At 43.9% G+C, this 144,179-nt stretch overlaps 1 protein-coding gene across 1 annotated transcript; it reads left to right on the top strand.

Moving 5' to 3' along the window:
• Nucleotides 1-60,270: 60,270 nt before the first annotated feature.
• Nucleotides 60,271-143,948, top strand: Frmpd3 (FERM and PDZ domain containing 3; the record flags this gene model as incomplete). Its single annotated transcript, XM_051178918.1, has 14 exons — nucleotides 60,271-60,455; nucleotides 77,640-77,794; nucleotides 81,999-82,101; nucleotides 84,693-84,738; nucleotides 98,797-98,901; nucleotides 103,354-103,461; nucleotides 106,079-106,210; nucleotides 107,022-107,141; nucleotides 112,552-112,688; nucleotides 113,006-113,132; nucleotides 115,149-115,238; nucleotides 117,273-117,452; nucleotides 130,237-130,381; nucleotides 143,127-143,948. Coding segments are annotated over exons 2-14 (2,263 nt in total), but the record flags the coding sequence as incomplete, so codon positions are not given.
• Between the last annotated feature and the right edge of the window lie 231 nt (nucleotides 143,949-144,179).

Here is a 144,179-nt window from a genome sequence, read left to right as displayed (position 1 = left end):
GAGCTATGCAGAACCACAAGATCCCCCCACCCCACCCCCGCACCCAGCACATAATGTACATCTTCCTGGAGTTTCAATTTCTGCCCTGATTTTGGAAACATGCAGTACTTTCATGGTAGATTGAACTCTAGCACACTAGAGCAGAATGTCAAATTTCGCATGTGTTCAAAACAAAATGGGAGACTTCAAAGAAAGATTATGTGTTTGGCATTTGAGCCTCTATTTCCAGAGTCTTGCTTTATTTGATGGTTGGGGGTTTTGTATTTGATTGGTTGACAGATTAAGAAGCACTGCCAATTACTTTCTGTGTTTACCTGAGAATGGACTTGTTCATCAAACTGGAACTAGGGAGGGCTACACTTTGATGGAGGTCAGAGAGTGATTTCGGAAAATACCTAGAGACTAGCTGCCTGTGATGGTACATGCCAATAATCCCAACACTTAGAAGGACAAGGAAAAAGGATCTTGGGTTTGATCTTGGAAAATTTGAAGCTACCCTTAGCCACATGGCACAATACTGTCTCAAAAAGAAAAGTGCTGAAGAGCTTGCCTAGCCAGCATGAGAACATGAGTATCCTTAGCACTGCATAAAAGCAGTTATAACCCCAGTGATGGAGGAGAGGAGGCAGGAGTGGGTGTGTCCCTGGGAGCTCATTGGCCAATCAACCTAACCAAATTGGTGAACTCCAGGTTCAGTGAGAGACCCTATCTCCAAAAAATAAGATGGATGGGCTGTTGAGATAACTCAGTGAGTAAAGAGGCTTGCTGCTGTCAAGGCAGATGACCTGAGTTCAGTCCACCAGACCCAGGAAGTTGAAGAAGACAACTGACTACCACAAGTTGTTCTCTGACCTTCTCACTCCCTGGGACACATGCAAGGTGGAAGGATACTCAGCATAAAAATCAGGAGGTGGAGTCAGGTGGATTCCTACAGTTTGAAGTCAACCTGGTCTACTTAGAGAGTTCTAGGCCATCCAGGGCTACATAGTGAGACCCTATCTCACTCAATAAATAAGGGGATAAAAATTGAGGAAGACACACAATGTCAACCTCTGGCCTCCACATGTACACACACCTGCATGTGCATGTTTATGTATGCGTGCACACACACACACACACACACACACACACACACACAACTTGGATGCACACATACAAAACAGGATGTTTTAAAAATGAGAAGGAGGGGGATGTATCAGAGCCCAAGGAGCCATGCAGAGAATGACAGACCCTTAGGATGAAGGATCTTCTTGAGAGATATGTGTGTCAGGAGAAATCCCTTCACTGCAATGCTTCTTTCAGAGTGAAACAGGTCAAAGCAGGAGAGACTGAGAGAAGGAAAGGGCCTTTGCTCTGCAGTACCAGAGAAACCAGGGCTTCAGTTATGCAAATAGTAATCCCCTGACCCCGAATCTCAAAGAGGGAGTAGGAATATGTGCCATTCACCCTCAGTCATTGAAGCACCCACTACAGAATGAACCCCGGTTCTGACACATGAACCTCTTTCCCATGACAGGATGCTTCCCCCAGCAAATTGGGAGAACTGGGACATTCATTAATAGGGTGGCCTGGTGCTAGTGTCACGGCAGGTCCTGAACAGCAGCTGCATCTGAAGGGAGAGGGTGCCTGGCTGCCAGTCAGCCTGCCAGGCTCCTTGTGAAGCGGCTAGCTGGCAGTTTACTGCTTGTCAGCTGCTGTTGTTCCATCTTGTTCCATTGCTGGCTCTTCAGTGTCTTCAACCCACAGCCTGTGAACAGGCTCCATATACAAAGGGCCACTAAAAACACCCTCTTAGCATAATTGCCCAGCTTTTTGTCCTCTATCCTCCCAGGACACATCCTTTGAAAGGCTCTTCTCAGTTTTTCCCCTCTGGCATCCTCTCTAGCCAGTTTCCCCAATAGCTTGCAAAGTTCCTTTACCCTTTCCTTCACCCACTAGCTCCTGAAATCAGGGCCTTAGCTTGTTCCAAATGCTTGAGGGCAGGCATATATCTTGTTGAAAGGCAAAGCAGAAAGAGTTAGTGGCTGAAAAATTATGATGGGAGGGGATTACATCATTCTTCCTTCTGTTGTCCCAGGGCCTCCCTGGCCAGTCTGAATGGATCTTTCTGGTGCCTTCAGCAGATGCATTTCATATTGCCAGGCATTGATGACATTCTGCTCATCATCATTTAATTTTTTCTTGGGTGCTAATGGGTGGGTAAATAGCCCCAACAGAGGCAAGAAGCTTAGCAATGGCTCTGTGGAAAAGGCTAGCAGTGTCTTTCTGTTGTGTGTTAGTTGTAGAAAGATATGAAGGAACCCTAGCCTTTTTCAAGAATGTATCACTCTGATCAAATAGGCATGGGCTCAAATTCTGAATTAAAGCCCACTATTTGTGTGACCTTATAGAAATGACTGAGCATCTCCAAACCTTCAGTGTCTTTTAAAAATAAAGCTAATAATAAAATACCTACTGTGGGAATTAAATGTAATAATGCACATGAAATAATGCACAGTGCCCATAGTAAGTGCTCAATGAAACCTAGTAATAATAATAATTATTACTATTGCAATTGAGTGGTTACACTCCAGGTTCTACTATTTATTGCTGCATGAATCTTGGCTTCTTCTTCTTCCTCCTCCTCTTCTTCTTCTATAAAACTTATGAAATAATTACGCTATGCTTAAAGGGTGTTAGTGATTATGAAATTGACGAATGCATGAAAGTGCTGGCTGGGGTGGGGGTTCTATTAGGAAAGTGGAGCTAATTGAAACCCTGAGATGAAGAGTCACTCTCCATTTTCTAAGAATATTAGCAAAGCACCCAGTTTTCAGTAGCGATGAGCCAGTTAACTCCCTTTGACCAGAAGAATCAGTGTAAATGCTACATACCTTCTGGTAGGAATTAGGCAAAATAAAAACACAATCGGGTATCTTTAGGTAGAGGACTGGACTAGTAGGTAGACAACTATGTACAGCACCCATTATATCACTGAACACTTCAATGGCATGAGCAGGCTCCCTTTGGTCCCAAAGGCAAGGCTTAGTCAGAGAAGTTAGAAGACCTACTTTAGGTCACAGCACTATAAACTGATTGCAAACATTAAATGCATCATCCTTACCCTAACCAGCCCATGCCTCGGTGGTCAGCCAGGAGCCTTCACACATGCATTATCTACTGACACTGCCCACCTCCAGTTCTCTTTTCCCTTCACCGCTCCTTCTTTACTGTTATTTACCACATACCAGATTGACTAGAGCTTAAGCATATGCTTTGAGTGAGCCAAGTTAAGTGGCAAAAGAGGACTCAATCAGAATCAGAGATGCAGTTGATGTAGTTACTAACCAGTGAGCTTCCTTGTAAGTACAGATAAACACCAACTTGGAATATCTGTTATTGATAGCAGAGACTGGACTGGATGAGAGTCAAGGGACCTCACATGGGAACCCATCACTTGAAACACTACCTTGAAGGAAGGTAGCCAGGTCCTGTCTGGCTGCAAATATTATTTGTTCATACTGAAAAGCTGGTCCTGCTCTTCCCATAGCCCCTGCAGACAGGAGACCAGCTCTTTCCTGCTTGTCTAACTGTGTCTTTCCTGCTTCTCTGTGTCTTTCTCTAACTAGGTGGTGTGTGTGTGTGTGTGTGTGTGTGTGTGCGCGCGCGCGCGTGCGCGCTCCATGTGTGACTCTGCATGTGTCCCTGTGTATGCATGTAGTGTCCCTGAGAAGCATCTTCTTGTTTGAGAGTCTGCCTTGCATCTGCCAGGAATGTGATGTGCTTTTCTCCCTTAATGTTTTCACTTTATCTCATCATCTGCCTTTGATAATTCCATCAGCTTGTTTTCCCAGCCCAGGCACACCCCCACCACACACACACACACACACACACACAGAGAGAGAGAGAGAGAGAGAGAGAGAGAGAGAGAGAGAGAGAGAGAGAGATCCAGATGCAGGGAATTTCCATCCTTTCTTTTGAGGTAGGAACTGCCAGGAAGACAGCAAAAAAGTGTACTCAGTAGAAGGATGGCCAATCTGCTAGTCAGCTACTCTGCTGCTGATCCCAGCTGCAGGGAGCCTGGCTATCCCATCCCAGCTACAAGAATAACCTCTTAAACAACAGTTGCTTGCATCTCAGCACCCTTTTCTCTCAGGTGCTTCAGTAAAACTAGAGGGGAGGAAAAGATTCCAACAGGAATGGGCTCTGGTTTACCAACAGCCTCCCAGGTTCCAGAATCCATGAACACGGGGTTAGCAGAGGACTCATGTTTCACCTTAGAAGTCCTGAAGCCCAGAGGGACCTGAGTTAACTGTCTCTCCCAGGTGCCTCTGATGCTTGGAAATTTACAAATTTACATGGTAGATCTGGCATCATCAGAGGGTCTTAAACTACATTGCATCGTCTTCTCTGGCCTCAATTCCATCCATTGTCTCAGACTCAACTGTCTAGCTTCCTGATTTCTCTGGGTCCCCACTGAGACTGCCCTTTGAGAAAAAGGAAGAGTATCTTTTTTTTTTCTTGGTCCGTAAAACTCCTCTAAAGGGGCTGGTGCCCACTGGGATATCAAGAGCTCTTTCTAGAATCTCCATTGCTATACATTTAGTATTCACAGCGTGTCTCTTAAAAAATGCCCTGAGACCATTCATCAGGCACTGTGCTGTGCCTGCCTAGCTGCTCGCCTTCAGAGTGTGTGCATGTAGTGTGTGTGTGTGTGTGTGTGTGTGTGTGTGTGTGTGTGTGTGTGTGTCCAAGACCCTCCCTCCATCTGCTGGTGAACACACACACACACACACACACACACACACACACACACACACACCCTTAACCCCCTTCCCTTCTCACCAAAACCAACTGCATACTCCAAGCAGACCTCTGCCAGTTGGCAGACTGCTGCTCTCTCACAAAGGTGGGCTTCCTGGCTGGGCCACAGCTCCAAGCTGCTTAGGCTCCAGTGCTGGGGTGAGGTGCAGCGAGCAAGAACCTGAGCCTAAAACTCAAGGTGCGTGTGGATGTTGGCAGTGGTGACCAGGGGGGGAGCTGCAGGGAGGGCATCCCTAGCAGAAGGCAAGCAAACAACGGGAGAAAAGCAAGGTCAGGGGGCAGAGAATGGAGGCCCCGAACCTACCACCGCCGCTGCCCCTTCTCTGCAGTTTCCTCTCTCCTCCCCTCACCCTCTTTCCCGGGGTTCACTTTAGAAATTGGCTTGCCCTCTTCACTGCCAGCAGTTCCCGGCAAAGCTCAGCCTGAATGGTCTTGTGCAAGAAGTGAGGCAGCGCCTAGCTGGGTGGCTGGGTGGCTGGGTCGTGTCTTGGGAAATTCTTTCTCCAATTGTCAATTTTGTGTTTATTTTTAGTTGTGACCCGAGCCAGTTGCTACGCCTTTAAGCCTCTTTCCCTTTCGGGGAAACCGACGCCAGCACTCGAGGGTCGAGAGGCGCCTGAGAGGGCTCCCCCCACCCGGAGTTCTGCACTCCCCTCTTTCCTCTCTCCTCCCCCCTCCCCCGCCCCTTCTCCCCTCCCCTCCCCTCCCTTCCCCTCCCCTCCTCGGCCGTCCGGCCGCCTCGGCGCTATCCGTCACCTCGCAGCCTGCCGCACTCCTGGAGCGAGAGAGCGACGAGCGAGCCACGGAGATGGTGCCGCCCGCGGCGCAGCCATGGAGCCCGCCCGAGGAGCCCGCGCGCGCCGCTGCCATCCTGCCCGCAGCCCGCTGCCTGCGCGCCAGCTCCGCGCGTCCCGGGCCAGCTGCTGCCGCCCCGCCAACCTCCGTCCGCCCCGCCGCCCCACGCCACTGAGCCCCACGCCCGTGCCGGGCACCGGGGCACCGGCGCCCTAGTCCCGCCGCCGTCGCCGCCGCCTCTGCGCCGCCGCTGCCGCGCCGCCGAGGCGGAGGAGGAGAAGGAGGAGGAGGAAGGTAAGAAGCGCGCTGCTTCTAAGGGGGCGCGCCCGCAGGCTCAGCCCGGCCAGGGGTGGGTCGTGGCTGTGGCAGGTCGCCCCGGGCCGGCTCGGGGGGCGACGGGCGCTTGGGCGCCCCCGGGAGACAGGGGTAGGGTTGGGGGAACCAAGCGTCGGGCCGCCTGGAGTTTGCGCGGCCAAGGGGAGCGGCGGACTGGGTACCCAGTGTTCGGTGAGTCTCTGGCTTGGCGGGCTCGCCTTAGCCGCCCCGGGTGCGGGGTGAGGAGCCCAGCGCAGGGGAATGCAGCGCGTTCATTATGATGGAGCCTTTGTGTGCGCGCTGGGGCTGTGGGCGCCTTTGGGAGAGCTGGTGAGATGCATGCAGGGCCTGGCTGCTGGAAGGTAGCCACTTAGCCGGGGTGTCCGGCGAAACCCTAGCCCTGGAGATGCCAGAAACAGCTGTCTGAAACATGTGCGTGGTTCCTGGGGCCATGTTCACAAGTGGACACAGACGCACACTCACACGCACACACAGCCGCACCACATTCGCTGCGCTCAACCAGTCACCCCCATCCAAAGAGGAAACATACAGGCGCGCTGGCGCGCGCGCGCGCACACACAGACACACAGACACAGACACACACAGACACACACACACACACACACCTTTCTGCTCTTGCACCCCTCTATCCAGATGCTAACAAAGCAGTCACCCAAATATATACAACTACATGCACCCTTCCAGTTCTGCTGAAATATGCACACACTCTTCTTCCCAACCTGGTGCTTTGGAGCTTGGTGTGTGTGTGTGTGTGTGTGTGTGTGTGTGTGTGTGTGTGTGTATGTGTGTGTGTGTGTTCTTAGTGTCCCTAAAAAACTACGTGGCAACTGCACATTACTGCAGATCCAGTGCCTGCTGCTCCCCACCAACACATACAGACACACAGAAAAAGGGGGTTCAGATACATATAGACACACACATAGGGGGTTCACACACACATACACTCAGTGAGAGACAGACAGAGAGAGAGAGAGAGAGAGAGAGAGAGAGAGAGAGAGAATACTATCCCACCCCTTAAGCTTCTGTGGACACTTCTACCAAGGCCCTTATGAACTCCATTCTGGAAAAAAAAAACATACCCAAGTCTTACATTCGTGCCTCTCCACACCTGAGCAACTGGACACACACATTAGAACCGCACAGGCAAATGTTTGACACTTCCCCACCAGAAGCAGGTGGTAACCCCCTCCCTATGGCGGCCACTAACAAGCTTTTGGTCATAGTGGAGGCTGAATTCTGCCAGACCTGCCCCTCCCTTTGGCATCTTGGCCCAGCTGCAGAGCCCTGAAAGGGGGGGGGGGGTCCTCAGCATCCTGCAGCTCTTGGGGAGGGCGGGGCTGTCTCTGGACTGCTGCCCAAGGAAGAAACTGCTATAAGAACAAGGTTCCCTTGGGGGCGCCCTGTTCAAGAGTGGAGGGTGGGGAACTCTGCTGACTCAGAGTAAAGCACCAAGTGAGTATTCCCTAGCAGGAGATGGGGTAGGCAGTGTGCACACTTTACACAGTAGTGTGTCATAGTGTGTCAGTTCAGTCCAAAAGCCTGCTACTAGGAGATCCAGACCCTCCTTGCTTTGCCCTGTGGTTCAAACTCAAGCTGGCTGCAGGAGAAACTGGGAGAACTCAGTTTCCAGCTTTCTGGAAGCAGAGAGAGCTTTCCTGGGAAGTCTTTACTGTTCCCAGTAAGCAAAGGGCTCTTAGCTCTTCCACAGGAGCAACTCAACAACACTTGGCCGTGCCCAAGCAAACATGCTGCGTCTACTCAATTGCAAGTCTTTTTTTCTTTTTCCTCCTGTGAGGGAACCAATTAGTATTGGCTTGAGGATTGTAGCCTTAAGGTGAAATAAGATGTCATGTGTGTGTAGAGAGGGAAGCAAGGTTGGAGGAGCAAGGACTAGAGTGTCTGATTTAAGTAGAGGCACAGAGACTGTAGCCCTGGGTAAAATCGTGACAGAGATAGCTTCGACGTCAGAGCCCCTTCCCTCCTCCCGCCCCTCCCGGACTGCTCTGAGCTCCTCTGAGTCCCTTCCCCCGCCCCCTTAGACTATTAAGGCGGGGCTTTGCTCCTTTCTCTGTCAAATCTGATGACAGAATCCTTGCCAGGGCAAGCTGTTAATAGCTGATAGGACTTTATTGCCTATGCCTCACAGGTAACATTTACCGTTTTAAAAGGAGGTAGAGGAGTGACTCTCTGGATGAGGTTTTACAAGCACCTGTGGCAAGCTCCAGGCCAGGAGCATTTGTGGACAGTGTCATTCTTGTGTTTTGTCTGTGTTTGAAACTGAATTGTGCACAATGTGTGATGTGGAGGGGGGATACAATTATGGAGGGCTTTAAAGGCCCACGGAGAAAAGATTTAAAATTATTTGAGAAGCAGTTGGGAACCACTGCAGGATCCTGAGGAGGGAGGGGCAAATGATCTAAGCAGGAGGGAAACACTGCTGTGTGTGAAGATATCACCCCCACCACCACAACTGCCTTGCAAGTGTGGGCTGAAGGCCACCAGAGAGAGAGAGAGAGAGAGAAGGCTCGTGAAAGCAGGGGTGGGTGCTTTAGGCTCCTGACTCTGGGCACATTGCAGATTTGCACTAGCCTGCAGAATGGCCACTATATGGGCCTGAAGCCAGCAAGTGCCCCCCCCCAAGCACAAGCTAATGATGTCTTGGTACTATGGCTTCAGACAGTGCAGCGATGCTTCTGCTAGCCTGAGGGAAAGGTCTGGAAACTCTTAGCAGGCTGCAAACTCCATTTTGAATGAGGCAGGGGACTCTCCCTCTGGGAAGTGATGCAGTCCACACTGGTCTTGAGCTATGTGGCTTGGCTCGGGGATTTTGCTACCACCACCATCCTTTGGAAGCACTAGGAGTAGACTGGCAGAGTGCAACAAGAAATCTCTGGGATTGCAGATGTGTGTAGTACATAGGCGAGGGAAGGCCCCCGAGTTGAGGGGGGCAGGGGAAGGAGTTGTAGTGAGGCAGCCACAGCCCTGGGGAGAAGTGGATAAAGGAAAGCATTGGGCCAGCACTGCCTCACTATAGTACAGCTCATGGAGGGAGTATGGGTTCAGGGCAAGACCGTACACCCACCCATCCCCAGTCTACATAATTGATAGGGCTCTTGGGTTGCCCTGGCAAGGAACCTTGAGGGGCAGCACAGATGCAAAGAGAAGGATCTCTGATCTTTTCTGAGCCTCCAAACTAGTTGAAACCATGAACACACACACACACACACACACACACACACACACACACACACCTGCACATATACAAATTAAACACAATTTTCTATCTCTTCCTTTATCTGTTCTACTCTCCTTTCCCCTGTCCACATACCTGGGTCGAATTTATAAGCAGATAGTCCAATAAGAAATGCTTATATCATAGGGGTCCATACCTTCCCATGGAACCTAGCAATTACTTCCTGGGACTGGGATGGTAACTATAGATGCTGAGCAAAGACCATGAGCTAGCCACACCCACGTCAGCTTCAGCTTTGGAGCCAGCCTTGAAGCCATTAGCATTCGCAGCAGAAAGCTCTGATCTGCCTTCTCTTTCAAGGACTTCTGTTTGCCTCTTCACCATAAATTCAAAAAGATAAACATTCTCTTGTGTTTTCTGCAGCCAACATGAAGCAGTCTCAAAATGAGCTGAACCCTTGCCATCTGCAGAGAAATCCGAAGACTAAAGGCCAGGGGACAGGGTTGGGAACAAATGGAAGAGAAACTGGTCATGTTTCACTCATTTCAGACCATGAACGCCAACCTTAGAGAGGAACATGAATTGCCTAGTTCGCAATGGTGCCTTCTAGTTAGAAAATGAGTCTGAAAATTGGGTACATGTATGACACAGCAACAGGATGAAGGAAGAAAAAAAATAGTGGATAGTTGCCCAGATAGATGGATGGGTGGGTGGATGGATGGATGGACAGATGGACAGACAGACAGGTGGCTAGATACATCTGTTTTTATATTTGTGTTACTGACCCTGAGAAGAACCAGATGTGTGTAGTACATCACTAGTGACCTCTCTCTGAGCATCAGTGTCACTGTGACAGTAGCCATACCAGTCACCCCAAGCTGTTGAGAGAGCTATCTGCCTGGCTACATTATCTGGACCTCCTTCTACTCATGTGACCCTTCCTTATTCCTGTTTCTTGCTACTTAGTCCCTGCTCATCTCCTCAAGTCTGAGTGTCATCTGGCTCCAGTTGTTCCCCCATTGCTTTGCTTACTTCCTTCCTTCCTTTTTTTTTTTTTTTTCTTTCCTTTCTTCCTCTTTTTTTTTTTTTTTTTTTTTTTTTTTTTTTTTTTTTTGAGGGTGGTTTTAGGTTTTCTTTTCTTTTTTCTTTCGTTTTTTTTTTTTTTTTTTTTGAGACAATGTTTCTCTGTGTAATATAGCCCCATCTGTCCTGGGACTCACTCTGTAGACCAGATTGGCCTCAACTCACAGAGATCCACCTGCCCCTGCCTCCCAAGTGCTGGGATTGAAAGTGTGCGCCACCAATACCCATTGGTTTTTGTTTTTCAAGACAGGGTTTCTCTGTAGCTTTGGAGGCTGTCCTGGAACTAGCTCTGTAAACCAGGCTGGCCTCAAACCCACAGAGATCCACCTGCCTCTGTCTCCTTCCTGAGTGCTAGAATTAACCCCATTTCTTTATTGGAGTGAACACACAGCTACATCCTGGTTTTCCTCTTTGTACTTCTTTCCTGGCTATTCCCACTTCTGTAGCACAGATTTTCACCTTGCCTGTGAGGCTTGGCCATGTATCCACAGTCACTTGCTGAATGACTCACTTGACTTAAGTGGTCTGCCATCATCTTAGACTTAACATTAACATCACACTCGGCATTCACAAGCTGACCTCATTTACTGCCAACAATGACTGGCTCTTCTGACCTTTCTGTTAGCACAAGCCTCCTAGTCTCCCTAACTAGAAGCCCAAACCACCTCTGACTTCTGCCCTCTGCCACTATTGAACGTCTATCCTTCACCAGTCTCTCTCTTCTTCTGCCTGTAATACACACCCCCTTCCAGATTAATATTCAAAAATATCCATCATTCATCAACACTTCTGCTCTGTATGTTTGAGAATGATAGCTGATTGCCTATGGGAAAATCGTTAACTTCCTTAGCCTGACATTCAAGGCCTTCCTTGAGTCAGCCTAATCCTATGTACTCTTCCAACCTTATTTCTCACTCTTTATCCACATCATTGATCCTCAATTTTTAATGTGTCTGAAAATGACTTCAGGGTACTTATTATAATGCAGCTGCCTGGGCTTCTGAGTCAGTAGGTCTGGCAGCTGGAGTCCAGGAATATGAATTTTAACAAGCTCTCCCAAGCAGTTCTGAAACATAGCTTCATAGGGATACTTGAGTCCAACCACAGTCTCCAAAGCATGCCTTATATACATTGTCGCACCTGTGTTTCAGCTCATGGCCTCTACTTACCAGGAAAATCCTCTCCTTTCCCATCCAAATGACACCATACTTGTCCTTCAAGGCTACATGCATTTGCCTACACCATGAAGGCTTCTCTGATTGCTCTAGACAGAAATGATCTCTGTCTCTCTCTCTCTCTGTTACATACACCCACCCACACACACAGAGAGAGAGAGAGAAAGAGAGAGAGAGAGAATCTCCCTCCTTTTTCCCCCTCCCTTGAATTCTCCTAGCCACCTCTAAGATGCATTTGGTAAGTAAGTACATCACTGGGACATCCCACTAGTATTTCTTGAATTCTTTATTCATCTCTACACACAAGTGAAACTTCCTGTAGGTGTTTGTCATATTTACATTATGACTTCAACGAATCTAATATTTTTCATCGTTTGTTTTTATTTTTTGCCCCCAAAGCATGCAATGTTTTACAAATACCAGGTGCTCAATAAACATTTTTGAACTGGATTGGGTATTTGCTGACTCATGTGAGTAGGGGTTCTATTACATCTCTTCATACACATTACCAGGGAGAATCTAAAGAATAAAGAGGATCCTTGTCCTCATTCTTGTTCATCTTTGTGTTTCTAGTGCCTGGTGCATAGATGAGGTACTTAATGCTGACTGAGGAGATCAATGGACAGTATTAATGGGCACATGACTGGAGAAATTAAAGTCAGGTAGAAATAACTTGAGCAAGGACGTGGGATGGTTGTACCACAGAGGAGTAAGATAGGTATGGACACTAAATCTAGGAAGGGAGACTGGGAAATAGTCAATAACTATAGGTTTTGACCTTTACCTATAAACAATTTCAACTTCTAAACAGGGGGAGAGAAGTATAGCAATACTTGGATAATGATTATCCACATTTAGGCAATCACCAAGATCTGCCCACATTTGCTTCCTCTATCATTTCTTTTACAGAAGTATTTGAAAAGAAATTCCAAACAACCCTCACATCATTTCATCCCTAACACAGGTCTCAACCGTGAGCATTTTCCCCTCATATAACCACAGTAGCATTCATAGAGCTAACAAAAGTAACAACAATCTTTTTATAGTATCCATTATCCAATCCTTAATCAGACATCCTCAATTGTCTCAAAACTTATTGTACAACTGGCTTGTTTGAATCAAGATCCAAGAGAATTTCATTCATTGCATTTGATCATTCTGTTTTCTAAGGTACTTTCAATAGGCCCTTTGCTCTGACTCAGTTGTTTTGCACAATGCCCCCCATTCTGGTTTGCTTTTCATCATCCTCGTTAGGCTTCTTATTGTCATTTCCTCTGTTTGGTTGTTCCTTGTTGGGAATTAATACCTGGTTACATTAGAGTCACATATTTTTCTTTTCTCCTCCCCACCCCCATTCAGTAGATTGATTAAAATGGACTCATCCTGGGAATAAGAAGACCAGTTAAGAGGTTGTTATAGTAGCTGGATAGAAACATCATGAAGGGGATAGGTAGAGTTGGCAGCAGAGCAAACTGATTTACCTACCAATGACAAGTGAGCAGGATGAGTAAAGAGGAAGAATGAAAGATGATCTCAAGTCTCCAAGCCTGCATCCCCCGAGAGAATAGCGATGCCATCATATGTGAAGAATGTGTTTTTAATGAGAGCAGCAGGAATAAGGGTTAGATTAAAGGAGGAACTTTCTCACAGTAAGAAGCCATCTGGTGTTTTTTCCAGATAACATTATATTTCCCTGAACATGTTTTGATCAGTAGTACAACTTAGATATTTTGACCATCCCCCCCAAAAAAATCTAAAAGGCACTCCTTATTTTTAGCTATCCAATTAAATCTTCAGCCTCATGGCCTTGAGAGAAAGCACAGTATGTACAACTCTGGGTAGAGAGAAGGTAATGTTGAAATACCTGGGAAGGATTATCCTATCTTGCATAGCTTCAAGGGTTTCTGAGTCATCAGGCTTAGGTGGAGGAGTAGAAGATTCCAGTGCTTAGGTTTTCTTATAGACTCAGCAGATGAGCATAGCTCAAACCCCCAAGTCTTTACTAGAGATAGTCAGAGTCTGCATATCATAACCCTTTCTCCATCCAATATGGAGTCTGTGTAGACCTCAGTGGACCTTAGCAACAATTTTGGTCAAGATACAGAATTGCCCAGCAGCCCCAGGGTTAGGGTTAAGGTTAGTAGGCTCTAAGAAAGCAGCAGGATTATTTAGCTACCTGGTTTTGAAAACTGATTAGGCTGTTGACTAGGATTGGGTAACTACTCTCAACCACACCGTATCATGCACTTATTCTTAAACACCCCCACCTCCTTCTGCCTTCCCCCACCTCATTTTTCTGCCTGCTCTCTCTTCAGCTCTCTCCCTCTCTCGGCTGTCTCTGCCTGCATACATTTATTCTCTCCAGTTAATCAAACACTGGCCCCTACAGCCCATTGTGTCCCAGATTGATCACTTAAGCAGAGTTATCGATCGCCCAGAAAACCTTAAGAGGTAGGGGTGTTGAGGAAGCTGGAATCCGACAGTAGATTGGCTAGTGGGGGCTCTCTGGCAGCCCAGGCTGCTCTGCTGTAGGGGATTGAATCAAGGTTTATAGAAGATGAACGTGCCTGCTAGAACAGAGGTGGAAGGTTTTCCCAAAGAGGTTGAACTTGAGTTGCCTTTTATATAACATGTAAGACTGAGATGTCTGACTAGGGGAAGAGCAGGCTTCCAAGGCCGAAGGAGGGGGATGGGGGAGCTGAAGATGGGAACTCCAGGGGAACCAAAGAAGGGTTAAAAGAAGTCTGATTAGTGGAAATGGTGGGGGTGGAAATACCTTGTGTGTGCAATAGTTGGCTGGGGAAATGATCCCCAGATATGGAGGACTTTTGATGTCAGAAGGAGGGGTTTGGACTTGGAGATACTCCAGAGAGCTTTTTTGCATGCAATGATTTAGGATATTTAGCCACACACACACACAATTCGTTAGCTACTACAGCAATCCAGATGAAAGCGTAAAATTCGAAGGGCATGTAAAACACTGGTATAGTGTGGCAAGTTAGCTGCTAAGCACTTTCTATTGGCTTGGTTTTGTCTTCATCGTTTTATCCTCATGGTCTCAGTACCACTATTGGGCTCTGCAGGGATCAGAATGCCATTGGAGTTTAAATGGCAAAGGGCTAACCAGTTAATCATGCCAAGAAAAGATTTGCTAAGGAGCCTTCATTGTTAGGACCAAAAGAGCAAGCCGCGAGGAATCTTAGAAATCTTGCTGCAGAATCCTATAAAGACAACAACCAAGCTGAGGTGTTGAACGATGTTTCTCCCACAAAGGGGCTGGAGGCAGGAGCTACCTGAGACTGGTCTGCTTAGGGCTTGAGAACTCTGAGAGATGTTGGGAGTAAGGATACATGGTTCAATGTCTGAGTAGAATGTGTTTGAAAACTCCCCGGAACACTGGGAATTGTCCCAGTGGAGGTCACACCTGTGCCTGGGTATGGCAAGAGCTACCACAGCACTTTGATGACAGCTGGAGTGCTGGTGTTCCAGCTGGTGTGGGAAGCTAAGTGAAGAGCCCACAGGTAGGTGAGAGCGTGAGGTGAGAGGCCTCTGCATGCTCTTTTGTTTCCCCCCACCAGCCTGCCCCTGCCTGTCCAACCTGCTGAATGTCAACTCTGGGCAGTGATCTGTGCCGAGTCCCCAAGCCTCCCTTGGGTTGAAGAGACAAGGGACCTGCAGACAAAGCGGTATGTGTAAGATCTCAGTCCTCCTTGACAGGCTCTTCCTGTGGAAGGCTATTGCGTCTTATAAAGATGAATGAATTGAGTAGGTCTGCCCAAGCTGTGGGCTCCTAACCACCAAGGGAGCTCTGCTTTGGAGGCTGGACCACCCAGCCAAACAGGCCTGTCTTTGATTTTGATACAAATCCACTGGGGAAACAGAGGAACAGATGGCTAGACTGGTGGTTGAACACATGCACGCACATGCAGTAATGTGCTTGCGTATACACACATGCACTGGGGAGTCTGTCAACCAGCGGCCTCCATCACTTCCCTGCTGAAGGTTTCTGTTCAGGGTTTTAGTTGCTGATTTAAGGGGGGAGGGTTGGGAGGAGGGTGGCTGAGAAGTGGGCGGGTGTCCAGATTGAAAAATGCTTATGCAGGTGAGGGACTGGGAAGAGAGAATACAAGGCGCTGACTAGGTGTATTGTATTTATTACCGTTCTCATGGAAAAACACACTGGAAGCTGATAAACTAAAAGAGGGCATGACGGCAACAACTGGCTTAAGACCCAACCATATAAGTGTTAAGGTGTGTCTGCATCTGGAAAAATTTATTCACGTGGTTTTGCCCTATATTTTTCTTACAATAATTGCTCTGTTTATCATTCTGCTTCTCAGCTGGATCCAAGCAAGTTAGTTTCAGATGCTTAACCATTGATACAGGGAAACCCAAGGACCCGGTTTTATTTGAAATGGGACTTGTCTCTAATCCTACATGACCATGGTCAGAAGTCTGCATCTTGCTTTTGCGAGTTGGGCTCAGTTACCTTGCCACAGCATGTGGCTGGCAAGGGTGTCATATGTAATGTGAAATCAGACAATTCAGGTATGATTAATAAAGCAAATGCTCCATATTCAGCTTGTTACCTACAGTTGAGCTGTAATCTTTCTAATATGTACAGAAAACGGAAATCACTCTCTTGACTGAGATAAAGGAGGGGGAATAAACAGACCCACCAGCTTGCTGCCACTACTCACTTTAGAGACCACCACCCACAAAGTCCAAATCAAAATTGACGCAGTTAGATCTACTATTTTTCTCTCCTGTATCCCAGCCCCTTATGTGTGTCTACACATAACTTGTCTTGATTTGAAATTCTGAATGACTTCTGGAATTGATCCAAACTAAGCTTTGACCCAGGACCCAGTTCCATTTCATTATTACACACACACATATACACTGTTTATTTTAGTACAGATATACATACATATACATCGACATACATACATATATATGTACTCGTGTATATATATATTTATATCACAATTTAGGATATATATTCATATATGCAAATATATTTACACTCATTTATTTATTTGCAGGTGGGGGTGCACACGCCATGGCATACATGTCCAAGTCAGAGGACAATTTGCACAAGTTGGTTCTCTCCTTCCATGATGTGTATTCTAGACCTCAAACTCAGGTCACCATGCTTGGTGGCAAATGCATTTACCTGAAAAACTATCTCATTGGTCCTTACTAGCATTTTAAATTTACCACAGCTAAAAACTCTTTGCTGTTCCCACTGCTTTTCAAGCTTTTCAATAGCTCAAGAGTTGAGCCTTGGATCCATCCTTGCTTCCCTATCCAGTCAATCACTAGCAGCAGTCTCCCACAGGTGCCCCATGAACCCATCTCTTCTTGGCCATCATTATCCTAGCCAATCTCTCATAACCCTACAAATGGATTGCTACATCAGTCTCCTAAATAATCCCTCTGCATCCATCCCTATCACCTCACACCTGTCTTCCAATGTTGCTGCCCAAAGAATCTCCTAAAAGTGTCTTTAATCATGGTATCCCCTACTCAGAAGCCTATTGAGTACCCTTTGTTTACCATAGCAAAAAGAGTTTCATTCCCTGGGAACTGCAGCCTGCCTTCCACAACATCTGGGACTCAGAATTTTCCCAGATTTGGATATGGATGCAACCCATCCAAAAAGCTTAAGTATTGAAACTGAATCAATCCCCTTTATGAGGTATTCATCCCTATTGTGAGGAAACAATAGACTATGGTGTTTAGAAGTGGAGCATTTATAAGTTCATTAGGATTTAGTAAGGTTAGCAGAGTGACACTTGAGTGAATAATGATGTCTTTCATTGTAGTACTATATAAAAAGTTTCATTCCCTGGGATGATGGCTTCATGAGAAGAGGGGGGGGGGAGAGACCAACATAGACCAACACACACACACACACACACACACACACACACACACACACACACACTCCTTGTCTCTTGCCATGTAATATACTGTGTCACCGCAGAATTTTGTCCTGAAGAAATTCATCACCAGATGTAGGCATTTGAACTTAGAGTTTGTAGTTACAAACTAAATAAATCTCTTTTATTTATGAAATAGTTTGTCTCTGGTATCTTGTTCTACCAAAATATATACTAATACTTATATATTAGCATTATTTAAAAAAAAATCACCGTTTTCCATTTCTGACTCCCAAGCCCCACCTCTTCTCTGGTTTCTCTCTACCCTAGGGCACCTCACTCCATGCTCCCTTCCTTTCTCTGAAATCTTCTTTCTGTATTTTCCTCTGCCCACAGGGGCCCCTCTTCTGTGCCAATATTTGTATCATATCCCCTACCCAACAAGCTGAAATCTAGCATCTGCTGTGAAGTCTTTCCTGACTATTAAAGCCCTTATTAGCTGCCTCTTCTTTTTAAATTGCACATTTCCTTGGCTATAAAAGCAATGCCTATATGTAATGGGAAACTTTGAGAACATATTCAAATACAGAAAGAAACAAGGCCCCACAAGTCCCCTTTTTTTTGGAACCTGAACACATTTCAGTGCCAGATTCTACCATCTTACATTGTTTCAATATTCTCTATATTCGCTTTCCTCCCCAGCTATAGGGAGTGAGTCCTTCTGGGACCTGTCTCTTACTCATTTGTCCTCCGAGACATTGCAAGGCCTCAACAAAAACATGATACTCATTATCCAGGCTATTGGACTACCCAGTTCTGAGGGAAGGAGGATCAATGTCTAGGCAACTAGGCTGGAGGTTTCAGGGCTTATGAAACCATTGTGGTTCATCACCTTCCTCTCCCACAGAAGAGAGAAGTGGACATCAAGAGCAGGCTGAGAAGCCCTGGAATTCTGCTCTCTGATGATGTGATCCCCTTATGAAACTGTTTTTTTTTTTTTATTTTTATTTGTGAGAATGTATGTTAATTACATTATTTACACTCTCTTCCCTTTCCTGCCTCCAAACCTCCCATATTCCCCTCCCCACTCCTTACACGCCTTGATATTTATGCCCTCTTTTTTCAATCTGTATAATATTACTTGAATGCATGTTTTCAGGGCTGACTGTTTTGATGCTGTTTCTTTACCATTTTAGGAAGCCCCTAGTTTCAAGGTTAGTAGCCAGAATGAACTTTCCCTAATGTGTTGGAATTAACCACCAAGAATCCATAATTATCTCCTTTGTCCATTATATTAAATTGGAAACTTTTCATCCTGGAAATATTAGTCAGCTTGCCATCACTGTAATGAAATATCTGAAGTAATTATCTTATAAAGAGAAAAGGTTCATTTAGCTTAAGATTCTGCAAACTCCAGCCCAAGATTGTGTAGCTTCACTGCTTTGGCTTTTGAAAGAGCAGCACGTCCTAGAGCATGTAAAAGGAACAGAAAGCTCATACCGTGAACCAAGAAGCAGAGAGAAGAGGCAGGAGACAGAAACGGGGAAAAAGGCAGGAAGAGATGGAAAAGTCTTATAATCCCTTTCTAGGATATATCCCCATGGCTCCCATAAGGTCCATAGACCTCTCAGTACAGATATCCCGAGAACTAAGGTTGAATGTATGGATCTTTGTGATACCACTACCCACATTCCAACCAGGGCTCTTTCTTCTTCCCTCCTTCATCTCACTAAAGTACATCTCATGGGTTCCCTGATTAACCCCTTCACTCTAACCATGCAACCAATATGCCATAGTCTCAAACACTGACTTGACAGTAATTTGCTACCTGCCACTCCTCACTTCAGCCCTAGACAGAGCTCAACCATCTGTCTCTACTGGAAGTAAAACGCTGCCCCATGTTTCTGCCCTTGTTCACTGTGGTTCACAACTCCCTTCAACATGTTCTGCCATTGACCTCGGACTCAGCCTGTTTTCAAATATTAATATGGGCTTGCTATTATGTTAGTATAGCAAAGTGTTCCCCCTGCTATTTCCTAGCTGAGCTCTATAAACAGCTTTAAGCAGAAAGTGTACTTTGGAGTGGGCCTTGCCACTTACTGGATTTTGAACATTTCTGAAAGTAAGCTATGTCTTGCTATCCATAGCACATTGTCATTTAATTGGCAGCATTTTTTTTTTACTTTCTTAGGAAACCTGGGGGTGGGGGTGGCAGCTTCCACGTTGCTTCTCACTGCTGCTGCTGCTGCTGCTGCGGACAGCTTCTTAGAGTCAATGAAATGCAGTACTAACTTACTTAACCTCTCTGAGGCCAGTCACTTTTTCTGCCAAGTGCCCACCTCAGAGGGTTTTGTTGTGAGGATTGAAAGATAATATTTATTCAGCACTTAGCAAATGGCCAGCACTTTGATGGAGACTCAATAAATGTTGGCCATTGTAATTTCCCAACTATATAAACTATAAACCCCTCAAGGGCAGGGACATTTTTTTTTCCTCTTTCCAGCAGATGGTCCGTTGTGAAAGGTGGAAGGAACTTCCTTTCCAAAATTATCTCCTCTGTTAGACTGCCAAAAAGCCCAAATTTCAACATTAATCACTCCTCGGAGTTAAAGCGTTATCTCCAGAAGACCTCTGTTAAAATGCAAATATGTCACTTGGGAAGGTAACACATTCATTCATTTGCATTCATGATCCCATTAGTGTAGATTAGTTTATCAGATTAACTTAGCTGTCACCAGGCAAACCCTGGAAGCCCTGGTGAGGGGGCTAGTGAGATGTGATGATGGAAGCTGGGAGATGAGTGAGGGCTCAGGCCTTTCTGAGTTTCTGGCCACCCCTGATTAGCTCTTGCCATTGGGCTTTGCTGATGGGTGGGATTATGACTGTTGTCTGCAGTTAGCTGGGACAGATGTCAGAGGTACAACACAAACACATGCGAATAGGAGGGGATGGCAATGGGATGCTTCAAAGGACTGTGGAGATGATCTAGTCTAGTCTCCCTTTCAAATATCGAACTCTCACGGCATTATGTGCCCACTAAGGTCCTCCATACCATTGTTGTAAAAGTCACGTTAAAACATTTTCTCTCTCTCTCTCTTTTTAAAAGAAGCCTCACTATGTAGCTCAGGCTAGCCTCAAACTCCTGATGCTGAGACTACATGTATGCCCAAGAATGTTTTAGCAAAATACTTTTGATATGGAACAAAACACAGTCTTATAGTGACCTCTTCCCTCCCTCTTTCTCTTGGCAGCCTCTTTATTGTTATTTTAAACCAGAACTTGCTATATAGTCCAGGCTGCAGTTTAGCTTGCAATCTCCAGGCTCCAGAATGCTGGCTTTAGAAGTATGTGCCACCAACCCTAAAGATGGCAGCCACTTTATCAAAATATAGCTAGCCTACTTCCTCAATTTCAGGTGTCCTATGATTTCTCTCTCTTGGTGGAGGTGAGTGCTAAATTTCCCAGTGTGTTCAATGACTCCCTTTGAGATGTACTTTCCACAGCTGAACTGCTTAATCTAGGGGCCCATGAACTTCCTGAAATTTAATGTACAACTTTGACTGTATTGCCTCAGGGCCTATGGTTCTCCACAGGGGTCTAAGTCCTGGAAAATGTCCCAAGCATTGACCTGACAGCATGTTAACCACTTCTCTTTGGCAACACTCTAATTTGTGTGGCTGCTCTACAGGGTCTGCTAAGCATAGTACTTCTGGGGGTTCCAAGCACTACTGAGCACAGAAGCCAGGCTGCTATTATTAGCAGCCTAGTATCACCTTTGGAGAGCTCCACATTTTGTAAACAAACACCTCTTTTTCCTGGGTAGCTAAGAAATCCCTGGCCAGGATTAAATCTCTATATTAGTCACTGTTATGTTGTCACTGCAACCAAAATCATGTGACTGGGAAAAAAATTCTGGGAAGAAGGATCCATTTTGTCTCCTGGTTTCAGGGAGATTTCAGTCCAATTTGGCAAGTAAGTCATGGTGGGGTTCATAGTAGCAGGAGCTTGCAGCAGAGACTTCTCACATAGCAGCTGGCCTGAAGCAGGAAGATTTTTAAATGTTTTAAATTGTGCATATATGTGTGAGTCTGTGTGTGGGTATGTGCATGTGTGTGCAAGTGCCAGGAGACCAGGGCATTGGATTCACCTGGAGCTGGAGTTACAGGCCTAAGTGGGTTCGGAGACCTGAATTCACTCTGTCCTCTGCAAATACAGTACACATTCTTAAGGATGAAACTAGGCAATCTCTCTAACTCCTCAAGCAGAATTATACAGCAGAACCAGGGGTGAGTGTGAACTTCAAAGGCCTGATCCTAGTGATTTTCTTCCACCAGCTAGGTCCTATTGTCTCAGTCCCGTTAAAATAAAAATGCTACAATACAGGTACTAAGCACTTTGTTTGGTTGGTTTTAGTTTGTTGAGACGGTATTTCTCTGTGTAGCTTTGGATCCTCTGTCCTGGAACTCCCTCTGTAGACCAGGCTGGCCTCAAACTCACAAATCCGCTTGTCTCTGCCTCCCGCGTGTTGGGATCAAAGGCATGTGCAACCACTGGCCAGCCATTGTTTTGTTTTGTTTTGCTTTGCTTTGCTTTGTTTTGTTTTTACATCCCAACCTCTCCTCCCAATTCCTCCCCTTGCCCCCATCCACTCCCCCACCTTCTCCTTTCTCTTCAGATACAGGTGGGTTTCCCCATAGCTATCAACCAGCCATGGGATATCAAGTTGCAGTGAGACTAGACACCTCATCTCCTATTATGGCTAGATCAGGGTTTTGGAAAAAGGTCCCAAAAGCAGGCAATAGAATCAGAGACAGCCCCTGCTCTCAGTGTTAGTCTCAGAAAAAGACCAAGCCCTCTGCATATATGTTACAAGCATTCACATTTTTAACATGAGCTGGTGGACACGGGACATTTCATATTGAAACCATAGTAGTCACCTTATTCAAAAGAGCACCTTGGTGTATACTCCATTTGGCTTACCACCTTGGCTTTCTCAAAGGAGCTAGTACCCATCTAGTTAGGTTGCTTTGTGGGCTAGAAGAGGAGCTGTGTGAGTAAGCACAGCCCTCAAGTTCTCACCAGTGTCTCCATTTATCTGATTCTGTTCACTGGAAAGTAGTGATTAATTCATGGAGCCATGTTAGAAAACCTAGGCTAGTGGAAAATGCCATGCTTACAGTTGACCCTTCTTGAGGCAGGAAGTTTTCTAAACTGAAATTTGGGGAACTACCAGAGTCCATGAAGAACAAAGTCACAAAAATCAGATAATTTGGAAAGGATTTGCAGTCATCCATGAGTTTGACATGAGAAAGAGACATGGCTTGGGAAGGTGGGGTTCTCTCTTTATCTCTGTACTCCTAACACCCCAAGTAGCACAAAAACGTGGTACATATTAATATAGTTGAGACCTATAGGGTACTATTGGCAAGTGGCAATCACCTATAATATGTGACAAAGCACAGACAGGCACATCACTGGTGTCTTTTGTAGCTAATGTCTTCTCTATGGCCTGGTAGTCCATTCAGTGTAACAGCCACTATCTTCTCTAACCATTGCAGACATTGTTTTCCATTTTGGGGTTTAAGGACTATTAAGAAAGTTCAACTAAGTCATATGACAGTCACATAAGATGCTCTGACACACACCCTGAGAGTCTCTGGCCAAATATGTTTGAGAAATGCTACACACCCATTTTCTAGCTTCAAAATGCACACTGCCATATCAAAGGCACTAAAAAGACATGCAATAAAGAAGCCTGCTAACATCACTTAAGGTATCCAATATGTATTTGACCACTGATCATCATCCTTCTCTCTTCATCCTTCAATATACCATAATAACACTTTGGAGAATGTATCTTTCATGCACACCATCCTCATTTCATACCTGAGTACACAAATGGGACAAGCAGGGGTGAATTTTGTTGAAGGGGAGGTTGACTGAGGCTGCTGGCACAGGGGAAAGGAGCCTCGAAATGGAGTGGAGAACAAGACAGGGATGCTAGAGCCCAGATCCTTCTACATCACTGTTTGCTGCTGGCCAGCCCCGATAGATGTCATGCTCTTGGCCCTGAACCAACAATGAACAACAAAGCAGAGTAGCTTTGGCCGGGCATGGACCCTGCAGGGCCATTTGTGGTCATTGGCTTCTCAGCTGGGGCCTTTCCACTTCCATTCCCCCGAGCTGCTGCTCTCCATCTCCCGCCCCAAACCTCTGACACATTTTCAATTTCTCAGTCTACTAGTTGATCCATTTCATTTGGGTCTTGTTCTTTCCTCTTCTTCCTTTCAGGGAGACTCAGGAGGCCTCTGGGTTCACTGATGCCAAATAGAAGCCAGAAAGCATGGGGTGGGGAAAAGAGACAAGGACAAAGGACAAGGAAGGCATGGGGCTGGTTCCCTGAGGCCTCTGAGCAGGAATAGTCCCTTCTGTGGCCAGCATTGGGATTTGAGGAAGTGTCACCAACACCTCTTGAGGTAAACACATCTCCAGCTTGTCTACAAGAAAATATACAAGTACTGAATTGAACACTCAAAAAGGCCAGGGGGTGGTCATTCCCAGAGGTTATCATATCAGGCTGTAGGAGTCCCGCTAAAACCTGTTGAAATTGATGTGAGACAGAGAGGATAGAGGGACTCTGCAGGTGTGTCTCCATACATGACTACATGTGAAGGTAAATCAGTAAGGCTTTTGGATGTTCCTTGACTGGGGAGGCCTGAGGGTGCACATGAACCTTTGAAGAGGTATATCAAGATCATAGATGTGCCTTGTCACTGGAGAAAAGAAATACAATTTCTGTAGTGCAGTAGCTCTCACTGTCAATGAAATGAATGAGCCGCAAGGAGATGCCACAGGATCGTTTGTTTTTCTATTCAGGGTGCAAATGTGTATGTGTGTTAGGGGGTGTACACATGTAAGAACAGTGGCCTCTGAAGACTAATCCCACCACCTGTTTCCATTGTCAACAGCCAGGAGGTGCTGCTGGGACTGATAATGCCTCTAGGATTAGATCACGATGTTTGAATGCCTCTAATACCGGTGACTCAACGTCCTTGCTAGGCAGTTTATTCTGTCGCCTAACTGCATTAAGGTTAGGAAATGGGTTCCCACACACACACTAGATCCTTCTATTTTTAGATGTGAAAAGCCCTGGCTCATTTTGTTCCCTTTCTTTCTCTTTCTCTCCCCTGTGCTCCCTCTCCCCTTCCTTTCTCTCCCCCCCCCCCCACTGTCTCCCATATTAAGGCCTGCAATAGTAGTTCCATATTCCTACATAGACAGATTCGAAGAGTTTTCTTTGCAGCTTCTGATCATCTTGCAATTTAACTACCAGATGCTCCTTCCTTCTGTGGGACCAAGAGTTCTTTTTCTCAGACGTATTTCCATAGACTTTAGCTTTGCCTATCAGGGTATGCCCTTCTATTGTTTGGTTTGGGTTCTCCGAGCTCAGGGTTAGATCCTCCACTCCCTAGATATGCAAAACTTGACAACACTCCTTTCTCCATCACCACCTTCTGCTTCTTTCGATAACTTCTCCAGAAAGGTCAAGATTAGAATGTGGTATGGTAGAAAAGCCCATGCCCATTGTATTTCTTTCAACCCCGGGCAGCCTGGTCATGAATGTACTTTGCCTATATGGATGAAGATGCTGAGACAGAGGAAGCACATCCCAAGAATCTGACTCCAAAGCATGCTTTCACACTTTAGAAGGTCTCCTGAAACACTGTAGACTATGATATGGGCCTTGTTCTATAAAGTAAATACACAAATAAAAGGACTTCCTCATGATTTTATCCCTATATAACCAATAACTATTCCTTGAGTACTTCTTATGTACCTGGCTCTATTCTAGATGCTGGAAATAGGACAAACAAATCCCTGCCCTGCTAGATCATACACTGCAAAAGCAGCAGCTCATGTTTAAAATTAAATAAGGACCAGTAAGATGGTTCAGTGGGTAAAGGCAGTTCATGTCTGATGACCCGAGTTTGATTCCCAGGCCCCACATGGTCGAATGAGAGAACTGGCTTGTATGAGAGTACACAGATGGGCAGATACACATCCATGCACTCGAAAACAGACACACTAAAATAATTGAAACGCAGTAAGACAAAAGTAAACAAATAGCTGAAGATGTAGCTTTTTCATAGCATATGAAAGGACGTAGTCACCGGCACTACAAAAACAAAAGTAAATGCATACATTATCACTATTTGCATTAACATGTTATTAAAAACGAAAGAAGCACAGAGCCATGATAAAAAGTAACACAGAACTACTTCACCTTCATTAGGAACAGGCTTCTCCAGCTAGGCATGGTAATGTGGAAATCTGAGTTGGTTACTGTAAGAGGAAATCTTTTCAGGAATTTTCCAGATAGTCTGACTGGACTTTTGGCTGCCGAAGCTAATACTTTTCAAAACACACTGAAACTTTTCCAGTCAGGCAAAATCAAGAAAATGGTTTATGAGTGAGGAAGTTTGAACTATTATAGCTACAGGCAGAGAATATATAGTAGAGAACAGAAAGCTATAATGCAGAATATATAGTAGAGAACAGAAAGCTATAACGCAGGCCTATATTGTGGTAAGGATCCAGCAGAAGACTTTGAGCTTGATCCAGTCACCTAGAGAAACTGCTGAGAGTTTCTAAACAAGCAAATATAGGAGGAAAGGAAAGGGAGAAATCCTGCTTCCTGTAACTGCATGCAATTCCTCCTGCTGCAAACGTGAGAGCTCCCCTAGTATAACATCCCCATGAGCCTAAGCCCAAAGAGCCTAAGCCCAAATCCTAGCTCTGCCCATTGCTAGCTCTGGACTTGGACAAATTACTTCAGTGCTCTGTGCCTGTTTTTCCTCTTAAGTTAATAATTGTGAAGGACTTAGAATAATGCTTGATAAAGCTTTTGTTATTATTACCCAAGGAAGAAACTGGTTATTGCTAGGAATTCAAATTGCTTGGGGTAAGGTTTGATCATCTGGGGGTTTGAAGAAGCTATATTACCTGCGTCCAGGACCCAGTGTATACACAGTAAATGTGGGCCCTCTAGCCCACAATCTTTTCAATTAACCTCTCACCAGCACCCCAAATCCCCAGTACTTATTTGCATTCTGGAGAGTCATAATTTTAATTGAATTAGCGTATGCTCTTATCTTACAATAAAAAGGTTGATTAGGCCTTTAGTCATTATCACTTAGAATAAAGCAGAACTTTGAAGGAGACACAGGATGATATATTAGCTGTCTACTATTGAGTAAATGTGTGTCCAATTTAGACAGTAACAACAAAACTGTACCTTACATTTCTGTGGGTCAGGAATGTGGGTGCAGCTTTATTGGGTGGTTCTGAATCAAAAGCCCTTCATGAGGTTGCCTTTGCACAGTAGGTAAGGGGTACAGTACGTAGACACCAGCTGGAACAATTGGTCTGCCTTTGGACTCACTTATATGGTTGTTGGCAAGCTTTGCTTTCTCGAAAGGCTAGGAGACTGAGGTTTCCCATGCCTTGCTGCCAGGTGGGCCTCTCTGCTACAATGCTCACAACATGGCAGCTTGCTCCCTCCACTATGATTGATTAGAGGGACTGGAGGGAGGGAAAGATTGCACAAGCAAGCCTAACCTAGCCAAAAGCAGAAACCAAAGTCTTTTTATAACCTTATCTCAGGAGTTATGGCTCATCACTTGTATTATTCTGTATAGTAAACGTAAGTCTCCAATGCGTGTTTTGGGCATCTTTGTAAAAAAGAATGAGAAAGAGGTGAGAAGAATTAAGCAAAAACAAGTGTCTAATACCTGTGTAAGGCTATCTCTGGGCCCTCTATATATGATACATAAATCAGATATAGGGTAAGCAAGATGGCATAGCAGGTAAAGGGCCTGATGCCAGGTCTAAGGAACTGAGTTTTCCCCCTTAATTCACGTAGTAGAAGGACAGGAAATAATTCCAGAAAGATGTCTTCTGTCCTCAACATAGGAGCATGTATGCATGCATGCATGTACACACTCATAAAAGTAAATAAAATGTAATAAAAAACCTTCAAAAAAACCATTTACTTACAGGGGACTTGAAGGCGAACATGAGACTATCTGGAGGAATGATTGAGAAGTGAATGAATGAACAGGAGGGTGTGACAAAGAATATGTATGTATGTATGTATGTATGTATGTATGTATGTATAAAGTATTTAATGAGGTTGTATGGAAACAGCCATGAAACCCATTATTCTGTACAATGAACAGATGAAAATACAAAGTTATATTTAAAAAAAGCATGTTCTTGTCAGGGTAGGGTGGTATATGCCTTTAATCCTAGCACTCATGAGGCAGAGGCAGAAACAGACAGATCACTGTGATCTTGAGGCTAGCCTGCTCTGTTAGTGAGTTCTAAGTCAGCCAGAGCTACATAGCAGGACTTGCCTGTCTCAAAATAAAGAGCATAAAGAGCGAGCATGTTCTCTCAACCCTTTTTCCAAATACATCTTCAGGACCAGTTTACCCATAGTAGGAGGGGATGGGCAAAGGTGTATATGATGCAAGGTTGGGATTGTTTGGGTCCTTTTAAGTTGCTGCCTACTACAAGTAGGTAAGTAGTGAGGACAGAAAACTTACAAGTTGGAGAATAGCTAGTGAACAAGAAAATTAGAATCACCTGTCTAAATGGATGCCTTCATAAACAGCTCCTAGACTCAGTAGCACCCAAAGATATTGATTGGATATCAAACATGCAGTGTGGATCCAAAGGGTGAGGTAGGTGGTACCTGGAAAATGTATAACAACTGGAATGGTAGAATGTCTTGGGACCCTCCTTGGGTCCTAGCATAAGTTCATCATATGCAGGTATTATTTGCATCCCCCCCCCAAGGACTAGTCCTGTAGGTGCAACCAGGGAAAGAGGCAGGAGATGAGATGAGTCTCAGAAACGGGTGAGGGGAATGCAGGTTCAGCAGCTGCAATTCTTTTCGGTCGGGAAAGTTGGTAACGTTAGCTTCACACAAGGGGCTGAAACAGGAGGGTTTGTCATTTCTGCTGAGTTAGCCTTGGCCATCTTGTTACCTTCAAGCCACTGTTTGCAGGGCAGCAAGTTTCCCCGAACTAGAATGAAACACTATGTAATCTGCTTTAGGCCCCATTATTCTAATACTGTGGGAAGGGGGACGGCACACAACCCTAGGCAAAACAGTGCAGAAGGGCAGCGAATGCCTGTTGGCACTTGCTTTCCCCCTTCAAATTCAGCTCATGTTCTCATCGTGGCTCTGCTACTTGCTGGTCTTGTAGTGTAGGGCAAGTCACTTTCTTTCTTAGAGCCTTCATTTCCTCGTCTGTAAAATGGAGATAAACAATCTCTAGCTTACAGGCTTGTTGAGATAAACCACTGAACTAATGAGGATAAAGCAACAGTAAAGCCATACCAGTTCTGACTCAGAACACCCAGTCCCAAAGAGGCAGGTCTGTCCCCACTTCTCTCTCTCTCTCTCTCTCTCTCTCTCTCTCTCTCTCTCTCTCTCTCTCTCTCTCTCTTCTATGTCTCTCTGTCTGTGACCCTGCCCCCTCCCCAGCCTCCCCAGTCAAGAAACATCCAAAAGCATTACGGATTTTCCTTCATATACACGTGTGGATAAAGGCACATCTGCATATTCTCTGTCTCTGTCTCTCTCTGTGTCTCTGTGTCTCTCTTCTGTTTATGTAAGAAAGAAATGCAGCTCAGAGAGGCAGGACACCTTGCTCAGGAACACACAGCTAATAAATAATAATAAATAATAGAGTGGGGAACTTAACTCAGATCTGTCATTACCAAGGAATCTCGGGCCCTGCATCAGGAAAAGGGATCCTGCCTAGACAAATATCTGTCCTGGTCTCAGTGTTCAGGACAGCTCCACCTGCTTCTACCGAAGCTCTATGAAATGAAAAGCCTAGAATCTTTGCAGTCTGAGGAAAGAATTAAAGACAAAACCATTTCCAGAATTGGGGGCTGTCTTGGAAAGAAGGAGGGAAAGGAATGAAAAAGGTAGGAAAAAGAACGAATAAAAGGCAGAAAAACCAAGAGAGAGGACAGGGGACATTCCAGAGGAAATTGAGGAAGAAAAGATTTTAGAGAACCCTCAAGGAATGGAGGAGACAGAAGGGTGGTAAATAGAAAGGCCTGCCACAGTTGTCAAACAGGAAGAGCTGGGGTCAGCCATCTTATTGGTAGCAGGGTTATGAGGCTTATCTGAAATCTCTCTCTGCTCCAGGTTTATACTTAGTTTGCACATTCCTTGAGCAAAGCTTGCCTGGGGCCAGGTGTGCTGGGAAGTAATAGAGGAAGGCCAATTAATTCCTCTGCAAGCCACCTTTTGGCACCATTGCTACTAATGAACAGCATTTACAAAGTGCCTGCTCTGTGCCAGCAAAGATAAGAGATCAAATAGCAGAAAACAAAGACAAAGAAAGAGAGAGAAAGGGAAGAAAGAAAAGGAGAAGTGAAGAGAAGAAAGGAAAGGAAAAGAAAAGCGGGCGAAGGCTGCAGTAAGTTAAACTGCCCAGGTAGGAGTGGTTGTGTGCAGTTTGTGCTCAGTAGCCCAAGGAGGATAGATGGAAAGGAAGGCCCTATATCAGAGACTCCAAGAAGAGAATCGGGTTGTATGCCAGAATCTTATTTTAGACAATGATCAGTCCCACCTCCATCAAGAAACAGAACACACTCTGAATTTAGAGTAGAGGACACCAAATGCATCAGTGATATGTGTGTGTGTGTGTGTGTGTGTGTGTGTGTGTGTGTGTACACATATATGTCTATTCATAGAGAGAAGCATTGTTCTCCTCTGAGGCATGAATGCATTACACATACATGGATAACATATGGGTAACATGTAATGGATAACATTACACATACATGGAGCCCTGATATCAGAGGGTCTTTACAAAACCGGCAGATTTGGGGCCCTGGCTGGATGATGCATTTTTGTTTTCTGTGGCTCCTCTTCCACTGCCCCAGTCTTAGCCTGCGCTGCTGTTTCCTCAACAACATCCAAAGGAGGAAGCAATCATTGGTTTGAGAAGAATCCCTGGGCCAATGAAATGTCAGCTAAGCTATTGGTTCCAGATGCCTAAAGGAGGCTTGTCTATAAGACGAAGCAAACTCTGTTGGGCAGAAAATTTGAGAATGGGCAGGCAACTCAGTTTTCTAGTGAATGAAGCATTTTTAATTTTTATTCATTGATGGAATTCTTTCCAAAGTAGGAAGCCTCTGTTCCTGCCTTAGAGCAGGAGACCCAGCAACATAGATTCTGTGTTTGGTGAATAAGGATTTGCTTTCCAAATAGCTGCCTTAATGCTTAGCATCCCAGAAAGGTGGTAGCAGACAGAATACAAAATCTAGCAGCCAGCCAATACATATGGTCTTCATTTACAGTGAAGCCACCTATTAGCTAGTGACTTTGGACAGTGGCTTATTCCTTCTGGACTTTGATTCCCTCCACTGTAAAGTGGAACTGTGATATGTTTTATACAACAGGGAAAATGTGCACTGAACTCAGACCATCTCTTGAAATATTCCTGCATGCTGGCTATTTCATTATTTCTTTGCCTTTGGCTTCAAACAGCTGAATGAAGAAATGTATATGGTCAACTGATAAATAAGATACTAAGATAGGTTGGATTTTTGTTTGGCAAGATTTTACTGTGGGTCTCATTTCCTCATAGGTTGCTAACCCTGAGGGCATACTGCCTCCACCCAAATCACTTAACCCTTATATCCCAGTATAGTTGCAAATAACTGCACTGATGCTTAGTCATGTTCAATAGATGTGCCAGTGCCAATGTCCATGTGTCTGTCTCTACACCACTCCACATTGCAGGCTCAGACAGGATCTGTTCTTTGACATCTCTGGACTATTACAGAACCTGTCTTTTGTCGGCTACACAATAAATGGTAGCTGTTGTGGCTGGTGTCATTCTTCTGAGAAAACGGTAGAAATCAATTCAAGCTTTCCAGTTTCATTGCAGTTGCTGGAGTTGTGAGCAAAACCACAGCTAAAGGGAAGCTGGGCCTGGAAAGATGAAGTGTGGGCAATCCTAAATCAGGCCATACAAAAGAAGCCACTGACTTTTGAGCAAATATAGGAAATGGAAACAGAAGAAAAACAAAACAAAACAATAAAACCAAAAAACCCAAAGAAGTTAGTAGTCTTGTCTTCATTCCTCCTCTTGGCCATTTCTCATTGGCCCATTGGCTGAACTCATTTCATCTGACCAGACTGAGGGTTTGGAATAAAGGAAGAAACACACACACACACACACACACACACACACACAGAGAGAGAGAGAGAGAGAGAGAGAGAGAGAGAGAGAGAGAGAGAGAGAGAATAGTATTCCTAGCTTAGGTGAATCCTGAGAGCCTGAGCCTTAAGGCAGGAGAGCAAAGAGCCAAATGGAGTCTAACCAGGGCCAGGTGCAGAACGGCAGGCATGTGTACTTGAGGATTCTGGAAGCACAGGGTATTGGCCTTGCTCCAGGGAATACCATTGGATGCCCCAAAATAGGAAGAATCAGCTGGGGGCCCTAAGGTACTTATGATCCTAGTTTGGTGATGCTACAGACAGAGATAGGGTGGGCATCTAGCACCAACACAATTGTGAGGAGAGAGGCCAGACAACCAGCTCACCTGGGATGGGACTGTCATATAGAAATATTCCCATCTGGATAGTTCTAGAGAAGCAAGTCTAGCTAATGATAAACTATGAATTTTATGCATGAGCTGAACATTGAAAAACTTCAGCCCCAAGCTCCCGGCTTGCATCTGAGCCAAATCCCACTCGCACAGCATTTAATCAGCTTCCTGACAGATCCCAGGAAAAGGGAGATGAATTTACGACATTGATTAGCTAATCCCCAAGTGCTGTGCTTACTCCATGATCCAAGAGCACCAGGCTGGGGCCTCTAGACTGCCCAGATTCTGCAGCTGCTCCACTAGCAGGTGGGCCTGGGGACTGCCCCCTGGAGAGGAGGACGGAGCTAATGTGTTCTCTCTCTCAGACTTGCTCTCCACCTCAAGATGCTCCCCAACCACGGATGCATCTGGGCCTTAGGAGTTATTCTCATCTTTGCCCTCCATTCCCTATGTGGTCCCTGCCAATTTATTACTCATCCAAACCTTATGCCAAAGATGCCTTGTCCTTGCCTCTACCAATACAAAGCATGTCAGTTTTCAAGGTCTGCCCTAGAGCCTGTCCTCCTCCTCCAGGAAGCCCTCCCTGATTATGAGGTCCCCAGTGAGTATCCCTGTCTCCCATTTCTAATGCTTGTCCCAATCACTAATAATCAAAGACCATTGCTAGAGCTGAACCAGAGTTCAGCTAGTTCTATCCAATCATGTCTGTAAATAAATGCTAGATTTATTTGATCACAAGAGTAACATGTTCATTATAGCAAGTCAAAAAGAAAGGTTTTAAGAAGCGATTAGTCTTTTTCTGAACTCCTCACATCTCATCTCCTCAGAAAGGCAACCTTTTCAGCCTCAGTGTTCTGAAGCCTCTGCTCAAACAGGCATGTATATGTATGTGACATGCCCAAGTTACGGCTAAGAATATTGAAACCCTGAGAGAGACATGAATTTTCCGAGATCACACACAGCTGGCTAGGAGCTGAGTTGAAAATACGCCCCTGGTGCCCAGGCTCCCAGTTGCCAGCCTGGTACGGTTGTGACTTGAGTTGCTTCCTGAGAGTCTTCTGTCCCCAAGTGAACTGTAAACTCAACTGGAGGGGGGAGGAAAAACAACCCATGTGTTCTCCCTTCCATTTTGCACAACACCTAGCACAGTTTTGGGCATCTGGTCCAGGCTGTTTACTAAATGTTTGTCTCCTCATTTTAACTTCTCTCTGAAACAAGACACAGTATAAATAAAGCAAAAGAAAATGTTTGACTCAGTGCCTGGCTTCACTAGACTGAAGAGCCGAGCCATGCAATCATACAGAAATTGATTGTTAAGATGGCTAGGGCAAAAAAAAAAAAATGCAGCTGAAGTCTTAAGTGATTGGTGGCTGTGTACAGCTATCTGAAGGCAGAGACAAAAAGAGCTTGAATGAGTGAAGGGCTTAATACTCTATGCTGTGCTAACAGAGCCATGAGCCTGCCTTAGGGGAGGGTGGGAACTGTTCTGGAAGTGGGACTGAGGGCCATGGGCACCACATCAGCTCTTAATCTCTCCATCCTGCAAGACTAATGTCAATTCAGTTGCTGCAGTTTGTCCCCTCCTCACCCAATGCTGCTGAACCCTCCAGTGGCTGCTGCCAAGGCCTTATGGCTCCCCTCTCTTTCTGAGAACCTGCTTTATAGCCATTGTATTCCTTTGTGGCACAATGGTGCCGGGCCTTGTGCAGATTTATTTGATGTATTGGTTTCTTGTTAATCAGCTGTGAGGAGAGGGGGCTGGGCTGAAACGAAGGCCATTACCTCCACCCACAGGGATTGTCTCCCTGCCTCAGTGCAGCCTCTGGCCACATCAGCTGCTAGAGAGGCAGAACCCTTGGGAAAAATCATAAACACTAATTGAATTTTCGAGCTGCAACAAACGTTCAAAATTATCTAACAAGATTATTAATGCCTCATATTTATACAGCATTTCATAGTGGATGAACTGACTATGTGTGACTCACTCTTCTGACTTGAGGTGTAGGTTCCTTTGTTTATTTAGAAAGATCCTGATGACTGGAGGGTAGATGGTTGTTAATTTCTTAACCGTGAGACTGATATTGTGGTTACTTAGGACTGTTCTCATATGAGGACATACCTAGGGTCAGAGGGGTATGAAGTTGCTTCTTAATGAGTTCAGAGCTTGATTTCTGGAGATGACTTACCATTGTGAAAAAAAAGGCAAAACTAGTATCACTGAATATGTCACAATGATAAATTTGGTTATGCATATTTTACCATAATATGAGAGGGAAGAGACAGACATAGGGGACAGAACTGGCAAAAGTCTTAGTAAATGTCCAGTCTAGGTGATAAATATAAAACAAATTATTGACATGATCAGAGTACCTTATACACTTATGTGAAGATGGTGTAAAACTCAGTACTATATACAATGAATGTACATCAGTAGAAAAGAAATTATAGTATTGGTCTTGTCTAAACTTAGCTGCTCTGCATAAATGGATGAAATAAAAGAAACTCTTAATGTGAGTAAGCTTATAGAGAAACGGACACACAGCTTTCTGTAACTGACCCAGATTGTACTGAAGATGAGTCATGTGTCCCAAGAGCACTTGGAAGATTGGAGCAATGTGATGGAGAGGAGGCAATGGCTGAGTCACCATGTGGCTGTGCATTGCTGGTTCAATGACAGGTAAGATGGCAGAGCTGTCGCTATTGTCTGCTGTGGCTGATAGGGATGAATGATGGGCAAATTGTTATACAGAGAGTTCTTAGGTTACAGCTACTACAGCTCATGATTAGGGTTACCTCAACAGTTATGAGTCATTCAGGAGAAGATGCATTGTGTCGCATGTCCCCTACGGGTCATGGTGGTGCTTGTCAGCCATTTATGAATGAATGAAGAATGGAGACATGGTTGACATTCTCATAGGTTCATTTACATTAGCTTTGTACCATCCAGCCTTGATCTTCACAACTCATCAATCTGCATATCTAGGAAGTGGGAGTCAGTAGGACTCTATAAAAAGTGACCTGTAATGGCATGATGGTAGTGGTAAATGGCCCAAGCTTTGATAAAAAGGAGATATAAGCAGGAAAGACCAGTCACCCAGCCTTACTTCTATATGGTCAATTGGTCATTTGAGGTTTTGCTCATAAGAGAGAAAGGGTTCTGTAACCAGGCACTAGCACCTTCCACATTACATGCTCAGAGAAAGAATATGTCACCCGTCTTTCTGCTGGCTTAGTTCAGAGCTCAACAAACAGAGTCATTAGGTTGCAGGACAGCTCCCACAGCCACACAATGAATGGTACACTGTGCAGATCAGTTTGTCCCTGCTTCTCCTTTGCTACACCTGCGCAGCTTCAGCCCCATGAGACAGAAGGGCTCTCGACCATCCCAGTGTAGGAGGGAAAGGGACAGGGACATAATTTGCATTTTCCCTTGGCAAGCTTTTGCCTAGTGTCTACATCAATCACTATAAAGGATAAATGCCACCAAGAGAATGGAGAGAGAGGGAGAAAACAGAGAGAGAGAGAGAGAAAGAAAGAAAGAGAGAGAGAGCAAATATATAATAAGCTAGATTGAATAAACCTGCCCAGCTCCTGATAGAGGAAGCAAGCTGGTCACAGGAAAGCTAGCCAGAATGAATCCTTGGAGATTCTCCTGAATCTCTGGGACTTTGGCCTCTAGGAAATTAAATCTCCTCCTGTGTCAGGTTTGATAGCCATGTTCCAAAAGCATTGAGTCTGCGTCTAGATGAAATCTGGCTGCTCACAACAGCCAATGTAGAATGGGTATAACAAATGAATGTAAGTGGGAGGTTGGATAGAGTAGGCCAGAATGCAGTGCTTTTTAGTTCCACTTTCTTCCTAGTATTGTATGTAACTTCATGTAAATAAGCCAGAACTTACTGAGAGCAAGGGACTGACCCAAAGACAGTCAGCTAATTAGTCAAAGTAGAGACCCAGAATACTAATCTAGTCTTTAAAAAGGCAAGGTCTCACATAGCCTTAGCAGATCTTGTACTCACTGTGAAGCTGAGGATGGCCTTGAACTCATGATCTTCTTGTCTCTACCTCCCATGTGATGGGATTATAAGAATGCACTACCATACCTGGTTTAACCCAGTCCTTTTAAAAGGAATCATAATACAGTATGCATTGTGCAGGTAAAGAAACAGCCCCCCCCAGAGAGTTCTTTTTCTCTCATGTACCGTTGCCAGGCAGTCCTAATTGAAATGTGGTCTTGAAAAAGCCCATCCCCTTTCCTGACTTCCCACAGCAAGGAGGCCATGCTCTGGAGTCAGGCCAAGGTCCAGTAGGTCCTCATGTTCTTTCCAGCCCACTACTCTCTCCCTCTTTTGTCAGCAAAGGCTTCCTGGAAAGGCCAGTCTGAAATGAAGATAATGTCTGTGCAGTGCTTGTTAGTAGGTAGCTGCTGCTAACTCAGGCTTGACCATCTCCCTCAGTTTTGACGGAGCTTTTGGATCTGTGTTTCACTTTCCTGGTTCTTACCTGGCACTCTGAGCACAGGGATGGCTGGATTCTGCCCAGAGGTCTACAGTTTTCCTCAGTCAGCTTCCTCTATCAGGTATCTGGAGAAGAGGAGCCCGAAACAAATCTAACACAGGCTTTTAAGGGTGAAGATGCCTAAGAAGGGGAAAGGGTCCTTAACCTGTGTCCACTGTACAAGTAGGGAAAGTGTGGATTACAATCACAGTGTCACAGTTTCATTTTCATCCCAGAGCAAACCATGAAAGAGCATGCCCAAGGAGCATGCTCAAATAGGAGTCCCACCCCATATTGGGCAGGATAGTTAAGTGGCTGTGCATATGAAAGGGAATCCAAGGAAGGTGTTGGAAGACATATTTTTAAAGCATGTATTACTTTTTACAGTAAAATAAAATACAGTTAAAACATTTTTGGCAGGCAGAAGGTTCTGGAAAATAATTCCCTCGAAAACAAAATTGCATCTTCACCTCAGATTCACAGCTTCACACTAGTCTGGTGACCCAGCCACTTTCTCCATTGCCCCTACTTATGGACCCAGCCTTTCCATGCTCCAAAACCAAAGATAATAGGTTGTGGGCCAGTCTCTAACTTTTCCTTCTGGGCCCCAATTTAAAGGATGAAACCAGTGTCGTTTGAGCTATTCCATACAATTGCAGAGGCTTTCACCAAACTCTGCTTCCCAAATCATGTGCCTCCACACAGAGCCCATGGGGGCACATGGTTTGGGGAACAGATCATGGACTGGATTTCCATTCCCACTTGTCATCTTGGCCAAGTTGGGTCTCATCATCCTGCTGCTGTCCAGATTGCTCAGCACTCAGCCCAGGATTTTCTGACCTTGTGCTCTGCCCTCCTGTCTACCATTAGCCACCCCACATCTGAGATGCCTCTTGTTCTTCCTGGTAAAAATGAACTGTTTGTCTGAACTCAGACTCTGACTGACATGTCCACTGTTTGCTTCCCTGCCTTGCCAGCTAACCCCTCTGTAATCTGCTGTCTCGGGGAGAATGACACCCTCAAGCCTCTGCTGATAGGGCCCAAATATAGGGCAAGTCGGGAGCGGGCTCTTCAAGAAGCTCCCTCCTCTTGCTTCTTGTCCGCCTTTCTGAATGGAGGGTAGTGCTGCTCTTCACTGCAATGTATTTATGTGTATGTATGTATGTATGTGTGTGTGTGTATACATGTATATACAATATGCAATACATATACATCAGGTACACAAAGAGTGGCGGTGTCTAGAGACTCATCCAAAGCGCTTAATCACATCCATGTTGTACTGGTTTAAGACTCCTCCCACGCTGTAGGGGAATGACTGCATCAAGTGGAGAGGTGTACATATGTGAAGGGAGCTGAGCAAGCAGGTGGTTCCTTGAGACAAGTGTGTCTCCTTCTGGCTGTACTCACAGCCTCTGTCCCCAGACCTTCTAGATACTACAGCCTTCCAATGAGCTTCTTATGCTGCCCCCACAGCCTGAAGATTATGCTGCCAGATGGACCTGAAGCAAATTGCCCAGCAGAGTCAGTCTGGGGAAGAAAGGGACCTTGGGGCAAGATCCGCATTGGGGCAATCAGTGGGGAGGTAACAAGCAGGGAGCCAGCCTTCCTAGACTTGGCCACTGGGAAATGGAAGCCATGGCACCTCCTCTTTCTCTTCCTCAGCTTAACCAGTTCAAGGGAGGACTATCAAAACCCTTGAGGAAAGAAGACTATGAATGGAACTCTAAGCATTCTCCTCAGATCCCAGAGCCAGAAGGAGGTAGAGAATGGAAGAAGAGGTGGGGAAATCCATCAGAGCCTGCCATCCATCTTCAGCCTTGACAAGCCACATCAGTACTAGGGCAGGACACAGGAGCTCTAGTGAGAGCTCCTTTCTTGGCCAGGAGGAGCCAGGGAAAGAAAAGACTAACAGGAGACACCCCAGGTAGAAGTCTGGGAATGCAGAAGTCTTCAAGGAATGTCTAAACCAGGCCAACCCAACTCCAGGTAGATCAGAGAAGGTAAGAATCTTTGGAAGATTCCAAACCAGTATCTATGGCCATGAGGGACTAGAAGCTGTTGGATTTCCAAGCAGCATCCTCTCACAGTGCAGAATACCTCCTAGAAGAGGATTCCACTCATTCACCGTTAGAAATGTCTACCTGCAAATTCTTCCAAAGTCTCCAGAAAGAACCATACACCTGAAAAGGATGTTGCAGTTTAGTCACAAGATTGGGCTACACCAACCCAGAAATGTTGTGAGCAGGAGGCAAAAGGATAGTTCTGGACAATGGAAGGCACTGCAGATGCCTGGAGCTTGGGTTCCTCTGCTAGGAAAGCTGTTTTGCAGAGTCCTTGGTTAGGACTTGGGAGTTTTTCCAGAAACCCCAATGCATTTGGTTTTCTTCTGGGGAAGTGGGACAGACTGGAAGATGATTGATGTCAAAGAGTGATTTCCCAAAGAAGCATCTCTCAACTACTAAGCCAAGGATCCTAGATCAGATCAAATCTTCTATGCCTTTTCAGATACAGTGATTATTTAAGTTTTGTTCTATCATGTTAGAAAATACATAGGTTTCTTCTTTGGTTTAATTGGCTTACTAGGTCTTCAAACCCAGTTTTATGGGTTGGCAAAATGGTTCAATGAGTCAAAGAGTTGCATAAGCCTGACTGACTTCAATCCTTAGATCACACAGTGGGAGGAAAGGACGAGTTCCCTAGGTTGTCCTCTGATCTCCACATATGTGCTGTGAAATTTGTCTGCCTACATTCATACACACACACACACACACACACACACACACACACACACACACACACACACACACATTTTGTTTTTACCAAAAAGCATCTTTGGGTCTGGGTATAATTGCTCAATGGTAGAGCACTTGTCTACCATGTCCAAGGGTCTAGGTTCAATCCTCAGCACTGCCAAAAAAAAAAAAGCAAAATTAATAATAAAACAATTCTCAACATTTTCAAGATCATCAAGGGAGAAGAGACACGAAGACTGCAAGAGGCAGGGCTTGCTGTGTGCTGCCCAGAAACAGTGTCTCTGGATATGATACGAGCACTGCAAAGAAGAACTCACAGCAGCTGTGGTTGCATGCACAAATGTATGGAGGTAAGGCTCACCAAGAGGAGGAGCTATTGGTAATTGATGGCTGCTAGGGGAGGGATAGACAGTTTTCCTGGAATGTGACCCTGCCCTAAGTTGACAGTTATAGCAGATGGCCCTGCATCCTTGCACACCTGGCAACACTAATTGGACCCAAGGAGTTAAAATGCAGGAAAAGGTGGAAATGATTTAAATAAATTCTTTAAAAGAATAACATTATGCCGGGCAGTGGTAATGCACGCCTTTGATCCCGCACTCAGGAGCAGAGGCAGGAAGATCTCTGTGAGTTCAAGGCCAGCCTGGTCTACAGGGAGAGTTCCAGGACAACCAGAGCTGTCACATAGAGAAACCCTGTCTCAAAAAAAAAAAAGAAAGAAAGAAAAGAGTAACATCACAAAGGGCTCATTATGAGTGGAAAAATGGAATATGGAGTGAGCTGTGGTTGGAAAGGGCTGGAAGCGAAGATGGGAGTGGAATGATGAACCACATGTAAGACCTGACATGGGGCAAGACACACCATGGCAACCTGGTCCTTTTCACCTTTGCTGCCTCCTGTGGCGCACAATGGAAGAGCTGGGAGAACACACTGAGAACTCTGCCAAGGGATGCTTGAGGTCCAGGGAAGGGAATGACCATCATTACTTGCGCTTTTCCTTCAAGAATATTCTTTTAGGTTTTGTTTTAAAAGAGTACATGGAAATGAGAGGGACACATTGTGCGGTGGTTCTGGTAGGAGTTGGAAGTGAAGGAGTGTGGGGTGGGGGTGGGCTGGATGAAAGCACATTGTATACGTGGATGAAATTCTCAGAGTAAATAAAAAAAATTTTTTTTAAATTTTTTTCTTGTCCTTCAACTTAAATTTTTGGAGTCAAAGTGTTTTTTTTTTTTTTTTAGTTTAATATATTATTTTACATGTCGATCCCAGTTCCCTCTCCCTCCCTCCCTCCCTCGCTCCCTCCCCCCCAAGCCCTCCCTCCCTCCTTCCCTCCTTTTTTACCCTCTCTGCCCTCTCACATGCACTCCAACCACCCTCCCCTCCCATCCCCCACCCCAATTCCATATGTAGGGCAATGCCATCCAGTTGGGGTCATGTAGATCTGACAGGTCATGTGAAGTAGGGACTAGAGCTTCTCTCCTGTCTCTAGATTAAGGCAGTTATCCCTCCATGGGGGATGTGTTCGCAAAGTTCTTTTGTGAACCAGGAATACATCCTGGCTCCACTGTCTGAGGTCTCTTGGACTGCTCAGTCCTTCTGGCTGAGACCCATAATCAGGGGGTCCTGAGTCAGTCCCATGCTGGCTTCCCAGCTATCAGTCTGGTGGCCGTTAGCTCCTCCTTGTAAAGGTAAGCTGTCTGTATGTGTTTCTGCAGCATGGTCTTGTCCTCTCCATCTGCATCTGGGTTCTAGTTCGACTCAGTGTTTATGTATGGGTGTTTGATCCTGTTTTCAACAGGCATTAGTTGAGGGCTCCATGGAGAAGTTAGTTGTTGATCTCACTCTCCGGGAAGGGCATTTATGGTAGCCTTTCCACGTAAGCTCAACTTGTTAGTTGGCAGCAGTCTTATAGTTCTCTCGACCTTTCTTTGTGTTCAGTTTTATCTTCAAACCAATATTGGCTCCCTCTTTTATGTTCTCTCTCTCTGTCTCTCTCTCTGTCTCTCTGTCTCTGTCTCTCTCTGTCTCTCTCTCTCTCTCTCTCTCTCTCTCTCTCTCTCTTTCCTATCTTCTATTCCTAACCAGGCTCAATATTCCTGGTCGCACATGTTTTCCTTTCCTCCCTCTCATTTTCTCCTACTTCTCTCTCCATTCGCTGTCCTCCCCCACTTCACCTGAGCTATGGGGGACTTGTCCCTTCCCAGTTCTGTGAGGGATTTTATATGAATCTCTTAGAATACACCTTGTATCCTAGTTCCTCTGGTGGTGTGAATTATAGGCTGGTGATCATTTGATCTAGGTCTAAAATCCATATATGAGTGAGTACATACTGTGTTCCTCTTTTTTGTGACTGGGTTACCTCATTCAGGATGGTTTCTTCAAGTGCCATCCACTTGCCTGCGAATTTCAAGATACCATTATTTTTTTCTGCAGAGTAGTATTCCATTGTGTAGATGTGCCACATCTTCATTAACCATTCTTCAATTGAGGGGCATCTAGGTTGCTTCCAGGTTCTTGCTATTACAAATAGTGCTGCTATGAACATAGTTGAACAGATGTCTTTGTTGCATGGATGTGAATAATAAAAAAATTTAAAGTAATTTAATTCTGTGTTCATTATAAAAAGGATTCTGGGAGCCAGTAAGGTATCTGGGGGCTGTCGAGATGGCTCAGTGGGTACGGTGCTTGTTTCATAGTCCTGGTGACCTGAATTCAGTCCCTGTGTCTTACATAAAGGTTGAAGGAGAGGGAAGACTCCACAAAGTTGTCCTCTGACCTCCACAGAAGCACCACAGCACGAGTGTGTGTGTGTGTGTGTGTGTGTGTGTGTGTGTATGTGTGTGTGTGTGTGAGTGTGCATACATATATATTGGGTATATAGATGCATAACAACAAACAATTTTTAAGAACAAAGATGTCTATGAAATTCTGAAATGCTTCAACAAATTAAGAAGCTTTACTCTCCTATAGTCCCAGTCTACTGGATTCATACCTGTAGCCCTGGGAAAGGAAGCTGTGGCAACCCTGTCCCTGCAGGTAGCTTTAGGGCAGCCTTGTTTTAGCCTTCTTAAGTCAAGCCATTTCCCCAGTGGAGGGCAGGAGTGGAGGGAGGCATGGACATAGGGGTGAAGGAAGTGTTCCTCTTTGGTTCTAGCTCACTGAATGGCTTCCCACAGCAGAGCACTTGTTTGTCACATTTAGCTTCAGGAGGTGAGACAGGATGATCCATCCCTCAGGCCTAGGCCTATAAAAACTAGGGAATTGGCATCTGCAATCTGCCATTCTCTGCTTTTGCCTTCTCTGGTTGCAGCTAAACTGCTGCTAAAATGCTGACTCCTGCCTTGCCCATGATGGAGTGGGCTTTTAACTGGTAACTTGGCTTGTGAAGCTTACTTTACCCAGAGCTGCATAAAATGTTGTGGGAGGGGGGCTGAAGAAATGGACACGACCTGTCGGAGTGAGGAGGGAGACTCTATGGATGGATGTGGGAAAAAGCCCCAGGAAGTTTAATCTTTCCTGGATGCCATTTCCAGTAATTACATAGAAATGGGCCCAGGTGTTCTAGACATTTCTCAGGTGACCAGTTCCAGCACTGCTTTAAGTAATGTGAAGATCAGCTCCAGATAGATCGTGGCCAGGCAGCTGAGTATTGGAGAGTCCAGGGACAGTCTCTTTGACACCTCTGAAGACCAGAAACTACTGGGGTTCCAAATACTCTCCCCTAACAGCCTGACTAGCCTGCCATCAGTGGGATTACTTTGAGGACTGTCCCTGGTTCCTCTGACCACAAAGATCTGTGAAAAACTATTGCCTTGTGTGACGGTCGGTTGTCAACTTGCCTATATCTAGAATCAACTAAAACCCAAACTGCTGGGCACTACTGTGGGGGATTTTCCTAAACAGACTGTGTGAAGCAGGAAGGCTCACTCAGTATTAAATCCAACTTTTTCCCGATTCCAAACACATGCTCATACATATATAAACACATACACATGCACCACAGAGGGAATGAGGGAGGACTGTGGAGGGTTAGAGGGAGAGACAGAAGCATCCAGCACAAATAATAGGAAAGATGAAGTTATCATAGACTGAGCTAGAGCTGTCATCACTCAGGCAGGGAGGGAAAACTGGACAGCTGTGAGGGATGTCCTAGAGAAATAGACGCCAGTTAGCCCTCCCTGAAGCTAGATGGTAAGATTCATTCAAGACCTGTGCCCTGCATTTCCATTCTCCTTATCCCTAACAACAACTTCTGGCTACGAGAGCTTGGTTCCATCGTGGTACTATATCGTGGCTGTCAGTCAGAAGCACTCCAGGAGCTTTGAAGAGTATCAGTACACTCTTAACAGTGCCAGCCAACACCCAGATCAGTTAAATCAGACTCTCTGAGGAAGGGCCCTAGGAGACAGGGCTAGATTTTAAACATGTCCCCTGTGTGATTCTAATGTCCCGCCAGAGTTTAAGAAATGTAGGTTTAAACGGTTTACTTGTTGTCTGTTTTCCATGTCCACCCGAGTGTGGAGCCATACTGTCTTCCTTAACTTCATACAAATAACCATTTCTCCGGGGATTGGGTATGGAAGAAGGCTTTGAGCAGAAGGGATGGTTTTCCATGCAGCATTGCAAACATCTGCATTAAAGTCTGGAACCCTGGGCCTAAGAAAGCCCTTGGTCATTTTCTTAGTCAGGTTCCAGCTACCCATTGTGCTCCTCAGTTCCCCTCTCCCCTCCTATCCCCTCTCCTCCTCTCCCTTCCTTCCCTCTCCACTCCTCCCTTCACTTCTCCTTGCCTGTTCTCATTCTCCCCCTCTTCCCCTTTCCTTCCTCCTTGGTCACCACCACCTTTTCTTCTTCCTTCCACAGTCCCAAGTTTCCCCTCAGCTGCACAGTATTCAGCTCTCTCCTATTCCTGTCTTATGCCTATCCAAGTAGTCAAGGCAATCAGCTTAAGACAATCCTTAAGACAGTCCCAATTCCCTCTCTAAAAAGGATTCCAGAACCAGCTGGTGCTATGACTGAAATTTCACCCCGGATCCACATGGTTTTGACAAGGACCCCAAATGGTCTCCTCATTATATCTGCATTGGCTCTGGAAACCATCACAGAGGCAGGCGCTGCTATTTCCATCCAAAGAAACAAGGCCCAAATCTTGCAAGGGAGGCCCAGAACTGGCAAAGCATTTGGAGAGTGACTGTTTGTGTATTCACTTGAGGGAGTCTTTGTGTACTTGTGGGTGTTTAGCCCTTATGGCTAATATTCAAATTAAGCCCATTTGCAGACTGACAAGACTTTTCCAAGTGCAGAGAAAAGCATCCTTATTCATGACCTGAAAGAGAGGCGAGAAAGGGAGAGGGAAAGGGATGGGGGGAAGAAGAGGGAGAGGGTTGCTACAAAAATACTTTGTGATGAAAATGTGACGTTTTATACATTAGATAATTAACGTGCACTGTCATGCTTTAGCCTCTGAGCTACATGCTTTGGATTCGATGGTGACTCAGACCTTCACGCCTGACATTAGCAGCTTGGTCTGGAAGATTTTATTAATTCACTTTTTGAACAATAGTTCTTGAAATAAAAGGTACTATCTGGGGAGGGCACATTTTAAGTCCCAAATCATGAATCTCTGTATACTGGAAATTCCACTCAACAAATAGGCTCATTTTACATATGGACCCAAATGCATAATTTACCATGTATGTGCAATGGTTTTATATAGAAAGGTGCATGGGATATGCATAAGTCCTATAGACCTGTACATGATTCCCAAACAGGATTGTGAAAGCACTTTTAACTCCACACTTTCCTTCCCAAAGCTCTTTCGGATTCCTAGACCATGGTCCAGCATGGTGGCTCTCTCCAGTAACCTAAGCATTCAGGAAGATGAGTCAGAAGGATTTCCATAAGTTCTAGGCCAGCATGGGTTACATAGTGAGTTCCATTTCAGAATGACCTACAGGCTAAGACTGTCTCAAAAATTTTCACAGTGCAGATCACTATCAAATTCATTGAGAGCTGCTGGTGCTTCTACTGGACTAGGCATGGGGCCCCCTATTTCACACATGGTGTTTCGTTTCGTTTTCATAGTGGTAGGAGTGTATTTTACAATGGAGAAAACTGATGCTTCCAATTAGGTACCAGCATGAGCATTCAAACCCAGAACCCTGGCATCTTTCAAAGCATACGGCTTCCTGATGTCAACCACCAAAGTTCCCTCATCAAGAACAATCCCATTATTGCCATTGCTGTCATTGTCATCTTAATATTAGCTGTCAAAACCTTCCTTGGTCCTAAAAGTTCTTTTAATAACATTAAAGAGTGATATTAATAGCACTTGAGAATTATTTTAACCTTGTTGTCTGCCAGACACTACGATACTGTTCTTAGCTATGTTTTCTTTATATTTACTATTTGTTTTTGGTTGTTTGTTTGGTTGGTTGGTTAGTTGGTTTTGAGACAGAATCTGGCTGTGTATTCCAGGCTTGACTTGAACTCACTATGTAAACCAGTCTGGTCTCAAACTCAGAATTCTCCTGCCTCAGTCTCCCAAGTTCTAAGATTATAAGTATGTGTCACTATATCCTGCCTCTGAGCCCACTTCTGAGAAGAAGAAATGGAGGTTATATGGTGTAATTTATCCATGACCTCACAGTCAGTTAATACCAGAGCTAGGAATGACCTTTGTCCAACTCTAGAACCTTATATCCCATGCCAAACTGCCTCTTGTATTAGGAGTCCTGCCTGAAGAAATGTTTGCATTTCTCACTTTTTATGTTTTTGCAAGCACTATCTGCCTACCATTGGCTTCTGATGACTGGAAATGTCTCAAACCCATCTGCTAACTGGGATGGGGGCTAGGGGAGCAGGCCACCATGGATGTGGATAGATATGCCCACCTGATGAACCAAGACTATTTCCAGCTGGCAGCTGATGCTTGAGAATAGAGGGTATGCTCAGAGAGGGCCTCTGGGCCAATCAATTTCTATAAAAGAACTTAGAAAAATTACCATAGCTAAGACCTGTAGGTGGAAGCCTGATAAACAAGATGACTCTTCTCTTTGTATTTTCTTCCTCTTTATTTGGTCCAGTAGGGCCCTATGAGTACAAATTATCTTCATGGCAACTGCTAGATGCCCTGCCCACTAGCATTTCTTAGCAGGGCCTCCTTTCTCCTAACGCTAACTCACCCGAATCCCTTACCTCCTGTCTAGTTTCAATGTTCTTTGTTTATTATCCCATTTTTCTCTTCTTGAAAATGCCAGCTCCTTTCCCCTGTAAATCTCTTTACTTTCCCCTTCTTTTATTTCAGCTCAAGCCACATTAAGGCTGTGAAGCACTTTGGAAAGTAGTGAGTATGGCAGGCTGGTAAATAGAGTTTGGGGATATTTTTCTTTCATTGGGCTTTGAAAACCAATGATAATTCACAGCCCTGGTATGTTTTGTTTTTGCAGTGTTATTAGGTAGCTAGCTATAGCTAGGGTTTGTGGCCATGATCCCAAATGTACAATTCTTGAGGAGGTGGGGGTGAAAAGTCACTCCAGGTGAAGTAGCATTAGCTTGATTAACGCTTCCCAAATTGACTTCTATGGCATTCCATGTGTGAGGGATTGATAGGTACCACAGGGAGTAAAGGGTTTCTGGATACAAATGACTTTGATAAGTACTGAGTTAGATAAGCTAAGTTTTACTACAGGATTTTGCCGAGCTTTTAATATCCTAATGAGCATCATGAATCTCCAAAAGGACATTTAGAGGTTTTCCATTGGAAGTATGGTCTGAGGACTGGCAGAATAGGCATCACCTGGGAGCTTGTTAGACATGCAGGAGCACAAGCCTCCACCCCATACTTTCCCAGCCAGAACTGGCATCCTGACAAGATCATCAAGGGAGTTGTCTGTGCATTAAATGCTGAGCGGCACCAATTTAGAGTGCATAGCATTTCTCAAACCTTTTTCTGCCCATAGGACCCCTCTATACAGTGTCTTCAGGAGCATCATCAGAGAAATGACAAGGGTTGAAAGTCCTTCATAGATTGTTTTTTTTTTTTTTTTTTTTTTTTTTTTTCCTAAAGGAATCGGAGCTAACACCACAATTTATAAATTGGGGGACTGGTTGTACAGCACCCTAAGATTCATTTAACAGCAGTTTCATGCCTTCTGACTCTTGTGTCACCAGAAAGTCTTTCCATACCCCCTTGTTCCCAATTAAGTCATTTCCTGGGGCATTTTAAGCAGTAACACCGTTGTGCCTCTTGGTCTTCTTCTCTGGCCCAAATCACCTTGTTCATTTCTTAAACCCGGCAGCTTCTCCTGGGTGCCAGAGCTCAGAATCCGAACATGCAAAGAATGTTCCATGATCCCCTGCTGTAAATCATTACAAAGACAATTTTCTCGAAGCTAGGCAACTTTTCAGTCCGGTGTGTTCTGTTCAGTTAAGCTGTCGTTGTTTTTCTTTTAGGCCTTTAAGCTATTGTGCCAAACATCAAAATAACACTAGCTATTTTGTATTCAGATCTTGCAACTCATTTGTGGGCATTGTTAATATTTTATAAGAAAATTCTCTTTTTTCCATTCATATTTGTGATTTTCAAGTGTGTTGTTCTGTTGCATTCATAAACACAATTTTTATTAAGTCTTGGGGCCCCATTTTTTTCTGTCTTTTTTTTTTCTTTCTTTCTTTTCTCTTCCCTCAGAGGAAAAACAAAATTCTCCAGTTTTTTTGTTTTGTTTTGTTTTGTTTTGTTTTTGTTAAAAGTTAAAAGGAAAATAATCTTTGGTATGTGAAAATTAGTTTTGGAAGAAAGTTGTCAAGCATGCAACTGTTCTATACAGTGGGGTACATCTGTGCCCAGACTCTGGTTCAGACACAGGCAAAGCTCTCGGTACAGTTCCTTTGAAGGTTATCACAAGTGTCTTTGCCATGGCCACTTTCTGTGGCTCACCAGGATTGTATATTCACAGACAAAGTAGACTAAGTAAGATAATCAGAAGGATAACACTTAGAGATATTTGGACTTGAGAAAGACTGCCAGCTCCTGAGGCTGACCAATGTGGGGTAAGCAGTGCTTCTGACATTCTCCATACTCCCATTGACTGGCCTGTCTCATACTCCCATTGACTGACCTGTCCCATACTCCCATTGACTGGCCTGTCCCATACTCTCATTGACTGGCCTGTCTCATACTCCCCCTGAAGCAGAAACAACAGTGTAAAAGGGACTAGACTATGGAAACAGCTATCATGCGGGAGATCTGAGGCTTCATTTGAATTTCTCACTAGCTCAATGATACCAGAAGTGCTATGGCACAGGGTCTCATCCTTTAAAAGGGACATGCAAAGTCACTGAAAAAGATAGTCATGCATAGCAATGATTCCTAACCCTTCTAAGTATTAACATCAGGACACATCCCATAATACTGGATTATTCTACTGGAAGTGTTTTTGCTCTACTGATAACCCACAGTTGATATGGATTAAGAGTTTGTCCCCTACTAGAAATCCATGGGCCTTTCAGCTAACCAAGGTCACAAAGATTGAGCTGTGCCATTCACTCATTGCTAGGTGTGAATGAATACTAGCAGCTAACATTTCTTGAGCACTTTCTGTATACTTGGCACTGACCTCATCACTTTTATTTACATTATCACTTTATGTTGTCATCCAATGTCTTATCATTTCTATGTACAGATAAAGAAATTGAGGTTCGGAAAAGTAGAAAGGCATGCACAGTTAAGAGGTACAGCCTCGGAGCAAGCCCCAGTGTGTAGAACTCCCAAGTTGTACTCTTTACTCCTTGGACTGGAGGATCACAGAAATCACTACAGAATCCAAAAAGAGGAAGGACCAGCACCTTGGAGATTACTAGTCACACGTGTTTGCCTCATCATTTTACCCCAGGCTGCCCTGAACACAACTGAGATTACAGTAATTTGAATAGCCCACTTGAAGAATTACCAACAGAGCCAATTCCCCAAATCCACCTCTGTACCCCTTCATTGAGCAATCCCCACCCTAGATATGCTCTCCTTTCGTCTTTGCACACACTGCTTCTTGTGCTTATAACACCCACTCCCTTTCTTCCTTCAAACTGCTCAGTTGCCACCTTCTCTGGTGCCTTTCCCATGCTTTGCTTTCCCTCTCCATCAAAGACGGATTTTCTATGCCAGCATAGAATTTTACCTAGCAATTTATTTATTGTCTGTGTTTTCTCACTAGAATGCAAGGTATACTAGGGCAGGGCATTTTAAATTTTCTTTTGTTCAGTGTAGTATCCTGAGGGTCTAGCACTACCTCTGGCATGTTGTAGAATCTTGATAAATATTTGTGCGATGAATGACTGAATATGAAGGAAGCTTTGGACCCAGTTCCTGTCTGTGCCATATCTACAGAGTCAACAATGGCCTCGGAGATGAAATGGCAGGTGAGATCAGATGAGAGATGTGGAACTTGACAGGTAAGAAACAGAGGTGGGGTATTTTACCTTTAAAATGAAAAAAGCCGAAGATCCATATCCTAGTGCCTCTTCACGGCAGTTTTACTAGCTGTTGATTGAGAAATTAATAGTGATAACGAATGAATCTAAATTCATGGTTGTGTCTATTTATAAACAAGCGAATTGCGTAGCCTAAGATGACTTCAATTTCGCAGTCCTCCTGCCTCAGCCCCCTGAGAGCTGAGATTACAGGTATGTACCACCACACTTAGACATGTCTTAAAATAAATATAGATTTGGTTAATCGTTCTGGTATTGACCTAATGCTTAGAAAACAAGGATATGTAATTTGGTGCCATGTTTTAGGATCGATGCTTAAGTGTCTGGCGTTTCTTGGCCAGAGCTTGACTTCTAGCATTGTCTCTTATTATCTGTGTGATCTTGAGGAAGTTAATTAATCCTTGGCCTCAATGTCCTTATCTTTACAAGGAGACTAGGAAGAGACTCAAGTTCATAGAGTTGTTATGAAAATTTAATGGGTCACTGCATGGGCAGCCTATGTAAAGTGACTGACTGGCATGTAGTAAATGCTTCCCAATCTAAAAAAGTCATCATCATCATTGTTATTGATCATTATTTGAGAACTCGGATAATGCTCCCCAATTGAAATCTGTCATTGCCATCATAATTTTTGGCCATTACTTGAGAATTCAGATAATAGTTCCAGGTATAAAAATTTGCATATACATATGGAAATTTGGGGGACTAAGTACCTCTAAGACCTGCAGTTTTAGGAGCCAATGCAGCTGGCACAAGGTATCCCTAAAGGTCAAAGAAAATGGGTTGGAATCTGGGTGTGGTGGCACACACCTATAATCCTAGCACTTGAGAGGCTGAATCAGGAACACTGCTAGTTCTAGGCCAGCCTGAGCTATAAAATTCCAGGTCAGCCTGGACTATAGAGTAACCCAACAACAACAATTTACAAAACATTTTAAAAGTGTGTTAAGCCCAGGTAGCTAGAGGAACTAAGCATAGTAAGAATGGGTAGGGATACCAGAGCAAAGGCAGTGGGTGGCATCATTTCAGGAGGATAGCTAGATGTACACAATAAAAGGTGAAGCCAGCAGCTACAAGGGGGCCTTCCAATGCTTTTCAAATACTATCTTAGCTAACAGTTGCTGAGAAAGACAGTTAAAGATAGTTATCACTGAAGGGCCTTGCTATAAGTTATGAGTATCTTATCGCCCTGGAGTGTTAGCTCTTCAAATGTAGTGAGGCTGCTTTGATCTTTACCTTATCTGGCTTTGCATTATAGAAAGAAGTCTTAGTGCCAGGCATTAGCCCATCACTAGAAGGCTGTTTATGGGTGACCTGAACAGTTTCTCTTCAATATATCCCTCAGATATATATATATATATATATATATATATATATATATATATATATATATATATATATATCTCCCTGCTCACCCCCTATGCCCTGGACTGCTAGGATGTGCAGCTGAAGTTGATAGTCAACAGGGAGTGATACTTTCTCCTCTGTCTGTCATTGCTTGGTCCTGAAGAGCTCAAATCATAGAATAGATTAGCCAAGAAACCTGGTGAGTCCTGGGGATTCAAGAGAGCCAACAAGAAGGAGGTCAAGGATGAAGATCCATAGGGGTAAGGAGAAGTGGCTACCCCCTGAAGCTACACATTATTGGATAGGAACTAGTTCACCCACGGAGAGAGCTCACAAGCTGTGCTCTAGGCTGATTAATTTGATGAGGGAGCTGTGCATATTCTGTGATTTTTGCTAAGAATGGGCAACAGAGCCAATTAAACCTCACCTTCCTAGGGAAGAAACTGGGAATCCCAGCCTCTGGGTTTATTTTAGGAAACTTATCTTTCTGGGGGAAAAAAAAAACCTTCAGTAGCACATGGCAGTATGCCACAAAAAGGCTGCTTCTTCTTGACCTTCAGTCCAAACTCCTGTATACACCAGAGATTTGTGTCCCAAACCAAGGACCTTAAAATACCCCTGTTGGTCTTGCACAGATCCAGTGGTGCCCTATCATCGTTTCTCCCAGAGCATCAGTTCCATTCTCCTTGTCATGCAGTAGACCATTTGTAATTGTCCGGTCCTTCCCTTGTCCTGATGTCAAGTTCTGCTCTGTGGCCTCATTTGCATCAACAAACGCAGACTGGCATCTGTCAGCTTAGCACCTCAAGCCAAGGAGCTGGAGCAGCAACCAGTAACCTTCTGAGCCAATACTTTGGATACTGAATTCAGAAATGACAGTGTCAAATTGGGGCTAATTTGCATAGACTTATCAGGTTAATTACTACAATGTCTCCAGGAACTTAAAAATCCTTGAATTCTTATGCAACCAGAATGCTCAAAGTCTGTTGCTATGAAACTTGGAGTGTAAATTACCATGAATACCATTAATCTGTTCACTAGGAGGTTAATTTGCAATTTGTTGGCAAATCACATGTAGGTCTTATAGCGAGAGTGTGGGTGGTGTTTTCCTGCCAACTTGTAGCACCGCCTGTGTTTTGGTGTGTGTGCACACACACTCACACTAGTGCATGTGTGTACCCATGCATACACACAGTACTGGGATAGGCACCTTATGGAAACTTACGTCCTTGGTCTTCCCACTGTCTCCTAATCTTACTTGGATGTTCTGGCATACCCTAGGTCCTAGGGCATGTGTTCTCCAACTTGAAGGGCTCCTGCACAGAGCACTGCTTGGCCTAGTGCCAGCCACCTTATGTGACATTAGCTCCTCCTGAGACAAAAGCACCAAAGTGTCTGCTAATGCCTCCAAATCATCTGGCTTTTTGGCAAGATGTATTTTTGACTCAATGTGGGTCTCGAGTTGTTTTTGCATGCCCATAGTCTGTGTCCGGAGGAAACAGAATAGGAAACTTGCCTTGAGATTGGAGTGGGTGACCACACCACACTGGGGAATGAGGTTAACTGTTAACCACGACTATTCTATGTTACTCTTATAACTGGGGGCAGAGCTGGTGACCCAAATTATGTTAGCTTAGTCTTTACAAGAGACTGGTACATACAACCATTTGAAGAAAATTTTCTCCTGATTCAGATGACAAGCTGTGGAGAGTGACTGAAGGGGTGTTAGAACTACACTCAGAAGTAGCTAGCATGGGTGATTCAAGTATGTTCTGAGAAGAAATACCTAGCAGGAGATCATAAAGGGAATTGGAATATAAAGCACCCATTCAGGAGGGATTGTCAGGAAATTCTTAATGCTTCACAGGATGCTGAAAACCTGGGTGGGAGAAGCATACATATTTATCCCAGTGATGGCTACCCAAAGGAATGAGGACATGCTACAAGTTTATAAAAGCTCCAAACTGGTTTTGTTGACCAGTCTTAGGACAGAGAATTTCTATTAAATGGGAGAACATGGGATGCACAGCGGAGACAGTTAAGGGGCTCATTAAGACCCAGAGAGTGTGACTGCTAAGGTATCCTGTTAGGTCTGGTCCCGCCGGTCCTACCGCCACGCCAGCCCCAATTAACACACAGAGACTCTGTATTTGATATAATGCTGTTGGCCAGTTATTAGTTTCTTATTGGCTAGCTCTGTCTTAATTATTAACCCATTTCAGACTGACATCTCCAATCAGTACCCTCAACAGTTCTCTTCATCATAATCTCCCCCACCCATTCATTCACAAAACATTGCCTGGAACTAGAGAAACAAGTTCGCAGTTAAGAGCACTGGCTGCTCTTCCAAAGAACCCATGTTCAATTCCCAACAACCACATGGTGACTCACAACCATTTGTGACTTCAGTTCCAAGGAATCCAACACCCTTTTCTGGCTTTCAGGGGCATGGGACAAAAACATGGTACACAGACACAGATACAGGCCAAACATTCACATACATAAAATAAAATAAGTAGGTGTAAATTGGTTTTTAAAAATTAAAGTATTAACTGAGCAGGGGATCTCAGCAATGGTGAGGAAGGAGGAAGAAGGATGATAAGTTAAAGGCCAGCCTTGGTTACATGTTGAGTTCTGGGCCAGTCTTGAATATATAGTGAAACCTGTCTAAAAATTTTAAAAATATTTACTGGGTCTGAGTCTGGGTCTGGGGATATGATGAGCAGAACACACATTCTAATTAATGGAGGTTGGACTTTGAAATTAACTCTGCCTAGGGGAAGGTGAGATCTAGAGGCTTTCCCAGGCAAGGTGACGTCAGTTGAGTCCAAAAGGTGATGTTGGAGATTGCCAGTCAGTCAAGGTGGCAGAAAGCACCCTGAAACAAGACATAGCCGAGTGAGTATAAGTATGGAAGAGTTAAATGGTGTGATCCCCACTGTAAAGCAAGAAATGCAATTGTGCTTAAGAATCCATCACCCCAAATTTCCATAAGTGGCTCCTGAAAAAGGCTGTCCCAGAAAGAAGCACCTGTAAAATTTCTCTGCTTCTGTAACATTAACCCAACACAGAGTCATTGACTACTGGACACCATTATCTACATCATAACACTTTCTGACAAAACCGTGCATTGAAGGCTGGGGTGTTATGAGTTGTTTTTCCCTGCTGGCCTGGACCCACCGCCTTGCCAGCCCCAAATAACACACAGAGATTCTGTATTAGATATAATCCTGTTGGCCTGTTACAAGCATTTCCTATTGGTTAGCTCTGCCTTAAATATTAACCCATTTCTATTAATCTAAGTATTTCCATGTGTTCACTCAGGTAAGCAGGGGAGCTTTGAATAAAATAACTGGAGTCTCATTTTACCCAAAATATAAAATAGATACAAAAGCAGTATCTGTTTCAAAAGATAATTATGAGAAAAAGCTAAGGTCACATAACTGGGATACCTGTCACTTATAAATTATTAATATATGGTAACTATTTAGATGATTATTATTCCTAAGATTTTCAACATATAATCTTCTGAAGGTGAACTATTTGTAATTGACCGACAGGGAAGTCTTTACCCTTCAGCTCTAGAGGCCCCAATGCTATATAACCCAGGCAGTTTAGGTCCTGCTTGCAGACAAAAGATACTAACTGAACTTAGACATCTGAATAGCACATACACAGAGAGCTGTGCCTTTACTCTTTATGCCATGATTGACAAAGTCAGCCCAAGGCTAAGGAAGGGCTGAAAAGGCTTGCAGAATGATTTCAAGCAGAATTCAGAGGGAGACTGAGGCTGTAATTTACATCCACTCTACCTCCGGTTCTTACTGGAGATGCACACAGTTTTCAACAAAGCTGCAGGCTGCTAAACTAGATCTCTTCTTCTGGTTGCTTATCTCCACTGCCCCCTGCCCCCGCCTTCATCTCTCCACTCTTCTCCCCACTTTCTCATTTCAGGCCTTGGTTCTCACCCTGAATGCACATAGGAATTGCCTTTTTCTTTCTTTCTTCTTTCTTTTTCCTTTTTGTTGTTGTTGTTGTAGTGTTTGTCTGTTTGTTTGAGACAGGGTTTCTTTGTGGCCTTGGAGGCTGCCCTGAAACTAGCTCTTTGTAGACCAGGCTGGTCTCAAACTCAGAGATCCACATGTCTCTGCCTCCCGAGTGCTGGGATTAAAGGTGGATGCCACCAATGCCCAGTTAGGAATTGCCTTTTTAAAACTACTCAGGTAGGGTCCCGTCCTACAGAGATTCTGTGATCCCCCCAACACAACTGTAATACAAATTTGTATCCTAGTATGTATATACTCACACCTTCCCAAGAACTCCATATGGTCCTAGAGGGTAATGTGTGGGATGCTATGGAAAGAGCTGTGTTTCTAAGCCTTCTTGGCCATTTCCCGTCGCACACAATCTTTCTCACCTCTCTTGAGCCTTGGTCTCCTCACCCATCCCACAGGAATGGTTTCCACTGGTGTTTGTGAGGATGTGGTGAGTCACTACATCGGGTATAAGAGCATTTCGCAGAAGCCCAGCCCTCTCTCCACAAGGGAGAGCCTGCTATTACAAGGTTAAGGAGGGTGTGGGTGGGGAGGCAACAGAGGCAGCAGGGAGCAGCATCACACATGGAGAAAAGGCCATGCACGTTAACAATACAGCTCACAAATGAGAGCAAATTAATACTGGGCCCAGGGAGAACAGAACATTCACACAACAGGAGCAAAGCACCTATTGGAGCTGCTAGGCCTTGACAGGGAGAAGGAAGCAGGATCTCAGGGGGAGAAAGGAGAGGGGCCAAGTGAGGGGGGGTTTCTGGTGCTAGGAAGCTGATCTAGCTGGAAACAGAAGGAAAGGTGTCAGCTACCAAGGAGAGAAATATGGGAGGAGGAAACGGTGGGGAGGGAACTCCCCACTTAGACCTGGGGAGCAAGTGGGAGCATCTGACAGCCCCTTCAGAGGGCAGCAGCATGGCAAGACAGTAATAACAAGGAGACATGACCCTCCAACATCAACACATTTGCCTTCATCCACTAGCAACTGGACCCAGACCACCAAGCAGAGGGTCACCAAGGCATGAGCGGCACACTACATAACCAGACTCGGTCCCCCAGCACAGCTATCTCCTTTGTCTTTGTGCTGTAAAACACTCAGGGTCCATTGACTAGGAGGCAGCGAGTCAAGCATCCCTCAGTTCAGATAAATCTGACAGTCCTGACAAATGTTTAGAAAGAAGAAAACTGGAAAGTGAGGGACAGTGAAGTAGAGCGCACTCCTAGATTGGAGCACTAGTAAACATTCTTATATAGCTTCCATTTCAAAGGCACCGAGCAGTCAAAATGAACAGCTCTGAGAATCAGAACATGGTTGTAGAGAGAAGCCAATCAGGGGTGCTAGGAAAGGGGAACACTCAGGCCTTTAGGGGAGCGCTATTTACCAATCACTAAAGAAGGAATATAAGGTTTTATAGGTAAGATGGTGTTACAGGTGAATGTCAGTCCTGATCCTCATTAGTAGAATCAGTCTTAGAGGGTCTAGGATTCTCAGGCAGGTAACTACCTCTCAAAACTCAAAGTGTCCCTTTTTCTGCTTTGCCTCTATAGAAAAGGTACATTAGATCGTGCTTATACGATTCAGTAGCAGTATCAGGTCCATGCCCATAATGCCAACTCTTTGTCCAAGTCCCCTGCATGAAGAATGCTAACATACCTGCTGCCCTATGATCAGGACCCACCCTTACAAGAACAGCAGTTCCAGTGTCAGAGAGCTTAGAGTCTGTGTTTATTTAAACAGGAAGAAACCATGGAGTCAGCTAACCCAGCACCCTCATTTAACGTGTGCAGTAACTGAGGCTTAGACATGGAAAGTATAAGGCCACATATATCCAATTGCTGCCAGAACTGAGGTGAACAGCAAGTTGTCCCTGTTTATATCCCAGGTTCTTTTCTCTTTCCTTCTTTGCTATTATTCCAAGTCTTCATTATATTTGAGCCAACATGCCAGAATATCTTCAGGGCCAGCCTTGCACATAGGTAAACAGCAGGTGATCCAATGTGACTCCCTGATTGTCTATCGCTGTGCCTGAAATTTTACCATCATGACTCATTCCTTTGGATCTTGAAGCTTTCTGCTCTTTGGGGATAGAGTATAAACAAGGGAGTGGGGAGTGTTGTTGACAATCGCTGGGAGAAAGGTGTTGTAAATTACAGCCAAGCTATAGGTTTGGAAAGAGCAGCAGCAAATGGTCTGGGGGATAAGACACAGGCCAGACAGAGAAGAACTCAGGGCAAGCATCTGAACCTGGGGCTTGGACCACCATGGCGGGGCAAGGAAAGAGTATTAGATTATTGAGCTACCCTCGAGCCACAAGCTTGAACACTCAGGAAGATTTTCAGCAAGAAAATGATACTGTGACCCAGGAAGTTTGAGTCACTGCTGGCTAGGGAGAAGGACGTGAAAGTGAGGGATAACATCAGGCTGTCTGGAGTGGCAGCAGGGGCACTTTATTAAGAGAAGCAGCCTGGGTGAGATGAATGTGACAAGGGAATCTATGAAGACGTCGAGAAGAGCCCCAGCCAAAAGAGGGATGGGCTCTATGGCTGCCAAGGAAGACTGGGTGTGGGATATGTCTGCTCCGCGTCTTCCCTAGGGACCTACTGGCTGCAGGTGCCCTGGCCCAAGGCCAAAGTGCTTGCTCTTCCTCCCTTTGGCTTTCTTTCTAATTCTTCTCCAGAGCTGTTCGAGGTAGCTCTGGGCTTGGCTCTGCTTCCTAGGTTCCTGAACCTTCCTTTAGACTTCTATCAGCGCTAGCATTCTTATAGCCAGTCTTTATTACAACCTGACAGGAACTGAGACTGGAAGGGAAGAAAGTGATTTTGCCCATCAGGACCCTATTTTTCCTTAGCGTGTGTTTGCTTTGAGTAGCTGTAAATCAAAATATTTCAAAGGATAACATTATCTTGCTTCTTTTCCAAAGAAAAAAGAAGAAAGAAAGAAAAGGAAAGAAAAAAGAAATTCTGAAGAGAATTGTTTGTGTTGTATTTTTATTTGTTATCATTATTCACTAACCAATATGGTATGACAACTCTTACATAACTTTTACATTGTATTGGATTTTTAAGTAATCTAGAGGTGATTTAAAATGTAGAAGAGGATGTTCAGAGATTATATGCAAACACTGTGCTATTTTGAATAAAGGAGATGAGCATCATTGTATCTTGGGATCTGTTGGGATCCTGAAACTTTCCCTGTAGATACTAAGGGACAATTGTGTTCTAATTTAAATTGTAGAGGTATGTGGAGTGGTTCGTGGGATGAGCTAAACAAGCAAAAGACCCTCCCGAAGTATCTACTAGTTCCAAGTCTCAGCTACATAGACTCCCTGCTATTACCAAAAGTAACTTCACCCTTTTGGCCACCATCTGCTGTCTGACATAAGCTATGTTCTTTCTGAATGGAATGTGTCTTAGGGCCTCAAGATGTTTCAACCCAGACACTTGCAACCCTGGGACTGGGTAATATCATGGGAGGAGGAGGCTACTATTGCCATTAGTTAGAGATTCAGAGCCCAGACAGTTCTACTGGTTCCATTCACATTCCCAAAACAATCTCCCCAGTTTAAGGCGAGATCATTCCTAACCGGTGTGTCATAGGCACCGCTGATAGAGAATGCTATTTCACAGAGCAGGGACTGCCTGGGTGCAGGCTCAGTAGTTCTGGAAAGATGAAATTCAGTGCAATCAATCTGGGAGAGTCATCTAGGATTTTTTTCAGCTTTACTTCCCAGGAGCCCCCTCCCACCTTGGAGACAGACTAATCCCTGACATTTGTCTAGTGGCTTTATACTTTCAAAGCTCCTTCACATCCATTACCTCCATCCAGCATCACAAACACTCCCAGAAAGCTGGACTGGAAGGTGTTATTATCCCTGTTTGACCAATAAGAAAACTGACACCCCAAAGGGATACATGACTCATTCAGGGTCATGCAGCCATTTAGTCAAAGAACTAGGGCTTTAAATGTTTCCTAACTTCCAGCCGTGTGATCCTTCAGCCTTACAAGGTGGACTCTCCTACAGGACTATGGAAGTACCCATCACACCGAGATATGAATAAATACTTGCTGCAGGAATGACCGAATGGATAAGCAAGCAAGCAAGGAAGAAACATACATCTACAAGGGTTCCTCTTCCTTTTGATGTTTTGAAAAATGGTATCACCATGTCTCCCATGCTGTTCTTGAATTCCTGGGCTTAAGTGATCCTCTATACTTGGCTTCTAAAATCTATAGATACAGCCAACCACACAAGTGTGTTACGTTATTTGATCATTTTGAAGGAGTACATGATCTTTCCCAATTCACCCACGTCAATGCCAAAGAAAGGCAAGCATGACATCCATAAGGAACCCAATGGGGCCTACTCTCCTAACAAAGCTACCTTCTACTCATCCTTCCCAGAGTACTGGCTTCCATGGGCCCTCACTCCAGCAACAGTAAGGAGTTAGAATCAGCACCACTGCGAGACCCTCCCCAAGTTGTCTCTGGGAGCTACCCTCTGGTTATCCATCAGTGGCTCTCTGGAGTTCTGTGGTGAGAGTTGGCTGAGAACACTGGCTGCTCTCATCTTTAGGACCTGAGCACGCTCCTCTACTTGATGAATTCTTAGCATAATCCAGACTTGAGACTCTGGGCCTGTCTTGGAGAGGACCACCTGGGTCCACACATTCCCCTCCCGCTTTTTCTGTCTCCCATAGAGCCTAGCACATAGTACGTACCTATCAAATGTTAAGAAATGAACTGCCTGTGCTAAAGAAGGATGCCTAGAGTTGCCACTTGTCCTTAGTCCAGTTAGACAAATGGGGAAAGGAGAGGTTTTCAAATGCTACCTTGCAAAGTGGAGTTTGTGCCAGCTAACCCCTTATTTAAGATCCCTGTGGTTTGTAACCTTGACCCCACCAGGTCAAGTCTCCTGAATCCCGGGGAGCATTTGTTTTGCTCACGCCCCCCCCCCCGCGCCTTAATTTTGTTTTCTGTACAATGAAGAGGGTGCTGGAATGAGAAAACGAATTCAAAGCAGTGTCCAGCCCAGTCAAGCAGCAGCTGGATTATCCACACACCTCTGTTCCCACAGGGAGGGGTCCCCCAGGGGCACCAGATTGCTCCTGAGGCCAGAATCCAGGTGGAAAGGAGGGGCTGAGGCTGTATTTACCAGCCCTGTGCTTAGTTCATCACCTCAGCCTCAGCTCTGGGGCCCAGCCAGTCGCCTCCTTCTTTAAGATTCTGGTCACAGCAGGGGCTGGGTTTCTAAGGCAGGCGTGATCTTTCTCTTCCTACAGACGCCACTGCCGCTAGTGTCTGCGCTGGGCACAGGCAGGGGCAGAGCGCGGGAGAGACAGCGGCTGGCGGGAGGGTTCCCGGCTCTGCAGGCACGCAGCCAGCCAGGGCCTGGAGAGGGTCCCCGACAGTAAGTACTGCACCCCAGCAACCAGGCTTGGGCTTGCCTGGGAAAGGGTACTATAACCGGGCGGGTGTGGGGTTATGAAGTCCGAAGAGATTGCTAGGGTCCTCATTGGCACCTCAGAGTGACTTGGGGGTAGCTCTGGAGCATGCACCTTCCTTCTGGGCGCGCCCCCTTCCTAGCTTCCCTGGGGAGATGGGTAGAGGATGCACAGAGTTGGAGCTTCTTCGGGGGTGACGTTCCTCTCCATCCCCCACCTCAAGCCCCCAAGGATTCCTTCTAGTTGCCAAGAGGCCCTCGGGTAGGTCCGCGGTGTCACGGACCAGAAAACTGCAAGGCAAGATGCAAGCGGGACAGAGGTTTGGATGCCAATGGCAAAGTGGCAGCAGGAGCGGGAAGTTTTCCTGCTGAGGTGGGGGGCAGGGAGCAAAGAGGGTGAAGAGAGGCTAGGAGAGCAAAAAGCTGGAGGGGAGGGCAGGCAGTGCCTCTAGGTGTTGGAACCCAAGACCAGTAATAGCAGCCAGATTCTCCAGGACCCTCTCCAGGTGAGAGCTTGGCTTCTCTGTGAGCCGCTGAGTCCAGTGGGGGAAAGATCTGGGATTCTAGCCTCTTCTCTGTTTGCCAGGCATAGTGGCTAGGTTGCGCTCCCGGGGATCTTTGAAGGTGGGGGAGGATGCCCAGGGGATACTGTTTGCATTGTAGGGAGGGGACAGCTGAGACTTGAGTGTTCTCCACGCTGAGGAACATGACCACTGTACCCACCTGGGTGGTACATTATTTACAGACATAACATTAGCAAGTGAGAATGAGCAGGAACATGTCTGTCACTGTTTTCTATTGGTTGTGTAAAATTCAGAGGGTGTCAGGCCTGAAAGCACAAAGACTCATGTCTCCCTTCTGTTTTCCGTCTTCAGCTCTATTGGTTAGGCTCACTAAGCTCTTTACCTCCCAGCAATAACAAGTCATATGCAATAATAACAACAGTAGCTGTCATTTGCTTAGAGCTTGCCAGGCACAATGCTAAGTACTTTACATGCATTATTTTGTACAATCTTTACAAAAATCCTGTAGGGTAAATACTAATATTATTCATATGTTACAAAGGGGGAAACTGAGGCAGAGAGAGGCCTTTAAGGCCGTGGCCCAACAACCAGAGAAAGGTGAATCTCAGACTTCAGCCCAGTGTTCCTTCTTACACATCCCCATTGGTAACTACTGGAAACATGATGGTAAGCTGACTTTCATGAGGTAATGTTTTTTAAAAGGTTGATTTCCCTGTGGCAAAACTTATTTTAATTCTGTTTTTCTGAAGTCAGGGCCCAGTCCCAACAAATGTTGAATCAATTTTCCAAATCACCACCAATTACCAATTGTGGAGAAGGACAAACAGTGGGCCAGAAGAACACAGCAGATCCTATCACTTGATGTCCAATGATAATAATAATTGCCAGCAGAGCCTATAAATGAGCACTTGCTTTGCCAGCATGTTTCATGTACCAAATCTGTGTATAAATGCTTCGCTGTGAGTCCTGTGATGATTGTCGCTTTCTAGACAAAGGAACTGAGGTTTAAGATTTGGGCTTCCAACCCAGACCCTATAACTCTAAGCCCAGAGTGAGCTGTAACAACCCCTTGGCAGATCTGTGCATGAAAACAGGGGTTTGTATTTACTGCAGTCCCCCAGCCGGTTGCCCAGAACGCTGCACTGTCTTTCTCCTTTCTCAGCTCCTTCTACACCAAAGAAGGAATTGCATAGATGGGTGGAGAGCAGGCTTCCAAAAGATAGAGTGTTCTGGATGGATTTGGGTTTTGTTGTTGTGCTAAGTGCCATGCCTGTAACATCAATAAGTTGTTATGCTTTATAGGTTTTATTAATTAAACAAGTGTCTGGTTTGCTGGCTTGGAGTTACTAATCCGATATTATGGCTCTATCTGAGTACCTCTGTTAGGAGTTACTTTAAAAAAAATATTTATAGTGATAGGCAAAATTGTCTTTGTATCCCCTGAGGGGAGGGGGTCTTGTTTTGAAACTACAACTTTGGTAGCAGAAGCTGCAGCCTATGCATCTATATTATTGTTGTTGTGCCCCCTCCCAGCATGGTTCCTTAAGCTGAAACCTATATGTAAGTAAATCCTTTGAGGCTGTTCCTGGGTTACATCTAACCCTTCAGTGGGGTCCTTTGTAATTTCCTCCTGCCTTCCCAGCCTATTCAAAGAGCTAGCATTGAACAGACCCTCTTCAATATAGGGTGTGTGAGCTCCATGCCTTTGGTCTCTGGGACTATGGTGGGATCTTATGGAACCTGTGTCAGTCTACCTTTCTTATTGCTCCTACCAGAGGGGTCTTCCATGTGTAGTTACATGTGGAGCATGAGAAATGCTCTGGTAATCCCAGTATTTTCAGGGCTGGGCCCTCCTCTCCATGCTCTCAGCAGAGTAAGGCCATTGCATCATTTCATAAAGCTACATGAAAGGAATCAGTGGGGAACTGAGCTCTAATTAAAGTTTTGCTTGAATTTATTCTGTAATTTCTTCTAATTGCAGTGACTTAAGCACCCAGAGGTCTCTCCTCTTTGCTGACTCTTCCTAACTATTCATTTGCTGTCACATTTGACATTCCTTTCCTGGAATGTCCTTCTCACCTTCACCACTCTGCCAGGGTAGAGGAGATCTGCTGGGAGATACCCTCTGTGTTCCCACAGCATCCTCTGTTGCCCTCTGTGCAGCCAGGTAACCTGTGGTTTTGTGTGTGCTTGCATACGTGTCTCCACATGAGACTGCAATCTCCCTGGAGGGAGAGGCTCAGTACATAGTAGATGTACAATAGAATTTTTTAGTGCATATACAAATGAAAGAATGAGTTAATGCTATCCGAAAGCTGCAGAGGAAAGTCTCTCATTCACAGCAAGGGACTAGGCCATCCTTCCCTTTATAAGAAGGCAAACAGAAAGAGAACTTGCATCAGTCGTCAAGAAAGCCCTGGCTCTGTGTGGTTTAATCAATCAAATCAAAATGCACTATAGTGCCAAAACCTGAAGGCTTAGGAAAGGGCTTGTTTAGTTAATAGGCTACTTGGGTGTGGTAACTAAAAGTTAGTCCTCAAAAATTATTATTTGTCTAGATTTTTTATTGAAAATTCATACAAAAATTCTGATCATCATTTCCCCTCTCCATCTCCTCCCAGATCCTCCACAACTCCCCCCATATCCAAGTTCATCCTTCTTTCTTTTGTTAGAAAACCAACAGGCAGATAAAAAACGAATAAATAAATATATAAAATAAACAAATGGAGAAAAAGCACAATGCACATACCCCCCCATAGAAAACTCCTACAAGAACAAAACTGGAAACCATAATGTATATACAAAAGACCGGTGAAATTTTAAAAAGTGGCCAAACAAAGCAATATGAGATTTTTAAAAATCCATAAAAAACACCATGAAATTTGTTTTGTATTGGCCATCTACTGCTGGGCATGGGGCCTGCCTTTAAGTGTGGTTTGTATACACAATGGAACTCCATTGGAGAAAACTTGTTTTTCCTTCACAAGCAGTTGTCAATTAAATAGCTTATTGGTTAGGGATGGGACATATGTCCTTTTCCCTTCCCTGCACTGGGGCCCATCTGAGCCCATGTGGACCTTGTGCATGCTTGCCAATCTTTGTGAGCTCCTAAGTGTATCTGTCCTGCTGTGTCTAGAAGACATTACTTCCTTTGTGTCCTCCATTCCCTCTGGCTCTTACAATCTTTCTGTCCCTTCTTCTCCAGGTTCCCCTGAGCCCTGAGGGGAGGGATTTGATGAAGACATCCCATTTAGGACTGAGTGCCCAAGGTCTTTCCCTTGCTGCCCATTGTCCATTATTGGCCTCTGTATTTGTTCCCATCTACCTCAGGAGGAAACTTCTCTAATGATGGCTGAATGACATTTGTCTATGGATATAGCAGAATGTCATTGGGAGCCATTTTATTCCTGTGTTCCCTTAGCAGAACAGTAGAATTTGATTTTCCCAGGTCCATGGCCTACCTAGTCTCTTGACCGCCAGAACAGTGTCAGGCATGGGTTTCATCTCATATAGTGGTTGGCTAATCCCACAACTTTTGTGCCACTATTTCAGGCAGGTCACCATTGTGGGTCACAGCTTTTTATGGCTGGGTTGGTGATTACCTTTCTCCTCTGGTAGCATGCAGAGTACCTTCCAGTACTATGAACACTAGTCAGAAGGGATAGGCACCAGCTCAACATCACCATTTTCAATGAGTTGTATAATTGTTATCTTTAGCAATACGACCTTATCATCAGTTTGTGGAGAGTAACAAATAGCCTTAGCAATAGCCTGAGTTGCTTAGGGATTCTCATGGGTCCCCTTTGGCCAATGACTCAACTAGATGTAACCTATTCCTGGTACTGGAGGTTTCACTTGGTGGAAGATGTCTAGTTGAGGTATTGCCTCCCTATTATTTGGTGAATCCTTTTAGATTTCTCTCTTGTATGTACATATTTTAAGAACCTTCTACTGTAGTAAGTTTCCATATGGCTTCTCGTATTGTTTGTGATGTTAGTTTCCCCCTTACCCCCCTCTTCCTTCCCTCTCCTCATTTTATCCTCTTGTTTCAGTCTGTCCCATCTCTCCATAACTATAGATTCTATTTCACCTTTCTCGGGAGATTCTTCCTTCCCCAATAGTCCCTTACTTACTCCATGCCTACCCTCTGTGGTTATATGGATTGTAGACTTTGACAGGAACTTCCTGCCCATGGATTCATCAACCTCACTCCTCTCTTCTGACCCTAGTTCAGGACAGACCTTAAAATTCCTTCTTCTCTCACAGCAGGAAGATGCAATTAGGCAGAATAAAAGGTGTCTCCTTGTCCTGAGGCTGCAGTTAGCATCTCTGGACAACTCCTGGCAGGGTGTTATGAGTTAACTGGGCCTCTATTCACATCCTTTCCTTTGTCTAGTGGCTTCTTGACCTAATTTCTGCCTTGCATTTGGGGAGGGCTGATTGACTAGGTCTCAGACAACATATGAGAAGGAGCTAAGGGGCTGCTCTCTCCTACATCAGCCTGGTGCCTGTTGATCATAAGTCCTATGCTGAAGATACCAATTTCAGGCATCTAGGCAAAGCACCAGGATAGATTACTGTCTTCTCAGAAGCTCCCTGAAAGGAGGATCCTGTGCCCCTGTAAGCCAGACATGAGGAAGAGAATGTGAGAAAGTCCTATTCACTAAGTTAACTATAGCCTTTTGCTTTCCTGTTAGCCTGTACTTCAGTCCATCTTTATGCCTTCTGCTTAATATTCCTGAATGATATGGTCTCTGGGTCTGGTCTTTGTGCCCTCCCTCTCTACTGGCCCAAGTCTGGCACTTCCTCTAGGACCCAGCTGCAGTCCTAGCCTTCCCCTCCTGTTTCTGAAAATCACCAGGGGTGAGAACAAGTAAATAACTTGCATGATCCTTGCCAATGCTGAGATTGTCCTGGAGCTGACCACAATCAGAGGCTGGGGGCTTCCAAGGCTGGTAGCTCAGGTCATTGATGCACAGCAGTCTCATAAAGAGGAGGATCTTGGCACAGCTCAACAACTGACTGGGCCCTCTTTTAGCTTTGAGAGGCTTTGCCCAGAGCCCTGTACAGTCAGTGCCTGCCAACCAGGCCCCAGGGAGGTGCTATATGAGTCCTGGGCCTTTGCTGTTGGAGGCAGCTACTTGGGAAGTTCCCAGAAACTCCTGACCACACCTGCTCCCTTGTCTGTCCTCCAAGCTTTGTTTACAGTTCAGTCCCTGGCAGACTAAAGGCTGGGATCCAAGAGAAGAAAAAAAACTGGGTGGCCAGGGACCCTCTCCTGGCTTGGACTTTTGTGCCAGAGCTCTATGGTTCAGCCTGGCCTCAAAGAGGTGTGCACTGAAGGAAACAATCCAGGCCTACTATTCCTTTCCCTGCCAACTCTACCTCTCCCATCACGGCTATGCCCTCCTATTTTTTTGCAATTCTCTTCCATTTGGCTTCTCTGTCACAACAAAAATCCAGCTTCTGGTGCTTGGAAAATTGGCCTAAGTCAGCAAAATGTCCTGGGCCTTTTCCTCCTGTTTTCCATTTGTCCCTTGCCCACTGCATCCCCATCTGTGAACCAGGGAGGAGCCTCGTACTGTCAGTTTGGCATAATAGCAACCCTCCTCCCAGAAGATTCTGTTATCTGAAGTGCTCTGTCTGAAGGCTCTCATTACCATATGGTCCTTGATTGGTGGTGGACGCCCTAAGGGTTACACTGGGGACAGCTGGCAGGCATCTAGAGGACAAGGGAGAAATTGGAGAGGGCCTCCAAAAAGCTAAGGTGACTAGAGATGGTGTCTAGTGTGTTTGCCTTCCACAAACTTGTCCTTTTGCCTTCAAGGTCCCCAAGGTCTTTCTGTCCAATTTCTCCTCTGTCTTCTTGTCATTGCCTTTTTCCCTCTTGGCTGTGGCAGGCCCGCTCTCCTGTTCAGCTGTCTTCTCTTCTTGCTTGTATTTCCCTTCATGCCTCATCTCTTTCCCTCTGGCTCAGTCAATCTGTCTTGGTCTCCCTCAGAAATACTTGCTGTCGAACATGGAGGTGGGGGCTGAGGTGCCCAGGGTTCTTTAGAAAGACATGACAACTCCTTCAAGCTCCCATGAATATTTCATTGCTCTAGTCCCCCCCTCACTGTCTCAGCCAGTGACAGGTGAGTGAGGGCTAAAATGCAAGGATCCCCCCACTAACTCTGCCACGGCTCAATGGCAGCAGCTTCAGATCTTGTGACCCAGAATGCCATATGGCATCAGCCTCACATCTGGAACAGCCCTAACATCTGTCACCAGACTGCCAGGCCCAGCAAGGAGAGTTTAGGAGTGTGTCTGGACCTATTAAGCAGCATGTCGGAATCTACTGAATGTGCAGCCCCTGAGGAGAAGAAGGGAAGGCGAGGGGGCAGCGGCAGAGAGGGTCCTCAACAGCTTCCTTGCAGAGACACTTTAGGCTTCATCTTTGACAAAGTCTGCCCAAGCTCCCAAATATTTGTAGAAGAACAGATGACTTTGGTCACTACATTTTCCTTCTTATGACTAGTTATTCCAGCTAGTTTAGACAATCAGAGAAATGAATGCACATACCAAGTTTCCCCAAAGATGCTACTTCGGGCTCAGCTGAAGAGGAAATTGCAGGGCCATAAAGACCTGGGAAAGAAGAGGGAGTTATCCCAAGGAAAGTAACCAACTCTACAGCCTCAGCACAGGCCTACAAGCAGTAGGGTTGAGTTTCTAGGAAGGCCTTTGTGAGGAGGTGATATTTAAGCAGAGACCTATCAGATGAAAGAGCATCCATGTGAAGAATGAGGAAAGAGATTTCCACAAAAGAATGGAATACTATGTGAGTATGCACTGAAATCTGAAGAATCATGGATGAAAAAAATAGGTTTTCCTTTTTTTAAGCTTTTTTTTTTCAGACATCTATTATAGAAATGAGAGTCTAACCAATACGATCACCATCTATGAATCTGACTTTCACAGGGTAAACCACAGCCAGTAGCCAGTTGACAACGAATTGCATGGAATGGCCAGAGACCTCTATTATGTGTGCCTCAAAATTACTTCTACTCACTTATGCATTGGATCACTTGGAAAACAACACTAAGCACCAACTATGTGCCAGACACCATAATAGGTATGCTGTTAAACAAAAGAGACTCAATCCCAACTCATAGGGTTTATAGCAAAATATCCACAAAATACATAATTACAAAGTGTGATGAGTCTCATGAAGGAAATAACAGGCCAGATTAATAGGACAGTTTCCAGGAAAAGCCTTTGTGAGAGAGTGATATTTAAGCATGGACATAAAGGATAAAAATCAGCCATGTGGAAAATAGGGAAAGAGGTTTCCAGGAAAATAGAATACTAAGTGGGCTGGCCTTGAGATGGTAAAGAACTTCTTTGGTATGCCGAGAAACTCAAAAGTAGGTGATAGGTAATAGTCAATAATAAGAATAGCATTGGGGAGATCATAAAGGACACACAAGCCATGGAAAATAAGTTTCAGTACTGTATACCAGCCCTGAAGAATGTCTAAAGGGTTTTAAATAAGGGAATGACTAGCTCTGGTCTCAACTATTGCAAAACCTGTAAATGCCCAATTTAGAAGAGGACAGCAGTGATATCAGAAAGCCAATAAGGAGGCAGCTGCAGCAATTCACAGGAGAAGTGATGGTGACTTGCATCAGTGACAGCCATGGAGATGGAAAGAATTGCACAGATTCTGGATGTCTTTTGAAGTGACAGCCGACAATACTTACTGAGAAATTGGATGTCAGGGATGAAGGAAAAAAAGACAGGCTTCAAGAAGGTCTCAGGTTTCCAGCTTGACTCAATGCCATGTACTGAGATGAAGAATGTTGAATGAGGTTTTAGAGGGAAAAAGAAATCAAGAGTTCAGTTTCAGCCATGTTAAGTTTGCGATTCCTGAGAGATATAAAAATAGAAATGTCAAAGTCTGGGAGCTTGGGAGCTCCTGAAGAAGAGCGAGTAGAATATAAGGTTGGAGACAGTACCTCCATGTTGATTGTATCTAAAGCCAGGGTGCTACATGGCATCACCTCGGGAAGGAGAAAAGAGAGGAAGGAGACATGTGGGCCAGATAGCCAAAGAACTCCAATATCTAGTGCCGATGAAAGAAAGAAACCCATAGAAGGCAATATGGAAAAGTAACCAGGGAACTAGAAGGAGCTATTCACAGAATCCAAGCCGGAGAGTATTTCTGGAGGGAAAGAATGGCCATGTTAGTCTGCATTTGTTGAGAGGTGATGTAAGAGCAAAACTTGTGGATGGATGTCTATGGTAAACAGGAGAGTCCCTTAAAAGAGCAAACGTGGAGTGACAGATATGAAAGTCAGGTGATAAGTGATCAAGGAGAGAAACAATGGGATGAGAAAATATGTGGGGAAGTTTTGGGTTTTGTTTTTTATTTTGTTTTGAGGAATTTTTCCCATGAAAGGGAGCAGGAAAATGAATCAGTGACTTCAAAGAGATTCTGTAAAAGAAGGAGATGAGTTTGGTTTGCTTTCAGAAGGATAGACAGTTTTTTTTTTGTTTTGTTTTTGTTTTTTTTTTGTTTGTTTGTTTTGTTTTGTTTTGTTTTTATCCACATGGCAGCATGATTTTGGAAATAGATATTTTAAGGAAGAGAACAAAATGCTTGATAAGGTGAGAGAGACTGGCACCAGAACATAAGGGACAAGGTTTGCCATTGATAGAAGAAAACAAGTGTTCTCCACTTTACCAAGGAAAAGCTGTATACATGTGTTGGCATATGCATTTAGTGGTAGTGAGATAGGGATCATCTCTAATAATTTCTGCTTTTCTAGCCTCATCAGTTGAGACATCCTGAAGTTTCAAATTGAGCTGATGGGAAGACTGAGAAAAGAAGAGGAGCTACGAAATAGGTATTTTAGAGAGTGAGAAAGTAGTGGCCATCCATCAGTGAAAATATGCACTAGACTGGAGATCATTAGGTTAACATGAAAGCCAGCTAGCTACCCAGCTGTATAGTCTTTCTGAAGCTTCCACCAACTACTGTTAAGACTACATCAAAGGTGAGATTTTAGATGGCAATCCTGGCAGAGGGAGAAAAAAGAAGAGAGTTGAAGTTGTTTGAAAATGACCATAATGGAAGACCAAGACTTACAATCTGGAGAGGAGAGGACTTGAAGCTAAGAAAGAGCTTGAAGGAGAAAAGAGAGTGAATAAGCAGGACAACTTGATATTGAAAATTAGTAGATGGAAAGTTGGCTCAGGGGGGAGGGGGGAATGGAGATTTCCAGGCAATGTGGGAAGCAAACATGTGATCAACATGCATTCTGGTGACTTCTGCAATGGAACTCCTTTGGAAGAAAGTTGTAGTAGAGAGCATAGTATGTAGTGGAGTGTTAGCACAGGAGATTTGGGAGTTCGTACAATACTTGATAATATCTAGGTATGACAACAAAGTGAGTTTAGTGAGAGAAGTTGTTTTCAGTGGCTTCCCTGTCACCTTGTAGATATCGAGTTCACCAATAGTGATGTCAAAAGTAGGAGTGGGCCTACCATTTCATAGCAATTATGAAAACAAAACACTAAACAGAAAAGAAGTCTTAGCTAAAGGAAAGTGGTGTAGCCATTGTAAGAAACATTGTGGCCCTTCCTAACAAAATTAATGATAGAGTTCTCATCATATCTGGGAATCCCACTTCTAAGTTGGATTAGCCCGTTTTTCATTGCTGTACCTAATGCTACAGAGACATAATTTTAAAGGGGGATAAATTTGTTTTGGATCATGGTATCAGTGATTTCAGTATACAATTAGCTGGTTCCACTAACTTTAGACCCATGCCACAGCAGAAACACCATGGAGGAAGGGTATGACAAAGGAAAGCTGCACACACCATGGCAGTCAGGAAACAAAAAGAGAAGCGAAAAGATTACATCTCTCCAGGGTACTCTTCTAGTGACTTCTTTGCTCATTCAAACAAGGCCTCCACCTTTCCCACCTCCCAATAACACCATCACATTATATATCCATCAAATGTTCGATCCTTTGGTTGACTCAGATTCCTGGAATCCAATTGCTTTCCAAACAGCAACCAAACCCTGGAGGCATGAGTCTGTAGGAGAAATCAAAGCATGGGCATAATCCCCCAAAAAGTGAAATCAGGGATCCAGCAGATGATATGTATACATCTGTATTCATAGCAGCATTATTCAAAGTAACCAAATGTTGGGAACAATCAGTGTCCATCAACAGATGAATAAAATGTGGCACATACATAGAATATGATTGAGCCTTAAGAGGAAGGAGGTGCTGACACAGGCGACAATATGGATGAATCCTGAAGACATTCTCCTCTCAGAAATATGCCAATCAAATGAGTTTCTGTTTGTGAAGAGGAAAGCTTTCTGGAGATGGATGGTTGTGGGAGTTGCAAAACAATGAGAGTGATTTTAATGTCACAGAACTAATTGTACAAGTAAAAATGGCTGAAGATGTAAATTTTATGTTGTGTACATTGTACCAGGATTTCTTTTGAAAAAGGGGGAGGGGAGCTCACATATGATTAGGAGTGAAAGTCTTCAGTGACCTTGGGACCTACCCAGAAATTCTACAGGTAACACTGAAAAGGGAGGAAGAGAGGAAGTAGGGGCATTTCAGAAGAAAGAACTAATGTCCTAGAGAGGGCACCAGTCAGTATGGAAGGCCTACCCCCCTCAGTCTGAATGAGAGAAAGAGAGAGAGAGAGAGAGAATAATAATAATAATAAACAAACAAACAAACCAAGCAGCTTCCAGTTAAAAAATGAAGGACTGGGATTGAGTCAGCTCCTTGACAAGCACACAGACAGGGAAAGGGTACGTAAGAAAGACAGCAAACTTCTGAGCTTTTCCTCACCCTCCTCATCTGAGATAAAGGCTTGGTGCACTTTTCCTCCTGCCAGCAGAGACCCCCCTCCCAGGTGACCAGTCCTAAGTATGTTTACCTAAACCTATAGGCCTGCCTGCCCACCTTTCTTTGGCTAAGCTGACCAATCAAAAATGAGGAGAGGGGAACCATCCAAGGCAACCCACAAACACTTAAAACTCCCAGCCATCAAGGGGAGGGGGTTCTGTCTCCATCACCTGCCCACTCACACAGCAACAGAAGGACAGGTGGAAAAGAGCTAGCCTCCAGGGATAACCAAGTCTCCGGCTGGAAAGATGACAGGTAGTTTCAAAAGAGTAATTGAGAGTGCAAGAGAGTGTGCTGTTGACTAGGCGCTCCAGGGGCCACAAAAAAGGAGAAGGATGGCATTAGATCGTGGACAGGGTCAATGGCTTCACTTCTGCAATTTTAGTTACCTTCATTCAACCAGAGCCCAACAACACCAAGTGAAAATTTCCAAAAGCAAACAATGCATACTGTCAAAATAGTTTCTGTGATAGTACTGTCTCAGTTACTGTTCGGAGGATGTGAAGAAACACCATGAGCAAGGCAACTTATAAAAGATTGCGTGTACTTGAGGGCTTGCCTAAAGTTCCAGAGAGTGACTTTATGACCATCATGGCAGGAAGCATGGCTGCAGACACACAGGCATGACACTGGAGCTTCTCTTAAAGATAGCACTAAAACAGCCCTCAGCTCACTCTGGAACTGACCTCACTACATTTTTATAATCTGCTAGGCCCATAGGTTCTTGGCAAAAGTCATAGAGTGATTGGGCAGACCGGGGTTCATGCTCATGACTTATAAGTGTATATTCTTTAGCAGGTTGTGTGATGTCTTTTGTCAAACCTGTTTTCTTCTCTGTGAAATAGTCACAGAGTGTAGCTCAGAAGGTTGCCTTAAAGATGGAGGAGGGTAATATGTGAATAGATTCTGGAACATGGTAATGTCCACAATAAACACCTAGTTCACTTTGCAGTATCCTTCCCTGCAACATCTAACTTCCTAACTCCCAGATATCTCTAGTCCTTGGGATGACCAAATTCTTCAGTAGGGCCAAATAGATTCGTATCTTTTCTCTCCTTGCCCCAATGTGACCTTGCCTGTCTCATTTCATAAATGTTTTGAGCTCTCCATATTCATTCTTCAGGTATATCTGATTCAACCATCCAGAGCTTTGTTTACAGAAATTAATGTGTCCACCATAGATGATAATGGTTTGTTTGTTTGTTTTACTGATTTGGTTTTTAGTATTTTTGAATTAAGGTCTCATGCAGACTAGGCTGGCCACTGTAGCTGAGGATGACCTTGAACTCTTGATCTTCCTGTCTTCTTGTCCCAACTCCTGGGATTACACGTGTGTGTCACCACCTCTAGCAACAGTTGTCTTTTAACTGGGACCTTCAGTGGTACAACAAAACAGAGTAAAAGCACTTCAGTCCTCCCATCTGCCTGTGGTTCTCCCATTGTCTAAGGATAATGCCCTTGCATCCCAATTATAGTCAGCAATGGCATCACCCTGGAATAGGTCTGAATGTCAGAGCTGACTACGGACCTGCTGCCTCAGAATAATTTAGTAATACCCCCACATGACCCATGTGCACATTAAAATTGGAGCATCACTACACAGTAAGAAGCAGCTAGCTGAAATGAGAGGTGAGGGCACCTTTACAAGGGGAAAGAGTTTTACACCCAGAGGAGCTATTTCAGACCTCTGGAGATGGGGCTCCCGTTACTGCCTCCTGGAGTCCATGGCATCTCTTAGGTACCCAGCTGCTTGCCTGCTGTGCTGGGTCTTTGGAGTTTCCAGGAGAGTCAGGCTCCAGTTACTGGAATCAGAGGGCTAATTGGCGCCACATGGCTCCAAATCCTGCCAGTTTCAAGGAGAATGACAAGACTCCCCAAGGAGCCAACCAAATGTAAAGAAAAGAGAGCCAAAGGCAAGGAGGGATGGAGAACTAAAAACCAATGCCTGGAAATGTAACTGTTACATTTTAGTCTCCTGCCCCAAAGCACAAAAAGATAGAGCATTAGCTCAGAACTATTTCACTGCCCTGTCACTTCATCTGTCTTTAGCCTCATCCTGCCTAGCAACAGTTGTTAACTTGAACTCCAGCTCCTGGTTTCTCTTTGGCCAGTGATGGAGGTCAGGCTGGTCCACAGAGGAACCAAAGCATTCAAATGGAGTCAGATTGTCTGATAGTTTGGGCCAGGAGATGGGCTGCCCAGCTAACAAAGGAGTAGAGTACAGAGCTGTCTCTTAAAAAAAAAAAAAAAAAGAAAGAAAAGAAAGGGTGTGGGAAGGCCCCAAAGCTGTGTGACTTTAAGTAAAGGTTCATTTTTGGCTCCCTTTCTCTGTTCCTCCAGCCACGGTGAATAATGCTACCCGTAATATTGTCACTTCTACATTCGTATGATATATTTAACCTTCGGACTGCTTCTCTTCTATAACCATGATCTCATCTCATTCTTCCAACACCACAAAGGGACCAGGATTAGAGACCTGTTAATTATAATGTGTGCTGAGCATCCAAGCCTGGCCAGGACATGACATGTTACTATTCACTGGCCAGCTTGAAGTAGAAATTCTGAGTGGTCGAGGGTCCAGGACTCTAACAGTATGTAGCTGATGCTGCTGGGATTTTGGGGTTTGCCAAGGACATTTGGCTCCAGTTGGATCATGAATGTGCTCAGCCTCTGTGGGTGTCTTCTTGAGGGCTAGGGGAGGAGCAATCACCTCTGCCTCTTTGGCAGGACAGACAGCAGCTGTGAGGAGATAATGGATGTGAGCATTCCTTTTCTCTAATGATGTAATAGGTGTCTATAGGCAAAGAAGCACATGGACCAAAAAGGTTGTTATTATGAGGCAGAAGGAAAAGGCTAGAACTTTTCCATGAATCACTGAATGAAGAGGGCTACCCTGGTATACAATGAACAGATACTTCAGAGGCATTATGTAGAAAAAGGGACGGAATGAAGGTGTTTGATGCTTGGGGGCAAACAACAGAAGAAAATAGCAAATGCCAGAAGTAAAAGCAATGGGGGACTCGTGAACTTTGGCTCTTTCATAATTTGTTAAGGGTTACCGGGTTTAGAGGGACCAGAAGCCAAATGTCTTTCAAAGTCAAATTGCCTAGTTTCCCCAGGCGGTCACGTGGCCCTTGGATCGCTGAGCTCCTCTCATCTATCACTGCTTGCCTTCGGTGTCACTCCTAAGTCTCCAGACACTTAGCAAATTTCAGAGGGACTGGGCTGCAGACATGGAAAGGTGCAGAGCTCATGAGGGAAGGAAAGACCTTCCATTGGAGTATAAAATGGCCTCCTGGGTCTCTTAATAGAGGTTTCTCCCCTGACCCAAGCTGTGTGGGAAGGCCTAGATATTGTGAGGTATAGATGCTTGTACAATTGAGAAGGATCCAGCCAGGGATAACTAGTCCAGCTCAAAAACAAACCTAATGAGGACTAAAATGTGATTTCTGTTATACCCAGAGCCTTTTATGGTGGAGAATCCGCTGTGAGAGAGAACTTCCCATCTCTCCCTACAGTGTATCTTTTCCTGGCCCACCAGAATCATTTCCACACCTGCCATGGCACCTTCTCCAATGTCTCCACCCTTTCCTCTGAATATACAAAGCTGACTTAGTCTCAATCAAAATTCTGAATCAGTAATGGTGGTTCCCCAAGGCCCACTGAAGGCTGAAATGTCCCTAGCTTCATAAAAAAGAAAAGGACAAATCTGCATTGTTAAGTGATTGAGATGGAAGGCTGAGTACAGGACAGTACATGATACCCATGGTATACCTGCAGCCTCTTTGCTCCCTGGGCCAGGAGCTGTGCAGCACAACAGGTTCTCAAGCATCCACCCTGCCCAAATGGGTACCCACATCAGCAACCAGTTTATGGAATCCTGGGAAGAGGGTTCTTATTGTCTTTGAGACTAGGTGGCAGAAACAAAGGCTCAATTGAGTAGCAACTGCAAGGTTGAGGCAAGGTGGTCGCCCAAGACTCCCTTTGAGGCTAAACTTGTACATACCAGAAGGAACCGAAGTCAAAAAAAGCACCTCAGGTAACCCTCAAAGATACCTTGTACCCCCAAAATACCTATTCAGGGCAACAGCCAAACTACATTCCAGCTACTTCATGCCCTTCAGTTAGAAAATGTCCATTTGTCTTACTAGGGGAGGAAGCAGGGAGGGAGCCAGCTTCTAAATTTGCCTTCTTGAGACTTGTCCTATACTAGCATCCCTTTCCACCTCCTTAAGGGATGAAAGACAGTCTCTAGGCCATACTGGCTACAGCTAGAGTACGTGTGGCTGGTCTGGCTTGATGGAGACAGCTGTGGGATCTTCGCCGGATGATCATTTATCTTTCATATAATTACTCCAAATCTCACCTCCCCACCAAAAAATAGTCTAAAGCTCAGCTCTAATTAGTTGGTTCTCGATAAACAACCTAGCTGCTTGAACCCACCTGTCACTGAAGTGTTTGAAATCCTTAGCTAGTCAACAATTGCATCACTCTCATAGTATCAAAGCCTCTCACATCTTTTACAAACCTTGTACTAGTTTGATTAATTAACTCCTGGTCATCTGCTTCAAAAAGTCCTGGCTAGAACTGTAATTCTAGAGACTAGAAATACTGAGGTAAGGAACCTAGACTCATCTGCTATACCTGTAAGCCTGAGGGTATGGGGGAGCAAAATCCAGTTGCTAAGATTCTGAATCCCTTGGGTCTGGCCCTCTCTCTTCCATCTCTGCCTGCTTTGCCCTTCTTCTAGACCATCATTCCTTGTTTTACTACCTCCTTTATCCCTGGAAGCCAGTGTCCCCACAAATTTCACTTTCCTCACAACCTCCCCCTCCCCAAACACACACATAGTGCTTAGGGTTCTTCCTCCCTGGGCCTATCTGCCTGAAATATGTGTCACCCTGGCCATCAGTGTAGAGGCTGTATGCAGCCCTGTGTAACTGCTAAGCTTCAGGAGCTTAAGTAGTAGGCATGTAGAGAAGAACATGGAATGCCCCCAAGATGTGAAGGAAGTATTTTCCTCTTCCCCAGCTTTGACTGAGTTTCGGGTCTGTCAGCAGCCTCAAGAAGATGCTCCCCTTCTGGCCTACAGGAGCCATTCTCCAGCTGTCCCATTAAGTGAAACAAGTTGGCATTATGTACAATTGTGTAAAGTAATGGTCCTGAACATTAGTGCGCTTGTTTATATATGCCACCTAAATAGTTCCTTTTTATATATCACCTAATAGACATTAAAGCTTAAAATTGAACAAGGACTTCGCAAAGATGTTCTTCATTCTGGAATGACTTCACATTTCCTTTCCCACTTATTCGCCTGCTTTTGTGGCCTGTTCCCTGGGGTGTTAGTTTCCTTTAGGGAGTTAATAGCTAATTAAGATAGGTGATACTCGTTCGTTAACTTCAGAACAATATATTTGCATGTAGGCTTCTTCTAGAGTCCCAACATCAGAGAGAATGAGTGTGACTTGCAATTCCCACGTCACCATTTTTTTCTCCTGAAGACAAGTGGCTTCTCCCCCTAGCTCCCTCTTACTCCAGTATGAACTATGAGGTAGTCATCGCTTCTGCTTGTCCCAAAGCATGAAGGAAATTAAGTTGTGGTCTCCCAGGTATCATAGCCAGAACCATAATTGATGTCCCTCCTAGCTGGCTTTGAGGCTTAGTTCCCTTTGCATCTTTTTTTTGCTCCTATCTCCCCTCCCCCAGTCATGCGATGCAGGAAGAGAGCGCAAATGATATGGAATGTGTACAGCTGCCAACAGAGACACTGCGACAAGTGACCATTCAGCGAGACCCTATATATGGCTTTGGCTTCGTGGCCGGCAGTGAGAGGCCTGTGGTGGTTCGATCTGTGAGGCCAGGTAGGTGACCCTCAGAGGGTGCCCCCGCAATCCCTGGCTTTTGTCACCAGTACCTCTGTATCTTCCCAGAGAGCTGCGCTTCTAAGTATATGGCCTTACTAAGTAATTTACCAAGTATGGGTAAAGATTTGTCAGCTAATAACAAACCGTCGAGGTGGCTTGGGACCTGAGACAGAGACTGCAGTTAAAAGAGGACTTGGGGTGAAATCTTCCCTTTGCGCAGAACATGCATCAGAGATACATCATACCTTGGCTGAGAAAGTACCGTTCCATTTAATTTGAGTATTTATAGAATGCCTACTCTAAGGCCAGCAGTGTTGCAGGGAAGAGCAAGACACAGCTCCTGTCCTCAAGAATCTAGGGGGGAGGCAGAGAAATGGCTTAGTGAATAAAAGCACTTGCTGCGTGCCTGATAACCTAAGTTTGATCCCTGGAATCCACATAAATGTGGAAGGAAAGAATCAACTCCACAAAACTATCCTCTGACATCTGTGCACTCATGCATCGTGTCCATACTCACTTCACACACACGCAAGCACACACGCAAAGAACCTGATCTCCAGGCCATGGAGACTATTCATGAGATATATGAGCTAGTGAAGACCATACTGTCAACTGTCAACAGCAGAAGCTCCTATTGAGAAGCATCACCAATGGCCTGTATTTCACTTTGTTGAGTTCTCACCGCCAAGCCAGCAAGGTAGGAGGCACCACTCCCCTTTTACAAATGAGGACACTGAGGCATAGCAGGGTGGGTCAACTAGGAAACTGACGAACAAGAGTTTGCTCAGAGTCTGTCTGAGTTGGTGAGGGGCAAGTTGGGCTTGAAAAGAACTGCATGAGATAGGAAATTGGACAGACCCCAGTCCCTAAATATGAAACTCTGCCATTGTGAATGAAACAGAGCCACCACACTGTTGTGTTCGAATTCTCTGTGCATTGACAGGAAAGGGCTTTATTCCTCACTTGCTAGGCCCGAGGCTTGAGATGTTTACAACAGTTTCTCACTCAGTCAAAAGGAGCAGCAGAATACGAACTGGTCTTGCAGAAATTTGATGAATTTCACTATCCTCAAAGGAAAAGAGAAAAAAAAATCTGTAAGCTCTCTTCAACCAGAGGGCACAAGCAAACAAAATTCAATACAGGAGCTTGTGGATAACCTGAGGCTCCTGAGTCAGTGATACAGTTTGGCAAAAGAGTTCTGTCTTCTGATCAGAAACCAAATTTGTCTTGGGAAGAGGGAATAGGTGAAACTTGATATAAACATAGACCACCAGGAACCCCTACTTTAACTTCAAAGTAAACAGAATTTGAAGACTGGAAAGTAACCCTCCCCCATCCCATTCCTTTCCAAAAGCAGAGGAGCTGAAGGGGTAAAAAGAAAAGTCCTGGGGCTGGAGAGATGGCTCTGTGGTTAAGAGCACTGACTGCTCTCCCAGAGGACCCACATTCAATTCCCAGAATTCCTATGGCAGCTCACAACTGTCTGTAATTCCAGTTCCAGAAGACCTGACATCCATGACAAAACACCAATGCACATAAAATAAAAATAAATAAATTTTTTAAAGGATTTTCAAAAAAGAAAAGAAAAGTGGCATGATAGAGCCACAAAAAAAACTAGGAGCTGACAGGCCCTACTGTGTAAAAGATGCACCTGCTGGATGCAGAGGATATTTGCTCTGATATGAGACCATAAGGAAAGATGAAGTATCCTATAGAGGGTCACTCATGCCTCTGAAGGCCCACACACCATTTGTGCAAAAGGCAAATCAATATCACCAGTGACATGTATAGGCCTAAGGCCCAAGAAGGAAGCTGAGTTCTACGAGGACCTCTTTCACTACAAGCTAGGGAAAGAAGGAAGAAGGAACTAAGTAAAGTAGTCTCTGCCTAAGAGACTGTTATTTTCATTTTGTTGGCTTTTTTATTTGTGTTTTGTTGTTGTTGCTTTTGGTTTTGTTTGTTTGTTTTGTTTTGTTTTTCTTTTAGAGACAAGGCTTTGTGTAGCCCTGGCTAGCCTGATCGCAGATCAGCTATGTAGCCCAGGCTGGCTTTGCCTTAGTCACTGTCCTGCCTCGGGCTCTCTAGTGTTCAGATTATAGGTGTGCAGCACCACACCCATTTTATTTGGTTCTAGGGTGTCAGCCCATGGCCTAGTGTATGCCAAGCAAGCGCTCTACCAGCTGAGCTACATCCTTAGCCAAAGACAGTTGTTTTCGACAGACATAGAAGTAATGGGACAAATGGAAGAAATTGTCCCTTGGAAGCTCCAATAGGTGTCATTCATTCAGTTCTTACCAACAGCAATCAGCTATTTTGTATTCTTTCTTTCGTTCTGTTTTTGAGACAGTATCTTACTCAGGCTAAGTTGATCTTCAAATCACTGTGTAGTTATAACTGACCTTCAAATCCTGATCCTCCTGCCTCCACTTCCCAAGTACAAAGGGTACAGGCATGGGCCACTTTACCTGGCTTCGTTGGCTATTTTAAATATTATACATTCATCATCTCATTTATCTTTCCAAAATTCTCATGATGTATAGGCACTGTCATTTTCTCAGTGAACAGATAAGTGACTGGGAGACATTAGAAGTCTCACTCAAGGTCACATGGTAAATTGCAACTGCAAGATTAGAGCCCAGTTCTTTGCGGCTACAAAGTATATAATTGTCAACCCCATGCCCACAATTCCTGAAATCACTGAGCTGTCATGAGGCATGGCCTAGCAAATGTCATTGCTGTTCCATTGGTGACTCCTGCTGGTTGCGCTGGCTTAGGTGTCCTCTGCACCTGAGTCCCAAGCACTAGCACCATTGAGATACACTCAAGTGACTTTTTATTTTTGCACTTGGTATTGAACTCCATGTATGCTGGGCCATAAAAACCTCACCTCTTCACTGTCTTCACTTTTTTTTTTTTATCTTAACACAGGGTCTTGCTAAGTTTCCCAGACTAGCCTTGAACTTACTTAGCAGCCCCAGCACCCTTGAACTTCAGATCTTCCTGTCTTAGCCTCCCTAGCATTTGGGATAATAGGCCTGTGACATATTTACTATGTATATGTTTAGGAAGTAAATAGACAGCACACTTCTTCATGGAGAGAAAAGTTGGAATCTGACCTTTTAAAAATGGCCACAAATAATAATCAAGGCCAGTTTGACAGTGGCTTATATCACTTAGCTTTCTTTAGGGTTTGAGTCATGTTGAACCTGTTTTCTCTCTCTCTCTCTCTCTCTCTCTCTCTCTCTCTCTCTCTCTCTCTCTCTCTCTCTCTCTCTCTCTCTCTCTCTCTCTCTCTCTCTCTCTCTCTGAAGCTTTTCTCAAGAAAGAAAAAAGGGAGGAAGGAAGGAACTCTCCTAGATTGCAGGGGCAGCGCCGCCTGTGGCGCCTCTCTGTCCCTACTTTTTGCCTTATAACCAAGGCATGTAGCTTTCCCACAGATCAGTTCTCAACCTCACCATTAGAGACAGGAAGGCAGCAAGCAGATCTCCTGCTGCCTCAGAGACCTGTTCTTTGTTTACACATTTGTAGGGCATAGCATCTCTCAGCCTTGGAAAAATTTTAACCCTTTAGCTCTTAAAATCCATTCCCCTATCTCCAAGCACGTGAATGCCTAAACAATTCCAGAAAAAAAGTATGAATAATATTCAAGTGAGAAGATTCCTTCCCCTGCTTTTGTCAATTGTACCACCTCCAGAAGTCCGGAAGCCATTCATTTTGCCTAAGTAAACCCCTCAAATGAGACAGAAGTCTCTGTTCCTCTTTGGAACCAACCCAGCCAGACATAACTGCATGTGAGTCTAGGGCCTTTTGCTCCTACGTCATGCTCTGCTAAAGGGACTCTACTCCACTCTCTCTTCATTCCTCTGTCCTCCATGGGGAGAAGCCTGAGCTGAAAAACAAACACCTCTGTCACTGTGCCTCAGTCTGCATCATCTGCAGGCCTCTACTGGAGTCCTCTCCCTCCCTCTCTCTCTCTCTCCCTCCCTCTCTCTCTCTCTCTCTCTGTCTCTGTCTCTCTCTCTGCCTCTCTCTCTCTCTCTGTCTCTCTCTGCCTCTCTCTCTCTCTCTCTCTCTCTCTCTCTCTCTCTCTCTCTCTCTCTCTCTCTCTCTGTCTTCCCTCAGGCAATGTGGCTTTTGCCCAGACTTGCATTTTCCCTGGCAATATATCTGAGCCCTCATGCCTCTCTCCTCTCCTCTGCAGGAGGCCCCTCTGAGGACAAGCTCCTGGCTGGTGACCAGATTGTGGCTATTAATGAGGAGGACGTGAGTGAAGCCCCCAGGGAGAGGTTCATAGAACTCATCAGGTAACAGGGGCCTCTGGGGGCCTTGACAGGAGCCGAGCAGTGTCCCCACCCCTGTCCCCACAGTGGCAAAGGCCCTAGAGAGAAACCAGTAAGGGTCACCGTAGGCCTCACATACTCTGCCAGTAACGTGAGTAAACAACAACAAAAAGTCTTCCTACTCCAGCCTCTCCTCTATCCTCCCCAACTTGTTTCTGCATCCAAGCCCCTTGGAGGTTTCGAGTTACTGTGCAGCTGGACAGGTCAAGTGAGTGACGAGAATCCAATATGCCATTAAAAGGACACTCTGAGATAAGCAAAGTCCAAGCAGACACACACATACCCACTCTTTGTCCCCACACCACATGCTCACACCTTTGCATAGTTGTCTTAAGAAGAAACGACAGGATAGAAGTGAAGTCTAAATGGAATGAACTAGCCTCCGGTTGGGGGACTCTGTCTCTCTGCTCTCTCTCTCTCTCTCTCTCTCTCTCTCTCTCTCTCTCTCTCTCTCTCTCTCTCTCTTGCTGGCTCGCTGGCTCACTCTGCTTCGTCTAATCTGCCTTCGTCTGTGCTCTTGTCCCCTTCTACTTACGTGTTTCAAAGTCTTTTCCTTCTATTCATCTTTCTGGGACTCCCCAAAGCCCGCCTTTTCCCAGAAACACTCGGTGACTTTTAGAGGCAGACTTGGCATTTTGTGTGTGGTATAGCACTCTCCTATCTGCTGGAGAGGGTTAGGGACACTCTGGCCGAAAGTCCAGAGTAGATCTCTGCCGTACTCCCCGCTGCAGCTCCACGCCTCCTAATGTCTCTGATCTCTGTTTGTCTCTTCTTCAAGTCGATTGTCCGTTGCATTGCCCTACACTTCACACTGTGCCCTTCACCCTCCGCAAGCACACCAGGGTTGGGAGAGCTCCCTTTTTCCCCATCAGTACCTGCTGGGGTTCTTTCGGCTTTGCCCCTCAGAAGTCCTCCTTTGCTTCTAGTGGCTGTCTTTTGTACCCTAGAACAAAGTGGTCAAATTTTGTGAGGGATTCTGGAGCTCCTTTGGTGTCACAACAAACCTTACTCTTTTGATAACTCATGTTCTAATGGCTCATTCATCCATCCATCCATTCATTCACTCAATATGGATTATTGTCTCCTATGCACCAGATGCTACTTTAGACATCAAAGACACAGCCATGAATAACACACTAAACTTCTTGGCTTACTAGCATTTGCAATACTAGTAAAAAGGAACACTACAAACAGTGAACAGGGTGAGTAATGATAAAGAAGAGCTAATGTAAAGACCCTGAAGACAGCACTGTCTGCCCTTTGTGAAGGAGGAACACGGGAGATGCCCCAAGAGTCTGGTAAGACAATGGAGGGAACATTGTTAAAGATAAATCCAGATTGTGGAGAACCCTATAAGTCATTGTAAAAACTAGCTTTCTTCATAATGGAATGAGGAAAACTGGCAAGGACTGGAGTGGGTGACTATATGTCCCTTCCCTACTAAACTTAAACAGCTGAGGAGTCTCCCTACAATACAATTCTTTGCTCTGATAAATCCCCAGATCTTGGAGCTGATTGGTCAATGGACTTCAACAAATGTGGGAAATGTTCCTTAATAGTCCCTAGGCAGGAGTCTTAGACAAAAATGAATCGCTGAAATCAAGGTAGCTTTGATATTGTTGCTGCTGCTGCAACTGCTGCTGCTGGAGATGATAGTGGTAGTATTTGAGACAGAGTCTTGGTATATAGTCCAGGCTGGTCTCAAACTCATTATCTTCCTGCCTCAGCCACCTAGGTGCTAGAATTATAGGTCTGTGGTGTGAGACCCGGCACGACTCTCCTTGAATGCCTTGGTCCCTATAAATATCTGAAAAAGACCAACAAGGAGAGGGAAAACTCCTTCAGGGAAAACTATTCCCATTTCACTCGGTTATTTTAAAAGATCATGTATTCCTGCTAGAGAATTTTCTTAGCCCATACCTCTTTGATCATTGGCACAACTCTTGTTGGAACAGTTTTGAATTCTTCATCCTTTTGAATATTTGCTATCTGGAGTGTCTGGGCTTCCATCTGTTGCTCCTTAGCTCTCATTTTTTGGTCCCTCAATTAAAACAAATCTGCTGAGTATGAGTCACAATGACCAAATAACCTCCTTTGGGTTTTTCCTTTGAGTTTTGCTTCTTGCTTAAATACCAAATTGCCAATAATCAGCGTACATGGTTCCCAGGACTCTGGCTGTGTGCCCTTTAACTTCTATAATTCAGGCCTGCAGTTTTCCTTGAGAATGTTCTAGTCAACAGATAAAATCGTACCTAAGGTTTAGTGGTTTCTGCAGAGAATGCGAGAAGGACTGTGAAAAGAAAACCTGAAAAATGACAAGCCCAGAGGTAATGCTAATACCATTGCTGAGCACCCGTGTGAACCAATATGGATGGTTTTGTGTCAACTTCCACAAATGATGGGAGGCGAGGCAACCATGCAGATCCTCAGATTACCCTCTGTCCTAATCCATATACTGGAATGCAACCCAGGGGAACATTCTGGTGTTGCTTCTTGTACTAGATGAATACCTAGTGCATGATATACTGCTCTCCTGTTCCCTCTTTTCTCTGTAGGAGTGCTAAGGAATCCATCGTTCTTACAGTTCTGCACACTCATCAGGTGAGTGAGCCTCTGTGCCATCTGCCCTTCATTCTGCCTCCTGCCTAAGAAGAGATGACTCCACCTTGAAAAGTGGCAGCCTAGGATAGAAAAGGGATCAGAGACCCAGGAAGAGGGATAATAAAGTAGAGCAGACCTGAGAGGCACAGATTTAGGAGCGAACTTAAAGATGATCTCTACCGCCCTATCCAGGGCTAAAGATTTTGAAGAGCCATGCAGTGCTGTTATATGCCCTAGCTTTACCAAGTTAAATTGCCCCCCACACCTCAGCTTAGAGTCTTTCTTCCACCATGTGTTTGCTATGCTTCATCTGAAGCATAGTGACAATCTCCCATGAAGTTCTGCCAGGTAGCAGGCAGTGGGTGCTACTTTTATTTATCCAATAAAGACTAAATGACCTGTGATGTGTGAGACCTAGTGCTATGTTTGAAGTATTTTAGATAAAATTGCTGGAATGGCTGGGGATGATAACTCAATGATAAAGTACTTGTCTAACATGCTCAGTGCCATGGGCTTGACTCCTGGCACCATACAAACAATTACTTAATTGAAAAATGAAGTTATACCAGGTGGGCTGCCTCACACCTTTAACCCCAGCACTTGAAAGGCAGAAGGTGGATCTCTGTGATTTCTAAGGCATCCTAGTCTACATAGCAAGTTCCAGGCCAGCCAGAGTTACATAGTGAGACACAGTTGGAGCAGAGCTTCATTTTGCTCCTAATACATTCAGTGTATGTGTGACCTTGGGTGAGTCCCCTTTTCTAATCTGTTCCTTGGTCTGTAAATTGATGTTTGGAGCTGGACAATGTTGCCAAACATGCATTATCCTAACAATCAGCACAAAGGTTATTAGGAGGGGAAATCTCCAATCTCCCTTTCCTAGACGTTGGATTCTGTCAGTTTCCATTACTAGCATATATCCTTACAGGAACCTAACTTAAATCACAAACCCAGATGCAAAACTTCCATGTGTAAAACTTGAAACCCCCCACTCCACCTCCAGCCCATCTGTCCTTTTCTAATGTCATGAAACTTCCTTGTACCCCAGCACTGATGGCCCACTGCATTGAAGGAGACTAAACCAAAGGTGGGCCTTGAGAAAGGACAGGGTGTCAAAGGCACCAGGCACAGACAGGGAAAGTGTTTGCAATGAGAGACATCTGAGCACGTAAAGCCAGAAGCGGAGCATTGGCACAAGCCTAGGCTCACAAAATAAACCAGCAATCAGCTACTTGGCCCCATGGTGGCCAGCTCTTTTCAGTCTTACACACACATGTGAACACACACACACTCACATGCATATGCACACATGCTCAGTATATACACATTGCACTCACACACTACAACATGCACAATGCGCCAGACAAACAGGCATTCTGTGGGTGCTGTGAACTGCCCTTTCCCACCTTATTGCTTAATGTGCCGTTGCCTGGAGAGCCATGGACAGTCAATCTCTACCTGTCCTATACTGAAGACAGCACTAGTTCTGCCCTCAGTGCATGCACTTTGTAAGGCTGGGATTTAGACTGCTGAGCCAGGCATGGTAGTCCACACCTGTAATTCGAGCGCTCAGAAGGCAGAGACAGGAAGATCAGTTGAAAGGCAGTCTCGGCTACATAGTGTGTTCAAGGCCAACCTGGGTTACGTGAGACCCTGTGTCCACTCTCCCTGCTCCCATCAGTAAAAAGAATTTGCTACTCTGATCAGAGGCAAATATTGGGTTACTCTGTTAATCTGGTCTTTTCAAATATCACCTTTCTCCAGAGACTTTTTCTTGACTACCATTACTAAGACAGCATCTACCCATCATTATCTCTGGCTTCTGCTTATTTTTTCTTCAAAGCTCAAACACTATTTTTTGCGTTGACTTTCCTTTTATTCATCTCTAATATATTACATCCTAACCACAGCTTCTTCTCCACTCCTCCAAGTTCCCCAACACACACACACACACACACACACACACACACACACACACACACACGTCCCCCCTCCCCCAGATCCACTCCTCCTTCCTTTCCCTTCAGAAAAGAGCAGACCTCCCGGGGACATCCACATAATAAGTAACAATAACCCTAGGCACAAATGGCTGGAGGGGGCAACCCAGTAAGAGGAAAAGTGTCCTATCAATAAGCAAAAGAATCAGCGACAGCCCCTACTCCCACTGTTAGGAGTCCCACAAAACACCAAGCTAAGCAGCCATAACATATATGAGCAGAACCTAGGTCAGACCCCCTACAGGCTCCCTGATCCCTGTGAGCTCCCATGAGGCCCTGCCAATTGATTCTGAAGGCCGTGTTCTTGTGGTGTCCCTAACCCCTCTGGTTCTTCTGAACCTTCCTCCCTCTCCTCTGAAGGACTTCCTGAGCTCTGCCTAATGTTTGGCTGTGGGTCTCTGCATTTGCTCCCATCAGTTGCTGGATGAAGCCTCTCTGATGACGATTATGCTAGACTCACTGCAGTCTACAAGTATAGCAGAGTATCATTAGGAACCCTTTCATTTACTTTTTTTTTCTTCTGCTGGTTGCAAACATTGTTTTGTTTGTTTGTTTGTTTTATTTTTGTTTTTGTTTTTTTGGGTTTTTTGTTGCTTTTTTGAGATAGGGTTTCTCTGTGTATCCCTGACTGTTCTGGAACTCACTCTGTAGGCCAGGCTAGCCTCAAACTAACAGAGATCCTCTTGCCTCTGCCTCCCAAATGTTGGGACTAAAGCTGTGTGCCACCACTGCCTGATGAAAATACTATATTCTACGTTATTTTCTTTTGAGCTAGTTGTAGTCACAGAGAATTGCAAAATTAGTAGAAAGTCATCATGTTCATTATATAGCCTGTTATTACTAATGATTACATCTTCTATAACTATAGAATATTATATCAGAATTAGGAAATCAGAGAAATGGCTCCTTCCTGTAATCCCAGCCCTTCCAAAGTTGAGGCAAGAAAATTTGAGTGACAGGAATTAGTCATAGTTCTCTAGAGGAACAGAATTTACAGAACAAAACTTCAGTTCAGTCGACAAGGATGGGTGTCTCAGCTGGTCTTCACTATATTCCGGAGTCTCAAAGTAGGCTCCAACACCAGTGAAGGAATGGACTTGCTAGCAAGACACAAGCCAGGAGGCAAAGAGCAAGCTTCCTTCTTCAGAGTCCTTTATATAGGCTGCCAGCAGAAGGTGTGGCCCACATTAAAGTAGATCTTCCCACCTCAAAAGATCTAGATTAAAGCTGTACCTTGGCATCTGAAAAGATCTGGATTAAAAGTAGCTTTTCCCACTAGAAATGATTTAATTAAGAAAAAAAAAATCCCTTACAGGTATAATCAGCTGCATGGGTTTTAGTTCATTTCAGATACAATCAACTTAACTGCCAGTAATAGCCATCACCCATAAACTACATATGAAAATCCTGCTTCAAAAAGAATAAACATACATAACTTTTTTCAGGATTATAGCACTGATCCTATACATATACACAGTTTCACATGAATTTATCAATGATATACATCCACCAATATAATCAAAGCATTGTAAAAATCTACCATAAAAAAGATCACATATGGTGCCCTTATATAGACACACCCTCTCCTCCCACTCCATCTGAAATCCCTGTTAACCACTAATCTGTTCTCCATTTCTGTATTATTTCAACAATACTATAAAAATGGAACAATATGGTATAATATCACATGGAACCATTGGGACTTAACTCTGTTTCATTCAGCATATTGCCCCTGAGATTCATTCAAAATGTGTGTGGCAATATTTTCTTGCCTTTATTGTAGAATAGTATCCCATGGTGTGAATGCACCAGTTTAGTTAATCATCTACCATTGAAGGGCCTCTGGGTTGCATCTAATTTGGGGCTATTATGAATAAAGCTGCTATAAACATTTGTGTTTCTTGTGAGCCATAAGAACTCATTCCTCTGGGATAAATCCTCAGGAGTGTGATTGCTGGGTCATATAGTAAGTATGTGTTTAGTTTAAATAACTGCCGGATGGTTTTCCAGAGTGGCTTTATCATCTCACCTTCCCTTGAAACATTATGGTAATATTTTTGTTTTCTGTGTCCCTTATTAGAATGTCACCTTGAAAGGGTGGAGACTATGTTTTCTTGAAGCTATATCCCAGACACCTGGAATAGCATCTGGCACGGAAGAGATATTAATAAATACTGGTTGGAGGAAGGAAGCCCAGGTTCCAGCCATCTAAACAACCTAAACTCAAATTACCAGACTGATATGCAGAATGAGAATCTAACATTTTCCCCACATCCATCCTAACCATCCTTCCTCCCATTCCACCCACATCTGATGCCACAGCTTCTCCATCTCATGGCCCCTTTGTAATCACCAGACTGCTTTTCTTCTTCTCCTCATGTATTTCTTAGTTCTTATTGACCTTCTGGTTATTTTATTTGTATTACTTGATGTCTCTTCTAATAGCATTCATTTCCTTTAAAACCTGGCTGATTATGCCTATCTTTCAAACAGAATTGCCTGACTAACCATGATGAGGGCTTCTAACTCATTCAACTCATTCATGGACATTTATCAAGTGCTTGCTATTTTGGCCACTTATATAGGCTGGAAATATAGCTGTTTGTAAAACAGGCATGACTCCTTCCCTTGGGTAGCTCACATTCTAGGTCTTGGCTCTGTTCCCTCCAAATCCTGGGAGCACAGAAGTGGGTAGCCACATACACAGGTGGTGTAGTAGTCAAACTCTTTAGGAACCAATCAATCTTGGAAGCCTCCTAGTTGAGCCAGATGTTAACCTTTTATCTGATTTACATTTGTAAAATTTTCTCAGGGGAGAGGGCAAGTGGTGCCCAGGAAACTTAGGGGAGCAACTACTTACCAACCAGTGTGAACGAATACCTAAATATTCAACAACCAGCATGACCAAATTAGTACATCCCAACTGAATGACAGCCTTGCACACATACATGTCTATTCCATCCTTCTTAAAGACTTTGTGTACACAAGTTGCCTACTTCCTGGATTTTATTTCTAATTCTCAAAATCAACATCCTTGGTGCTTTCCTGGTTACTTGTGAACATGCTCAGGACATGAAAAGTTTGGATTGTCTGACACATGGTTCCCAACTGAGGTCAAGTAAGGAAATGAGCATTATAATTTCTCCCATCAGCGCTCATAAAGAGATGCTAAGAGGAACTGAGCATATTGGTTCATGCATCCCAAGTGCTGGGAGACTGAGGCAGCATGATCACTGGGGATTTGAGGTCATCCTTAACTAAATAGTTCTAGGCCAGTGTGTGCTACAGAGTGAGACCCAGAGATGGGGAGAGAGAGAGACTGAGAGGGAATGAAAGTGAGGGAAAGAGATTCCTCAAGGATGAAGACAGTAGAACATACTGCAGAGTGGGAAATGCTTCTCCTGTAGGGCCAGTTATCAGAGTGTTAGTCCTGAATCTGGAGCCTCTAAGTGAGGTGGCCTCCAGTGAGACACTTAACAGTTGTGATTCTCAATTTCTCCTCCTGAAATAAAGAAAAGAAAGTCTACTAGGATGAGTTCTTTTCAGGATTTAAGGTTATGGTCATAACAAAGAATTGGAAATATTTTACTGTTGTTTTGGGTTTGGGGGGGTTCTTATTTAGTTTCTGAGATTAGAGTCTTATTATGTATGTAGCACAGGATGACCTTAAAATTATAAACTTATAATGTGAAATATTGGAGCAGCTATTCACCATGCACTAATTTGGTGTTCATAGCTGTATAAAACTATTGCATCGAACAATATTCAACTAAGAGAATTTTCTCTCTCAAGCTATAGTGAAAATTTCTTGAAGACCCCAATATACACTCAATATTATACGCCCATATCAGGCAGGCACTTAGCATTTTAGAGGTGCAAGGATACTACTGCCTCTTAATGAAATCTTGCTATGTTAGAGTTTGACCACCAAATCCTTCAGAAGACAGCTCCCTGATATGTCTAGGATGTGGTAAACAATTCAGTATTTGTAATGATATCCCATAGGTGATTCTGGTGATCAGTGGGATTTAAGAAACACTGGACCAAATAATCTGTAAGGCTCCTCCCTGCTCTGGCTGATAATAGTCTAATGCCTGTTCCTTCATTTAGTGCCTAATAATGGTTCTTGGCCCTGACTCTTCATCAGAACCATCATAGAATCTCTTAAAACCATTTACATTAAAGTTTTATCCCTGACTAATAGAATTACAAGTTCTTGGGATGGGGCCTTGGTATTGGACTTTTGAAAGGGCTCTCCCAGATTATTCTAGTCTCTTTCATTTGACATTTTCCTCTTAACAGAATAAATTATACTACAACAGACTATTGTGGGAAATAGTTTCAGAGATCCCCACACTGCCACCTATACTGCATAGATGTCCACTTATTGATGCTGTTTTAAAATCTTTTGATGATGAGCTATCTCCCCGTGGCTGTTTATTAATCATGTTATCTGTAGACTATCACATGGTATGTTTGCAACATGTGTTAAAATTTAAATAAAGTACTGGGTTGTGACCTCAAATATCCCTGACAAAGCAAATAAAGACAGTTCCCTCCAAAGGAGGGCCAAATAAGAACAACCCAATGAGCCAGAATCCTTTCCGCTTGGAGCATCTTCCCAGCAAAAGCTGAGAATAGTGAAAATGACTAGAGAAATTGTTTTCCATGGAGCATTTGGGGTACTTAGCAGTTCTAGTCCCATAGTTTTGAGGTATGGTTCTAGACAGATACTGAGCACCCAACTCATACTTTCTGGATTCATGAACTAATTCATTATTAATTATAGCAATCAAATCAGTATCTTTTATGCTGAGTCTACCATGCGCTTGGTGCTAGAAGGGGCATAGTGATGTTAAATTCTATCTCTTATAACCTGATTAAGCAGATAAACTATGGCAGTGTGTATTAACCAAAAAAGAAAAAAAGAAAAAATGAAGGAAATGCAGGAAAGCAAATGGTAGACCTGAAGAAGAATCCAGAACAAGGAACTGGAACTGTTTTATTGTTGCTTTTTTTTTTCTGATATTAGAGCCTTACGTGTATCAAGACTGGCATCAAACTTACTGTTACCCTTCCTGCCTTAGCCTCCTAAGCGCTGGAATTACAGGTGTGTGTGTGTGTGTGTGTGTGTGTGACCACAACTCTGCTGGAACTAGGTTTTAATAAAGGGATAGTATTTAGTTGGTCAAAAGGAATATCGGGATCCCCAAAAGGTAGGAATAAGGAGAAGGTATGTGAATGGGGCCTAGAAGTGGAAGCAAGCCTGCTATGTGCAGGGAGTTGACCAAAATCACCAAGTACCAGTGGTGAAGAACGAGGCGAGGTAAAATGTAGGGAAGCTTGCAAGTCAGGAGAGGATATATCCATCACTAGGTAGTCCTGGGTGCAGGAAGGCAGGCATCCTGGTTCCCATCTGGTGTAACCTTGATGGCCTTCCTTTATCCTAGAAGCCCACAGTGGTTACTATGGGAATTGATTGTAAGTAGGCTCAGGTGTCAAAGACAATGAGGCCAATCAGGAAACCAGTAAAGCTTCAGGAAAGAACCTGAGCTCCATCTTGCAGGCATCAAAATGTAGCCTTTGTCTTTGACCCACTGCTCCCAATTCCCCTTACCCCTTGAGCCTCTGGTGGCCACTATTTTCCTCTCTACTCCTATGGCAGCAACCATTTTTGGATTCTGCAGTTACATAAAAGCAATACATTCTGGTGTTCTATTGCACAGGGTGACTGTAATTAATAATGCTGTTTATTTCAAAACACTGCCATAGATGACTGGGAAGGTTCTACCACGAAGAAATGACAAGCATTTGAGGTGCTGATTACCCTGATCTGATCATTGTACATCAGTTATACATGCATCAAAATATCACATTGCACTCCTAAACATATATATATAACTACTACACATCAAAATAAAAATTAACAAAACGGGAACCCTATCTTGCCATGAAAGATAAACATTTGGCCCTATATACTAGACTTCAGCCAAAGTATGAGTGATCACAACCCTGAAATCTGTGCTAATAGAGCCACCAAATTAAAAAATGCTCAGAGAATCAGCAGCTGCTGGATTCAGCCCTGAGGGAGAGGCAGACTCTCTCTTCAATTCCTTATTCCACCTAGCTTCTGCCTTCATATTTGCTTCAAGGGGCTTGCAGTGGCCTCAGAGGTACTTAGCAATTCTAGGCCCGTGTTTCAAGCCAAAATTCATCTTAGCCATAAAGGGTGCTTGTTGCAAAATTAGACTCCCAGATGCTGGGAGGAGAAATAGGGTCAGTGAAGAGCTCAGATGTTTCATCTTTAAGGTACTTCATTAATCCATGCTTAATGGGTTAGGACATCTTCACCAGTAGAGATTCTTGGGCCCCACTCTCCCAGAGATTCTGATTTCTAACTGGTTTGGGCATGGGCCTGAGCTTTTGTATTTTAATAACCATTCTTCAGTGGTTCTTATTATTGGGTAAGTTTTAGAAATAGTGGGTTAGTACATGTTAATGTTAGTAAAGGGGTGAACATGTTTGTAAAGAACTATAAAGCAAATAGTTTAGTCTTTGTAAAATAAACACATTAACCCCAAAGCAGCTGCAGGCAATACGTAAATGAAGATAATCACTTTGTTCCAGTCAAAATTTATTTATGAGACTATGCAGTGGGCAAGATTTGGCCCAGGCAGGCCTGTCATTCACTGGGCCCTAAAGCATTGGTTTGCATATTTGAGTGTTTTAAGTCAACGTATTGCAGATCTTCAGGCCCCACAGCTGAGCAGATGCTGTGGGACAGGAAGATCTTTTAGAGCCACCTTGTGTCCCCCTGGAAGTCAGACCTCACCTGTATTGAAGCATCAGGCTAGACATGACTCTGTGACATCTAGCCGAGAGCAGCTGGCAATGAGTGAGTCACCATCAGCAAGTGAGACTGAAGACTGAGAATAGGATAGAGTCTCCGAGACCAAGAAGACAAGGGTCAATGAGGAATGAGGCATAAACAAGCTGAAAATAGCTCTGAAACAGACACGGCGAGATGATTAGAATCCCTGAAATCTCTGGCAATTTCTGCATCCTTTGTGGGTGTGCTCCTGGAAATACCTGAATCTTTTCCTTGTGATGGTATAAATGTTCTGAGGACTGAATGTAATTTCGATGTTTGTAGGAACAGCAAAACTATTGGCATCTCCACATGCATATATACATAAAACAATATGTTCCTTGTTCAAATCTATTGCATAGGACAAAGGTAGAACCTGAACCTGGGAAAGAAATGTCAGGAGTGGACTTGAAACTTCAGCTGGCTGCAGGGAGGACAGTCACTAATCAGGATTCAGGATACTGGAGTTCTGCTTATTCGGATATACTGAGACAGCCCTGTAAGCCTCTGTTTCACATGTGGATTGTGTGACCCACCAAGGTCCCTCAGATGCCTTGCTCAAATCTGAACCATGGAGAAAACTGGCAGCATGTGATTTCAGAGAAGGAAGGTGGATGAGCAGCTAGCAGGTCAAAGAGAGCACCAGCTTTGCGTTTGTGGCACCTTAGTGAAAAACAGGTAACTGAAAATTGAGTCAAGCAGAGTTATCCAAACAGGGAAAGCTACAGATTCATCTAGAATGTTCCCTTTGCTTCTGTCTCAGTCTGAAGCCCCCTCCCACACACACACACACACACATATCCAGGATTTGAGCATCCAGATGAGCAACATACAAAGGCATTGATCTCATGAGCAATCACTACTGTAATCACTTTCGGCATCATCTCTGAATTTTATATTGTCTGCTTCCAACCAATTGCCCCTCACCCCTATGCCTCAGGATGAGAAGTCTGAGATTCCCTGGCTGCAATTTGAAAACATCAGAAGCCTTTCAAAAAAATAAATAAATAAATAAAAACAGTGGACTAAGACCCTGTCTCAAAACACACACACACACACACACACACACACACACATACACACACACTGATGTTCTGGCCCTGATCCATGGAATTGGCCTGGGGTGGAGCCTGGGCCTTGAAGGATTTTAAAAGCTCTCCCAAACATTTCTTCTGTGCGGCCAGAACCAAGACCACTGCTGGAGTTCCTGCTGGACTCAGGTAGAAGAAGTGAATTTTTATGAACTGTGCTCTGGGGGAGAGGTGATTGCTGACCCCATCGAACACAGCTAGGGCCCAAAGCTGACATGATGAGGACAATTTGTTTCTGATATGTCTTTTTCTTAGGGCCCAGCCCTCCTGTTGCTGACCCAGTAAAAGCATCCTGGCCACAGTGTAAATGATATATAATAGCTTAATGTACTGCCTTAATGTGCCACTGGCATGGACGTTTGGGGTTTAATACAAAGGAATTCCTGATTGAAAGACTCACAGGCTTTATGGCAAGGCCCACGGGAGAGGCCATTTAAAATGGTCCCAAACCTGATGCATCCCTCCTTCAGTCCCCATCTCAGTAAATGGCAACCCTGCTCTTTCTATGGACTTCTCTCTTTCGCCCTCCCCATATCAAACCCATCAATGTATGAGCTTGGTTCAGTCTCCAAAATATGTCCAGATTGTACTCACCTTGATCATTTTAATTCCCATCATCCTACCCCATGCCAGCATTACATTTTAAGTGTCTCACTGCTATCACAAATACTGCATTTAGCCACACCTAATCTGGTCTTACCATTAACCTGCACGCCATTTTCTTCATAGCAGCCAAAGGCATGCACATACGTCTCTTTAAAACTCACCAGTGGAATGAAACTCAGAGATAGCGCCATGACTTACAAGGCCCTACATGACTCAGCTTTCAGCTGTCTCTCTGAGCATATCTCCTCTGGTCCCCATTCCAGCACTGTATTCCAGTTACAGAGATTCCTACCCATCTCAATCCTATGCCTGCCTCAGGACCTTTACCATTATTTTTGCTCAGCAGTCTCTCTCTCTCTCTCTCTCTCTCTCTCTCTCTCTCTCTCTCTCTCTCTCTCCCTCTTTCTCTCTCTCCAGATAGCCTCATAATATCTCTACCTTGTTTCCTTTGCATCTCTGATAAATGTCACTTCCCAGATAGGTCTTCCCTTACCACAGTATGTATAATACACCCTCTTCCCCTAGAACATGTTTCTGTATGTGTACCTGTGTGTTTGTATCCAATACAAATGTCTCCAAAGGAATTGAAACCAATGTCTTGTGGAAATAATCATACCCATGTTCCCTGTGGAATTGTTCACAATCTTCAAGATACGGAGTCAATCTTCGTTTCCATACACAGAGGAGTAAGCAAAGAAGTTGTGAGATATATATATATCAGAATGTTATTCTAATTCTAAAGGAAGGAAAGTGTCCAAAGGCCCTGGATTCAGGCTTTCAGCATTGCAAAGAGAATCAAAAGTGAATTCTGACATTAGTCACATGGAAGAACCTGCAGGACATTGTGTTACATTAAATATGCCAGGCAAGAACAACAAAGATCTCATGATCTTATTGATATATGAAATCCAAAAACAGTAGAGTTAAAGACCAGAGTAAAACAGTGGTTACCAAGAGCTGGGAGCAAGAGAGTATGAGGAGATGTTTGCTGTTCAGAGCACAAAGTGACAGGTAGAATACGTTGTTTTATATCTACTGAAAAGTTAATAATAATGCAATTGCAGGTTTCAAAACTGCTAAAATAATGATCCTACCATGGCCATCCTCAACGTTCTCTTGTATAGTCCTTTATGCCCTGTTTTATTTTTTTTCTTACAGTAGTCACCCTTATCTGTCAAGGATATTTCAAGATTCCCAAGTGGATTCCTGTAACATGCATAGCACTGTATAAATATACCATATATATATATACATATATATATATATGTGTGTGTGTGTGTGTGTGTTTGTGTGTGTGTGTGTGTGTACATATATGTGTGTGTATGTGTAGTGTAGTGGGTGTGTATATATATGCTTTTCATATAAAGAAAGAATAAAGTTTTATTTATAAATTAGGTATAGTAAGAGATTAACAACAATAGCATTATGAAGTAAAACAATTAAGAGACAAGTGTGAGACGGGCTTTGGTGGCACACACCCTTAATTCCAGCACATGGAAGGCAGAGGCAGGCAGATCTCTGTGAGTTCAAGGCCAACCTGGTCTACAGAGCAAGTTCCAGGACAGGCTCCAAAGCAATACAGAGAAACCCTGTCGAGAGAGAGAGAAAGAGAGAGAGAGAGAGAACAGTTATAACAATTTACTATAATAAAAGTTATTAAAATGTGTTTATTGTTTGCTTCTGGAATTTTCCATGTTATATTTTTGAAGTGAGGTTAATATCAGTCCCTGAAATCACAGGTGAAACTGAAAGCTGGGCATGATGACACATGCCTATAATCCCAGAATTTGGATAGTGGAGTTAGGAGGACAAGAAGTTCAAGATCCATGGCTACATAGTGAGTTCAAAGGCTGTCTGGGTTACATGGTACCCTGAATCAAAAGAAAAAGAAAAAAAGAAAAAAACATAAAATTACAGGAAGAACTACTATAGCTATGTGCTACATAAAAAGTATTTATTAACCAGATATTGTGCTACCCATTTGCAATCCTAGCACTTGGGAGGCAAAGACAACACTATTACAAATTCAAAGTCAGCCTGGAATATATAGTGAAACTCTACCTTGAAAAAAAAGTTTTTTAATTGTCTCTTTGTCCCTGATGGAATAGACACATTATAAGGCAATAAGGCCATGGAATTTGGTCAGTCTTACTTACTCCTGTATCCCTTATCACCTAGAACATAGCCAGGAAAATAATAGTTGCCTTTAAATTAATCAGATGAATAAATAAGTACCCCTAAAGTCATGAGAATGCCCTTCAGCCTGACTCTTGCATTTCCTGGTTGCTAGGCTGCCTGCAGCTCAGCAGAAGACTAGAATCTTAACAACACTTCCCTTGGTCCCCACAGGGGATTGGGTTCAGGACGGCCCCATAGATACCTAAGTCCAGGGATGCTCAATTCCTTTATATATGTATATAATGCCATAGTATTTTCATGGAACCTACCCACACCATCTGATATACTTCAAATCATCTCTAGACGACTTCAGATTCTGAATACACAGCAAATGCTATGTAAATAGTTGTTCTCTGGGTTGTTTGGGAAATGAAGGCAAGAAAAATGTCTGTATGTGTTCAGTACAGAGGATTTGGTGGTGGTGGTGGTTCATGTATTTTTAATATGTGCTTGGTTGAGATGCAAGGATGCAAAGCTGTGGGTAACAAGGGCTGACTGTAGTTTACAGTGTTTGCTAATCATGCTTCCTGCTGAATTTTGGGAAAGTATTCAAGAATAAGAGAGCCTGACTGATTCTTTGGACATTTCATGCAGAACTGAGTAAACAAAGTGATGCATCGTTCAGAAGCAGAAAGCCAGGGGCACTGAGCTAAATCGCTCGTATCTCTCTTCCTGAATAGTTCAGAAAGTGTGGGTGAGTCATTTTGGAGGGCTGGGTTTCTTCTCTCTCAGATCTCAAAAATATTTTGTTATAAGTCTCCTTTCTAAGGGTGTATCTGTGAGATGAATAAGATTATTTCTGTAAATCCTCTGAGAAGTGTGTGTTCACACACAATAAAGTCTGCCATTTAAGTCAATCTCATATTAAGAAAACTGAATATGCAAAAATTCAATGTATATGATTACTGAAGAATTTTTCTTGCAAACCTCCTTAGGCTTAGAGCATTCGTAATGGGATTCAGTTTATCAAAATTCAATTCATGCCCAGTTTTTGCACAACACACCAATCATACAGGGAGACAATTAGCACATCACCTTAAAACACATTACCTTGCACTTAATAAGTAATCAATAATTACAAAACCCTATTGACTCATAGATCAGTAAAGCAAAATATCTCTGTACTTGAACACTTTATTTTTGAGAGAGTGTCTCACAATGGCAGTCCAGGCTGGTCTCAAACTCATGATCTGTAGGCTCAGCCTCCTGAGTTCTTGGGATGGCAGGTATGTACAACCACACTCGGTTGTATTAAGACATCTTAACTCCAATATTACAAAGGAATGGAGATGTCACCATCCCTTTGTTCTTTTTCCAGTCCCCCAAATCTGCTTTCATCAGTGCTGCAAAGAAGGCCAAGCTGAGGTCCAATCCTGTGAAGGTCCGATTTTCTGAGCAGGTGGCAGTTGGAGAAACAGATGCAGTAAGTACAGCCTTGGCTTCCCTCCTCTATCCTTGGCCAGAATCAACCTGGCTATTGAGATCTCAATCAGGGCCCTTCTGGCAGTGGATGCCTTTATGATGGAGTTGGAGCAGAAGGATCCTGGTGCTCTGAATGAGTGGATACTGAGGAGAGAGGAGTGTGCGGCATCCAGAGAGGACTGAGAGGGAGTGAAAACAACATATTGATTCACTCCAGATCTTCATGGTGCTTAGAGAAATTTCTGTCCATAGCACAATAGCGTACACTCAGGGCAAGTGTTCCATAAACATCTTTTGGCTGCTTGATCGAAGCAGGGAGGAAGTGATGGTTTTGTGAAGACCCAGAGAACAAGTGGCTGGTGAAATTGAACTCTCTTCACATTTAAGTGGTCCTGCAATTCCACATCTTGACTGGGGAAGACTGTGCTCACAGGTAGCCGCCTACCAGAAATGATACACTCTGCTTAAGTCACTAGTTTTTCCCCAGAAGGGATCCAGCTCCCTGCCACTAGCTACCTTTTCGGGGGCTGGGGGAGAAAGTGGTATAGACTAAGATTCTAGCAAATTGCCTGCTGTGTAGTATCCTCTTAAAGAGCAGTTAAGGTTGGCCAGCCCATGTCATGCAGCTGCCAATTTAAGGATTCATGGCCAGGCCACTGGTTTCCTGCTGTTTTGTGGCATTTGCATGCAGTGAACCACCTATCCTAGATGTGCCTATGAAAAAAAAGGTAGGTGGAGAGCAGAAGTCAGTGGGTACAGCAGTCATGACTTCTGTCCCAGAATCCCCGAGAAATCTGCACAAGTTGGTGATGCTCCAGTGGGAGTAGCGATAGCTGGAGCTACCAAGTGCTTTTGCAGGCAGTGGTGGGATGAGCTGTCAGGAAGCCTGATCATGTATGTACTAAGACACAGCTGAAGTTGTTGAGAGACATAATAGCAGTCCCAGAGTGAGCATACAAATCAGTAGGATGTCAGGCATTTTTGTAATTCTCAGAAGCAGAGGCACCGAGAACAAAGAAGACGGGACACAAGTGTCGTCCATCTTCTATTCCCCCTGCCTCTCTTCCATAAACCTAGCCCACACCTTTCTGTATCCCTGTGTGAGGAAGAGTGGAAAACCCCAAAGGGAAACCAGAAGACTGTCTAGGTAACACTCAGGATCCATGCCAATCCCAAGAGAACGGCTTAAAGAGATGTGAGGCTTGGTGATCAATGAAGAGAGGGCACAGGACTGAGCCCTGTGGCTCAGAGTGAAATGATTGCAAGGTCCAAGTTACTAATAAGACATTGGTGTCCTGAACTGTTGAAAATTCTGAGGGTGGGCTGGAGAGATGGCTTAGTGGTTAAGAGCACTGGCTACTCTTCCAGAGGACCCGGGTTCAATTCCCAGCATTCATATGGCAGCTCATAAATGCTTGTAACTCCCATTTCAGAGGATCTGACACCTTCACAGAGACATGCATGTAGGCAAAAAGATGAATGTGCATGAAATAAAAATAATGAATTAAAAAAAGAAAATTCTGAGGGCATAAGTTTGCAAAATATAGACACATGTATCCTATCCCACCTCAAAACGACAGTCAAGGCCAGGACACTCAGTGAAGAATTCCTGCTCTCCTCTACATTTTCTTACTTCATCTCCCTTCCATTCTCCAAGTTACCTACCTCGCTAGGCCACAGGCAGAATGAAGAGCCACCTCCAATTCAACCATAATAGCAACTGCCCCAGGGCAGCTGGAACCTATCCAGAGTTTACTCCTCTCTCATACAGGCCCCAATCCTGGCTTAAGACACTTTGTCTAGGAGAGAAAACAGCCCCATCTTCCAATCCTCATGCTTGCTGCCTGTGTGCACCATATCGGTCTATTGAGACCTGGGGAGTCCAAGTCCAGGTGACTCCAGGCTGCCCCATAATTCCCTTTCCCTTGTGTTCCGGGGCTTTATTAAGCAGCAAGAACAAAAATAAATCCTGTGGGCGTTCCTTGCCAACTCTATTTTTAAGCAAAATCAATTAAGTAATTATCTGAGTCCAAACCAGACCGCTAAATAAACCTTGCCACTACTGAGCGTCATCAGCCTAGGGAGCTGGGCCTCTGGGCCTGGCAGGAGTGAGCCATCTCAGGAGCAGAAAGGCCTAGACATCATCATCACACTTTTCCAAATTGATATCCATCCATGCCTTTCCTCTGTGGTTTGACCCCACCCAAACTTGCCTCCTGGCTCCTCTCCACCACTGCCTGCCACACCCAAGCTCAGGAGGATTTGCTTATTTAGTCCTTTGTCCACAACAGCTGCTGGATCTGAGCTTTTCTTCTCAGGCTTCCCTGATAATCTATACCAACTATCTCATTCAAAACTCAGAACCCAGTCACCCCTACATATTAGCCTCACCTGACTTACACCAGTTTGTTTGTTTGAGGTTCATAATGATCAGACATGATAAAGGATGACAGCAAAAATGCAAGTTAGATTCTCCCTCTGCCCCTCTCTTTGCTCTTTGATACAGGGTCTCACTATACAGTTCTGGCTGTCCAGAACTCCCTATGTAGACCAGGCTGACTTCCAACTCATGGAGATTTACCAGCCTGTACCTCTCAATTGCTTGGATTAAAGATGTGTGCCGCCATCTCAGGACCTCTACTGTTTCTATAGTTCCCTGGGATCTCAACAGGAGATGAGTATGCAATAGATGCTCTGTGGTTGCCACTTAGTTAAGAAATCTGGCCATCTATAGACTACAAGTACCCATAGTATGGATGCTGCTAGCCCAGGAAATGTGTGCATCCTCCTTGTGAATCTAAGCATTCAAGTAAGCACATAGTAAGCACCTATTGTCCATGCATTTAGCAGTCACTTATTCAACACCAACTGTGTGCCAGGTATGCTATTCATTGCTGGCACCACAAAGATGTGCTCTAAGTTTACTGTTGGTTGTAAATGACAAATGTTCTTTAAATATTGCTGGAAGCTAGGTTTGGTGATACAAGTCTGTAGTCCTAGTACTCAGAGGGGGGGAAAGAAGGACAAAAGGAACCAGCTAGGCTCCATAGCCAGTTAGCCTGAGCTGTATAACAAGGCCCTATCTCAAAAGTAAATAAATGAATGATTGTTGTGCATGATAAAAGTAGCAAATACTTACAATCTTAATACTTTGGAGTTAGAAAAAAGAGAGTTGAGAGCTTAAGGTCAGCTTGTACAACATAGGAGGACCCTGTCACCAAAAAGTGTGTGTGTCACTGAAAAAAAGAGTATGTAAGTTGCTATAGGAAAACATGGGAAGATTGGATCCCATGATATTGGACCAAGGCTTTACAAAATACTCATTTGAGCTCGATTTTGAAGGCTGAATGGGAGCTTGCCAGGGAGAGGAAGAGGAAGTCAGAGAAACACCCATTATTAAATTGAATTTTGGTTAATTGAGAATTTCACATTTACCATTTATAAATGAAGCCCAGTACCTGGAAAACTGCTGCTAAGGAGTTATCGGGTGTGCAGAAATGGACTCTGCCAGTGGTTCTGAATTAGGATCAGTGGAGCCCACTTTCAAAGAGTTTAGGTGAATGTTTGAGAGTGGGTTTGGTTATCCCAATGATTGTGTGTGTGTGTGTGTGTGTGTGTGTGTGTGTGTGTGTGTGTGTGTGTGCTAAGAGCACTTAGTGTCTCATAGGGAGAGACGCTGAGTCTGAAGGGAGTAAGGTGGCCCTGGAAAGATAAATTCAGAGACATGGAGGCATTAAAGAAATGAGGCTTCTAGCAATGGTAAGACATGAATCCAGAGAGATAGACAGGATCCAGTGGAAAAAAACAAAAACAAAAAACAAAAACCTAAAGAACAAGGCACAGTGGCACCCACCTTTAGTCCCAGAACTTTGGAAGCAGAGGCAGGTGGATCTCTGTGCTTTCTGGCCAGCCTGGTCTACAGAGCAAGTTATGGACTAGCTGGGGCTACATGGTAAGAACCTGCCTCTAAAAGGCAAAGAAAAAGAAAAGGGCCTAATTAAGATAACAGAGTGTCTCAGCAGTAAAGTGCTTGCCTAACATGGGCAAGGCTCTGTGCACCATCCCACACACCAGAGAATGGCAGAATAAAGGCAAAGATTGGCTTGTGAAGGGCCTGGTGGGAAAAGAAGCATCTGGATAAACTGGGGTGTGTGAGGTGGTCCAAAGAAGACTCCTCATGAGCTGTTCATGCTGTGTATGGTGGTCTCTACTGATCCAGTGCTGTGTAACGCTACAGAGCTTCAAACTGCAATAGAACACAAATGAGGAGTGGACTTTGGAAATGGCTCAACGTCTTGGGAAATTTTCTTCTGGTCTGCGTGCAACATTATTATTGATCTTGTCTTTTCTCTGTCTTTGTTCTCACACACCTTCGGCTCCCTACCTCTCTCCCCTTCTTTCCCTTTCTTTCTACAAACCCCTCTGCCTTCCTCCCTTCCCTGTGTGTCCATAGAAAATGATGAAGAAGGAAGCACTCCTCCTCATCCCCAATGTCCTGAAGGTTTTCCTAGAAAATGGACAGATCAAGTCATTCACATTTGATGGCCGGACCACTGTTAAGGTACATAAGGAGTCCCCCCACCTGGGGTAGCTATTTGTTTGTGTTCCTCTGAGTTGCACACAGTGGCTTCACCGCTGGAACATGATTGCCTTTGATCTGTGCTCTGGGGTATGAGGCTGCAAAAACCTATAATCCCCGGATGAGGCTGGTAGTGGAAAATTGCATGCCCAGCTGTGTGCTAATTATTGTAAAAATGTGCATGTGTGTGTGTGTGTGTGTGTGCACGCACACACACGCATGAATGCACATCTGCTTGTCAAATACATTGTGATCATGCTACACTAAGTCCTTCAGGATTCTTAGGGGCTAAGCAATGCGAAGATCATTAAGCCATTTATAAAGCCAAAGTGATTTATATTGATACAATAACACCTACACAAGTTTACACACAGAAATAAACAAATGTGATCTCTTGAGAGGTTAGCTTAGCCATATCTTGCTTTTTAAATAACAACCAAATCTTAGATACTGAAGCAAGATTTGAGAAGTCTAGCCACAGGAAGAGCAATTAGTGAGCTGTGATTCTTAACAGCTTAGCCAGGCATCAAAAAGTCCCAGTGCTTCTCTTAGTCCTGAAGATTAGAGTTGGTGATACAATTCACCCTGAGATTCACTCTGCAGTGGGACAGAAATCTCTATCCCCAATTCTTCTGGAGTCTCGCCAGAAGGAGAATGGCATCCCAGGAATGAATGTTCTTATGCAACCAGTGCTGTCCAGGTTGCTGGGAAGTTGTGACACCTGCCCAGGAGGCCTACCTTGCCCACACCTGTCCTGTGGTTTCCGTGCAAGGGCCAAGATGACTGTATAAATAAAGAATTACGGGCCTGTAAACCTAGTATCCAGGAGGCTAAATCCAGAGAATTACAGGTTCAAGGCCTGCCTGTGCTATAAGGGGAAGCCATTTGGGAAGGAAATAAAGGAGAGAAGAAGGGACACCCTCACCCACAAAAGCCTTGTTCAGAGGAGTGATCCAGTGTTCAGAATGGCATTCCTGGTGTTTTTCTACTGGCGTTTACAGCTTGTTCCCGTATTGGTTTGAGGAATGTGTAAGAGTGTTTTGGGGCCATCCCATGATATGTCATGCTATTGCCATTTAGTATCTCAAGGCTAAGCATACTTCAGGAAACAGAACAGTCCCTGAAAAGCTTAGGCCTAGGTAGGTATCTCTAAAGAGCTCAAGACCCAAGTGTACTCCTTAGAAAGCTATGGCATGGTCTTGCCTATGGAGAGTCTTGGACCAAGATCAGAGATGTTGAGACAGAAAGAAGTAGGCCACCCAGGTGACAGAATCTTCCTTGGTGTTTCTTTATCGGTTAATATACTCATTGTAGATTTGTCAATACCCTAGAGCACTGACCAAACCTTATTACTCTTAGAATCTCAGAGTCCTCCCTAACTCACATTGCCACCATTGTGGCATCCAGGCAGTGCCAATCTTTGACACTACACTTCAGGAAAGATGCATGGCTAGCCATTAGAACTTGGACAGGCTTCCAAGCCACTTGTGGCAAAGAGGTACCTACATGAATCTGGCATGATGGCACCTACATCTAGTACCAGTTGACAATCACTGGCTTGGCTGTCCACAATCTCAATGTAACTTTACTGTAAAGAAAACCGCATCTATCTATGTCAGGGTTCTGGTAATACTCAAGCCTCTGTGACTATGTACATAGCCCAAAAAAAATCCTCTCAAAATATCCAGCTCTCTGTTCAAATGACCGAGCATCTCACACACAGGGGATACTTTGGAAGTCCTGTCTGTCAGGGAGTTCTGGTCTTCCGAGCCTGCTTCCCTCCAGCCTTTGGGGGTTGAGACATGCTAACACTGTAAACGTACACAACACACTGCAGTGTGTATGCTGAAGCCACAGCACATAGATGGCAGATGCCTCAAAACTGACATGTGGCCAGCCCCCACCAATATGCTCTCAGATGCCCTAGTATTAAAAGTAGGGCAGCAGAGCAGACGGAGCCCAAAAGTAGTCAGATCTATGACTGTACTCCAGACACATGGCATTGTTCCTCTTTGTGGACATATCTTCAAGTTGCTAAATTGATTGTCTCTAAAAGCTAGCTATAGCCAAAAAGGAACATTTTGCCAGTAACTCAAGTCATTTGATTTAGATTATGACTCTGGAAATAGTATACATTTTAATCACAGAAACATAGCTTTGGCTTGTGCTCATTCCTAAGAGTTGACAGACAAACCCAAATGGACATTCTGACTTAAGAGAGGTGAGAGAACCAACACAATGCCTGGACTCCATAAGCATTCTGAAAGCATTTATCTAATAGAGGAAGAGGGAGAGTAGGAAGAGAGGGATGAAGCAATGGAGGGAGGGGGAAACATCCATGTAACATATGTCTGACCAGAGAAAATCCAGGGATTCCTACATCCATCTCCTGAACCTTTGGTGTTCCCCAGGGCCCAGGCCACTGGGCAGCACTCATGAGGCCCTTAACTGGTCCCAGAACTCAATGTCTGGACTACCACAAACCCTTTTCCACATGACTGCGGTGCTTGATTTCCAATATTTCCTCATGTTTTCATTACCCTAAGTAACTTAGAGTCAGAAGTGGTGCCCCCTCTTCAAGGCTCTTTTTTTTCTACAGGATGTGATGGTAACTTTACAGGACCGTCTCTCCCTGAGGTACATTGAGCATTTTGCTCTTGTCCTTGAGTATACTGGGCCAGAACAGAATCACAAGTTCCTGATTCTCCAGGACAAGCAGCCACTGGCTTATGTAAGTCACCCCTTTTTCCTGGCTTTGTCACTGCATGTAACCAGTGCTAGAAAAGAGCTTCCAAGACACAGCTTAACTAGAAAATTCATCATGATATAGTCAACTAGCTCCCAGAAGTCAGTTTCAAATGAGGTGGAGTGTGTGTATGTACATATGTCTGTATGTATGTATAGTCTATATGTGTATTGTGTATGTATATGTGTGTTTATGTGTATGTATGTGGGTGTATATGTGTATGTATATGTGTTCCTCGGCCTCCCAAGTACTAGGATTATAGGCATGAGCTACTGCATAGACCTCATTCTTATAAAGACCGGGTCCTTAAAACGTGATTAAAAAACACTAGTCACAGCCAGGCATGTTGGCACACGTCTTTAATCCTAGAACTCAGGAAACAGAGGAAGGGAGATCTCTATGAGTTCAAGACCAGCCTGTCTACATAGCAAATTGCAGGCCAACCAGGTCTACAAAGTGAGTACTTGTCTCAAAAATGGAAAGATTCATTGATAAATTAACAATATAAAAATAGGGTAATTATAAAACTATACTATATTGTACTATAGTAAAAGTTATGAATTGTTTGTTTCTTGAATTTTGGACTGAGGTTGTTCATGGGTAACTGAAAGCAGGGAAAGTAAAACCTAGGATAAGAGAGGAATACTCAATATGAATTTGCCAGGTATGAAACAAGAGTGGGAAACAACAGCGTAGCTCATCCCTAAGCCTACTTTAAGAAGCCGCAAAGCCACCTGCCCACTCACAGTCATTGATTCTATGGTTTTTTCTCCACCCTCTCTCCATGGGGTTTCAGGTGGTACAGCGGACACACTATCATGGAATGAAATGCCTCTTCCGAATAAGCTTCTTTCCCAAAGACCCCGTGGAGCTGCTGCGTCGGGATCCTGCTGCTTTTGAGTACCTATACATTCAGGTAGAGTCTTGGCTTGGGGACACGAAGATAGACCAGTGAACAAATAAGCAGGCAGGCTGTCCTACCATCACAATGAAGTTACTATGTAAGTTTAACCTTTAGCTTGTTCTGAAGGCCCTTTCCTTTCTTGCTACTATTGTAGTCCATCATCAAGTTGGCTGGTCTGGTGACTTGCATTTGACTGTCAAAGTACTGTCTACTTGTCTACCCAGAGCCCAACATTTTTCAGAAAAAAAGCTCATCCCAGGAACTCTGGTACTTTCACAGAATCCCGAGATTTACCAAGCTCTTTTGGGTTCCATGAACTCTCAACTCCCAATCTAGGTCCAGTAAGAGAAGTCCTAGCTAGATCCTGACAATCAGAGGGGCAGAAAGGATAGACTTCACACACTAGAGTTCATAAATTCATAAATATAAATATGACCACAACAGGGCACAATGTCAGGGAGCAGTCTGCCAGGCCTCCATGAGAGAAAGAATAAAGGCTTCTCAGTGGAAAAGATATGTACATACTCTTAGCTGTAAAGAATGAGTGGATGTTTGCTGCGTAGTAAGATGGAAAAGAGGGGTCGAATTCCAAACAAGAGCCCTTGCATTTTTCAAAGGCATGCTGACAAGAAAAAAACACAAGTGATTTATTGCAGCTTCAGTACAGGATGTAATGTAAGAAGAAATAGAAAATGAAATTGGAGAGCTGGGAACCAGAGAGTGAATGCTTGGTAGGCCATGGAGAGCAGACTTTATTCAGGAAGCTGTGCAGTGCTTCTCAGAATGTGGGCCCTGAACCAACAGCATCATCAACTGGAAGCTTGTTAGAGATGCAAATTCTTGGGTCTTATCCCAATGATTTGTTTTAACAAGCTCAATGAGATTAAAACAAAACAAAACAAAACAGGGTCTCATTTATCTCAGGCTGACCCCAAATGAACTACATATGTATCTTAAGGATAACTTTGAGCCTCCAATACTGCCACCACCTTCCAGGTGCTGGGCTTACAGGCAGGTATCACCACATTCAGTTCTCCATGAGAGTTTAATTCCCAGTCCCCCCAGCCCCATGCCAAAGCTTTTGAGACAAAGGAACCACTTTAGAACAGTGGTTCCTTAACTCTACCTAAATGTCAGAATTATCTGGGAGGGGGCTGGAAACAAGGGTCAGCAGTTAAGAGCATAGGCTGCTCTTCAAGAATACCTGAGTTCAATTCCTAGTACACACATAGGTTCACAACCATCTGTAACTCCAGTTCCAGAAGATCCAAGGCCTAGGCACGTTTATGGTATGCAGACAATTATGCAGGCAAACACACACACACACACACACATGCATAAAATAATTTTTAAAATGAATTATCTAGAAGGCTTTTTAAAAATTATCTAGGAAAAAAATATATTCTGCCCTACCCCAAATCTGGGAGTGGAGCCCAAACATTAGTTTTTTGTTTTGTTTTGTTTTTCAATTAACTTTATTCTAAAGAGCAGTCAAGGTAAAGAAATCATGTTGATGAGTGGGTAAGAGTTCTAAAAGGAGAGTCACTTGGCTATTATTCCAAAGAAAAAGTGATGTCCAAAATCAGGGTTGTGAATGACAGGGTATTTGGGGTGGGGTCCGAGGGAGACATAAAGTCTTTGATTTGCTGAGTGTTGGTAGAGATGGTATCAGTACTCGAATCAGCAAATAAAAGCAGTACCACAAGCTTGGAGACTGGAGAAGTTCATTTTAGGCCATGGGTTTCAGATGCCCATACCACATATGCAACACTTGATGAGAAAAAAAAAAAAAAACAAAACTTATCTGTCTCCAAGGATGTCGCCTGGGACTGCAATGAGAGACATCATAGTTGTCCTTTGTGCCCTTTCTGACAACCAAAAATGTTAGGAACATTTCTCAGCCTCTAGTTCCTTTGGCAAACCTCTAGAGGGACAATGGGTTGTATGGTTTAGTCTAGTTCTCATTTTGTTTGTTTTTCACTCAGACTTCTGGGATTGCCTTGGTTCTTATTTTGGAATTTGATGACAAGATTGTTCTCAGCATATTTCTCCACTTTGTGATAATAGGGACTTCATCTGGATTTTTCCTTTAAAAAAAATCAGTTTTTTGTTTTTTGCTTTTTGTGCCAATTAGACCTCAGGTTTTGTGTTTTGTTTTGTTTTGTTTTTTTTTAACTGAGGTCTAATTGGCGCATAACAAACTGCACATGTTCAAAGTGAACACTACGATAAATTGTCACCAACAGTCATCACCATAATCAAAATATTGAACATATCCAATATTCACTGACATTTCCTCAGGCTCCTTTGTAGTTCATCCCCCAGGCAACCTCTGACTGGCTTTCTATTACTATAGATTTGTTTTCATTTCCAAGAGTTTATGTAAATTAAACCATACAATATGTATACTTATTTGAACTGGCTTATTTTCCTCTTTTGGGGGGAAGGAGGGGTTTAGTTTGGTTTGGTTTTTCAAGACAGGGTTTCTCTGTGTAGCCCTGGCTGTCCTAGAGTTCACTTTGTAGACCAAGGTTGCCTTCAACTCACAGAGATCCTCTTGCCTCTGACTCCCAAGTGCTGAGATAATAGGCATGTATTCTTGTTGGGTAGTATTCATGGTACCAGAATTTGTTAACTGTGTTGATGGACATTTGGGGTAATTCCAGATCTGTGCAATTATGAATTAAACATTTATGAGTATTCATGTCCAAGTCTTTGCATAGATGTGTGCTTTCTTTGCTCTTAGGTAAATAGTTCATAAAAGAATGGTTTGATTAGTTTTCTAACATAAATTCTAATACTATTTTCCAAAGTGGTTATTACCATCTAACATTCCTATCCATCACATATTACAGTTCTAGCTTTCCAGTCTTGTCAATTCTTGTATTAGTCAGCCCTTTTTTGTTTGTTTGTTTGTTGTTTATTTTTCACTCTAGTCATTCTAATATTGCATAGCAGTATCTCTTTAAGGTCTCCATCTGAATTTTCCTAGTAACTAATGATGTTGGATAATTTTTCATGTGTTCACTGTTGTGCGTCTTCTGTGATGAAATGTCTGTCCAAATCATTTGCCTGCCTTTTTATTGGGTTATTTGTTTTCTTATTATCAAGTTTTGAGAGTTCTTTCTGTATTCTGGAAACAAGTCATTTGTTGGAGATGTTATTTGCAATTATTTCCTCCCAGTCTGTGTCTGGCCCTTTTGGTCTCTAAACAGTGTCTTTCACAGAGCAGATGTTTGAATTTTGATGAAGTTCAATTTGTTAATCTTTTCTTTTACAGATAGTATTTCTGGTATCAAACCTGGGAGAGATATAGATATAGATACATACATACATACATACATATATACATATAGCCAGTGTGTTCATGCATGTATGTGTGTGTATATATATATATATACATATATATATATATAGCCAGTGTGTTCATGCATGTGTGTATATATGTTGACATATATATATATAGAAACACAGTTGTTGAGGCCCCACTCATTGAAACTCTCATCCTTTCTTCACTGAATTGCCTTCATGCTTTTATTAAAAATCAGTCTATTTAGACAATAAAACATCTAGATCTAGTGTGAAAGCAGTTGCCTGTGTATTTGTAGATCTATTTCTGAACCTCTATTCTATTCTATTCTATTCTATTGATCTACCAGTCTATCCCTATGCCAACCATACATTCTATTGACAACTAGAGCTTTATAAGTCTTATAATCAAATAGTGTTTGTCCTCAACTTTGTTCCTCTTTTGAAAATAAAATTTATTCTAGGTCCTCTGTATTTTTCATGGGAATTATAGATTCAGGCTGTCAATTTCTACTAAAATTCCTACTGTGACTTGGATTGTAATTGTGCAGAATCTGTAGACTGGTTAAGGGAGAATTGATATGTTAACAATATTGAGTCTTCCAGTGCATGAACAAAAGTATTTTTACACTGACTGAGTTCTTTAATTTTCCTCAGTAGTGTTTTATAAGTTTTTGATGTATGATTTTTTCATATATTTTGTAAGAATTGTCCCTAATTATTTCTTATTTTGATGCCATAATAATTTTTTTATTGTTGCTGCTGCTGCTGTTTTTGAGACATAGTCTAATGCTATAAATCAGGCCGAGTCTAATGCTATAAATCAGGCCGGTATGGAACTGTGTAGCCCAGGCTAGTATTGAACTAGTCAGCCATCTTCCTACCTCAGTCTCCCAAATTCTGTGATTATAGGCATGAGCCACCATACTCAACAGTGAATTAGATTTGTAATTCAATTTCCAATTGTTTGTTAGTAGCATATAGAAATACATCATTTTTGTTGTTATTTTTCAAGACAGAGTTTCTCTGTAGCCCTGGCTGTCCTGGAACTAGCACTGTAGACAAGGCTGGTCTAGACATCACAGAGATCTGCCTGCCTCTGCCTCCTGAGTGCTGGGATTAAAGGTGAGCACCACCACTGCCCAGCATAGAAATGTATCTTATAGTGATTTTTTGCCTTGCAACTTTGCTATACTCAGCAAATAGTTTTAGTAGGTTTTGGTAGATTCTGCTGGGTTTTCTGTATAGATAAACATTATTATTTTCTTCCCACTCACCCCCTTTTGATACATAGACCAGGCCAGCCTGGAACTTACTGTGTAGCCCAGGCTGGCCTTCCAGTTCTCTTGTCTCAGCCTCCAGAGTGCTGGATTTTTTATAGTCATGAGCCACCACTCTTGGCTGAAGCATCCTTTGTCAGATCTTTTCCTTTAATGCAGTGATACGACTGTGGCTCCCTAGTCCCAAGGGCCATTGTTTTACAACCTCAACCAAAGGACAACCATTCAAGTGTAGGTGTAATCATTAATAGCTGGGATGCTGACCCTTAGAGTTTGGAAGGTTACCAGACACTATCACCTACAAGGTATTCCCTCTAAGACAGCAAAATGTTTTTGTCTTTTGGTTCTCAAAGAACAAAATGTCTGCTCCATTCCTGCAAACTACCTCTCACCAGAGGCTTCTGGATCAGAGCCCCACGGAGCCTCTCTCAGTGTCTCTCTCCTTGTTCTCATCTGAACTATTAGAAGAGCCTGGTATGGCTCATGGTGGAGTACAGGATCTCTTGTAGGGCGGGATGTCTCTTATAACAAAAGAACAAAAGTGGATGAATGGATTCTCATTTGCAAAGGAACCTGGACTGTCTTGCTATTGGGTAACCTGCCACTGAGAAGAGTGTCTAATTTTTGCTGAACCAAGCACATAGTGTTTCTGTGATCCAAGGCTCCCCTGTTGTTTGTTTCTCCAAGGGCAATATCCCCCCCCCACCTCACTTGATCCATCATGCCTTGCTGGTGGCAAGATTCTTTTTCTGGGACCCAAGGACATAGCTTGGGAGCCGAGAGAGAAACAATGGCTCCTTTAACTGATAGATTTGGTCTGCCTTCTCTCACAGAGTCGTAATGATGTTATCCGAGAACGCTTTGGAATGGATCCCAAGCCAGAGATGCTTTTGGGCCTTGCTGCCCTCCACATCTATATCACTGTGTCAGCCACTCGGCCTAGTCAGAAGATCACACTGAAGAATGTAGAGTGAGTTGTGAAAGGGCCCTTCTGGAGGGGACAAATAGCTGTCTATAAGAAAGTGCAATTGTGGAGCCGCGCTCTGCTTTTCAAGGGAATAGCCATTCTATGGGGGTGAGAATTGGAATTCCTGATGCCTCCCCCACCATGCTTTAGAGCTATGCTTTCTACTGGATATCCATGGCCACAGTTTGCCTGTCTTTGTCCTTCTGTTTCTTTTTCCTAGTCTCTGCCTCTCAGAGTTACTCAGATCCCTTCTTACTGCCTCGCTTCCTTGACTCCACTTTGTCTATTTCACTAATATCTTGCTTTTCTTCTGTTTTTAGGAAGGAGTGGGGCCTGGAACCCTTTCTTCCCCCCACCCTCCTGCAGGGCATCAAAGAGAAGAACCTTCGGAAATCTCTCTCTCAACAACTGAAGGCCCACCAAATGCATCCTTCTAGCAGCACCAAGGTAACCACAGGCGCTTTAGAGGGGTCCTGGGTGGTGCTATGGGGATTTCTACCAATCTTTCTGACTCAGGTACACACCCTCCCACTCTCTTGGGTGCACATTCCATCATTCTTTCTGACTCAGGAACATACCTAGCTTGGCCAGTTATGGGAAGGAGTTTGCTCCAAACCCAAACATTGCCCCAAAAAGCAACACATCACACTAAGCCACTCCAACAAAGGAGCAATAAGGAAGATCATTCTTGAGGTCTATCTCCAATTAGTTCTGATGGAGCACCTGCCCTGTGGAAGGCATTGGCTCCTAAGAGAGACATGTATTTTCACGAGAGTGACTGCTGTCCTTCACTAGCTCTCCAATCCATCAGTCCTAAAATAGGGAATCCTAGGAGAAGAAAGCCCAACCCAGAACTGGGACCACTACTGAGCTGTCTTCTGAATTCTAGGAGACACCAGTCTTTACCCCTGAGATGCTTTTATCCCCACCTCCCGCTGGCCCTGCTGGGCCTTCTTAGACTGCTAAGACTTCATCTGCTCAGGCTTCATGCCCAAGAGGCTAGAGGATGGTGACCAATACTAGAATCAGCATGCAGGAGACACAATCAACCCCATAGATGCCACCCATTCCAGATTTCTTGAATTACCAACTAGCTTCCCTTTTAAGATGCAAATTTCCCCAGAGAGCTAAGCCATCCCCACCTTACTCCACACCTTACTGTGCATGTTGAATCAGATTGTTGTTTTGTTTTTTCCCCCACTTGGCTGAGAGCACCCATGCTCACCACCATCTCCAAGGCAGTTTTTTTTTTTTCTATGCACCCCAGTGCTCTGATGAAGAAAGCCTGGCTTTATCCCTTGAGTCAAGCATAGTCAAGTAGGGAAATAAAACTGTAATTCTCAACACAAAGCATCAGGCACTGGGACTCGGTGAGTGTTTGGGAGAGACAGATGCCAAGCTCAGGCTAGGAGATGAGGAACTGGCATATTTAGTGCCAGAGCTGAGACTTGAAAGATAGACAGACAGGAACTTAGAAGATGAATTGCTAGAAGCAGTATTAAGGGAAACACTTCCCTCCATCCAGAAATCCATCTCTACAGAAGCCAGCCTTGGGAGTCATGGCAGTAGGAGAAAGAACATAAGTAGTTATGTTTATGCAAAGCTACAGAATATAAGAGACATGAAGGCTGGTACAAGTAGAGGCAGGATGGAGACTAAGGAGGTTGTCAGGAGCCAGTTCTTGGAATGGCTTTCCATGCCACAGAGAGAGGCTGCACACAATCAATCCTATAGGCAGCAATGAGCCGCAGAGGAGTAGAAGCAGGAAACCGGTATGATTAAATTTACTGTATTTTAGGATGTTCCTGCTAACACTAGGTGGAGGTAAGTGAGGAAAAGAAGCTGAGGACCCACATTGCTAACATAGGAAGGTGTCAAAGCAAAATAAATGGGTAGATCCATTCACAAGGAAGTCGGAGATAAAAGAAATATGATTTGTGGCTGATGGCTCCCAGATGAGAGGGTGAAGGGAAGAGTCCTGTGTCCCTCGTGGGTCTCTAACTCAGTTGCCCAAGAAATGCTGACAGAGACCTGGAAGCTTCTGGTATGAAGAATAGGCTTGGGACTTGGGGTGCTCAATATGGAAGCACCAAGTGGAACCCCATGACTGCATGTGGCAGTGGCACTCTAAGGATCTGAAGGATCTTAGGAGAGATACATAGATTAGGTGGATGGCAGAGTTGAGGGAAAGTGCTTGAATTAATGCAAGAACAAACAGATTTGATTGACACTTTAGGTATAGGAATCAAGAGGTCTGTGGAGTGCTTAGAAAGGTAGGTGGAATGCTGAAGGTGAGAACCATCCAAACTGGGACTTCCAGATTTACCCAAGGCCCTTCTTATTTTCATGGAATAGGCTGATGAGTAGCTCCTGCCATAAGAGGTTGAGACTCCACATGGAGGATGTGGGCTTGTTTTTCTCTGTTCCTCTGAATCTTTATTTCAAGGTGGATTGTTTCCACAGGGCTCCGCAATTCAAGCAAAGCTCCAGTACCTTCGAATTCTGAATGAACTTCCGACCTTCACTGGTGTTTTATTCAACACTGTAGGCCTGGTCAGTGGGACTATGGGATTTGGGGAGGGGCAAAGTGTGGAAGTATGGGGGGAGAAATCCAGTATTTCTTGGAGGGACAAAATCGTTTAGCAATGCATCCACTACATCCATGGATTCAACCAACAATAGTCTCAGAAAAAAAATGTGTTGGCACTGGGCATGTATAGACATTTTTCTTGTCATTATTCTCTAGACATGACAGCATAACAACTTTTAAGCAATATCTGCACTGCATTAGGTATTATAAGTAATGTTGAGATGATTTAAAGTATACATTATGGTCAGATGTGATAGTGCATGCTTGTAATCCCAGCACTCTAGAGGCTGAAGAACAAGGATCATGAGTTCAAGATTGAGGCCATCCTTGCATGTGTAAGATTCTTTCTCAAAAGCACACAAGAATATACATGCAGATTACATGCAAATTCTATGCCATTTTTAATAGGAACTAAGCACCTGTAGATTTTATATGCAACAGAATCCTGAAAACAATCCCTTATAGATTATGAGGGCCAACTACATCTGCTTCCAATGCCCCTTACCAATCCTTTTGTGCCCCCTTCCTATATTCCAAGGCTTGTCAACCCTTGTCTGTAAAAGGCCAGATAGAAAATATGTTTGCCTTTTGTTGGTGGATCAAATGGATCTCTGTAGCAGCCAGTCATCCCTGCTGTCTTAACATGAAAACAACCACAATGTATTAACAAATGGGTGTTGCGCTGTGCCAATAACTATTTGGAGACACAGAAATTTGAATTTCATAGCATTTTCATGTGTCAAAAATATGGTTCTCTCGACTTATTTCCAACCTTTCAAAAATGTTGTAAAACTTGATTTTTAGCCATTGAGGCATATGAAACAGGTGATAGGCCATATTTGGCCCATGGGCCATAGTTTGCCAACCCCTACTCATTTGTTTGCCTCTATATAAACATACTCCCATAGTCCCATAGCCCAGGTTTCCTGAGTCTCCAAACTGCCCCCTACCTACCTACCAAGAACTGCACAGCGATGCTCTGGGGCTGGGCTCAGCTGGCACCATCCCTAAGACTGCTCCAGTCTAGTTGCCTCTGGTAAAAAGGAAATTCAAATCATCTCACTGATTGGCTCCAGGTGCTTGTCATGCTCTGTGGAACACGCTGTTGTGCTAGCATGGCACACTGGAGAAAAACTGCTTATCAAAGTGTCTGTAGGCAGACAAAAGAGGTTCCGGGGTGATGTTAATAGCAGGGAGTGGGCCAGCAGAAGGCTCAGGTTTGATGGCTTCAAGGAGTTTGTCAGCCCCATTTAAGGGAATCCCAGTCTGTCAGACCTAGGAGCAGCCATTTGTATGCTGGGATTTGTAGAACACTGAAAGCCCCCTGTCTCCTCCCTTCACCCACACAAACCCTCAAACCTCTCTTCCACCAGCCTGACATTGCTCAAATGCCTATTGGTCATTCTTCTGAGTCAAGGCTGCTGGAGTACCTATTAAAGGGAAAATCAAGGGAACCCTTCATTAAGCACCTAAACAACCATGAATGCCTTAGGCAAAGTTGGTTTTTCGATTTGTCTTTGGCACTGGGTGAGAAGTGTAAGTTGGTGGAGGGTGGGTAAAAGCCAGACACAGTGCTGCCCAGTCAGGCAAAAGCACTGGGTAGCTTTGGATGGCTCTCAGCAACAGTGAAAAATACCTCAGGGCTTGATAAGGAAAGTTCTCCAAAGTCACTAGAAAGAACATATTTCACCTACCTCACAATTTCGTTAGAGCCAACCCTGATGCTGCCCATTTAACTTGCTGCTGTAGATAAAGTGTGATTTAGGCTGAGGATCTAGGATCCTGAACCAGGGAGATTCCAAACCATTTTCTCCTCAAGGTTGCCCTTTTAACCCTGGCACTGAGCCTCAGGTATTTCTCCTCCCTTCCCCCCACTCCTCACACACCCCTTCAGAACCAACATAATACATATTTTCTCTTCCTCACTGCCTCTTCTCCTTGGATATTCTCTCCACTTCTGTCTGTGAATGTTGTCTGCCCGGCACACTTGGCACTAGGATGAGAAGCAGTCAGCCACCACTCTCCTGGTGGGACCCCGTCATGGTATCAGCCATGTTATTGACCTCAAAACCAACCTCACCACTGTGCTGTCTGAGTTCAGCAAGATCAGCAAGATCCAGCTGTTCCGGGAGAACCAGGGCGTGGCCCGAGTAGAGACCAGTATCATGGATGCCAAGGTGAGCCCTGCTTTGAGATGCTGCTTCTTTCCAGGAACAGGCCTGAGGAAGAAGGAAAGAATGTTGGGGTATGTGAAGTGAGGCTCAGAGATTTTAAAGTGGCTTCTCCATAGAATCCTTTGTCTATCTTTTAGGACTTAGGCCATCTAAGATGACTAATCAGCATGCCTTAGTTACTGCTCTATTGCTGTCATTAGGGTAGCATGACCAAGCCAGGCAGTGGTGGTGGTGTCACACTCTTTTAATTCCAGCACTCAGGCAGATCTCTGTGAGTTCGAGGCCAGCCTGATCTACAGAGCGAGTTCCAGAGCAGGCTCCACAGCTACACAGAGAAACCCTATCTCAAAACATTAAAGAAAAAAAAAGATAACATGACCAAGAAAACTTATAAAAAAAAAAAACTCATTTACTTGCCACTTAAAGTTCCAGAGGGTTAGAGTCCATGATCATGGAACATGGCGGCAGTCATGGCAGTGACCCAGTAGATGAGTGCTCACATCTCGAGTCACAGGTACAAGGCAGAAAGAGATAACTGGGAGCGTTGTGGACTTTTGAAACTTCAGAATCCACCCTTGGTGATACACCTCCTCCTAGAAGGCCATACCTTCAAATCCTTTCCAAACAGCACTACCAATTGGAGATGCCCAAGTATTCAAACATGAACCTATTGGGACCATTCTCATTCTAACTACCACATAGTACCATGTAGGGCTAGAAAGTGTTGGGTCAGCCTGAATCAGTCTCCACAGAGAATTGGAGCACGAGGAGCTACCCAAACCATCATTTCACCATTATGCTTGTCATAGCACAGATATTTGCATTTATGGATATCATGGCGGCTTATAATCCCAGTATTCAGAAAACTGAGGCAGGAGCATCACTGCCTACACAGTGATTACAAGTCCAGCTTAGGCTACATAGGTAGCTCCTGTCTCAAATGTTAAAAGAAAAAGGAAGAAAATAAAATTCATATAGATGGGTACAGTGTTGCATAGCTGTCGGTATTCATGGCTACTTGGTAGGCCTAGAGGAAGATTAAATTTCACTGCACACTTTGTATATGTAGGGAGTCCTTGTCTCAAAATGTCTGTGTGTGTTCTCAGTGTGTACTGGTGTATGTGCACATGCTAGTGGAGTCCAGATGTGTCTTCCCTAGTTGCTCTCCACCTTACCTTTGAGACAGGACCAAGACCAATTTGGCTAGGCTGGCTGGCCAGCAAGGCCCAGAGATCTTCCTGTCTTCACCTTTCTCAGCCCTTGGATTACAGGTGCATTGCTACCACACCCTGTTTGCTTATATGGATGTTAGGGGATGGTACTTAGGTCCTCATGCTTGCACTTTGCTAACTGAACCATCTTCCCAGCCCTTGGGGGAAAAAGTGCTTATGGCTTGTGCCAGTGATAGAGCACTTGACTAGCATAGACCCTAGTTTCTGCCTCTAGCACTGCAAAATGTAAAAAGAAAGAAAATCACACTCACTTGGAACTTCAAGCTAAACAGAGAGAATCTGGCCACCATAGGTCCCGCCTGTCTGCTCAGAGATTAAAGAAATGAATGCCTTCACCCATCTCTGCCCATTCCACATGTATATTGGTTGGGGAACACCCACTCTGAGCTAAGTAAGAGGTGTGTCTGTGCATGGACCCAGTGGTTCTGGGGAGTGGAGGGACAATCAGATCCAACGTCCCATCTCAGCTCCCAGAGTCCAGCTCTCCTAGAACATCAGAACCCTCCCCATAGATCAACACCTTCAGACTGGCAAGCAGCTGTCAAAGAAGTCTGGCAGCAAAGGTCAGCCACCCCCTCCACAGTTCTCCTGTTTGAATACAGTGACCAGTGTGGGCAGGGGGCAGGCCTTCCTGCCAGCTGGCAGAGACTCTTGGAAGGAGGTACAGCTTTTCTCTCTTAAAGGCTTTCCCGGGAGGAAGCTAGTTAACAGATTAAGCGAATGAAGTGTTTTGCTGTTTCTAAAAGAACCAAGTATTTAGTTTTGTGTTTGTAAAACCCAGGAAGCTTTAATATGTTAATTTTTCCACCTGTGATACACAGGATTACCATTGGTTTGGGAACCTGACTGACGCTGATGTTTAATCTGGTTGTGGCCACTTTCCCAACTATTTGATTGCTACTCTCCTCAGATGTTGTTGGGTAAAAAGCCAAGTGAACTGGTAAGGAAAGGCAAAGAAAGACAAGATGTGCAGGGAAGTGTGGCTCACAGAGATACAGAAAGGGTTTAAAACAAAGAAACGGCTTTCAGATTGTTTTTCAGCCTGCAATATTTCATTAGTGAGTTTTCCACATCAGTAGCCCAATAGAAATTCCATGAGAAGTTTGAAAAAATGAAGGCACCTGGGCCCTACTCTGAAAACTGACATTCCCCCCACCCCTTTTGGAGACAGGGTTTCTTTGTGTAACCCTGGCTGTCCTGGAACACACTCTGTAGAACAGGCTAGCCTCGAACTCACAGAGAGATCAGCCTACCTCTTGCCTTTCAAATGCTGAGATTAAAGGTGTGCACCACTGCCCAGCAAGAACTGATGATTTCAATGGTTAGAAGTGCTACTTGGGCATCAGGATTGATTTAATTTTTTATTTACTCCAAATGATTTTGTAACACAATGAATTAGAGTAAGCGTGGGTTGAAGACCTACCTATATGACCAGAGGAAAGAGGCAGAGCTGTGGTCAGTGTGTGTCTCCTGACTGAGGAACACCCTGCTTGTTTCTGGAGGTGATCCACCCACAGTGGTGAGCATGAATGAAGATTTCTTATCACGGTGGCTAGAATCACGCACATACATTGACACAGCATCAGAACACCTGCATAACTCTGGAATCAGATGGCATTCACCCTTTCAGGGAACACACACACACACACATACACACACACATACACACACACACACACACACACACACACAAACTAAAATACATCTCTTTCTTAAAAAAAAGGCAGTATGAAGTGAATAGATAAATGTGGTATGGAATATGGAATGAAAAGAACTTGAAGGAGTTAACTACAACTAGCTTCCTCAAGAGGGTGTTTTGAGCTGGATCTTGAAGTGATAGGGATGAATTAGCAGAGAGGAGTGGGATGTGTTCAAAGGCAAGGAGCAAGCACTGAAATAAGCAAGCCATATGTGTAGGTCGATAAGCATAGTCTCTTGGCTGGAGAGGAAAATAAGGAGAGAAGAGATTGGAGAGATTAGGGGCAGCCAGAACAAGTCAGTTAAAAGCCTCCCAAGCCAGTTTGAGGAATTTAGATTCAATGTGGTTGATTAGTAGGAATGCACTGTAGGTCCTTGAGCAGAGGAATAACAGAATGAGAGCTGATTTGAACCAGCAGGAAAGAAGGGCAGAAGCAAGACAACTGTGAAGCCAAGGAGCAGATGTGAAGCATGTGATTTGTTAAGACGGGCATGGTTGTTGTACACAATGCCTGTGTTTTCTTATTCTTACCCCTATTGCCTACTGCACATATCCAGTGTGCACTAAAGAACAGTGCTAGGTGTAAAGAACTCTAGCAGATTGTGAGTAGGTGGTGAGATGACACTACCTTTGGAGATAAATACATTGTATTTGGTGTGTAGATGAGGCTTTAAAAGTTGCAGTGTAGGAGTAAGCTGTGATCAATAGGCAGGTAGATGATATGAGTGCTCAATGGTGTCACCAAATGATAAATGGTTCAAGCATTTTTAAGAACAACTGACAAAATGCAAAAGGAAACCTTGGGAGAATTATCTACTTGGTGTCATTATTGTTATAGGTGGTAATAGGATTTACCATGTACAATAGATAGAATAATCCCTTCCTAAATAGGCATGTACCATAATCCTCAGAACCTGTGAATATGCTATGACAGAGAGGAATAAAAAGTGCAGATGCAATTAAGATTGCTAATCAACTGACCTTAAATTGGGGAGATTAGCATGAATTATTCAAGTGCGACTAATGTAGTCAATAGTCAGGCTATGTGGTACAGAGATTCTGGAGGTGTGCAGTTAGAGAGCTGTGATGTGAAGACTCTACTCACCCTTGCCAGCCTTCATTAGGGAAGAGGAGCAAGGACCAAGGAGTGTGGTGACTTCCAGGATCAGGGAAGGCAAGAAAATAGATTCAACTCTAGACCACCAAAATTGACATAGTCTTGCACTCAATATTTAACCCAGTAAACCTCATATCAGAACTCTTACCTCCAACACGATAAAGGAACAAATGAATATGTATCATTTTAAGCTACTAAATGGAGTCATGTGTTATAAAAAAACAGTAAGAAATTAATACCATAAGGTTTTTCAAATAACAAGTACTCATACATTACAGTTTTGTTTTTCCTTCCTTTATTTTACTTTTGAGACAGGGTCTCAGGTATCTCAGGCTGGCTTTAAACTTTCTTTAAAGCTAAAATAATAAGATGACCATGAACTCATGATTTTCTGCCTCTACCTCCCAAGCACTGTGATTAAAGGTGTGTGCTGCCATGCACAATTTATGTGCCACCACACGTAATTGTTTTTTGTTTTGTTTTGTTTTTATTGTTTACTCTTTGGAGGCCAACCACCCAGCTCCCAAATAAATACATGGGGATTTATTCTTACTTATGAATGCCCAGCTTTAGCTTGGCATGTTTCTAACCAGCTTTTCTAACTTAAATTATTCTGTTTATCTTTAACTATGTTTTGCCTTTGGGCCTTTTACCTGTCTTTAATCTATATATTTTTGTTTCCTTCTTACTTTGTGGCTGGCTGTTTGGCTAGGTGGCTGGCCCCTGGCATCCTCCTTTTCCCTTTCTTCTCTCCTAGATTTCTCCTTCTATTTATCCTCTCTGCATGCCAGCCCCTCTTTATTTCTCTCTCCTGCCTAGCTATTGGCCATTCAGCTCTTTATTAAACCAATTAGGTCTTTTAGACAGGCAAAGTGACACAGTTTTACTGAGTTAAACAAATGCAACATAAAACAGCACAACACGTATTCGCATTGTAAACAAAAGCAGCAGAAAGAGATGCAACACACCTTTACACAGTTAAAATAATATTCCACCACAACCATACCCAGGTTTTTATAAAGTTTTATCTAAATTAAAAACAGTCTTATTTTATATACCAATCCCAGTCCCCTCTCCCTCCTGTCCTCCCATGCCCCCAACCAAACCTCCATCCCACCCCCATCCAACTCCCAAGGAGGATGAGGCCTTCCATGACACCAGGGTTTTGTAAATTGTAGGCAAGCTGTGAGTGCACTCAGCTGAGCTACATCATACCCAGCACTCACATGCTATAATAAAGATATTATTTGATTGAGAAACATGCCATTTACAACCAGCTTTTGTTACCAAAAGTCATCAGTGAAGTCTGCTGTGTAGGTTACTATGCTCTATGAAATGAACACCACAACATTTAATCTTTTCCAGTATGAACATGAAAGATGAATGACATCATACCAATAGCTTGGTTGGCATATAGATACCATAGAAATCAACAAATGCACTGATTAGAGTTTAAAAGAACTGGTTGCAATTATGCATGGAGATGAATGCCTAGAGTCCCAGCACTTAGAAGGCTAGTGCAGGAGGGTCAAAAGTTTAAGGACAGCTAGGAGGGACCTAGCTCAAAAAGAAGTGTGGAAGGCAAGTGAGGTGGTTCAAAAGGTAAAGAAGCCTTCTATCAAGTCCAGGGACCTGAGTTTAATCCCCAAATCCTACACAATGAAAAAAGAGAACCAACTCGTATTAAGCTGCCCTCTGACTTCCACACTCAAGCCCTGGTGCACACAGACATATACATATAAAAGAAATCAATGTAACATAAATAAACAGGAGAGAATCTTGTTGTAAGGTAAGTACAGTGCTACACATGGAACTTTGTATTTCAGCTGCTTGAATTTCCTTAGCAAAGGACATCGAAGTTGGAAATCAGACTAATCCCATTTCCTCCTAGATAGCCCACTGTGGCCTGAGAATGAACATTCTGGAAGGGTCTGCTACTGTCTCAGTCATGGCTGCTTTAGCTAGGTTTTTCATTGCTGTGAAGAGACACCATGGCCATAGCAAGTCTTATAAAGAAAACCTTTAATTGTGGTGGCTCACTTACAGTTTCAGAGGTTCAGTCCATTATCATCGTGGTGGGGAGCATGGTGGTGCTCGGGTAGATGTGGTGCTGGCTACATCTTGGCTTGCAGGCAACAGGAAGTCAACTAAGACACAAGTCAGTATCCTGACAATAGGAAATCTCAAAGTCCACACCCACAATGACATACTTCCTCCAACAAAGCCATACCCACTCCCAACAAAGCCACATCTCCTAATAGTACCACTACCTATGAACTTATGGGGGCCAATAACATTCAAACTATCATAGTGACTAACCATAAGAACCATACCCAAAGATTTTGCTTTTGTTTCTGAAGCAGGTTCTCCTGTAATCCACACAGGCCTCAAAGGATGACCTTGAACTTCTGATCCTACCTCCTCTACCCTCTAAAATGATGGGATCACAGGCATGCCCTTCTCCCCAACACCTGGCTCATGTGTAAAGATTTAAAATCACTGGCTATCCTACTGTTCCTCCCAGATCATTTAAATCAGCATTTCTAGGGCTGGGTGTAGGGACAGCTAAATTTTACAGACGCCTGGATGATTCTAATGTACAGCTGGCCCAAAAACCATTGCTTTAAAATGATATTCTGCCTTACCCCAAAATTGTCTGGCTATGCCCAATTAGCCTTTCCAAGTGATATGGAGGCAAGAACTCAAATGAACTGGCTTCTCTGGGATTCTGGTACCCTTGCCTCTCCAGAATACTCCCCATCCTTTTTGTCTCGTCAGAGATGCTGGAGTGAGTCAGCTCTGTACCGGGGCATTCCAGGAAGGAGATACAGCTGGAGCATGTCAAATTAATCCCTGCTGTAGGTCTCCTGCCTGGCTCATGCCTTAAACTCCATACTCTTTATCTCATTTTCCACTTGAAGATGGCCTGGGTGTATTTCGTTACAGTTTTCACTCAGCTTATTTGTTCATGGTAGAGAGAACATGAGGTAATGTTCACATATTGTTCTCCAAGAGACAACAAACTGAAACAGACACCACTGGGCCATTACCCTACTCCATTACTACAGAAGCACATAAGGTCGAAAAGGAAACCATCAAAGGAATGCCCCATGGGATCTCTGTAGCCCAGTGTGTTTCCCATTCTCCTGCTTGAGCTTTATTGCTTTAGTGTTTTCTGTATGGGCAAGTGTTACGTGAGGCATCATGATCATTAAAATCCTATTTAAGGTAAACGGTTGTTTTTGAACTTTTATAAGAAAACTATCTGACCTCTGCTCTCCTTCCCTTAGTTTGATTTGTACCCCTGTTGGCAAAAAGCTCATCCGTATGCCTTTTACAAGCCATCCTTAGCCCATGTTGGGAACAAGTTGGCTACCCAGTACGGCTACTAATGTGATGGTCTGTGCTGTCCCGAGCCACCTGTTGCTGTGTTTGGACTTCCCAGAGCACAGGATTTTGCCTTCTTGCTCTTTTATTGACCATGCTGGACTACAATAGGGGCAAGGAGAAACTGAAATGAAATCAGTACAGTCAGTCAGTCAGACTCCTGACAGGAATTCTGTCTGTAGCCAGCCAAGCAGCCAGCCAGGTAGCTAACCAGTCCAAATGTGAGGCTGTCTGGCTACCCTGCAGCCAGCTTGTCAGCCAGGGCTCAAGTGAGTCAGACTGCTTTTCAACAAGTCAGAGCATCAAACTGTCCATCCATCAATCAGCCACTCAGCCTGGGCATTGGGCAAATAGTCCAATATTCAATTTGTCAGTCAGTGCCATGTCTACAAAGAAGCTTCGTCTAGCTTCTGAAACCAAATGTCACATATGCACATGTTCATACCCACCCACACACTGCTCCAGGATAGTCTATGTTCTGGTAACCCTGTAAATTCCCTTCCTGGTCCTTATCACAACTTGTGGACATATTTGTTTCTAAGATTATTTGGTGTATGGTTTATTGCCAGTTACATTGTAAGCTCCACAAAGGCAAGGACCTGGTTGTTCTGTTCTGGAATGAGTGGCTGTAGCTGTCAGCTGATCTTGCTCTTCAGGAGGTAGCTCACCAGTGTGTCACAGCTTGTTGGGTGGATATGACAGAACATGAGAGGATTTTAGCTAGAGGGAGCAGCATAGGTTAAAGTACAGAAGGGATGAACTAGCTTGGCAAACTAAACTATATGCCACTGTTTAAATAGAAGGGGGTGTGATATGAAAGGGGGACATAAACCAAGCTAAGACATAAGTGGCTGAAGATGTAGGATAGGTCCAAATCCTGAAGGGTCTTATGAGCCGTTGTAGGCAAGTTGGATTTCATCACTATTGACAGTGCTAAGTTATAATAAGAGTTGTGCATTAGAAAGACCCCTTAAGTAGCAATAGGTAAATAAAGCAGAAAGGCACTGCAGGAAGAAAAGCCACTTAGGGGGCTGCGGGAGGTCCTTAAGTTCTCTTCCAGGCGATGAGACATCACAATTTGACACAACATACCCACAGGTAAGGCATAAATTCACACAGATGAAGAAGCTTGGGATCAGAGACACAAGGGCCCCCAGGCTTAGAGCCCCCCACCCATGCCTCAGCATCATCACATAGTTTAAGAAGTATGGAGAAGTTGGTGAGATCGATCCTGAAATAAAGTCATAGCAGTGGAAATGTCCATGGTGTTCATGAATGCCCTGGGGCAAACCTAGTGTGTCTTGAGTCTTCCCAGTAATGATGGCAGCAATTGTCAACATCCAATCCTCTCTGTGTCTTTCTGCTGCACATGTCGGGGCCAAGCTAGAAGGTATATCTGGCTCCCTTGACCTATTCTACCCTGCTATCTGTCTGCGTTATGTACTGAGAAGTTTCCATTAACTGAAAGTACAGACATCACCAGTGCCCCTTCCCAATAATGACTGGATAACACTTAATCGGTGGCTCCTCTCACTGGAGGAAAGAGCCATTGCTCCTCAGTGTGTATAAATTATTCCTTTTTCCTTCCCGTGGTATTTCATGAATTTGATAGAAGCATCATTAGTCATTAACGTGTTCTTTCAGGGACAGTTCAAATGCCTTGCTGTGACTTGCATTGGAACTGAATATTCAAAAACTAATGAACAAGCTGGGTGCAGTTACATTCTAGAGGCTGAGGCCAGAGGATTGCTGCAGTGTGGGACCAGTGTAGGCTACATAATACAGATCAACCTAGGCTACATAAACAGATCAACAGGATGAGACCTGGCCTCAAAGCATTTGACTTCTAGCATTATATGTGCTTCGTGAAAGGAAAAGAGCTCAAAGGGAAATGCAATGCAACACTGACTCAAGCATCCCAACACAGACGTAAAAGATGACTCACCATGGGGAAGAATCAAGAATTTTAGACGAAGCTTGGAGCCTACATAAGGTTTTTTTTTTTTAAAGCTACATGAGAAAAGCCAACTAAAGAGCAACAGGGACAGGGCTGGGCAGGTGCCTCAGTGTTAAAGGGTAGTTGCTGCTCTTCCAGAGGACCTGAGTTCATTTCCGAGCACCCACATCTAGTGGCTTACAGCTACCTGTAATTTCAGCTCCAGGAGAGCTGACACTTCTTGTGCCATCCTCAGACACCTGCACGAATGATTGTATGCTAACATGCAAATATATAGACATAAATCAAAATAAGTCTTAAAAAAGAGAAAGAGGCCAATGCAAAGAGATCACAGAACCAGAGCACAGTGTCACCTCACAAAAACAGAAGCCATGAGAAGAATGACCAAAGCAGAAGGTAATCACTGTTGACAAAAGCATCAAGGTTAATGAGAAGCCTGGGGAGGGAGGATTATGTGTTCCAGGCCAGTCTGGGCTGCATAGTGAAATCTTGTCTCAAAACCAAACCAAACAAAAATATACCATGTTCAGAAGTGGTTGTGCATGCCTGTAATGCCAGCACTAGAGAATCTGAGGTATGAAAATTACCAGGATTTTGAGGCTAGCCTGAGCTACATAGCAAAACCCTGTCTCAAACAAACAAAAGTAGTAAATTACAAGGTGTATTGAATAGATCAAACTATGCCCTGTAAGCTGACTTCAACCCACCTCCTGCCTCTATAAATATTAATTCTAACACAGTCACAGACATTTGTTTAGCTTACAGATTATCTAGGGCTATTTTCACACTATGGTGGAAGTACTGTTTCAACAAAGCCTGGGCGGCTTGTAAGGTCTAAAATATTTATACTCTAACACTACAAAGAAAATGCATGAAGTGGGGCATGGTGGTGGAAACCTATAATTTTAGTGTTTAGAAGGCTAAGATAGGAGGATCTCAATTCAGAAACGAGTTTGAATTAGGATCCTTTATCAATAATACAAACAAATTGTCTGGAGAGGTGGCTCAGCGATTAAGAGCTCTGACTGTTTCTCCCAAGGACCCAGGTTTGATTCCCAATACACACATGACAGCTTAAAATTAGTAGTAACTCCAGTTATAGGGAACCCAACACTCTCTTCTAGTCTCCAAGGTCACCAGGCAAGCATGTGGTGCACAGACATACATGCAGGCAAAACACTCATATGCATAAAATAAACTAAAGGGGAAAATTAAAATAAATCAACAAATAAAAGCAAAATGTAAAAACACATGCTGACCTCTGCTCTGAATGAATCAGTCTATGTTGAGCTTAACCTACATGTTGGGTTCCTAAGAGCTAGCAAAGAAAACTAATCTGACTCCAGCCACCAGCAACGATTTGGATTCAGAATTGTTCCTAAGGTGACAGTAGCAGCCAAAGGCAGATGATCTAGTTGTTGGTTGGGTTTTATGGAGTACTCATGAAGGCCCTTCGTTTTCACTGGTGAGCTCCTAATCATGCCTTTCCTGGACTGCTGCAGTCACCTCCTAGCTGAGCAGACAAGGCATGTTCCCTCTTAATTCTTCTGGGCTCTTATTTTATGGTGCTGGAAATCAAGCCTAGGGCCTTGCTTGTATTAGGCAAGCAGTCTACTACTGAGCCATATTCCCAGTTTGAAACAGGGTTTATTTCAGCCCAGGCTGGCCTCAAAGGTGACCTTGAACTCCTGATCTTCCTGGCTTCCCCTCCAAACACTAGCCTAACGAGCATGGCTACACCTCACCAGGTTTCTATTAGCTCTTAATAATGCCCTCTAGTAATCCTAAAAGGTCATGGTTACTCATAGCCCATGATTTTCTCCTCAGCCAGTCTCCACTTTGATTTGATCCAGCTTACTCACATGACACCTTTGAAATGATAGAACGAATTTGAAGTTTTTAAAATGCACTACTGTTTTATGATTGCAGGGATCTCTGAAACAATTAGGGAGTTAACTCCAGGATCAATCAACAGTGTGATAATATTTCCCATTATGCTTTTAGGAAACAGCAGCAATTGGGGCCAGGGGAGTGGTTTGATTGTACAGTGTTTGCCCAGAATGCACAAGGTCTTGTATTCCATCTCTAACACTGCAAAAGAAACAATAAAAACCCTGTTGATATGAGATTTTCTGTAAAAAAAAAAAAAATGAACAAGCATCTTTGGGGTCAAATAAATTTGGAATACTAAAATCTTTGACATTTCATGTGATATTAGTTAATATATCATAGGATATATTAGTTAATATATCATAGGACCTTAGAATTCCCCTAGCAAAATTATCTGCATAGCTTGTTTAACCTACCACCTTTAACTCCAGTCCAAGAAACACCAATCAACTGCCACATGCCTTTAATCCTAGGCAGATCTGAGTTCGAGACCAGCCTGGTCTGCAGAGTGAATTCCTGGACAGCCAAGGGCTACGCAGCGAAACCCTGTCACATAAAAGAGAAAGAAAGAAACACAATAAGAGGTTGGAGAGATGGCTCAGTGATTAAGAGCACTGGCTGCTCTTCCTGGGTCCTGAGTTCAATTCTCAACATTCACATGACAGCTCACAGCCATCTACAATAGGCTCTGATGCCCTCTTCTGGTATACAGACATTCTTACATGCAAAGCACCCATATAAATACATACATACATACATCTTTAAAGAAAGAAAGAAATGCCAATAAACTGGCACGGTGGCTCATGCATGTAATCCCAGCCCTTGTAAGACAAGGACAAGAGGATTGCTATGAGACTGAGGCCAGCCTGGGCTACAAAGTGAATTCCAGACTAGCCAGAGCTACGCCAATAAAAGAAAAGAAAAATCAGTGGCCATTTCCAGCTACTTTGGAAAATGTGGGAAATAGAAGGGAGATCAGGAAGGCCAACTGGGACTTAGGCCAGAAAGGTTTTGTTCCTAAAGTCACAGGACTCCATTGTATAGAGTGTCCAGAGAGCTCCTCTGGATGTTGCCAGGGCATATGGAGAGGAGCAACAAATACTTTATGCAGCCAATGTGCTTACATTCAAGGATATTCCAGGCCATCACTCAGCCTAGCCTAGATTCCCAGCTTCACCCCCACTCTCCCAGCTGGGCTCTGACAAACACAAATACAGCCACACAGCTGTCACATGACGTTACATAATTTTAGTCTTTTTCAGTAAAGGTGGTTCATTAAATGTGTGAGTCAAGGTCTATTTAATGCTGATACCTAGAGAAGCCGTTACTACAAAGGAATATCCATGACAGAGGAAATTGCCTGGCCATGAACCTCAAGTAGGGTTGGAATGCATGGTTCCTGTAACTACTCAAGGTGTCTTTAATTTGTTACTGTCCTCCCAGAAATGCACCTGCCTCTCTCCTGCCTTCTCATGTCTTCATGTTTTGAACCATTTCTTCCACAGCCTCTGGTGCTGTTGATGGAGTGGCCTGAAGCCACCAACTTTGCCTGCCTGATTGCGGGGTACTGCCGCCTTCTGCTGGATTCCAGGAAGATGGTCTTCTCCAGGCCTGCCAGCCAGCCTCTTCCGCCTCCTATGATAAAGGCAGGTAGGGCTCAGCCTCAGTTTTTGGTGTGCTTGAGACCCTCTGGACTCTGAAGTCACAGAGGGAATGATTCCATTGCCCTAGTGTTCAGCAGGCACCAATAGTGTCAGCCTGTTTAGCAGCAGCCATTCAGTGTAGCACACACCCTACTGACACACACACCTCACTGGCAAGCACATATAACATTCACATGTACCTATTCCCACAAAGGATGCCTGTGACAACACACTGTAGTTGAGCCAGTGGATGTATGTAAGACGAAAGTAGCAATCACATGATAGAGCCAATTAAAGAATTGCTTTGCAGGGTGGGGGAGCTGAAGAGATGGCTCAGTGGTTAAGAGTTTCGACTCCCAGTACCCACACGGCAGCTCACATCTGTCTGTAACTCCAGTCAGGGGATTTGACTCCCTCACACAGACATACATGCAAGCACAATACCAATGTGAGAAAATAAAAATAAATAATTAAAAAAAAAGAATTGTGTTGGCCAGGTATCATAGCACATTTTTGTAATGGTACATGATTATAATGCCAGCTACTAAGGAGATAGAAGCAGAAAAAGTTCAAGACCAGCAAAGGCCATATAGAAAAGGCTTTTCTCTAAAAGGATTATATTGAGTCTAAGGGGGAGCTTTAGTAACCTGGGAGATATTGTGCCTGTTCTGGCTTCACTGAAGTAAGACCTTCCTTTTTGTTCATCATATTGGGGACTGACAAAAGTGTTGGAAATATGAAGGCTTGGAGTGGGGGCCACTGGGCATACTCAAAAGATGGCTTGGAAATACAATGGGAAGTTCATAAAGAGCAAACGCAGCGTCTAAGCAGGAGGTGTCCCAGTTAGGCAACCTAGTATGGCTACTTCTCAGAGATGTTCTCATGATGGTATGGAGGCCTTGAAACAAACAAAGCTGTCCTTCCCAAAACAAGTGGGAGAAGAGGAGGGTGAACAGAGAGCTGGGTGCTCCCTGTGTTAGACCTCAGGCTCACCTATGCACCATAAGTCTTCCTAGCCCAAGCATCACAGACAGAATGTAAATAGCACCCAGGATTCACTCTGCCATAAACTGAACACTTGATCCACTCACCCTTGCCATTTGACTTTTATTAAGCCTTCAAGACCTTCCTAGTTTGGGGTCACCTGATGGAGATCATGGTATCTGAGAGTAGAAACACATTCTGGCAGATGACTCAGCACCTAACAGGCTGAGTGGCATCCGTTTTCACATTGTTCTTTATCAAGAACAAGTCTATCACATGCATAGCAGATCTCATAGCTCTGTTCACAGCGATTGAAAGGCAGTTCATCACATACAGACTCAGGAAAGGATCGGTGGTCCCAAAGGAAGGGGTGTCCACATAGTAGATGAAAAGAAATGGATTGGAGCAGAAAGAAACTGGGAGTGAGAGTTTGCATGGCTCGAGAAGATTAACTCAAATGTGCTTTTCAAACATACAGATGGTCAAGTGTTGGAAAAAACCATCCTTAGCATTCTCAGTGTCACCTGTCGTCCTCTGGCTAATCATATCCAAGTAAATTGTACCTCTCACTGAGCAGAAGGGGAAGGGAGAAAAGAAAGGAGAAGGCAGAAGGATGAACCTGTAGCCAGTCAACATAGGACCAGGTGGAACAGTGAGAGGTGTTTGGGTGTCCACTTGGAGAGGGCAGTGGATGTGGTTATGTAACCCCACTCTGGGGGACAATTATCTGCCATGCTATCAGCACCCTACCCAATGCTGGTCGCAAATATCTCCCTTACTATGGAGATTGTGGCCCTAAGTGCAAGACCTGGGCTGCATTTGTCCCTGAAACCTCACTGAACACCCTCCTTGTGGCTTCCTTGCTGCATTTTCAAAGTTACACCTGCTTTACTGGATTCTCTTGGAGCTAGGTATGAGTTTCACACTCCATCCTCCAAGTCTCCAATTCCTGAGGTGCGTCTTGCACACATACAGACTGGCAAAAGTTCAGGACTTTCTTAGCAAATAGGTCTATATCTCCATTTAGGAGCCAAACAGACCACTGGAGGGTCTCTTCTATTCATAATGCTTCTGTTTAGAATGGAAACAATTAGCTCAGGGGCAGAAACAAATAGAAATACTTTGTTCCTCTTTGTTCTTCTGTCCAGAGAGATATGAACTTGCTATTAATATCACCTCCATGGAGGCTGGTGATGTGTTTGGGGGCCAGTTTCTTGTTCTTCTCAACTGTTGGGTACCAGGTTGACATCAGCCACTGACAGAATGTTCTTGCTGTGCAAGGTGACCCTCCTGGCTTGACCCAAATTCAGAAAAATGACAGGCTGATATGCACATCATTTATTGTGCCCTCTAAGAGAAGGGTGCCACTGAAGAGGTTAAGCCCAAACTACAGTGGATTAATAGTTCCTCCTTGGTCTTGAAGACCTTTAAGATCACCATCTAAAGCTGAGATGGCTTTCTTCCATCAACTCTCACTCTAGGGCAGAAATTCCAGCACCCACCGTGGTACTTTAGCAAAGTCTGTATCAGAGAGGCATCTAGCCATACCTAGTGGCATAGGCATACAATCCCAACTTCTTGGAAGGTAGAGGCACAAAGATTGCAAGTTCAAGGTCTGCCACACATCAGGGCTACAGAGAAGCAGCATCCTCACAACTTCAGCTGGGCTCTTCCCAGGGACCAAAGCCACAATCCCCTCAGACCATGGTCTCTGTGGAAAGGAGGAAGAAATCTGGCCTCACAGAAGCTGTTGACTACCAACTAGCCAAGGCCAGTGCTCAGTCTACTAGGCCAAATGAATGCCATTAACCCAGCAACAGGGGAAGAAGGCCCCATGTGTTGCAAATTTGGAAAAACAGGAGCATGGGAGAGTAGCAGGGAAGGAATGTGTTCCCTCAGAGTACGTGAACAAAGCAAGTATTTCACTTATTCAGTAAACAGATGTTTCTCAAGGACCCATCATGACAGACATTGGGAATACATAACAGCTATGATGTTTTTGGTGTTTGCCATCACTAGCTTACAATCTACTGAGTAAAATATGGACAGATGATCCAGAGATGCTGCCAATACAATAAGTAACTTGTCATTTACATAGAAAGTGTGCAGCTGTCTTAAATAGCAACTGCATTTGAGAGCCAAAAACACACTAAGGTGGCAAGAAATCCAGAAGCAGGGCCAGCAAGATGGACCAGTGAGTACAGGCACATGCCACCAAGACTGAAGGCTTGAGTTCCACCCCCCACCCTGCCCCAGGACCCACATGTCAGAAGAGAGCCAACTCCCACCAAGCACAAGATGGTACCCACGTACCTACATGAATGCACACAGACAGACAGACAGACAGACAGACACACACACACACACACACACACACACACACACACACACACACACACACACACACACAAAGTGGTGGAAAGAAATAAGGAAAGGAAGACAAGAAAAAGATCCAGAAGCAGCTGCCATCTTTCCCCAGCTCAGGAGGTCCCATTCAGAACCTGCAAGAAACTCACTCTACATTTTCTAACATATTTAGAAACAGTTGATTTGCTACACTGAATATTCTTATTTTACATACACATATGTGTATATGTATGTGCACACATTACCAGTTTTCATGTACATATAACCCAGCAGGCTGAGTGTGGTGATTTGTGTCTGTAATCACAACACCACCCGGAAGGCTGGTGTAGGAGGGTTACACATTCAAAACCAACCTAGGCTACAAAATGAGATCCTATTCCCACCCCACTCCCAAAAAAACACCCAGCAGCATTCATAGAAAGTTAGAGTGCCAAAAAGAAAGAGGTTGAACATAATATCCTCTTCTCTTTTTTCTTTTCTTTTTCTCTTTCTTTCTTTTTTTATCATTCAGAAAGCCTATGAGGTTCTTGTTTTGTTTTGTTTATTTTTGTTTTTCGAGACAGGGTTTCTCTGTATTGCTTTGGAGCCTGTCCTGGAAATAGCTCTGTAGACCAGGCTGGTCTCGAACTCACAGAGATCCACCTGCCTCTGCCTCCCAAGTGCTGGGATTAATGGTGTGCACCACCAAAGCCTGGCTGCCCGTGAGGTTCTTGCAAGGCTTCTATGTCATGATTATAACCAATGAACTCAGCACTATAAAAATATACCAGGGCCAAGTCTTGAAAGCTGCTTGAGTCTTGTGTTGACTGTATGTATAGTGTAAATGTCTATATGTCTTTTGTATATATTATATATTCACAGCATTTATATTTTAGCATAATTCTAGTTAGTTCACTGTCATGCTCTTTGCAAACATTTTTAAGTTGACCTTGTGAGTGACTGAGTACAGGCAGATAAACTAGGGCATCCCTACCCCCCTGCTTAGGGAAAGCAGATGAGCAATACACATAGATTTACAATGTGAGAGGCAAGCTGTCCCAGCCATCAACCAAATGCACCTGACTTTACCGGCACTTCTAACCTGCCTAGAGGAGACTTAGGACAAATTCTCTCCTTACATCTGGAAGTCTTAATACCAGCGTTGGGCTAGACATCACTTGATGTTGGCAGTGTAGTATAGGAAAATATTTCTTCCTGCAGAGAAGGTAACTGCCTTTAGAATTCCAGTCTTTATCTAAGAGAGAATAGTAGTCACTTGCTTATTGGATATGACATGGGAGCCACCTCTGATATCAACATGTTGCCAGGTGGCTACCCTGATGATTCAGTTGTCTCCTAGGTAATTATCGCCTGAAGCATTTAAGTCCTGCAGATGACGCCTTCAGGTAGACATATCATAAACCAAGGGCTTATGGCTTTATGTTCCCCTGGAGCACTTCTTTAACTGTCAGAGGCCTGGATAGGGGATGGATCACTAAATACTAATTCCTCAACTGGTCCCAGGGTTTCCTACATCAGCCAGTGAGACAGGAATGGAAACCACACGGTATGATTACACTGTATCTGTATAGAGGAGAATAACATGGTCCATGGAAAATTCCTAGCATGTAAAGACAGAGAGACTTGGGTTCCAGTCCCTTCCTTCTCTGCTATATCCTCACTGTGTAAACATGAACAAGTCCCATAAACAGTCTCAGTTTGCTTGTAATAATAATAATACGTATACTACATATCTCCTGAGGGATTTGACAAAATAATGTGAGCTAAGCTACATAAAGTCCTCACACAATGCAAAGCACTTTAAAAAAAATTCTTAAGAGTTCAAAGTTCACCATGTGCCAAGTCATTGCTTTTTTATTATTTATTTATTTTTTGTTTGTTTTTGCTTTTAAAGATTTATTTGTTGGTAAACAAATGGGAAAGATCTGGAAAGAGTTGAGAGAGGAAAACAAATATGATCAAAATATATTGTATAGAAGTGAGTATGTAAAAAAAAAAAGATAATTCACTTTTTTTTAGTACCTATACTGGCCCACAGAGGCCAGAACAGAGTGTCAGACCCCTGTAATTGGAGTTACAGGTAATTGTGAGCCACCTGATGTGGGTTCTGGGAACTGAACTCAAAACCTTTGGGAAAAGCAGCAAGTGCTCTTAACCACTGAGCAATCTCTCCAGCCCCCCCAGCACAGGCTGTCCTACGGATCGATATATAGCCTAAGATGGCCTTGAACTTGCAATCCTCCTGTCCAAGCCTTCAGAGTACTTTAATTACAGGAGTATGACACACAGATTTGTAGAGGAGTTGGGTTTTTGTTTGTTTTTTCGTTTTTGTTGTTGAGCCATGATCTCACTATGTCATCCTGGCTGGCCTGGAACTCACTATGGACCAGGCTACTTGAACTCACAACGATGCACTTATCTCTACTTCTAATTGCTTGGATTAAAGACATGTACCACTGTTGCTAGATGAGGAGTTTTATTTTTATAAGCAGCATTATTCAGATATAATCTCCAAGCCATAATAAAACTTTTTCATTTAAAATTCATAGCTCCACAGGGTCTCACCATGTTTCCCTGGATTGCTTGGAACTTGCTGTGTAGACCAGCCTGACCTCAAACTTACGAAGATCTGCCTGTCTCTGCTTCCCGAACGCTAGAATTAAAGGCCTGTGCCAACATACCTGAGTACAACTCCATTTTTAATATATTTAGTATAATGGGTGACAGTGGCACATGCCTTTATTTCTAGCAATCGGGAGGCAGAGGCAGGTGGATTTCTGTGAGTTTGAGGACAGCCTGGTCTACAAAGCTAGTTCCAGGACAGCCAGTGTGTGTGTATGTGTGTGTGTGTGTGTGTGTATTCATAGGGTTATGCGACCATCTAGTTTTAGAATATTTACACCACTTGAGCTGGGTCGGGTAGCACAGTCCTGTAATCACACCTACTGGTTAGGCTGAGTATTATCAGTATCAAGGCCAACATGGGCTATAGAGTAAGTTCAAGGCCAATCTGAGTAAGTTAGTGTTAACTTTTCTCAAAATAAAAAGAGAGCATGCATGATGCCACAAATTCAATCCAAGTACAAAAAATTTTCTCCTCTCCTAACGAGAAAAAAATCAGTATCACAAAATAACAGTCCCTCTCCATATTGTGTCCTATCTTCTACCCACACCAAGCAGCCACTGCTCAGTAGCTTTGTCTCTATAGTGTTGCTAGTTCTGAGTGTAATTTGGATGTAATCATATCTTTTGTTCTTTGCTTTTTCACTCAGCGTATTTTTTCAAGGATCATTCATGTTATATCACACAGCAGTACATTGCTCCTTTAAATTATATAATATGCTATTATCTAGAATACATATTATTAGTTCATCAATTGATAGACATTTGGGTTGTTTTTACCTTCTAGCTATTATGAATAATGATGTTAGACATTCATGTCCAACTTTTTGTGAGGATGTAGGGTTTTATCTCTCTTCATTAGAAACCTAGGTGTAAAGCATACAGTCAAAATGATAACTATGTTGAATTATTAGAGAAACTAACTATTTTAAAAAATAACTCCACCATGTCACATTCCTACCAGCAATAGTAGAAAACTATAACTTCATCAAATCTTCATTAATATTTTTAATACTTGTCTTGTTACATCCATCATAATAGATAGGAGAGGCAACTCCTGATGTTAATTTGCAGTTCGTAAATGGCCAATGATATTGAACATCTTTGTGTGCTCATTGGCTTTTAATATTCTCCTTGAGTGAAATACCCATTCAAATCTTTTGTACAGTTTTAAGTTGAACCATTTGGCCATAATATGATAGTTTATTTCTGCACATTTAATTCTATTGCACTGATTGTCAATACTACACTGTTTGCTGGAGAAATGGCTCTGGGATTAAAAGCACTGACTGCTCTTCCAGTGGCCCAGTTCAATTCCCAGCAATCACATGGTGACTCATAACCATCTGTAATGAGATCTGGCGCCCTCTTCTGGCCTGAAGGTGTACGTACAAGCAGAACACTATACATAATAAATCTTTTTTAAAAATACTACATTATCTTGATTACTATTGCTTTGTAGCAGATTTTCAAATCAAGACTATCTCCATACTTTTGACTTTCTTTTCAAGATTGTTTTAGTTATTATGGGTACTTGTACAGTCTATGTGAATTCTATAATTGACTTGTCAATTTTCTACAAAGTTAGCTGGGATTCTGATAAGGATTTTCTTGAGTCAGTAGATCAGTTTGAGAAGTATTGCCGTGTTAGGTTGTCAGGGATGCAAAATGAAGACTGCTAGTCCACGAATGTACAATCTTTCCACTTATTTGAGTTTTTAATTTGCTTCACAAATGGCTTACAGACTTCAGTATATAAGCCTTGCTCTTCTTATTAAAAATTTGTACCTAATGTTTGATACTCTTTTTATGTCTAGTAAGTAATTTAATTATTCTCTGAACTTTTGAGCTCAAAAGGAATTTTATTATATTGGATAGGGGTTTGTAAATAGTATATTTTAGGTTCAGCGTGGTGGTAACATACACCTTTAATGGTAGTGCTGAGGAGGCAGAGGCAGGCAAATCTGCATGAGTTCAAGGCCATGCAGCAAGTTCCAGGTTATCCAGGGCTGCATAGTGATACCCTGTCTCAAAAGAAAGCATGTTTTAAAATAATGATTAAACACTTTTCATAACATACTATAAGAAACTGACAACAATAACATCATCGATAATTCTGGGATGATGGGGGTAGAGCGTAGTGAACACATGGGGTTGGAGTCAGACAGAGGTGAAACCCTAACCCAAGCAATTGAGCTATGCATGCCAGTGAGCACAACACTTGAAAGACAGAAGCAGAAGTAGGAGTTCAAGGCTGTCCTCTGCTACACATCAAGTTCATGGTTGCCTACACAAGACCTTGTGTCAAAACAGAGAAACAAACAAACACAAAGTAAGTGAAGTCATGCTCCACTGAGATCACCTCATGACCTAGGCCACATTTCCTAACTTAAGTCCTTTGCTCACCTACAAAAATCCCACGATCCTTCTTCATCTTCCCTGTCCATTGGTTTGTGACATCTGCGATTATATCAGTCATGTGTAATATTTAAGACTTTATCAAACATTTTCAAATATTTTACTTTTCAAAAAACAGTTGTAGTGTTAGGCCTTTGGTACATACCTTTAATCCCAACACTCAGGAGATAGAAGCAGGGGAAGTCTCTGAGTTCAAGGCCAGCCTGGTCTAAATAGTGAGATCCAGGACAGACAGGACTATGCTGAAAAACCTTGTCTCAAAAAAACATCTTTTAAATTAACATACAAAATCATGGGTTCATTACATCACTTTCATGTGTATATATTGTTATATTTTTCAATCACTATCCCCATTGTCTTCCCAAGCCCCCCTCCACCTCATCCTTTATTCATTCCCTTTGTTCCAGGCCAGCCAGAAATACACAGTGGACCCTGTTACCCCTCCAAGTATATTGGGGGAAAGGAGACATGATATCCATAAATTGCCTAGCATGAAAGCACAAGAACCTGAATTTCATTCCCAGTACCCATGTAAGGGCTAGGCACAGTGGCATACATCTATAATCCCGGTATTGGGGAGGTGGGGACAGGAGGATTTGTGGTACAAGGTGGCCAGTGAGTCTAGCTAAATTAATACGCTTCGGGTTCTGTGAGAGACCTTGTCTCAAAAAAATAGATAGTTGGCAAGACTGCGCAGTGGGTAGGGTACCCGCCACCAAACCTAAAACCTGAGTTCCATTCCTGGGACCCATGTGATGAAAAGAGAGCACCTCTGTTCCTCAGAAGCACACTGTGACATATATGCATGCATGTGAGCACATGAGCAAGTGGATATAATGTATGCAAACAAGGGGGGTGTGACTTAAAGTACTTTCAATGAATAAGTAATTGCAAAATGTGAAGAGAGAGGTTAAGGAATACACCTAACATTGACCTTTGGCCTCCCCTTACACACACACACACACACACACACACACACACACACACCAAGGGTTAAGGATGTAGCTCAATTGGTAGCATGCTTGCTTATGGTACATAAAACCTGACTGCAATCCCTAGCACCACAATAACTACAGTCTCAGCTTTCTTGAAGCAGAGAAAGTAGGATGAGAAGTTTAAGAACAGCTCTAGAAACACAAGACCCTATCTCAAAACAAAACAAAACAAAACAAATTCCACTGTATGTACCACATTTTCTCCTTTTTTTCTTCACCCCCCCCCCATGAGAACAGAGTCTTACATATTCTAAGATGACCTTGAACTTGCTAGATAGCCAAAGATGACAGGATTGGTAACCTTCAACTCCTGATCCTCCTGCCTCTATCTCCAAACTGCTGGGATTACAGGCATGTGTCACTATAACCAGTTTTCTTTTCTTTTTTGAATGTGGTACAGGTGATCAAAGCCAGGGTTTGGTGCATGCAAAGCAACTACACTACCCTATGAGCTACATCCCAAGTCCAGCTGGAAGGGCTTTTTCAATAAATAACATTTTCTATATTGAAGAAATTCCCTTGGACTCTATAGTTTGTTGAGCTTTATCCCAATAAGGCCCTGTGGGTTTTATCCAAATGATTTTTGTGCTTTTCAAGATGAACATGTATATTTTATCCTCCATTATCATGCTATATTGGAGAATTAATAATTGATTTTTTTTTAAGGTTCGAGAGATCGGATAGTGGTTAAGGGCACCACTGGCTATTCTTGTAGAGAACCCGAGTTTGAATTCCAGCAGCCATATGACATCTCATAAGCATCTGTAACTCCAGTCCCAGGGGATCTAATACCGTCTTCTGGCTTCTGTGGGCACCATACACTCAAGTGATACACAGACATATATTCAGGCAAAACACCCATACACAGAAAATAAAATTTTAAAATAATGTATTTTTCATGTCAAAACAACTTTGCATTAATGCAGTAAATCCCCACTGGTATGCAGTTCCTAGTAAGTAATTCTTTTTATGTGTTTCTGGGTTCCATTTGCTACTATTTTGTTGATGGATTTTGTGCCTCTATTTATAGACATTTTGTTCATAAGATATAGTGATCTGTAATTTTATTGTGATATCTTTCTTTGGTTTTTGCATCAGAATGACAGTGGCTTCAGAATGTGCTGAAAGATATTCTTGTCTCCTTTTAATTTTTTCCTTTTTGTTTTGAAGACAGTGTCTTGCTGTAGCCAAGACTGGCCCAGGACTCACTATATAGTTTAGGCTGTCCTCTGATCAATTCATGGTAATCTTCCTGCCTCAGACTCTCAAATGCTAAGGGGGACCATGTGAAAACAAGAGTCGGGAGAAGTCCAAGGCTAGTTTCAGAAACATAGTGACTTAGAGGCTAACCTAGACTATATGAGACTCTGTCTCAAATAAAATGGTACAGTATTAGAATCAGGCATTGTGGTATACACTTGTAATACCAACACTTAAAAAACAGAGGGAGGACCATTGCCATAAGTTTATGGCCATCCTTGCATATATTATGAATCCCAAGCTAGCCAGAGGTATATAGTGAGATTATGTCTCAAAAAAAAGTGGTATACTTGAGACTCTAACTACTGTTGAATTGCATGTACTTCTTTCTATTCAGACCAGTTTCTACATCATGTGTCTGGGACTCAATTGCTGGGTGCCTGTACTGTGTTTCTGTCCTAGCTATAAGTCTTAGTGAAAAGTAACACTGACACATTGATCTGGCCTTGTCAAACTGGAGTTTGAAAAGTATTTCAAGGTTTGTTTTCCAATACCTTGGCCACTATGATGATTCTGAAGTCTCTCCAACCTAGATTCAATCGCAGGTTGCCACTTACAACCCGTATGACCTTAAGTAAATCATATAACCATTTAAGTCTGTTGCTTCCTTTGTTAAGTGGGGATATTGATACCTGCCTCACTGGTTTGTGAAAACAGAATGGGATTATATGACATTTATCCTGGCTGTTTTTATTGTTGTTTTAGCTTGTTTGTTTGAGACAGGGTCATTTGAATCCTAGGCTGGTTTCAAATTCACTATGTAGCCAAGGACTGTCTTGAACTCTTTGATCATTCTTCCTATACTTCCCACGAGCTGGGATGGCAGGCATGTGCCATCATGCCCAGCTTTGCAATGGCTTTTCATCTGTCTGCAGATAGCAGAGCAAGCTGTCATTGTCTGAGTATAGTCTCATTGATGATATGAGATGATTTCCCAAAACAGTGTGATAGAGAAGCCACTTAGAGATAGAATTTGCTGTGGATAGGGCTCAGATGTACATACCTGCTATCAAGAGCTGTTGCTAAGAGCATTTTACCACCGGTAGTGACCTTGCATGGATACAGGAGAGTAATAAGCTTTGAAGGATTATAAGAATCATGGCCTGTGCTCATTCCACACGCCATACTCCACCTTACCTCTCCTACACACTACAAATTCTGATGGCCAGAATTTGACCAGTAGGTAGCTATCCTTTTAAGGCCTCTGGGGATCTTGGCCATAGACATTTTTGAAATATAAACTCTTGAAACTTGTACTAGCCAAGATAGGGAAGGTTGTCTGTTTAATTTTGATTTTGTTTGTGTGCTTGGTTTCTGAGACACAGACTCATATCGTATAATCCAGGCTGGAGCTTACTGTGTAGCCTAGGCTAGCCTCAAATACATGACAGTCCTTCTCCATCAGTCTTCTAAGTGTGAGCCACCATGCTCAGCTTGTACTAGTTTAACACCTTCTCAGTAAATGCAGTAAGTTCTCATACCAATTTCTTGGGCTAGAAGACATCCAAGATCACAGGAGACCTACAAAGTACTGGTAGTAATTATGGCTTCACAAAGGGATGGAGGCAGTGACAGAAACAGGAACAGATCTAACAGCAACATAAAAAAAAAAACCAACAACAACAACAACAAAAACCTCATCCATCTCCTTAGGTATGTTTCCAGCACACTCTCAAACCAGCCATATCCGTGGAAGGATCCTATGGTACCTGACATCAAACCATGCTTTTTTTCCTTTTCAGAGTTGATGAGGCTTTTGCATCTCTGGCTTTCACATTCTATTCACTCTGCTCTTGGTATCAGCAGTGATATGGTCCGTCTGCTCCCCTCTCCCTACTCTAATCTCTAGCAGCCAGGCAAAGTGCTCTCTCTCTCTCTCTCTCTCTCTCTCTCTCTCTCTCTCTCTCTCTCTGTCTCTCTCTCCCTCTCCTCTCCCTCTCTCTCTTCCCCTCCCCCTCCCCTCTCCCCTCCTCCTGTCCCTCTGCCCGGCTCGGCTAGCTCGGTATCTCTCACCCAGTCACACTGCACCTGGGCCAGAGATGCTGAAAAGGCTCAGCTAAGATGCTCAGCAGCAGGCTCACCTGTGCATTCTCTTTTTGGATTTAGATCACATGCACAGCGCCCATCGCCCTGTCACTGGGGGCCACCTGGGGAAAAAGGAGAGTAGTTATGTGGGCAGCGTGGGCGCCAGCCCTAGGAAGTCGAGCCGATGCACGACGCCGCCTGCCGACTCTGAGCTTGTCAGCTTCTGCTACCTCCACATGCGGGAACAAAGGAAGGAGCAAGAAAGCAGGACGAATGTCAACGAGAACCTAATCTTCTTCGAAGAAACCAGGCCCCGGACCAAGTCCGACCCCACATCCAAAAGCTCGGGCCAAGGTTATGAGGTGATTCCCGATGACTTTGATGCAGCCAGCCTAGACCATGAGCCTTGTGCCAGCAGGGCCCGGTCCTACACTTTGGACAATTCCCTTGGGGCTGAAGCCCTGAATTTCTACTGTGACTCTTGCAAAGTCAAACTCCAGGAGCAGCTGGGGCCTCGAAAAAGTGGGAGGCCTGGCTCCTCTCGGGACAATATGGTAGATTTAATGTCCCTCCCACCACCAGGAAGTGAGGAAGAGGAGGAAGAGGAAGATGAGACAACTTCTCTGTTGCCAGCCATTGCGGCCCCACCCCCTGGATTCCGTGACAACAGCTCTGATGAGGATGATCCCAAGCGCAGGGCTGTTCAAAGTCAGGAGCAAGGACGTCACCTGCGTGGGCTCCTGTATGATGAGATTCCAGTGACACTAATCGACAGTGTACAGACCCGGACAGTACGAGATCATGCCCAGGAGCTAGATGATGCTCTGGTGTCTACTCTGCAGGCTCTGGAAGCCCTAGCTGCTTCAGAGGATGGACCTCACCCCCCACCCCCACAGACTGCAGGTAATAGCGCATCCCCCCTTGCTCTCACCCTCTTCTGGTCCAGGAATGTTCAGTAGGCAGCATTGCCTCTTTTCAAGCACTTGTTTAAGTGACTATAGTGTATCAAAGGCAATGAATTGGCAGCAACAGTTCAGGTCTCCAGAAAAAGGAAGCTATGGAGCAGAGATGTGATTTGGCTCTAGTTAGAGCTCTATAATTCATGATTCTGCATCTCTGAACACTTATTGCAGA

Source organism: Phodopus roborovskii, unplaced genomic scaffold (assembly GCF_943737965.1).
Source record: "Phodopus roborovskii unplaced genomic scaffold, PHOROB, whole genome shotgun sequence".
In the NCBI taxonomy this organism is placed as follows: domain Eukaryota; kingdom Metazoa; phylum Chordata; class Mammalia; order Rodentia; family Cricetidae; genus Phodopus; species Phodopus roborovskii.
Note: the sequence above shows the minus strand (reverse complement) of the source record. Positions and strands in the feature narration are given on the sequence as shown.